The sequence below is a fragment of the Parambassis ranga genome, chromosome 15, assembly GCF_900634625.1.
Source record: "Parambassis ranga chromosome 15, fParRan2.1, whole genome shotgun sequence".
Lineage (NCBI taxonomy): Eukaryota > Metazoa > Chordata > Actinopteri > Ambassidae > Parambassis > Parambassis ranga.
Window position 1 is genome coordinate 10,597,203 of NC_041035.1, and position 120,997 is coordinate 10,718,199.

The 120,997-nt window shown below is 41.3% G+C and overlaps 7 protein-coding genes across 11 annotated transcripts; 4 read left to right on the forward strand and 3 right to left on the reverse strand.

The window, feature by feature from the left end:
* Positions 1-919: 919 nt before the first annotated feature.
* On the reverse strand, positions 920-10,375 carry LOC114447801 (interferon gamma receptor 1-like). The gene is made up of 7 exons (XM_028424268.1): positions 10,135-10,375; positions 4,856-4,985; positions 4,377-4,558; positions 4,074-4,231; positions 3,803-3,971; positions 3,570-3,679; positions 920-3,482 (listed from the first exon to the last, which is right to left on the reverse strand). Exons 1-7 carry the CDS (start codon positions 10,199-10,201, stop codon positions 3,123-3,125), a joined length of 1,176 nt encoding a protein of 391 aa, XP_028280069.1. The 5' UTR covers positions 10,202-10,375; the 3' UTR covers positions 920-3,122.
* A 772-nt stretch (positions 10,376-11,147) lies between these two features.
* Positions 11,148-16,983, forward strand: LOC114447802 (uncharacterized). Its single transcript, XM_028424269.1, has 2 exons — positions 11,148-11,289; positions 14,275-16,983. The coding sequence occupies exon 2, from the start codon at positions 14,342-14,344 to the stop codon at positions 15,137-15,139; it is 798 nt and encodes a 265-aa protein (XP_028280070.1). The 5' UTR covers positions 11,148-11,289; positions 14,275-14,341; the 3' UTR covers positions 15,140-16,983.
* An 11,133-nt stretch (positions 16,984-28,116) lies between these two features.
* LOC114447459 (oligodendrocyte transcription factor 3-like) lies at positions 28,117-28,974 on the forward strand. 2 transcript variants are annotated; one of them, XM_028423736.1, is made up of 2 exons: positions 28,117-28,648; positions 28,685-28,974. In XM_028423736.1, the coding sequence occupies exons 1-2, from the start codon at positions 28,117-28,119 to the stop codon at positions 28,972-28,974; spliced, it is 822 nt and encodes a 273-aa protein (XP_028279537.1). The 2 variants fall into 2 exon arrangements, with proteins under 2 accessions (XP_028279537.1, XP_028279536.1); XM_028423735.1 differs by having other exon boundaries at positions 28,117-28,974.
* Positions 28,975-60,603: 31,629 nt separating this feature from the next.
* LOC114447135 (atlastin-2-like) lies at positions 60,604-73,388 on the forward strand. The gene is made up of 14 exons (XM_028423224.1): positions 60,604-60,740; positions 64,042-64,211; positions 64,680-64,892; positions 66,298-66,435; positions 66,519-66,623; positions 66,725-66,775; positions 66,862-66,918; positions 67,276-67,368; positions 67,526-67,664; positions 67,747-67,874; positions 68,292-68,348; positions 68,432-68,503; positions 68,631-69,062; positions 71,487-73,388. Exons 1-14 carry the CDS (start codon positions 60,668-60,670, stop codon positions 71,604-71,606), a joined length of 1,848 nt encoding a protein of 615 aa, XP_028279025.1. The 5' UTR covers positions 60,604-60,667; the 3' UTR covers positions 71,607-73,388.
* A 398-nt stretch (positions 73,389-73,786) lies between these two features.
* LOC114447588 (equilibrative nucleoside transporter 1-like) lies at positions 73,787-102,029 on the reverse strand. 4 transcript variants are annotated; one of them, XM_028423966.1, is made up of 13 exons: positions 102,008-102,029; positions 82,573-82,658; positions 82,340-82,421; positions 81,084-81,256; positions 80,269-80,408; positions 79,595-79,729; positions 78,821-78,918; positions 78,471-78,552; positions 78,292-78,377; positions 78,079-78,187; positions 77,733-77,818; positions 76,326-76,525; positions 73,787-75,142 (listed from the first exon to the last, which is right to left on the reverse strand). In XM_028423966.1, the coding sequence occupies exons 2-13, from the start codon at positions 82,599-82,601 to the stop codon at positions 75,031-75,033; spliced, it is 1,332 nt and encodes a 443-aa protein (XP_028279767.1). In that variant the 5' UTR covers positions 82,602-82,658; positions 102,008-102,029; the 3' UTR covers positions 73,787-75,030. The 4 variants fall into 4 exon arrangements, with proteins under 4 accessions (XP_028279767.1, XP_028279765.1, XP_028279766.1 ...); XM_028423964.1 differs by lacking the exon at positions 102,008-102,029 and adding an exon at positions 91,693-91,790; XM_028423965.1 differs by lacking the exon at positions 102,008-102,029 and adding an exon at positions 90,965-91,052.
* A 3,428-nt stretch (positions 102,030-105,457) lies between these two features.
* Positions 105,458-107,187, reverse strand: LOC114446866 (zinc finger protein 239-like). The gene is made up of 2 exons (XM_028422727.1): positions 106,930-107,187; positions 105,458-106,661 (listed from the first exon to the last, which is right to left on the reverse strand). Exons 1-2 carry the CDS (start codon positions 107,108-107,110, stop codon positions 105,661-105,663), a joined length of 1,182 nt encoding a protein of 393 aa, XP_028278528.1. The 5' UTR covers positions 107,111-107,187; the 3' UTR covers positions 105,458-105,660.
* Positions 107,188-109,237: 2,050 nt separating this feature from the next.
* On the forward strand, positions 109,238-120,815 carry LOC114447643 (adenylosuccinate synthetase isozyme 2-like). The gene is made up of 8 exons (XM_028424031.1): positions 109,238-109,550; positions 115,902-116,004; positions 117,727-117,795; positions 117,885-117,935; positions 118,094-118,160; positions 120,053-120,160; positions 120,529-120,610; positions 120,681-120,815. Exons 1-8 carry the CDS (start codon positions 109,362-109,364, stop codon positions 120,813-120,815), a joined length of 804 nt encoding a protein of 267 aa, XP_028279832.1. The 5' UTR covers positions 109,238-109,361.
* The last annotated feature ends 182 nt before the right edge of the window (positions 120,816-120,997 follow it).

The following is a 120,997-nucleotide window of genomic DNA, read 5'->3' on the forward strand; positions in this document are numbered from 1 at the left end:
AACAGGTTACTGGAAATGTGTTGCATAATGAGTAACAGTCCAACAAGTAGCTTCCAGTAAAAGGGAGTTGTCTCTTCCCACATGTGTTAATTCATATTTATATTGTTAAAGATTGCATAAAAAGCATGACAAAGCAATTATGTATTTATATCACAGCAGACAGACTGCACTTCATTAAGTGCACAAATTAAAATTTAAGACAGGGGCAAAATAATGCGACTGTGAAGAAACTGATGAACTGTTACGAATAGGTGAATTTATTGCAGACAGTTAATTTGACATCCAAAACATTAGAGAGGTTGAATTTGTTAAATGAGAGTAACATGTCATGAGTACTTGACAGAATGAGCTGCGCATAACAAGTAACAACACAAATGGAGTCCAGACCACAACACATAATCAATGAGCTGTGTACAGAAAAAAAACAAGTTTTACATACAATCAAAAAAATGATTTTTTTTCAATATGCAAGGTGATATTAGAGGCCTTTGAGTGTACATCAAGCAAAGCGAGGCTGGAAAGAACAGCAACACGTTACTAGAAACCCTGAACATGCACAACATGCACACCAAATTGGAATCAATGGTCACACAGCCAGGTAAATATGTTTGTTATCAGCCGTTACTGGAAGCATAGAAGGTCTCCTACTCCCCCACACATGCAGTCAAGAGGAAGGAAAATAAACACGCACAGAAGAAGTCCTCCCTTTCTGAGGAAGGAACAGCGTGGATTGCTCAAATGTCACAAACCATCATGACATGTGTGCTTCTTCCCTCACATAAATGACTGAACATGATGTAATGATTTAAATAGCACAGGTCCCACAGTTCAGCTGCACTGAAATGTCAACTTCCCTTCATTAATAGGTAGCATTTAACACACAGTAACATTGAGTACAGCATTAGATTTGAGACAGAAATATTAGCAGCATGTTCAGTATTTACTTTGGTTAATGTATCACATGACAGCAATCAATAACACATGATAAAAACAAAAAGATGCACAATTGGAATTATTAGGATGATCATCATTAGGACGAAAAATACTTTATAGCTTTATAGTGGCAAACATGTACATAAGGCAAGAATTGGGTGAAAGATTTGCATGGGCAATTTGGAAGATTACAATCGAACATCCACATCTTAAGAGGCACAATATAGTATCCATCCACATCTTAACAAGTAAATGCACAATATGAACAAACCCCATCTGGACACATTATTTTTAAAGTGTAGTGTCAGTCTGTTATGTTGTAGCTATGGTGACTATGTGTTGATGAAAATTTCTTTGGAATGTCTACATCACTATTTATGTTCCTATTAGCTACAGTAAAAAAGTAAAATTATGGCTTGCTAGATTTACTTAAAATGTCTGGCAGATGGCAGGATGGGGAGTTCTTTAAGCACAGTCACATATATGACTGAAACTGTACAACACACACTAAGGCTAACGCAGATAACCTACTAAGAGTCTGTAACATTATAAACCGTCTTAAGGTTTTGCTGCAGAATTGCTGAAATGCAGCCCACACTAAGGTGTCATGAACTGCATTTCCCTTTGTAGCCTCTAGGTGCTGGCTCCACAAGTCAGTCAATTCTTATTGAGTTACAATGGCCAGATTTAGAGTGAAAATAAAAAAAACATCTTGCACCAGGCTGTAAATGTTCACTTTTTTGTAACAATTGTAAGAAAGTACTAAAACAGTGCATAATTCTTTCGTGTTTCCTGCTTTGAGTGACAGACAATTCACAGCATCTGTCTCAGCTCCACTTGTTCTCCATATCTTTGGATTCATTGGCAATTTAGACAGACTATGGTGATTGCACCTCCCATATATATTAAAAGGCTCTTCAGAAATGTATGGGTGACATCATGGTCTGTCCAGTTATATACAGCCCATGTGTCCATATAAGCTAGAAGGGGCAAGGGCTAGCACAGGCTATCATGCTAACATTTCAAAATACAACAGGTATTTTTAACAAAACTTTTATCTATTTTATCAATTTGCTTTGAAATGTATTAACGCAAAAAAGTGCATAAATGTCATACAGATCTAAACATTTTTGAGCGACACATTCAAACATAAATTCAGCGAGTCTGTGAAGACTAATTAATCCAGATTATGTTACATCCATGTTATATAAACAAGTTTAAAACTGGCCCATTGCCTTGATTTTAAACTCTGGGGTTCAATCAAGTTTGTTTTTTTTCACATGTGTGGACCAAAAACAGTGTTGTTACATTCAGCAGCGTGTCCATGTAAACATAAAATAACAAAAATATATCAACATATGTACAAGAAACACACACAATAAAACAAGTATAAACACCCACTGACCATTAACTAAACACAAGGAAACACTCTTATCACATCATATTTTGTCTCATCATCATTCTGTACACCCCATCCTGCACTACGAAAGCTTAAGATGAAATCTAATCAAATTTGAAGGACTTTTTAATGCACGTATTTCTTGCAGAAACGTTACTAAAGTTCAGGTACTCGATAATCCATTTAACTGCAACTTTAAGGTGCTTACATGCCTAATTACACACTAAAGCATCAAAATCACAAAACACAAGCAATTTAAATGATTTTTCAGTAAATACATTATTTTCACTACTCTGATTAGCAAGATAGTGCGTATGAACATGAAGCAAATGCTATATAGGACGTCACCATATTACACTAGGTTTACACTGGCACCTGAAATGTGTAAATAGAAAACAAAGTCTGTCTTTACAACACAGTGATGAGTCCAACCACTAACGACAGCATATCCTGACTGCAGGTGGGTGGCAAATGGTATACACAGAGCTGTGTGTACAAGCACTTCACTACTAACACCTCTCCTTTTCTGCCACTGTTTCGTCGTATGCAATTCAAGGGACTAATAATTCTTTAAATTCTTTTAATTGGATCAAGGCCACAGACCCTATAATTCGTAAAATGAACTTGTTGGCTAATTATAGTGCAAGTTCTTTGATGTGGATTATTACTTTGTGCTTGACTTAATGCTGAAAAGTCATTATAATATAGCGCAACATCTCCTTACATTATTCTCGCTGTCATAGAGAGAAAAGAAAAACAGTCAAGACAAGAAAAATGTTATCTAATCTGATCAGCCACGGTAACCCTGTGTCTGTTCATTGGGATCTAAGGTAACCAGCACCTCACGTCGCTCATAACCAGTGGTAGAGGCCAGCCCGTCATCATCCTCAAAGTCGTTTCCATGCATATAGTCGGGGCATTCCCTTTGTTGCTGCACCTCTACATCAGACACGCCTTCATCCTCAGACGGCAGTCCGAAACGCTTCCTCTCGTCATAGTCAGAAAAATGAGTAGTAGAGGAATTTTCCTCTGATATGGCAGTCAGTAAAGGTGTTGGCGAGTTTGGCTCCACTTCCAGGATAGTCCCTTGTTCGACAGTTACCTGGTTCACCTGGGGGCTGAATGTGCTGCTCAATGGGCCATTGAATGTCTGTAAGATATGAAGCAGAAATGTTTTAAAAACATAGGGATGTATTCTTCTAAATTATTATTTGGATTATTTTTTGGATAAGCATACCATGGAAGAGGGTAAAGCAGTATGGGGATTGGTCACTTTGTGGTACACCATGTAGGTGAGCAATGCCGACACAATCACAGCCAGCAGGCCGATAAATATGTAGATGTAATCTAGGAAAAAAAAACACCATTGTGTATAAAAAAAGTGATAATAAACTTTTTTTTTTTCGTAGCAGTGCCAACACATTTCTTTACTGATTCTGATATCATTAACAATGAATAAATCAAACTCACCGTAAGATGCTTTCTTTATTCTGTAGGGGACACAGTATTCTTCTTTGCCTTTAACTGCGATTTTCTCGACCTCACCTGAGACATCTACACAGTATTCCTCCTGGGCATGTTTCACTGCCACCGTTTCTACACACTCTTTCTCCTCACACATGAAGGTGTGGTCTCCAGACTACAAACATAAAAAAGCTTGTTTTTAAAAATACGATAGAGTAACACAGACACACTGCTGAACATTGTTGTGCGGGTGATGTGAAACTATGTGCAGCCTCACCTGGTTGACGATTTTAACATTATACTTAAAAGGAGGTAGTGGCATATTTTCATCATGGTCGTTTTCATCAACATATATCTGCCATGGATGCTCGAAGCTGAGCTGCAACTCGTCATTTGGTTGGGCAATGACGGTAATTGATGGGAAGTCAAGAGGACCTGTAAATGAACATGGTTTAACTGTTAGTTCTTCCATGTTGTTTAACTTAACAGCGTTCCTGTTTAACCCTGTTAACCCCCAAATCAACGGAACTATTCTCTAAATCTTATCCTAAGCTCAGTGAATGCTAGCATTGCTACTCACATTTCTTGTCTGCCAAAGAGTGCTGGAAGTAGCTGAAAGTTATGCCACCCTCTGGAGAGGACGTAGACTCCTCCTCTCCAATTTTAGCCGTCACAGAGAGTAAATATTCTTGATCTAGTGGTGGGAGGAATGACAAATCAGCTTGTAGAGATGGTGAGTCTACCCAAATCTCACTGGGAACCCTGGTTAAAAAAAGACACAAAAAGATTTGTTAGCTTTAGTTTGAAAAGCTATAGTGTAGAAAACAAATACCAGAGTGCCTTTACTCTGCCTGGATATAAGTCTAAAAGTGACAGTGTTGGTTATACGCTGCAGCTAAGTTACAGCAAGCTGGCTAAGCTTAACTTAGTGATGTAATATCTAGCAAAATGGGATATGACAGATGGCTGTGTCCTGTGTATATAGTTTAATGTAAAATATGGCTTTATATAGGCAACATGTAATATAACAACTAGTAATATACAAAAAGTAACCTGTACCCTTTTAAACGTTGATATGACAGTATATCAACTCGGAAACGAAGCCCCTGAGCCATGAGGTTGGTGTACTCCCACTCAAGGATGTTCTTCCTGTTGCCACAGTGAAAAGTCACATTTGCTGGGGGCTCCACTGTGGAAGGAGGGACATGTTTGTCAGAGTCTGAATCCCAATCAAAACCATTAAGTTAATACTCACTAGTAGACCTCCCTTTTTAAAAATGGCATTCTCAGCAGAATAGTTGCCCAAAGCTCATTGTTAATGCATCGGATAGATGCTTGTTTTGTTACGATTAGGTGAATCCTTGGATGAAGACTAAAAAGCCCTTTGAGTGTCATTTAGTCACTAGTCTGTTGTGAACAATGTGCATAATATGACCTCTATCTCCAAGGTTGGTTTACAGGTTTATCATTCGCCAACTCAAATTCTGAGGGAACATTAGGGCCATCAAATCACATGCCAGCCTTTACAGAGGAAGAGTTTTTGTTTCAATAAGTTTGACTCTGCAGTAGCAGAAACACCCCACTAGATGGTGCAGTGAATGAAGTGTTGCAGTTGCACAATACATTTCTGATAAAGGCACTTTCAGAAAGTTTTTTCCTCGGTGTCAGGAAATGCATGATACAAAGACAAAGCACAGAGCTGTGGTCTCTGGGAACAAACAATGAATAATCTGCAGGATCATTTCCCACAATACTCAACACAATACAACACTTATAAACCACACCCTTGATGCCTTTGAGCTTTTTATTTACGTAAGAAAAACAAAATAGACTTCTTAGCGGACACGCTTCCTCGGATATGCAGTAGGAAAGGAGAGCACACACAAAAACATTTAAACAGCTGGTCTGTTCAACACTTTGGACAAACAGAACTCTGGGACTTTTTCTTCAGTTACAGGAAGTTATTGACACGGAGCCTTTCCACATTTATTCTGTGGGTACACATAATGCAATAATGCATGTGTGTACACACAACTAAAAAAAGCTAAAGTGGTTTAAACTAAGAGAAGCTAAAGTAGTTTAATTAAAATCACTATAGGTCAGCTTGTATTTTCTAGAAAAACACTAATGGAAAAAGTTAAAGTCAAAAACAAAAGAAGAGTTTGGATCAGAAGGAGCTAAACCAACTACATATAATCTCACTATGCAAAAAAAAAGGTTTCATTTCCTCTGTGACCTAACATTTACATACACGTGTTAATGTCCTCCCCCACAAAAACTCAGAGGTATGAAGAGTGAAAGAGAAATCACAGATGGCAGCATACACACTGTAAAGAAGTGATAACCACAACAGTAAAGTTGGTTGCTGAGGGGTGTCACCACAAGTTAGCATTTCTCATATTCACACGCACAATCTGAAACTGCAGTAGCACTTTAACATTTGAGTGAAATTAATACTCAACTTGTTACAAGTGCTTTTACTGGCTACATGTTAGTCGTATTGCCACTGCAGACTGCAACTGAATAATGCAAAACATAAAATGTACTTCTACAAATTCAAACTGGAGCAGTGATATAAAGCAAGAGTTACAATAAGGTCAGTATGTCAGTTCTGAGAATAAGTTTCAAAGTGCCTCAGCTGAGGAAGCATAGAAGTTATGTAGTTGTGATAATAAATGAAGAAACAGTAGCAGCAGGCAAATTTGTGCCAACAAAGCAAAAACATCTAACAGAATCAGGAAGAGAAAGCAGATGCTATCAGACAAAAGTAGGTTACTTGCAATGAACAAACTGACTGAAAGTCTTGCAGAATGCAAAACACCTTCAAGATTATAATAGCTAATTCACAAAAACAAGCACATGGTTCATGAAAATTTATTTTTTACTGATAAACACTATTTTACTCGGCATAGCATTCTGTTGATAACAGCATGGGATAGCCATAGATACTCAAGATTTGCTAGTTTTTCCTCAATAATGCAAATTACAAATGGCATTTTTATACTCCTGTCAATTTCACAGCTGACGTTGAAACTGTACATTCAATACAATCACCACAGTTGGCTTAAAACTTGCAAAAAGAACCTCATCTTAACCACAGCCGCCGACTGATGACATCAAATAGCTTTACATGAGGCGTAAAACGAGAAGTGAACAGAGAAGATGGACTGCATGATAACTTTGATACAAGCTGCACAAAAAATAGGCAGGCCATCCGGCAGGCCATTTTCAAGATCATAAGGTCTTCCTGTCAATGCAATTTCCCCATTGTGGGACTAATAAAGGTTTTCTTAATCTTAATCTTAATCACTGCTAGATTAAAGATCTTTTGTGCATGCTAGGGTTGGGCGATATTGGCAAAAAAATTAATCACGATTAATTGTGGCATTTAGCCTATAACGATTAATTGATGACAATTGCATTTACATGTTTTTGACTCTAAATTGGCACAGTGTTCTAGCATGATACCGACAAATCATCAGTCAAGTTAACTACTTCATTCTAACAGGTTAAGCTGGTGAGTAGTGATTAGGCACAAACCAGCCATGGAAATATGTATTGATAACAGATGCACAAACTGCTTCAAAATAATAATGAAGCAAACATTTAAAGTAACGTCCTTCAAATGTTATCTTAAGGTCACAAAGCAGTGCATGTCAACATTGACATGACTAAACGTATCGCGGATTCTCGGCTGAGTGGAATTCTTTCCAATATCTGCTGGAGGAGACTTCGCTGTTGTAATGTTTCCTATCTTGCTGTGGAGTCCATAAATAAAGATCGGAGTTAATTCTTTTGATACGAGCAAAAATCCAGTTACTATGGCAACAACCAACGCTACACGCTTCATCTAATGCATGTCGCGGCATTATATACAGCTGTAGCCGGCGTTTTCTTCGGCTTTCTTCATGCTCCGGCTTATGGTGACAGACGTTGAATTTATGTTAGGAACGTGCTGCTCCGCATCATTTAACTGAACACCACTGCCTTCCGCCATTATTGTTATTGTGGGCTCACATGTGCGCGGGTGATGGTGAGAGTACGCCGCACACAAAAATGCGCCATCATGACGAGGCACTAATCGCCGTAATCGATAAGTGGCAAATATTAATCGATGACAGTTTTTCAGACGATTAATTGCACACGACACGATTTTGCACAAGCCTAGTGCATGCTCAGTCTAATGTTCTTTTTCTTGCCTGCAGTAGTGAATGTTGTTTAGGACTCTCTGTGCATAAATTATGACTACTGGGCCTCTTTGGCAGATTGACGAAAGACAAGTAGAGACAGATTAGTAGAAATAGAAAGGCAGAAAGTTTTGCTGTCACTAACATTTCTGTTTTGGGTAATGGAAACTCACATGTCAGCACTGTCTGAGACAATCGACATCATCAGCACTCATATTGACCACTAATGTTGATTTTCACCTGATTTCCCAATGCCCAGCCCTCATAAGCTTCATATGTTAACACAAATGTCATCCTGAATTGAATATGTCTGTGGATGCTTTGAATTGAAATACAAACTTGCAAACTGAAAAGCAGTAACAAAAGTAAGCACACATTTGAATAGTGGTCAAAACTTACTGTCCAAGTGACTTCTTATAAACTGTCTCTACTACAAAAACTACACTTCATGTGGGAAAATCCATTCTCATACATGGCTTTTGTGTGTATTTCTAGGGAAGTCCCAATCATGGTGTCATAACTGTTGCAGTGACTCAACACAATTATGTATACAACGAAGAATAGTAGAAACACTCTCGACATGTCTTGCATGTCATATGAGAATTCACAGGCCGTCTCGACCCGGCGTCGTTTTTAACCATTAACAGCTTTCTTCACTGAACACATGTAGAACTGTAAAAAGCCACAGTGGCAACAACAAACCCACAAAGCATGTGATCACACACTTGTCATCCCACCCCTCTCAACATGACTTCACACCTTTGCAATTCACCACACTGTGGTTTCAGTTACATTGTTGTTATGAGATTGGTCAGGATCAATGTTATCAAGTCTAAATTAAAACACCATTCACTGTTAAAAAAACTAAATGTAAACTAAATTGGAGTGGTGAGTCACTTCACTCTCAAAGTTGTTGTTTCAGTTCAGTAAAAAACTAATTCTGTGAACAATAATAATCAATGAGAATAAAAAACAAAACGCTGGTTTTAAGAAGACAACTGTGGCAGACATTTCATTTCAGAAATGTTCATTAAGGGGCAATAACAAAAGGGTAAATTAAGATAATTTTATCATTTATAAAAGATAATATACATGTTTATTTGTATTTCTAATTGTGTTTTGACCAGTCTAGTGTTTATATAAAGTGTTTATTAATGCTAGGCTGAATGAAAAAAATAGTAATAACAAAAAAAGATGTATAAAATAACTAGGAAATACCCAGACATTTAAAATATAAACAACAAGGAAACCATAGTAAATAAACCAAGTTTTTTCCAGCAGCTCTCAGGTAAATTATAATTATCTTTGTTGTAGGTATCGGTACTGAGAAATCCTATATATGTCAATAGTAACAGAAGTTTAAAATATAGCAGATAGCTATATCTATGTTTACAGACTGATGAATAAAGAAGTGTAGACATTTTGCATGCATCTGTTCCCTGAAGACCCATGTTACCATCAGTGCTGTCTGAATGCTCTGGACCAAATCATATTTACATGGTGCCTCCTTTGTCCCTGTCCCTCATTTTTAATGGCTATCGTTAATATTTCAGGCCAGGATAGACAGACCATTACATTTAAAATTTGATACTGACCAGAGCATTAAAATCTACTGTCTACTACTGCAGCACAATGAAGTCACAGCAACACATCAAGCTGTAAACACTGATTTACACACATTTGTCTTCCACAGGATTTAGCAAGGCAAGCAGAAGGGTTGGGTAATACTGAAAACTTTAAAAGAGGAAATACGGAAAATCCTAAAATAGGCCTAAATGCATACCTTCTCAGAGCCCAGCCTGTGATCATGTTGTGTTGCATATTGTGAGGGCAAATACAAGTTGATCCACACTGGTCCAGCTATATACGTTTAGATCCAGATTACATATTGCTGTATTGTAAATATAATTTTAACGTCACTACACAAAAAAATATGCAGTAATGTATATAACTTAACTCCCTGGTAGCACGCTAGCTGTTATCGAGCAGCGTCTGTTTACGCCCTCTCATGATCAAGCAGCTAAATAAAATGTATCCTGCTAGCTTCAAGTTTGTCAAATCGATTGACATATATACATTTTGGATGACTGTGAACATGCTAACATTACAGTATCAGCACGGATGACTAGCCAACATAGTTTAGCTACTTACCATGGGCGGCCACGACCGAAATCCCGACCAGAATAAAGAAAAGTGGATACAGAGCAGCTGAATACATATCTGTTCCGATGGCAACACGCTGTTCGCAGTTTTTTCACAAACCCTGAATCATCGGACACACTGACTGACTGCAGGTTTCGGTGTGGTTCAGCCGTAGCCTGCTCCTTGGGCTGATACGTATCCCAGAATCAAGCGGCTGGGGGTGAACAGGAGACTTTTCCGCAGTCGAGCTTGCGTGCTGCCTTTAGGTGCTCCGGAATTGAACGTTCATGTACGTCGCTGATGGAACAACGGGTTTTCAATAACTCATTCTTTAATTTTATGTTTTCCACATATATTAAAAGTTTTGTAGTTTTAATGATTCAACCCACTGTTCAATAATGTAGAAAGTATATGAAATACCCTATTTATTATTTCTGATAGAGAAACATGACCTGACCAGTGCGATATATGTTGCACATGTAGCCTTTTAGTTCTGAATGATAAACAAAGAAAATAGAAAATTACTAATAGCAGTTACCTAGTAGTTGCTGTGCATGCCCAAATAATGAATTTACAACGGCCTATTGTTCATTATTCACTCCAGCGCATGTCCATGTAAAGATATGTCCGACTGTACGTGAATGCGGCACCCTCTCCGGAAACTACCTATCTTCCCAGCAGGGAAAAACAAACAAAAAAACTCAGGCTGCCAAGGACATTGATGTGTTCACTTTACTGAAGGATCAATTTGTACATTTTTTAAATTTAAAAACATTTTACGGTAAATCTGACTTCCACACAGCCAACAAGACAAAAGCCCATGGAACGCATGGCAAGACTCCGCGCATGTGCACATGTGTAAAAAAACCAACAAGGGGAAAAAGAGGAGAAAACATGTAATGTTGTCAATCAAAACAATGTTATGAAAGCTACACTCAAAGTGGCTATTTGACTATCTGTGCCACTCAGAAAAACATTAAATTATCTGCTTCCTTCTTGGTTCGGGTCTCCTCTTGGAAGTGAACTCCCTTGAAGTGAGTCACAGCTTTCCTTGTGCTCCCTGTACTTCCCACATCTTGACGTCAGCTGGATGTGTGGGTTTTCCTCCCCATCCCAGCCTCAGATCAACGCAGTCACATATGAGTTCCACAGCAGCAGTTAAAGGTAAGAAAACTGTGAAACGTATTGGGCAGTAGGCTATGTGTAGTAGCGCAGATGAACATGTAGTATACTTCATCAGCCATGTGTTGTTGTCCTGTTAAGTTAGTTGTTAGTAAGTGTGTGAAAGAGTCAGAAAGTTAAGCCTGCTGTATGATCTCATAGCTTGGTTCTGGGTTATGTAACTCTGCTCAGATGGGAAACTGAGGTGTTGGACTCATTGTATAGATAACTTTTACAGAAGGACTGATTCACAGGGATTACATGTATACTCTTAAAACAGACAAACTCAGACCCACAGAATGACTGAGATGTTTGAGGTCTGGGGCGTATCAACTCAGAATTTCATTGCTAAAGAAGCTGTGGTCAGACACCGGCTTACTTTTAACTCAGTGGGTGGAAACTCTGTACTGACCTTGGTAATTTAAAGCAGTGTTGTGCTGCAGCAGTTCATGTAGAGGTCAGTTTAAAAAAACCACAAGGCAGCTTTTATGCATACATTATTTAACATTTTATGGTAATTACTGCAGTCATTGGCCAAATATGTCTCCCTGCTTTCTTGAGGGAGATCAATACCTGTCTACAGGGAATCTACTGACAGCTATTAGGCGTAGCATTCACACTGGAAACAGGGGATTAAAGCTTTGGTTTGACTGGCCATTACACAAGAGCTGGGCTATTTGTTAGGGTTTAACAGCAACTTTCTGAAGCGACAATTAGCAGTTATGTTACCAGCTTAGTGTGATTTCATGAACTTGTCAGTAGTTTTGGGAATATCCTGATGCCTGTATTGCATTTTTGGAGCCACTTTATCTGAATGACTAACATTAGGCTTTATCAGATCAGATTAAATTGTGGTCAGCTAGATGAAAGACAACTTCTTACTATTTCTATAGCTTGAGGTCTCAATGTGTCATAGGATCTAGTAATTTCAATCTACATTTTTTATGCATACAGGTTCATTGTAGAAAAAAAAAAACGTCTCCCACAGTATTTTATGTGACTTAAACAAAAATGTTCTATCAGCAAACTAAAAACTTGTACAAACTTTGTATTGTTGGAATCATTTAGACATAAAAATCTGGATAATTCATTATTCTTCTATTGGAATGTTAAACCCCAAAAGACAACAAAGAAATTTTCCATCAAAAGTATTCTGTGGATGATGATTCTCTTTATTTTTAATGTAACTCTGGGCCAAAGGAAGAATGTAGCGGTCAGCTCAGTCCAAGGGTTCAGATTGAGGCAGAAGGTTTTGTTTCCTGCTCTGATATTATTGCCAAACCAGAAAATCTACCCAGACCTCTGTGAAAGCCAAGATTTCAAAACTGTGTTTTCTCTGGAATCTCAAGGCAATCTGCACAGTTATAATTTTCTTAATGTGTGTGTTTGTGAAATTTAATGTGGGCTCCCAGTGCCAAACAATGTAGTTCAGGAAGAACACGCCCTTCACGGACAGTGTGTGTGAGACAGACAAAGTCATGATCCAAAACAGCTGTAAGAGCGTTTACATCCCAACTCATCATGTTGCAGTAAGAAAATATTTAATGGATGAGACAGACCCAGGGGAATGACCTCAGAGTGCCTTACAGCAGACTCCAAGAACAAGGGCGCCTGTATAAAAGCTGACCTGAACTGAAAGAGGTTTATTTACATAACCAGAGTGTTTTGTTTTCATTTATACACTCGAACATACTGGAGTAGTGAACTATTGCTACAAAAGCGCTAAGAATGTAACACAATCTCAGGCTAATTGTATTATGACTGTCTGTATTGATGCATGAGCATAATAGGTTCTTGGGGTAAAGTAGAGGGAGAGTCTTAGAGCTCTTTGTGTAGTTCAGCTCTTTGGGTGTCTGAGACGATGGCCTTTGTGCGGTCATCTTCTGCCTCAGTCGACATGGACATCTGTGGTGCTCCTTCTTATGTCATGGTGAGAAAGATGTCTTCTGGATTCAAACATGGCAGAGACGGCCTGGGAGATGACACCTGTCCTCGAAGGCCAGTTACTGTCACCACACCAAGGGGCATGATCCATGACGTGATCTTGACATTGTCACAAAGCTGACTATCTCCCAGGAAGGTGTCTGATCACTGGGTCACCAAGTTCCTTGGACCTGATGAGAGGTAGATTTAGCGCAGCTTCTCTAGAAAACCAGAGACAACAAAACAATCAAAACATTAAAACTGATCCAAAATCATGTGCATAAATGTTATGTTTGAGATGTTATTCCATTGTTTTACAAGCCTAAGGGACATTCATCAGACAGCTTCACATCACAACAGGCAGTCTGAACTAATGATGACCAAATCTACTTATTTGTACCACTGCAGGCACAGTGTCAGTGTCTCTTATGGAGCTGAAGATTTTGGCTCAAATAAAACAAGGCTCTTTATAATCCTGCCACAGACTTAAGAAGCTGCCAAAAAAAAAAGTCACTCAAAGGGGCAAATTCCGATCTCGTTCTGTCAGAGCTCAAACAGGACTGAAAGGGGCTGTGACTGCAAAAACACAAGTTAAGAGTCATATTCAAAACATGTCTACAATCCTATCTTCTCATTAATTCAGCCACACACGAAGTGTGCTTTTGTATATGCAGCTGCAGGCTGTCATAATAAAACATTTCCTGTTATTTCTTCATTTCACTTTTTGCTTTCTTGCCCATCATTCAGCTCTGTATAATCCTTCAAATAATAGTGAAGACTTTGGCAGTATTTAGTCAAAATACTGCACTTGTAACTGGAGAGCTAGTTCCCTTTGTGCCACTTAGAACACAGTTTTACTGTTTTCAGCTTCTCCATCTGCCATGCTTTTGTGAACATGATATGTTGACAGAAGTTCAGTACAATCTTAGGCTCAAAGATGAACTGATTAAATTTTGGGGCTCAAAAAATGGTAATGGTGAGAATAAATCTTCAAAATAGTAATAGTACTAACTTAAAAGTATTTTCTTGCTGTGCAAATACTCAACTGTCTGACCTCTTTTACAGGCTCAGATACACACACCTGAACGCACCGTCAGTCAGTATGTAGCCCTGACCCTGTCCTCCAGCAGCGATGCCTGCCTTCAGCTCTCCCGCTCCTTTCCTCTGTGTGCTGCTGTGTGTGTCAGTGGCGCTCCAGCGCTCTGACTTGCGGCTGGCCTATGTGACCCACAACAGCTTTTTCTACTACTCATGCAGCCAGGACCCGCAGCCCTGCAGCACCTCCTCACTTGCAGACTGCAGGTGCAAGGACATCCAGCTCTCCGCACTGCACCGCCCTCAGTCGCACTCGTCTCCTGTCTTCAGGATGAGACGTTTGACCATTTGGTTCACGTCGCCGTCAAACACAGCTCGTCTGCTTAACAACTCAGAAGTGAGGCAACTCACGCTGATCCACTGCGGCCCCGGAGGATCGAAAGGGACATCGTCTTTGTCCCCAGATGGACATTTCGCAGTGCAGCACCTGGAGAGGCTAACATTGATTAACCTGCCGCAGAGGCCGTCCTATTCCTGTCCAGATGCCAACAAAGCAAAGAACTCAGACTTAGAGAACGGTGCTCACTTGGACATCAACAGATACAACAGGGACAGAGACACAAATCTGGACCTGATCCCAGATATAAAGAGAGATCCCTTGCCTTTGTCGTCATCCCAGGTGCAGGACATCTTCCTGGGCAGAGAGCTTGGAGCAGCTTATTACGAACAGGCCAGACTGGGCATCATCCACAGCTCTGTGCTGGAGTGGGGGTCAGAGGTCAAAGCGTACACAGTCCAAACACACATAGACAGCGATGGAACCCTGCCCTTCCCCGATCTCCACCTGCCAAAGTTACCAGAGACATCTGTCATATACGTCAGCTTCGTGTACTGACACAGGAGGACGAACTTCCTCACTGTTCAGGCATTTTAATAGTATGACTTCTGATTTAAATTTTACCTTAAGGATAATCCCTTTATCCTAATAAAATGGGAGAAAGTTGTCATTAGTTTACAGATTATGTTGACTTTAAAGACTGGCTCAGATTATTTGAAGGGGAAAACAAAAAACATTTGCTAAATTATTATAATCCTAAACCTATTTATAACTGACCAACACTGATTCCAAAACACGTTAGTATCTTTTCAGTCAGTATTAAATCAGAACTTCTTAGTTTCATGTTAAAGATGTTAAAAAGCTGTGAAAAAATTAACTATTGACTTTTCCTTTTAACACCACGTGTAGTTTTAAAACTGAACCACAAGATGGCAGCAGATATATTTGAGTCACAGAGGGAGAGCTGGAGCAAACAAGTTTTCTGAAGTAATCCTTAAATTTAACACACTCAACAAAAGTCTTTGGTTTGTGTGATGTTTATTGTGTAAATAGACTCTATTAATTAAGAGACTATTTATTTGTTTAAGAAAGGAATAATAAACACATTTATTTACACATCATTTGTGGCTTATGAGTTTAAATACTGACAAATTGGTTTCTGTATTTGTTCAACTTTAATCAAAATGTCAGGAAAAGACATTGCAAGAAATGTGTGTAAAAATAGAATAAATCTTTGCTTATACTGGACTAAATGTTACAATATACTGTACGTTTTAAAGTCAGGGTAAAGGTTGTGTTAATGTGGTCATTAGATTTTCCTCTTTGTCTCTGGGTGGATGTCTCTCTGGTCATTATGAAGCACAGCTGCATGTCAGCCTCCACACTGGAGCCGCATGTGTATGGTTACATTGGTAATGTGATAATGACTGCAGGCAGTCCCGCTTAAAGACGCTGTGTGTGCGCATACACGTGTGCCAGTGCGCGCTGACACCTGCTAGAGAGCCGCTGATTTGCATGATAAACGCGCGGCCCATCTTGTTAAGCGGCCTGTGAATACAAACTGATGCCGCCTGTTGATCCCGCACCTGAGAGGTCAGCGGCGCGCACACGGGGGGACCATTAGCGGAAGACTCGCAGCGCATCATCTCCACCACTTCAGATAAAACACCTCCAGTAAAACACAAATCATCTCCAAGTTAAGCGTGACACTCATGGTCTGAATGCTCACTGTAAATATTGGTGTCAAAAAAGAAAAGCTGGACGGTCCGAGACTAAACTGGATTGATTTTTGGGTGCTGTCTCCCTCCAACCGAACCACGCTGCCGCCGTCTCCTCACCGGCAGTTCAGCAGTAAAACATTTTTATAATCAGACGTTATTGTTCGCCGCCTCCTTGTGGGAGATGCGCCCATGTTCATTTTTTAAAAGGGCAAATCAGCCATAATTCAGTTTATAAACTGCAGCGCGCAGGGGAGAACTGCCTGGATGAATATTCATTAGAGCGCGCCCGAACTGCCACGCTCGGTGATTCATTAGGCATATGTAAATATCACTCACTTTAATTGCCCCTAAACTGACTCAACATAATGTTGTCATTAGCAAATTATTACTTATTTGTGATACTAATGGTACGGTATGGCGCGCAGAGCCCGAGCTCCACATATATGATTGCAATTACAGCTCTTTTTATTCACAGGACTGCGGGATCTGATGGATCTGTAGTCTGTGTGTGTGTGTGGCTAAAGTGCCAACAATTAATTTCCCTGACACATGCATGGAGAAACAGACTACACACACACAAAATGACCTGTAAATCAAACTTATTTCTTTCCCTCCTAAATTTAGATTAAGTATATATAGTAGCCTATAATAGTGTAATATAAGTTATAATAGAAATTTCAGTTTGTGCCACAAAACACTATATATTTGTTCATTCAGAGAAGGCAATAAGAAATGTTTTTCATATTCACTATAATTTTATTAGCCTATAGTTCTATAAAATGATTACAAACTGAATTTAAACAGTGTTATGAAAGAGGAATAATCAGTGTTTTGATATGAACAGATAATTATGTCAAAGTTTTACATGCCATCACTGTTGTGCCTAAACATATCCATAAGCTCTTCAATTCGACTTGCTGCATGTTAGGTCTAAAATAATATTCTGCTTGTTTTGTTGTTGTTTGTTCTTGTGTGGTCATCTTAATTTTGGGTCATTTACCTGAATCCTCTGACTGATACTGGGTGCTGTGCCACTTTTAATACATTCTGCCGGTGTATTTTAAAATAAAAACAGACTCCCTGCTTGTCACAGTGCACAACACGACTCAGTTTGGAGTTGTTTTATAGAGGCAGCAGCAGTTTGAAACAACAACCATGACAAAACAGGACCACAAAACAGAGGGAGAGACAAATAATGATGTGTGTGTGTGTGTCTGTGTGTGCGCACGCATCTGTGAGAGAGTGTGAGGGAGCTAATAAAGTAATGTGATGGATGATCTCCTTTCTCCCAGAGGGACCAGCACCATGTAAATTGGCCCACACAATGCATTATGGATAAGGCAGTTGAGATTATAGCTTGTTAATGTGTCCCTCCCTCGTCCCCTCCCTCTCCTCTCTCCCTCACTCCCCCCCCTTCTTGTATCTCCCTCTCTCTGCTTTGGCTCAGGCAGTGACATGGTCACCTCATTGTCGGGGCGCGTGGGTCTTTTAGCTGCAGATGGAGAGGGAGACTGTGAGGAAGTTTGTGTGTGTGTGTAAGACTCACATTATGGGGACAACAGTTTGTTCACTTAGTCACATCACGTGGACTCTCCTCCCATACGGGGAGAGCAGGGTTAAGATTTGGTGTTTGGCCACAGGATTGACATGCAGTTATCTTTAGTGGCAAAAACTGCTTCATTCTTGTGTGTGTGTGTGTGTGTGTGTGGGAGAGAGAGAGAGAGAGAGAGAGAGACCAGGCCAGCCACTGAGCAGCCAGCAGAGACAGTCTGTCAGCAGGGGCCAGGACTGTGGACATATGTCTCCTTCCTCCCTCACCCACCCTGCACCCCCTGTCAGTGCCAACCTCACAGTCCCCCTTTCTCCCACAATCTCCCCCACCCCTACCCCACTCTCTCTCTCTCTCTCTCTCTCTCCTCCACCTTACAAGCCTGTCCAGGGATCTGTCAGGCCATCTGTTGAAGCAAGGCCAGAGGAGCTGGTCTACAGGAAATGCTACTCTAGTGTTGCTCTCTCTCTGTGTGTAGCAGCCTGGGTTAGCTGTAGGTTGTGTGTCAGAAAGTGTAGCAGGTCTCTTATGTATTTGACCAAAAAAAAAGAAAAGAATATGAATGTTTAGTTTTGGGGGATTATTGTCATATGGCTGACAATAAAGGAAGTATAATAATATTATAAAAAATGTACAAATTAAATTAATATGAAAGAAAATGATGTTTGCAACTTTTTGCACATGGTGAGAAATGTCAGACGACATGTTTTCCTGTGAAAAATTAAGATATTAATAATGCTGTTTTTACCACAGTTGATATTATATTTTATGATATAATGTGTTAAATGTAATTAATGTGACCCAAAAAAACATTCTCGGTGCTAATAGAAAATGTAATACAGCTGTTTTTGTTCCAATATTACAAGCTAATGCTGTAAATAAAGACCACAGCCTCATGTTTGGAACACACACACACAAAAAAAAACAAATTAGGCACTGTAAAAAAATACAAGTTAATAAAAAGTTCAAAAATGGGTCTGTTCAGTCACCAGCTCTGGAAACTGACACACTGAACAACATATCTTAAGTCCCAATTTAAAGACAGATGAAGGCGCAATAATGTGTACCCAACTGGCTAACAACTTACAAAAGCAGCTGCACGGACTTTAACCAGTCCGATAAACAAGTGTCCAGAGCCGGCAGGAAAATGGTTGAATGATCCCACAGAGAGCTCCCGAACACCTGCATACACTCAGCTCACCAAAACAGCTGGTCTGATAAACGCTGGTGCGATGGTTTTCTTGATCTGGAGATCAGAGTTCTCAGCGATTCACTTGTGTAAACAGAGATATTTAAAATAGCTGAAAAAAAATTGAAATCAGTGTTATTTTGTTGAAATAAGATGTTTGATTGACAGGTATTTGGAGTGGAGCCACAGATTTGCCTTTATGATGTAATAATTTAAGGTGTAAGGTGTAAAAAACCTTCAAGTGACAGCAGGGCAAAGTTTCCAATATCCTAACTCATTTGTGATCTTGGCTCAGTGCATTTTCTCATTTGGGAAACTAAGCCAAGTAAGCCTAGCAAGGTCTGCTGTGTGTGTGTGTTGTGGTCGGACCCTCCGCGGGTGTGTGTGTGTATGTGGGTGGTTGCCTCCACTCATTAGAACGGGTCATCTCTCTCTCATGGAGAGTTTTCACGGCTGTGGAGCGGATTAGGAGTAGAGAGAAGGAGAGGAGAGATTACTGGGCAGGCTGGGTGGAGGAAGAAGGAGGGAACCACAACCTCAGAGCATTAGCATCTCCACTCCAAGCATTTGTTTTGTGGTGTGTGCCCGCGTGCACAGTGAGTACAAATGGAAGAACAAGTGAACGCTGGCAATTCATGACAAGTGGTCTTTAGAAGAGAGGAGAGAGGAGACGATGGGTTAAAGAGAGACTGTCCTAATGCAGTTATAATTGCATAAATTCTATTGGGTAAATCAGGAGAAAGAGGGAAGGCTGGCAAATATAGAAAGACAGACATGATGAGAATAACAATAAAATAACATCAAATTCACAAGTCAATAATGCATCATAATCATATTTGCTTTGGGGAATAATGACAACATACCACAGTTTTATCTGTGTGTTAGAGACACACCTGTCAACATGCCACCTCACCAAGAGACTGTAAAAAAAGTTGCAAAATCACAGCGTTAAAGTGTCATCATGTCCCATCTAACATTCATAATGAATTACTGCCATGACAGTCGGAGATGCTTTAACTGGAATATATGACTTCCTTTATGGATTTTCAGTTTACTTCACATCTCAGTGTGTGTCTGAATGGAGCCTGATGGTGATTAAGACACACAAAGTGAACCAAACATTAAACCACACAAACTTTCTCATTTACAATTAAAGTTTGAACTATGGTCTTTAACGGCTGTCTCGCTCATTCACATACACACACACACACACAGAAAACAACAACTGCCAGTTGGTCTTAAAGAGGCAAATTCCTCTGCAGCATTTTCTCAACATCGTAAAGCGTCTGCCGTTAAAGCGATGTTTTTTCAATCCGTCTGCTCTCCCTGACATTTCCAGATAACGCAGGCGTTGGGTTGATTTGGGGGAATTTGCACACCATATGCTGCTGTGTCAAACACCTACATTTAAACAGGCTATGGCTCTGCATTCCCTAATAGCAGCATCATCGGAGCTTGTTTATCTAATGTGCCTGTTAATGTTATTTATTGGGAGTCTGCCTGCTATCCAGTTCTTCCGTGCATGCTAAGGAGACAGACATAAGATATGCAAATGCTAACGTCGACTGAACTTGGTGGCAGTAAAACAGAACATTTGCATTTGATGTAGCACATAATAAACTGGTTATTAGCATTTTAAATGCGTCAAACAAACTTGAAAAATGTGGCCTGCGCTGGTGTGTGTGTTTTTTATTATTATTATTAGTGTGTGCAGTCAAAACACACATACTACACTTGTCACACGTGCCTTCGAACATGCACAGAAAAGTATGTGTGGGCTGACACACAGCTATAAAACTGCTGTACATGGGAGCAAACTGATGTCACAGGACAGATGAAGCTGAGCATTTAAATATGCAGGAGATTCATTACACTGAAGACGAGATGCTATGATTTCAGACTGATGAAGAGTCTGAGGGGACTGTATCTGTTGTGGTCAGAAGGCCTGCTGGTGATTCATGAGTGGGCCTCAGAAGTCTGTTGACCTTTGACCCCAGTCATTCAAACTAATTTTAATGGAAACATGGAAGAGCAATGAGAATCCTTCAATTTAGAGCATCCACTTTCTTCTGCCTAGTTCATGATGGTTATTATAACTAGTCTATTTGATGTTGAACAACCTCAGTAATCAGAAGCAAACTCTTAACAAACAATGAACATTTGTGCTTTATCTTTTTAGCAACAGTTGATGGGATACTACTGCAGTCTTTAAATGTTTCCATCTCCTCCTTTTTGACACACTGATATTTTACTTTTCACTAGAACGTCTCAGACTGTGTAAAAACAAGCACTGACTGCAGGAGGGCAGCTGTCTGAATTGGTTCTTCATTAGGAGTTAATGATGAAATAATTAACAGTAAGCAGACCTTACACATTGCTGTGGTCTTGTTTTCATGTGTGTGAATCTGCATGTTTACAACCCTGTTTGGATCCCCTTTATAATTAGGCAGCTGTCTTGAGATGGATGTCTGTCATGCACAAGACAGACCTGGAACTCTCCTCCTTACATGTAAGCCAACTCACCCACCCTCAGCCAGCTTAAATTCCACATGTTAATCTCTGCTTCTCTCCCTCTTTCTCTCAAACGCACACAAACATACTCGCTTTCATTCCCCGCTTGCAGAGACCCCTGCTTCATTTTCTGGTCATGTGCACCTATTGCGAGGGGGCGAAGCGGACACAAAGTGACACAGGGAAGCAGAATGGGGCGGAGAGGAGGCGAGGCTGGAGCCGCAGCCTGAAAGGAGGCAATAGGAGGTGTCTGATTGTCCTGAGCTGAAAGGGACAGTTAAAAGGAGAACCTTGTTGCAAAAGCTGGTGGGCCGGGCTGGAGGCTGGTTAAGTGCTGGTGGTGTGTGTGTGTGTAATTCTGTGAGTGTGTGTGTTTGTGTGAGTCTAATGAGGAGGGGGACAATGACTGATGACCGATGGGAAGATGATACTGGAGAGAATGATTAAAAAGGTTAAAGGAATAGTTTAACAGTTTGCAATGTGTGTGATATGACTTGAATCAGTCTGTTCAGGCTACAGATAGCACGAGGCTAACTTTACTACATTGGAGAGCAGAGCAGAATAGACAAGGCAACAAAAATTAAATAAGTAAATAATGCATTTAGTCAATAATATATCCTCCTGATAATGCTGATGCAGCTGCAAAAGTCAGTTTATTAAAGTAGTTTGTGGGATGGTGGGGCTACATGCAACACAACCAACTGTCATTCAGGAATTCGGGATTCAAGACCCCCTAACACTATGAGCTGTTCTGTTTTCACCCCATGTTAAGTTTCATTTTTGTCCTTGGTTCTTGATCTCTGTTGAAATGTTGAAATTGACATAAAAACTACAAGGTTAGGCATTAAAACAGTGTAAGATAGGGTTAAGATTATGTCAAAATACACAAATTTCTAACATAAAACACATGTTACATAGATAACCACTCCTGTCATGTGGTCCCTATCAGGACAAGTCCCCTCCTCCATGAACACATAGAGACCTACATATGTTCCAGTCCCTAAATATTGACCTCATGTGACATTTTGGACTTGACACTTCCTGGATTCACTACCACCTGCTGGTATGGAGACAGTTCTCATCCACAATAGAGGGGGGAACTGTAACATTTTAGAGACTTCAAGCCAAAAGTGAACACAGATAATAAGACATAGCATCAGAAGAAACAAACAAACAACTGTAGTAACCTGACACCTAGCATATCTAAATGTGCAGTTGGCATTTGCTGAGCATGAGTTATAGTTCAGTGTAACTATGACAGAAATCTTGTGCTTTAGTAGCAAAGTGAGGAACAAAACCAAATCATGACTTTTCACACAGCAGCAAAATGTTCCTGTTCTTAGAAAAAAACATCTTGATCAGTTGTGCACTGGGATGAAAACTGAGTGGTAGAAAACATTATTGCTTGTGTTTGATAAAACTCATCATCAACATGCTTCAGAGAGCTTTGAGATGCCAAATCTGTATCAGAGTGTGTTCAGACAGAGAGAAATAAGAAGATGAAGGTATGTTTCTTCATTACTGAAATGTTAATTTGACTTGTTTTTGCCTAATTAACGCCAGTGTCTTCCCAGAACAAAACAGCCCCACAAATATTAATTAGGACCTCAATATTCATGTCGGCGGAGATGGTTGTGAGGTCTGTAATTAACGAGATTTTAATCGTTTGATCAGCTCCTTAATTAAAGGCTTTCTCCAATTTGAAGGTTTGTTTACTTTTCACAAAACAGAAATCTTGATATTTGCTTTAACTTGGAATTTAACCACAGAAAAATGAGAAAGTGAAGAAAAAACAGGCTTTTAAAAGTTTGTTGAGGTGCAGGACATCTTTCATTTTACAAATTTTTGTTTTCTCGGATGTACCTTTGATGTACGCTTCACTCTGAGATCCTGAATCCTCGTGTTGCTGTCTTCCATCTGCCGTTGGAATGCTCCAGAGTTTGTGAGATCTTTCTGTGAAACTTCAAACTGTGGTTTGATGGTGTCTTTGATGGGTACAATGAAAGGACAGTTACACAAGCACTTGGCTTCACATACTCATCCAAGTGACTGAATAGCTCGAAGAGAAATCAGAGCTGAAATATTCAAGTAAAAAAAAAGTAAAAAAAAAAAATAACAATATTTGGGCATAGACAAAACTTAGATGGTAAAGTTTAAAAAACGTATTTATAGGTTGAAGGAAAATAAGGAGTCATGTCAGGCTGACTCTTAGCACTGATTCCATCCTTGTCAATTGACACTGTATGTCCCAGGACTATTACACCTGAAGCGCCTCCTATGAGAGAAACCATTTTGTACCAATTGTGTTGTATTGCTAAAAAAGTGAACAGCTCTAACATTTATTCTTATTGTTACTAATAATAAATGTCAACAGTACTGATTGTTAACAGAATGATACACCAGTGGAAAACAGGACCCCCCCCCCCCACTCTCTATCCATCATGGTACGGTCTGACACCCCTTACTACCAAACACAATGGAATCGCTCACTTCCTGTTTGACAATCTGGACCTTCAAACTGGTGAGAACATGGAGTGGAGCAAACACCTACATGTGCAGAAAGACTTGACACGATGCTAGGTTAGCAACTTAAACCATGTGCTTCTGTGTTCTATAATGCTAACTTAACTTAGCCACACAATGTTAAAACAAACAGTGCACCATGTTAGCCACCGTTGTTTGTTCATTCAGGGTTTCAGGCAGTCCTTACAGTACCATAAAAAGCAAGAAGTCATTACAAACAAAGCTTGTTTGTTTTCACTGTAATTGGTTTGTATTCAAAGAATTGAAGAAGTCTGCGTTTTGTGACAAAATCACTCGCTGGTGTTTGTTTGCGTTTAACACTGGAGTCTAATTCAGTTTTCCTCTCTCCTTATGACAGGACCTTAGGACAAATCCCTGGATCTTGCTGCCTCAAGCTCTTCAAATATTTGTTGAACAACAATTTTATCAGGTAATTGTGCCTTTATGTTTCCTTTTGCAGTGTTTTTTTAAACCAAAAATAACAGAACTTAAACGTTAAATCAAAATATGAATATAGAGGAATTTTTGGAGCTATCAAGTGGTCATTGAGGGAACTGCAGTTTTTGCCACTGTGTTTCTTTGGCCAAGAAGTTGCCATTTTAGGTCCTCATATTCAAGATAAGGAGAAAAGGAAGGCACTTAATCATTAAAGGCAAATAACCTTTAATGATCAAAAAGGAAGAATTTAATTATGTGTGAATAGTAATAGGTAATAATAATGCTAATTTTATTGTTTTGTTACTCTTTAAAAGCAACCTTCACCTCTGACCCTGAACTTAAGGCCCCCACCTTTAATCTCAGACACATTCAGCTGACACCGTTGTGTTTTAGTCTCTGGTGCTGACTTCACAACCTGCTGGAGCGAAGCGTCCATTCACTTTTTACTGCTCTTACATGGTTACACCATCCAAGAGGGAGAGGCGTCCTCCGATGTATTTCAACTTCAAACCTATGGGTGATTGTTTTTGAGGCTGTGAAATTTTGAACAATGTTAAAGCCTATCTGTGTGGCAGCTGCAGCTGCATGAGTTGTTCTCCTTCAGTATATTATAATTTCTACTACTGATGAGTTTGGTGGTGGACAGTCACTGTAGCCTCGGACTTACATCTGCTGATTCTGATTAAATTTAGGTAAAAATGATTCAGATACAACATTTCATGTCTAAAAAGTCAACATCACTGACAGTGTTTTGCAAAAATGCTCCTAATGAAGAAAATCCTTTTATTTACATGCTTTTAGATGGCAAAAAGTGTTTTGTGTTTTGAAAAGTGTTAAAAGATTTTGTTTCTGCTTTGTTTCTGCTGCTATATGACAGTTTGAGGAGCTTTGCTTGTAATTTGAATGTCATTATAAAAGTTAACATCAAAAATGAGTCCAAAGATTTAAGGTTGAATGAGTTAAAAAAAACTGCAGATCACTGATCTAAATTACAAAAATAAAACAGTCTGCTAGTATTAGGTTGTCTTACTCCTCAAAGATTTAACTTTGCAGGTTCTTGCAGTGTGGCTCCAGAGCTCCCTGTTAATTTACTGGCAAAAGTCAGCAATAATCTGTCATTTGTTGAACTCTAGAACTGCTTTTCAACCCATAAACCATAGTTAGAAATGTATCATCTGATTGCACAGATTGATGGTAGATTTGTTGTCTGCCGTGGTCTTTTGGGTGAAAGTGCAAACATTTGAGCACAAAAAGATAAAAACACACACACGCAGTCTAAAAATAATGCATGTGTTACTCTAAAAACTGTCAAGGATTCACAGATGCTGAAAAGAAGTTGATGATTACAATCAAGTTTTGACCCGGTGATTTTTGTTTTGTAACTGTTCTTTTGCTGCCAGGAAAACTGATGTGAGAGGACAGGGAGACGTTTGTGAGAGAGAGGAAGACAAAAAAAGAGACAAACAAGCAGAGCCAGCAACCAGAGAGAGTGTGAGAGCAGGAGAGATAAAAAAGATACTAACAGAGGAATGAAAGGAGAGCGAGGAGCTTACGCAGTGAAAAGAGCACATTATGGGCGACCTGCTGCGACAGTAGTGAGGGGGAATGGTGAATAACTGCCTCCATTTAGGCCAGTGTCCTGGTGGTGTGGAGCTGGAGGCCTCCGGTGGACACACACACTCAAATACACCAAAATACATAAGCAATAGAAAGCCCTTTGAAACGCATGTGTTCCTGCACAAATTGATACCTGACACACACACACACACTCCTCTGTCCCTCTCATTCACACATTTCTCCACATTGGCCGGATTAGGAACACTTTCTCTTGGGTGTGCGAGGCTGCCCCACACACAAAGAAACACTTGGGGACAGGATTAGTAGGCTTACAGCGGATTCACATATGTCCAGTTCAAGCAATTGGTATTCAAAGCTTTACACTTTCAAATGCCACCAAGAGAGAGCAAAGCCGACCAGCGCTTTTCTTTGCATTGGCAGCACCTTTATGAGAAGGGCTCTTTTGCTGGGCCAACAATGAAGCTGTGAATACACATTTTTACTGTTCTACCAGGGGGATCTATCTCACAGAGCACCGAGCAGAGTTTGAGACAGACTTTATTATCCGGGTTTGAAGTGCTGGCTGGCTGGGTGGCTCGGTGAGGGTGCACACGGACATGCAGGCAGGCAGACAGACAGATGGATGGATGGAGGGATGAGAGGTGGTGGTGGTGGTGGTGGTGGTGGTGGTCAGAGGAAGAGTACTTCCACATGTTATTGTTGGTGTTCCTCCACTCCACCTCGACAAAACAGATCTGGAGTAGACTCTTCAGAGTGGAGAGAGTGCTCTCAGCAGCTCAATGTACACAATGCTGACTCAATCTGGAGCATTCACAATGATATTTAAATACAGATTTAATATACTTTTAAAGATTAGCCAGTTGTTGTGTCTTGAGTAAATGTATGTTTTTGTTCCAAAGGTTAGGTATTTGTGTTACAGTTCTTGATTAGCTGTACTCTATATCTTTTTTTTTTCCATCTTCTTTTTGCCCTTTAAATAACTGTGATTATGGTGGAACATGAATGCAGTGTGTCACTATTCTGAGTTTAAAATTGAATTTAGTCCAAAATTACATGAAAACGGAAACTTGTTTTTGAAACTGAAAAAATATTTAAATAAAATAATTTGGAATAATAACGATAATAAAACTAATAACGATGATGGTTATTATTATTATCCAGTAATATTTCGTTAAACTCCGACGCCCACATGCTGCCATATGGCCAGCAGAATGCCGAGCGTCCTCTCTCCCAGCGGAGGCCCGTCTCCCCTGCAGCCGCTGCAGGAGCCGCTGAGTGGGGAATCCTTCCTCCTCATTTCCACAGGCAACCACCGCCTTTGGTTTAAAATTTGACCGAGAGTGAGTGCAGCGTGAAGTTTTTTAAGAGAACGCGGTCCAGCTTCTTCTCTTCGATCAAACATCTGGTTAATCAAATTTTGAATATTTTTCACGTTATTATAAAGAAAGATTTTTGTGCGTAAACTACGCAGCACACAGTGCACGTCATAGCCTAATTTGGAAAAACAACTTCCCCCATATGATTACTATTTTGTTTTTTAAAAAAACGCATAAAATATGCAATTTTTGTGTCAGAGAACAACAACTTTTGATCTACCAGAGGAGGACAGAGGAGAGCAGAGGCGCGCTGTGCCCCCCAACAGCGTCCTGACAATGGCAGTGAATGGATGCGCACCGCGGTCACTGGGACAGTCAAAGCATACCGCCCCCTTTCTAACTGGCACGTCATCCTCCTAACTAGGCGTTATGAATAGGAAAGCCGCTTTTGTCTGTCCGCATGTATAAATACCCACTATCAGTGTCCTCCTCACCGCAGAGTCACAGAGACACACGGAGAGAGAAAGTGGTCACCGATGTGATTAGAAGGACAGAAGCGCGGGACAGGAGGGATCCAGGCAACATCAGGTGACCAGAGTGACTAAAAGCTCCGGAAAGAGGCAGAGCGTAGGAGAGAGAGTGAAAGTGAGAGAGAGGGAGGAAGCCAGCAGCGACCTCCTACCCAACAACCTCGGAAGCAAACCCATAAAATGAATTCAGATTCCAGCCCGAGCAGCAGAGCCTCCTCCCCGGACATGGACAGCATGTTTCTTCGAGACCACAACGTGCACCACCATCATCACCACCACCACGTCGGCTCCTCCGTGTCCTCCTCCACGCAGAGCGGCCAGAAGATAAGCGGCGGTGATCACCTGCGCTCTGGTGACCCCAAGGCAATGTCTGTGGGAAGCAGCAGCAGCAACAAGTACAAGATGAAGAAGCAAGTCACCGAGGAGGAAATGTACCAGCTCCGTCTGAAGATCAACGGCCGGGAGCGGAAGCGCATGCACGACCTCAACCTGGCCATGGACGGCCTGCGCGAGGTGATGCCTTACGCACACGGCCCCTCGGTGCGGAAGTTGTCCAAGATCGCCACGCTGCTTCTAGCCAGGAACTACATCCTGATGCTCACCAGCTCCTTGGACGAGATGAAGCGGCTGGTGGGAGAGATTTATGGAGGGCAGCACTCGGCATTCCACTGTGGCACCGTGGCGCACGCTGCTGGCCCCGGTGGACACTCCGGTGGTCCCGCTGCTGCAGCCGCTGCCGCAGCAGCAGCCGCCGCCGCGCACCAGGTGCACCCTCTCCTCGGGAGCGCGCTGTCCTCCTCCACGTCCTCCACATTGTCGAGCGCGCTGCCAGGGCTCACGTCCATCAGAGCTCCCCACTCCCTGATGAAGGGTTCCCCGTCTGCGCCCCCGGCCTTGCAGCTGGGTTCCGGCTTCCAGCACTGGGCCGGACTGCCGTGTCCCTGCACCATCTGCCAGGTGCCTCCTCCTCCACACATTCCCATCACCTCCACCGGCCTAACGAGACTCTCAGGGGAGGGGAAGGACGGGATGAAATGATGCCCGGTGTCCGACAGACTGTGATGATGTTTGTAAATAGAGAATTCAGGGCATGAGGGTGAATTGGCCTCATTGATGCATGTTGTTGTGTAGTCTGTTTTCTTGATTGCTGTATGAGAAAAACGTTATTTTCCTCCTTGTAACAAGGACTTTTAAAGAAGTTAATTTTGCCATTTGAAGGTAAAAAAAAAGTTGTGTCATGCAACAAGATGCCACGTTCCTCCCGTGTTTGTCTTTACAGTGCGAAAGGTGAAGGAGGCTGCATGAACATTTTGATTTAATTTTAAACTTTTTCAAATCATTTTGTGAAAACGAAGAATGCTCTTTGTGCCTTGTACCAAGGATTAAAAAAAACTTGAGTTCTAAATGAAAACGTTGACAATATGTGTGTGTTTGGCTTAAAGGAATCTGCCACAGTGCAGATTTATTTTGAATCATTTGACTTTTATCACTGTGTGGCTCTTTGTATGTCTATTGTGCTCTGAAGTTCTTTCTTTTTTTATTTTTGCATGAAAGTAACGGTCACAGCATGGTTGTTTTTGCTGAACTGAATTTGTTATGCCCAGAGACCCCCGTGTCTTTATTTTTGTACATTGTTGATGACTGATAAAAAAATATTTATTATCACCCAGCGTCCCTGGATGAAATTTCAATAAAACTGGAATTATAAATAACATGTACAGTCTTTCTCTTCCTTTTTTAAAATATTCACTGGAAACTCTGAAACAATTTACTATGTCAGTTTTAGTTTTCTGTCCTGTCAAGTTTAAAACATTTTCATTAGATTAATTGTGCATTTTAAGCTTTTATTTTCATAGAATTAAACCATTCTAACGTTTATCCAAGATGCATGTCATTCTCACACATTTCACCTATTTAAGTATTTAATTTATTATTTTATTATAAATTTTTTTTAAGCATTTTTTTTGCGTAATGCTTCAAAAGTAAAGCCAGGCCTCAGTTAAAACACCTGGACGCATTTACATAAACACGTTTCTGGGTCATTTTTATTATTATTATTTTAAATGAAAGGAAAGAAAGTGCAGATATAATTAACCCAAGAATTGCTCAAATATTATAAATTGACATGTTTAATTTTAACAAAAAAAACAGCCAGTTAATTAAAAATACAATTTTAAACATTTAAAGTGTTGTGCATTTTAAAAACAACATGTTTGATCAGTTCTAATATGAAACTCAAAGCTTCTTCGTCACCAAGTTCACATATGTTATTAAATTGCGTCCTCTGCTTTTACAGGCCTCATGTTTCACTAAAACATCCCCTCATGACACGGATATTATTCAGCAAACACGAGCAGCTAACACACACACACACACACACACGTTTAAAAAGCAGGAGAGGAGGCTGAAATGAGGGACGGGGCTGCAGCCTAATGGAGCCCAGCTGAATTGATCCCGGTAGCAGCTCAGAAGGTGATCCGCCTCGGGGAGCGCAGAGCGGTTTGTCCGCCCGGGGTCCCTTGGGTGTTTTCCTCCGTCTCATCTTTGCAGCGACAGAATGTATGTTTGTGGAGATTACAAGTTAATTGTTCATGGGGGACCAAGAGGAGAAAATCACATCACAGAAAGGAGTCGGGATTACAGGCTGCTAAATGTAGAAGATTATACATTCAGACCCCCTCCGCGGCCACCGCGCATGCAAATGAGTTTGTGGATTAAAAATAAAATAAAGACGGAGAAAAAGGAGAGAAGAAGCCCCCTTTTGTAGCTTATTTGGAGGGAAGAAAACACAAGTTCCGTAGCTAAGTTGAGAGAGTGAAAGAGTTCATTTTACACTTCTTCTTCTTTGTCTTTAGGAATGAGTCTAGCCTGTGTGTCCCTCGCACGCTGCCAGATGGGATGTAAATAGCTGGGTAGCTGCAATGGCCTTTTAACCACACAACACTGAGGAGGATGTTGTCAAGGGAAGCTGGCGGTTTGCGAGTTAATAGTCATGAGTTGGGGTAATTACTTAAGGTTTATTATGCTGTGGTTTCAAAGGAAATGGACTCTTCAATGGGCCGAGAAATACTTCTTAATTCTGGCTAATTAGGAGCTGAGTAAAGCTGAGACAACTGCTGCCGCTACCAGGCTTATAGAGGGAGATCATTTGTAAGTAAGACACAAAAAATAATGCACAAGACAGATGCAAATCATCTAGCTGAATGTTAAATAGATGAATGTAAAGCACTGTTTTTATTTGTAAATGCCACAGGCCTCTGAGATTTTTTTAAATCCTGTAAATAAAGTGAAAGTGAAATACAGGTTTTCTTTCAGTGTTTTTCCTCCTGGCAGGGTTCACCATCATGATCCTCATCAGACTCTGAGATTCTGAGGCAGGCCAAGAGAGACAGTATAGAAAGACATAACATTTTAATATGTTGAAATTGAAATAAAGAAGCAGGTGTAGAAAAGTGAGGCAGAGAGCTGTGAAATCAATAAAGTTTTGAGTAAAAAAATAAAGTGTCAAAAAAGCTGCAGAACTTGTGCAGCACAGGTGTTAAATATCCCAAAAAATATTGTAGATATTAGAAAACATTTTTGCTGTGAAAAGTATTGAGAACAAAGAAACTCAAACTCAAACCCTTAGATGATCAAAAACATCCTACATCACATGTGTGTTTCTATATGTGAACGGACGTGTAATGTCTACAGAAATGCTGTGTTTGGTTGGCAGGCCGGCCGCTGACACCTCTTTTCATGCTGTTTGACAAACGGCTGCTCCTCCACAGAGCACACACCTGTTACTGAGCCACTCGAGGTTTATCACTTACTAACTGCATTGTGTGACACACTGACGGGCCTTGTTTTGTTTTGTCCACTCTTGGACACAAATGCTAACAAGGCAACTTTGATCGCCCCAGTAACCAAAAAAAAAACTTCAAGTCTGCAAAGTTAAATTTCCATTTATGATATTAAAACACACTCACAGCTGCTACTGTTATACATCCCTGTTCCATATATGGAAGCAGTCAGGATGTTTGTTTTATTTACCTCTCTGTTTTGTTTTGGTGTGAGTTCTGAAGATGTCAGTGTTCTCTCCAAGTATAGATGAAGTAGAAGGAAATGGCACTTGCATTGTGGTGCTTAAAGGGCCACTCAGGACTGTGCAGGTCCTGCTTGTGTGGAAGCGCGTGAATGGTGAAGTGGTCTGCTGGTTTGTTTACCCTCTGTCAATGAGCGGCTGCAGGGCCAGAGCCGGAGGGCAGCAGTTGAAAATAAATTTCAGTTGAATAAGGGGCAGCAGCCGCATCAGCCGAGCTGCTGCTAGAACAAAAGCAGTTGTGGGGATAAGTTATTGACCGGGCTGACAGCCTGAACGAGGCTGATTATAACCGCCTGGTCATGCTCTATGAGTGTGTGATCGTCATAGTCAGTGAAGCAGGTGCAAAGGCCATTCCCTCTCTGAGTCTACCTCTCTCTCTCTCTCTCTCTCTGCCCTGGGGGAAGCCCTGAGGGCCCTCTGCCCTCATGTCCTCAGTTGATTCTGCAGACTAATGTTTAACCCATACTGCCAAAACAGAAAGCATATTTCCATCATAAGAGCGCTCTGCCATCGCCATTAGCGACTCAGCTCATTTGCATGTTAATTGTGCAGTTAGAGGAGCGGTGTTGACACTTTCCTTTGTCCGTGCAGGGTGCAGGAAAGTGAGAGGATGGAGCTGCAGAGTGATATCTGTGTGTTATTGTTTCAGGCTGGTTGTGTCATCTGTTAGAGGACAGTCAAACACAGTGTAGGATAAATTAAGTTGGTGTTCATTATACTGAAAAGTTCTCCTATATGTGAAAATCAAAAACAACATGTACTCATATTGTGAAAGTAAATAATATATGTCTTAGCTCAGCTTCGTTGTCGGGCTGTTTTACTTTCCATCTCTTCTCCCTTGTTGTTGTGCTGACCATTTTATTGCTTCTGCTGGATTTCTGTTTTTTGTAGTCTTTTGTTACCTATAAATTTAATGACAAGTGACCCACCAAGGTGTGCTGTTTAAATCACAATGGGCTCTTACACTGGTTGTTGACACTGCATTGGGCCCGTAACACCAACCTCCACCATCCTATGAGATCAGCACCGCAGAGAGAGCAAACTGCAGTCTGCTCCCTCTGAAATGTCACTTTTAGTTTTTAAAGCTAAGTTATCAGCTTATGTTTTCAACACTTTTTGGGCAGTGCTGTATTTATATAAAATATTTTAGAAATACTGAAATAAAGCAGCTCAAACTCACAGTTGACCTCTATGTTTAAATGCAGCGTAAATGTCAGTAACAGCCTAATGATATAATATAACTTAACTGTAAATTATTTTATGAGAGTGAAGAATCCAGAAAAATTAAAACAGATGGAAGTAACATTACAACGCTGTCAGAACTATTGTGCTCACTGTAAAGAGCAGCAGTTCATGTTCATTGTGCTGTGGCTAAGTTTACATAAGTCTAGTAAATAATCTTGTAATCGTTATCAATATTATCAATTGTTAGAACACAATAAAAAAAATCTACTTAACACTGTACATGCTGTGTTTACACACACACACACACACACACACACACACACACGTTCACTTGTCCACACACCAGCCTGTTTTGGTGTGAATTTTGTGTGATAAATACAGATTCAGCCAGACAGAAAGTGTGTGTGCGTGTGTGTGTCAGTAGTAATATCCTCCTACAGTGACTGACAGATGGCGTTCAGTGTTTGGCCGTAAATGTGCTCTCTGAGTGTTTGTCTGCGTGCCAGTCGCCTGTAGTTTGGAGACTCCCCGTGAGAGTCTAACTGTCCTGACACTGCTCAAAACCAACTGTCCTTGATTGTCAACCATGGATGAACCGCAGCGTGTGTGTGTGTGTATATATATGTAAGTGTGGGCGGGTGTGTATGCAATGGCCTTCTGGAAAGAAGAGCGGAGCAGGCCAGGGGAGCAGATGTTAATGGGAGAAATATATCTATCTAAATCTCTGGCCACCACATGCTTCAAATCTGCCCAGAGGAACGAGTCTCTCAGCACGACGACACAGGGAAACAGAGCAGGAGGTTTTTTTTGTCTAAAATATAGGAGTCATTTGTGTGTGTGTGTGAGTGTGTGTGCCAGCTCTGGGCCTGGCACAGTGCTGGGTGACAGTCCCCTCTCAGCGGGGAGAGTCGGGCGACAAAGTGAAACATGGTCGTGAAGAGAGCGAGCCACGACTGAAGCCAAGAACAGACAACAACAAATAGAGAGATCAGACTACCTCTTTGTACAGCCCAGTCCAAAATGAAATAAAAATGTGTTTGATAATGTTCCTCCGCTGAAAACAACATAAAAACAAGGGGCAGAAAAAGTTTTAAAATGAGTTTACATTTTTTTAACGACTTTGAAGGCCACATGATGTCCTTCTGCGAATGTTTTGAGTTGTTTCTCATGGTTAAAGATGACAGTTCTCACTTTGTCTGCCATGAAATCCCTTCCAATGTGGACACATTCAAACTGCCTGGGGCCTGCCTAGTAAGTTTAGCCAAGCGGCAGAAAAAAATATTCTTGTTGACAGTGATCAGGAGATTGACCTTTGACCTCCAAATTCTCCTTCATCCATGCTGCCATAACAGTTTAAAACGATGTTCATCCAGGTCATTTTCATTCAGAAGGTTGAAGCGAGGCAAGTGGACTTTTTTTGGGATTTTCTTGAAGACGTTTCCCTGCTCATCTAAGCAGATCCCTGAGTTCTGTTTGGTGTGGAAACAGGTTTATATGTGGTGGAGGACCTCAGTGGATGGGTCTGTGAGAAACGGTTTAAAACCAAATATGACTAAGGCGTTTAGGCCAGGCAGGTTCACTGAGAGTGTGGAGTACATGCAGGGAAGGAGGGAGGCATGTTATTTTTACAGGATTTCAGCACCTCCCCATGATGCAGATTTTTTTTGCTCCTTTTTTAAGCCCATACGTTTTTTTGTTTTTGTTGTTGTTTTTTTGGAATGTAAACAGCATTTCAGGAAATTTAAGTAGAAGCTAAAATATGTATTTCATTGTCTATTTCCTCATAAAACATTTTTTTTTAAATTCATGTACAAAAAAGAATACGCTTTCTTTTTTCTGAAAGAACAGGGATCCAAACAGGCCTTTGGGAATTTTTCTAACATCTCTGTTGTTGGCAGCATTGTAAAGGCACACATTACACCCCTCCAACTCGACGTACGTGGCTTGGCTTAGGCCCACATTTACACCCTACAGCCAGTCTGACCTCTCTATCAGTTGGCAGCAGAAGTAGCATATACATTACACCTCTCCACTCTCACTGAATAGATGTGAGGTGAATCTGAGACTGAGACTGTTAAGCTCTCTCTGAAGGTTTCAAACCTTTTCATTACATTTCCTCAGGTCTGTCTCTGACTGTGTGATCTGGCAGCGCCGTTAACCCAGGCGTTAGCCCGCTTCCTAACCCTCTCTCTGTGAGCTGGCGGTGATGTTAAAGCAGACATTAGCCTCCTCCCTCTGGCCTGGATTCAGCTGGCACACTCGGACCTCATTGACGGTGCTGCCAGGCGGACACTCGTCACAGTTGGTGATTTTGATCAATATCAACGTTAACAACACACAGGCAGCTTGTTGGAGAGCAAACAAACATGTAAATAATGCATCAACACATTCTGATGTCCTGGATGAAGCTCTTCTTCTTCTTCTTGGAGGGGGCAAAGACAGACGCATCAGTGCATCTAATTTGTGTGTTTCCAGAAGTCTTTGATTGTCTCTTTAACTGAAATTTGCCTGTAGTAGCTATTAAAAGGTGCAAGTTGTAAATAGGTGATTTTCTGTGTGAGGGGATGCTGTTATTTTTGTTAACTCTCTCAAAGAGAGTGAAGCTACTTTTATCATGATGTGCTTTAATTGCAATATTTGTGTTAGCCAGCTTAAAGGGTAATTAAATCAATTTACAAATAGAGTAACAGGTATGCATAAAACAAGCAATTTTCTGTTTTACAGAGCAAATAATGAGCTCTGAGGTCAATTCACATATTACCTACAAACAAGCTCAGAGTTGATGTAAACACAACACCATAAGTATTAACTGAGCTGACGGTGGATGGAAACAGAAGTCTGTTGCTAAGTAACCTCCTATAGCATCTAAACTGGAGTCAGATATGATCCAGTTTAATGTTAAAGGACGGTTTGCATCAGCTGGTTACTTGTTTGTTTAAATTCTAGCATGAACCCCCTTTCACAGTGTAGTCCAGGTAAAAGCTCCTAAAACCACAACATGTTTCTGAGCTTTTATTGTAAAGCTATTATCTAGTGTTCAGTTGTTTCTGTGTGTACACAATTATCTCACAGTGAACACAGCTACAGCAGCTGATCTTGGCATGGCTGGGCCAAGATCAGTGAAACGCACGAGGAAGGCACAGCTCTAATTATAAACAGGCATTATCATGGGTGTGAAACCAGAAGTGACAGCATTGGTGGACAGCGAGGCACTCACACACACACAATGTCTGTATGGGCCAGAGTCATCATATGGACAAATCACAACAGCTCTGGCTCAGTAATGTCTGGCAGATGTTAACGCTTTGTGCTTAATGACTCCCTTGAGACCTCACCCAATCAGACAGGACACAGTGATACACAGGGGAGCAGAGTGTGAACTGTGTGTCTGTGTGTGCACATGCTGCAGTAGAAAGTGTGTATTGTCAAAACAATGATCTTATAATTCCTACATGTCCGCAAACCGTGTTGAACATCTGTAATATTTTAATCTTTTGTGTTACTAGTTAATCTGCAGTTTCAGATAAACTGTTTTGTCTGTGTGAGTTTGTGTGTATGTGTAACAGGGAGAGAGAGGAACCCTTCTGCTACCAGAGACTCATTTCATGCATGAGTACTGCGTATTTTGTAGGAAAGACTAGATTTATACTGCACATCATAGTAAAGTTTTGCAAAAATAACGTGCTTAAACCAAAGTGAGACAACACATTCGCAAAATTTTCTCAAAATTAGTTTGTGTAAATGCCTGTTTGTTTAGTTGTCACAGCAGTCTTTGCAGCTATATAGCAACACATAAAGAATTACCTGAATTTTTGACTATTAATTTGATCAATATGTATAATAGATGTGATAAAACTCCTGATGCAGAAGTCAGTGTCGTTTTGTGCAGCCATCTTTCTCTCAAGCACATAATGTCATGAAAGCAGCAGTGCTCTGATTTGCTATATTGAAAATGTCAGCAGCAGCAGATGCTGTGCTAATAGCCACTGGATGCTGCACTGGAATCTAGCAGCTGGTAACCATGACACTACCACCAGGGAGAAACGCCAAGCCATCCAGAACCATCCCCCATCCACGATCGGATCGCAGTGTGACAGTTTTGTGGTGTATGAACTTCAGTTTACTGTTCAGACTGAATGAACAGTTATAGATTAGGAAAGAGGCTGAAGTGCCAGATATCCAGTTAATTCTTCTTCTTTGGTATTTACACTTTCAGATTAGTTTCATTTTTAAACTTTCAACTTTCTGACAGTAATAATCGGCATTATAAACACAGTGAATTCTTTCAAATGGAACTGACAACCCGCTTTTCAAATGTCTTTGGCTGGTAGAATATCACCACTGTAATCACTGTATCATGCCCAAAAAGAGTGGTTTAAAGTCCTGATCAAAAACACCCACACATGACCACTATCACTTTCTGATGCCCCACCAAGAGCTGTCACTCACTCCACACTCCACCCCCATGTTCATCCCTTTCTCTGCCTGTCTGTCAAACAGGAAGAGTTCCTTTCGCTCCCTCCATCTGTTATCATCTCCTCTTCTCCAGCAGTGCTTGGGGGGTTGGTGGGGGCCGTCCACGGGCTGGTCATCCCGTTAGAGGCCTATTAACAGTCCCTGGGCTCTCTGCTGGGGCCTACTGGAGAGAAATCCATATCAATACCTGTCTGTTATGCCTCCAACCGCTAGACACAGCCAGGCTGCCGGGCTGGCACAGACAGCACTGCATAGGCCTCCTGTCGAGACACAGAGAGGATGAGGGGTTTCAATGCGAGTGTGGCACTTGAGTGCGGACCTCCTGTCAGTCCTCCTGTTGCACTGATGGACCTGAGCAGACAATGGCGTGTTTGAAAAGGCACACTTCCTAGTCCCGTTGGTGTCTTTAATGCCATCAGTTGTCTCTTTGGATCACATCTGGCCTGCAGAGCTTACAGCATGCAACTTCCTCCAACAAGCAAGTGGGCCAAGGGAAAAAAAATGTAGTGATTCAGTATCACAGGCCAAAATCTGACTGACTTACGATGTTTCCTTTTACTACTTTCACCAATTTCTCCATTCTCCATTCACTTCTTTCCTTTTTTGTGTTTTAATCTTTTTTTCTATTTGTTTTAATCCCTACCATTTACAAGCCTCCTAATCGAGACACTGGGCCCAATCAGAGCTTTTCTCCTTCTAATCTGTCATATCAATAGGAAGTTTAAAACAAACATGCCGTGTGCATCCATCTGTCTTGATGTTAGCAGAGAATAGAGGTCTGTTTCCTCATTAGCAGCTTATTAACAAACCCCGGCCCAGCAGAGAGCACTCTCTCTGGAGGACAGGGGCCCGGGGGGAGGGCATTCGAATGGCAGAAAGGGCTTTGTTTCTGGGTCTAGCCTCCCCAGACCAGCCCCCTGTCCGGCGCTGCCCAGGGGAGGCTGTGTTATGCATGGAGCGGGATAAGGAGAGCCAGAGGAGAGGGGACGGAGAGAGGAGGAGAAGGAAGGATGGAGAGGGAGAAAGAGAGTTAACTGGAGGTCATCCATCAAACCTGCTGTCAATTTTCTCACCCCCTGCAGAGACATAGAGAGAAGGCAAGATTAAATACTGGCTAAATTAAATTAGGTTCTTATTTGACACAGGATTTGATAACAATCACCAAACAGAATAAACCTCCAGTTTGATTTCTCCCACATTAAGGTTAATGTATATATCTGTATTTATTAGCACATAAAAAAATCTAATCTTATCTAATGAATAATGGTAGGAGTTAAAAATACTGGGGAAGAACAGTAAAGTTGGTGGTGGAACTTTTACTATTATCACACCTTTTGTCAAGAAAACCCATAAGATGATCTGCCGAACTCAAATGTACCTGAGTTTACAAACCTTGAACCCTCCTGTGCTCATTTGACTGTGTTGTATTGGAACTTTGCAGCCAAAAGTTGGACTCATGAAATGTGTATAATGTTGTGGGAGAATGAGTTATACCCTGAAGAGCCATTATAAGTCTCTGTGGGAGGCTTCAACTGTCGTCATGTTGGCAGCATCACAGTCCACCTGAACTCCAAATACAGCCAAAGAGGTGTAGCAAGAGTGGAGCTCAGGCTTCATGTCTCAGCTCTGTAGTTTTTTAAAGATTTAAATCAAATCAGTTCTTTTAAATAGGGCTTATGTGCTGATCCTCAGATTCATATTTATCATTTAAAGATAGAGACAAGCAATTAACACAGTTAGACCTTTGCAAATGCGTTCTCCTTGTCATTAATTTACATTTCCAAACACAATAATAATGTATTAATGTATTTGTTTACTTGTTGAACACTGTGACTACTTTAATAAGTGAAAAAGTGCATCTTTGTACTGATATTTGTCAACAACACATCTGCTCTGTGTGTGTTCGTGCCAGCACAGACATGTGTTGACCTCTGGACCGTGTGGGTCTCCAGGTATTTGTTGGGTTTGTACTGTCAATCAGGACCTCTGGGTTCAGGTCTCTGTTGATCACACCCATACAGCTACCATCTGTCAAGCGAGCCATACTGTACCACACGCACACACACACTGATGAATATGTACAATACGACAACAGACACTCACTCAAAAGCACACAGGAGCGCATATGTTCATACACACAAACAAATTCAAGTTTAGAAGCGCACACAGGCAGCTTCCCAAGACACACGCATTTTAACAAGGGATGCACCATATTCCACTAGTTAACCGTCTAATTATACAGTCGTCCTCATATTTACAGTATTGTAGAAGTGAAAGGCAGATGACACAAGCTGGCAGTTTCCTCACCATGCTTTACTGGGCCCTGTGAGGCAGCTGGTTAGCAGAGGGCCTGAGTAGGAGGAGGGAGCTGGCAACAGCTGTTGGAATGAATGTGAGTAGTTAAACACACGTCCTCCAGAGGCTCCATGTTTGCAATGATCACCTGAAGCTTTTTATGTTGCCGCTCGATGAAGAAAATAAGATGAAAAGCAGAGCTGGGGGAGTAAACAACTTATACAGTTTTAAAAAACAACAGATTTAACGACAGAAAAATCTACATTTAATGTCTGATTTGATGTACAACTGAAGAGAAACTGCTGATTTTGAAGCATCAATAGGGAATGTGTTTATTTACTGTAAATGAAGAACATCTCCATTCTGTCCTTGCAGCCTGCTCTTAGGGCTTCTCATTAATTTGTCAGCAAAGGTCCACTGGGTGAGCTGCGTCTTAAACTACAGATTGTACTCCAGAACTTTTTGCATGCTCCTCTCACACCTCATAGGTTAAAGTTACAGGAACACTCTGGGCCTCACACAGACAGGGGAGTGCTGACCGAACAGAAACAAAGCCAGTGCTGAAACTGATACAGCACACTGTGGGAGTGACAATGACTGTGCTTTATTACAGCTACGGTACTCTGTTTAAGAAGACCAATGCATTCTGGTTTTCTTAGTCAGATGTTAAAATGTATTTTATTATTCAGGGTAAATATTTTTAGAAAAATTATAGTTTAATCCCAGCTTTTGTTCACTTCTCCACTGATATTCCACCCTCCTCCTTCTCCTGCCGGCCACCCTTCTCTTCCCAGCCTGCTTTGCGGTCCCGGAGGCGCCAGCCGAACCCTGTCCCGTGCAGTCCCCCGCCGTCCTGCTGAAGACCGTGAAATCGGCATGATTAATAATTATAATTATTGGCAAACGTGCCAGCTGCTCTGTGGCAATGGGCACCTCTGATTTATGGTTCTGTAAATGCAAACAGTCATTGTCCATATTCAGAGGAGAAAGGAGGGGAGATGGAGGCAGACGGGGAGTTTTGGATGCCTGCCCTCAAAATATGATTTTATCTTCGGAAGTCAGCAGCCCTGTCCTGCAGGCATTGTCCTGTGTCCCTCCCTCTTTGCTTCCAACCATTCGTCTCTTGTCTGCCCATATTCCTCACCTAGTCTGTGCTCCATGGAGTCTTGCTTTTTGATCTCAGTGGGCTTCAAAGGAGTCTGGGGCCACAGGGTTTCATGCATTGTGCATGCAGACTGCGGCTTTATGGATAGACTATCGTCATCATTGTATCAGCACAGTCCCAGGCCCTTAGTGTTGAGGTGTGAGTCCACCGAGCTGTGCAGGACAAAGAAGAAAAGTAAAACCAGCCGGCCAAGATAAGTCATCAATTATCCGGCTATAATTCATTTTTTTTCTGATCCAATAAGAAACTGGAAATCAACCAAGAGACTGTCACAAAGAAGACAACAGTTTAACAGCCTCATTTGTGTTTACCTGTGTCCGTTTGTTTGACTGATGGATTTGCACAGTGTGTTCATCAGGCTCTGGGGGTCTGCTGATGTGTCTATCACTGACAGAACGAGACTATGGATTACCTCGCTCATTAATCACCATCAACGTGGCAGCTTGCACACACTCGCGTTTCCACATACATGCAGTGATGTGAGCTCATGCAAATGCCCACATACGCACATCTCTTCTCACACAGACAGAGTAGTTGTGACAGCTACTGGCCACCAACCTGTCCGCAGCCTAATCTCATTAGGGTCCTTCTGGCATCTGGGCCTGTTCTGCTGAGGGATGGCCCATGATGGAGTGAAGAAGACAAGGCGTTCAAGCGTATAATAGATGTCTAAATCATCTGGCTTCAGCCTTATGGGTTCATGTGATGCTCTGAAACTTTATTTGGAAAGCTATCAGGAATTTATAAGATTCTGCAAAGCTTTAATTCTAGACAGTCACCACTTGGCAAAAGTAATGTAATTGCTGGCTGGTGGCACAGTGACACTCATCACACTAGTCTGCCACTCTTCGGTCTGCTGCAGGTCTGTCCTGTCCTGTCTGTTCCTGGAGTGCAGTGTTGTACCTGTCAGTGTTCAGTGCAGATGGGCTCCAGCTCCCACAGGTACCTGGGCTAAATACCCGTCATTAATCACCACATAAAGCCTCTCCAGCGGGAGATGCCCCAGGTTAGACCACATCAAGAAATAAATTGGCTGAAAAATGGCTCTGGACGAAGGCTCCATCCCTGGAGAGGAAGAGGAGGAGAGGAGAGGAGCAGACCCTGAAAAGCAAGCCCACTAAGCGATCTGTCAGCAGGCTAAGCGACATCATCATTCACCTGGCCCCTATCGTGTTCCTGTGGTGCTGACAATCTCGGCTGTTTGCTTTCAGATTTATACACATTCATCTTCTTTATTTGCCAAAGTGGCTTTATGTTTAGACGGCAGGCTGAGCTTTAACACTTCAAGTGTGGGGGCGTTCGGGTGCATCAGGTTTTGAATAAACACTCCTGAAAGAGCAAAACCAGACACCTGGACAAACACAAGGGAGGCTCATTGGTCACTATTGGACTCCCTGCTGTATCCAACCCCCTTTTTTGTTGTGTTATGTTGTAGCTCCAGATGCAAACATCCCCCAAAAAAATAATCCATAATAATCTTCCCATGACCCACCTTGAGGTCATGACCCAATCTTGGAACAACATTGCTTTAGGGCTCACAGTGATTTAGGGGCCAATAACATCCCAAAAGCTAAATTGGGACATTGGCCTCTGCTAATCAGGGCCTGTCAATCAGTCAATGATTCAAAGTGTATCAACATAACATGTTTCATCCATTATTATGCAATAAGATGCAAGATAATGTGATATAAACAGTGATAAGTGAAAGAAATCCTGTTACTAAAAGCAGAGATAAGGTCAAGGACATGTTGTAGTCCAGTAGCCCACACCTGTCCACTTCAGAGCAGCATGTCTGTGGCTGTCCGTTCCTATGATTAATGACCGCAGGGATTCCCCTGGTCAGCCATTGAACCGCTGCTCCATTGACACTGTTCCACCTTTCACTGTATAGCAGAGCTCCTCAGGGCCTTGCTGAGCCTTCTGTGGATGGCTGCATCATCAGACAGACATCAACAGATTAAATATGTGACAATAGCTTATTAGAAAACCAGTCCATTATAAATGTGGTGTGTGTTGCTTTTGTGCTGCCGCTGCGTCCAAAACCACCCACTTCACCACACTTTCAGACACGCCTCCCATCCTTTGTGAGAGTCTTAACACATTATTGCTGTTGCACAATTAAAACATGCAGCATCAGTGCTGGATAAATATTGTGGACAATGCAGAACAGTATATAATGTTAATGACCATCAGTTTTACACGATACACTGAGTGCACTATATAGGGTGTAACAATTATTAATATGCATCTAGTCAGCACTACAAAATGGATAACAGACTTTAGACTGAGACATAAACTTTAAAAAGTGACTTTAAATCTGCTAAAGTATAGATGAAAGCCTCACTGCCTTAACAATATTAGTAACTACAGAACTGTTTCTAATAAAACAGTCCCACCACATGTTATTCTGCACTTCAGCATCTCTGCACATCGCATCTGAACACCCAGCACACACTCTTAAAAGGCATAGCACAGGACCACGGGTGTTTAAAAGAGTAAAAGAGTAATTATGTGTTTTAAAAAGAGCGGCATGGTGAGCAGCCAGGTTATGCTCCTCTATTCTTCTTATTCTTCCCTCAGCAGAGCGGTCGATGTCAGTAGGAGATGGCGGGACAATGGAGGTGATCTCTCTGATCTCAGTGCTTCTATTGTGTCTCGTCATATTATTAATGTTCATCTTTGAGAAAAGCCACGGCCTCTGCCTCACTGCTTCTGCATCGCTCTGTCATTTTCTCTCTGCTGGAAGTTCTCTCTCCTCTCTGTTGTACTAACTATCTCTGTGCTGTTTTCTCACTTTCAACCTTACATGCACGCACGTGCAGAAGAAGCACAAACCACGAAATATAAACCAAGTCATAGTTCATCTTATTGTCAATGTCTGAGGATGCTTATGAGGTAATATTATCTTTAAATACCTCACAAGGATGCCCCCACATCAAGCTTAGATTTCCCACCATTCCCACTCTTTCCCAAAGTCTTTGTATCCCATTATTTGGGTCAGAAATGGAAACACTTTGATGGTACGCTGCCCACTCTCTTTTCAAAACAAACAAACAAGAGAAGCTATCATTCATTTATCAGTGGTGCCATGGGCTGCCCGTGCCTTGCTGTGCTTTGCTTGGGGTCAGGCTTCCTTCACTGTGGACACAGAGTAATTATTAACCTGCCGGGATTGTCCAGCAGCCCTCTGGGCATCTGGGACTGCTGAGTGTCACTCAGCAGAGGTCATGACAAGGCAACAAGAGAGGTTGATTGATTAATTAAACGTCACAATTAAAAGAACTTTCATAATGAGTTTTGTTTACAAGATAATTCAGTTACCGTATATTAAATAATTTTCCAGGAACATTATTAAACGCTTCAGTGACTCGCCTCTATTGATGCTAATCTACACAATATTACCTGTCTAGTGTTCAAGAATCCATTACTTAGCAACATGTTACAGTAAAGTAACTTTCTGCAAACGTTCTTCTAGGTTCCAGATATAAATTTTGTGTCTGTCCTGCAAAACTAAAATGAGGCTGAATCTGAAGACAGCTGGAGTGAAGAGATCCAATGCAAGACAACTAAATGTGCAGGGACAAGGATAAGGTCCGTAAATAAATGTAGATAATTTCCCCGGTTGGTCTTAAGAATTCTCTGCAGCACCACATGAAGAAACTCGATGGTTTTCCACTAGGCTGATCCTAGATCCCATGCAAAAAAAAATGTTATCAAGCAACTTCAGGCATTTTTAAAAGAGCTAGCACATTTGACTAGTTTTTACTTTTTTTTTTATAAGATATAATCAAATAAATTACCTCATCCTAATTCATTATTTAAAGCAAACATCCTTTCATCATTAATTGGGAGGACTTTCTTGCCAATAACCTCTTTTTTGAAAATGATAATATAATTGAATTTTTAGATAATAATTTACTAAGAAAACAATTAGAGAGCTTATATTTTTGAGCCCTAATATTCAGTTTTATTGTTATTACAGCTTTCAGGAACAAAGAAGTCCCAAGTCCTTCAGCTGGACCCTGTGTGTGATATAACCTGGGAAAGAGAGTTTTTTTTAATCATGGGAAGAGCAAAGTGTGGACGTTCTCTACATAAAAGCCACCACCTCAAACTGAAGGTAATTTATATGGCTGCTGTGGCATTGTGGCCTACAGAGCCTTTGTGAGCCAGTGAACAACACATCCTCTAAAGATGTTTGGGTTTTGCTGGGAATAAATTTTGCGGTTCCTCTGCGGTCCAGCTCTATATCATATTCGGCTAGCTTGTTGGTGCCACTGAGGTGGTGAATGGCCCAGCCACTGGCGGGTGGTCTGGCACCGAAAGGTTAAATATGGTTCAGCCATGGACTCTCTCAAAGGGCCTTGCTGTTAAAAAAATAAGTTATGTAGGTTGTTTGTCTTCACGCAGTCAGGAAATTGACAATACTGGCGCAGTGAGGCACAAGGCTGTCCCAGGGCTGAACTTCATGGTTGACCGTCGCATTTGAAAAAAAGTCACAACATCACTTGTTTCCGGTGGATTTATTGACGGATCTTTAAAGCCCCGGCTAGACGAGAGGTGTAAAGTCAGCACAATGACCATGTGTGTATAATGTTTAAATTCATCACACCTCTTTGCACTCAAACTAACTGTGATGATAAACTTGAACTCCTAAAAATGGAAGTAAACAGAAATGTGGCCCCCATTATAGAGAAACACAATGCTATAGTTAGTAACTTAAATATTTCAGATATTCTACTAAAAACAAGCATTCCAGGTTGTATGTTGTTTGTGTGTTGTTTGTCTTATCCAAATAATCAAAGAAGAGCCATCAAAGGCGTTATTACCCATCAGATACATAAAGACTATGTGCAGCCTGTTTTGACTCACTTGACCCACATGACCCAGAGGTTGTTCCCACGAGCTAGATGCTCACAGCAAACACAGCAAAGACTGTGGTCAACACAGGGGAGCGATGTGTCTCCAGTGGGGAGGCAAACAGGTTGCACTCAAGGCAGCAATGTGTTTTTAATTTAAAGTTTTGAAATTAAGGTTATCCTTTGTGTTACCATACACAATGCTATTACTTTTAGGTCATGACAAAACATGACCTAAACAGTACAGTAAAAAAACAGTACAGTAAAAGTCAGTGTGTGTGTGTGTGTTGGGGAGGGAGGGTCCGAAAAGCAGCGACTGGGATGGGAAGGAGCTTCAAAGCCCAGGGAAGAGGTCCCTGGCCCCCCACTGCAGCCTTGTTCACATGAGAATCAATCTGGTGCCAGTGTTTGATGTGAACCACAGATAAAAGAAAGGAAACAAAGAGTGACAGCGGGGAGATATGGAACGATGGGGTACGAACAGACGGGGAGATTAATGGGACAGGCAGATAAAAAATGTAGAGGTATGAAGAAGTGCCAGAGGACAACATCTACCAATGTGAATGAGATGGAGGTCCAGAGACGTGCAAAGAGGATGTATGAAGAAGCTTGAGACACTGTAGGAAAAGACACAACAAGTTGACAGAAACACGTATGTAGGAGGACGATGTGAAAGACAGACACCATCCATCAGTCAGTCAGACATCAGAGGGCAAAAGAAGGTTCAAAGCCAGCGTGGTGGACACGGTGCAGTGTCTCCTCATGCAGTCTCCCTGTGACGCCAGGAACTCGAATTATCATCACAATGCAAACTGCATTATCATCATCACCATCACCATTATCATGAAAAATGAAAATCATATTGAGTTAGCTGCAAAGCCTTTAGCTGGACAGCCTTCAGTGAAAGATTCACCACCGTGGAATGTGGAGGCTATGTGTCTATATGCTTATCAAGCTGTGTCAAAGGTAAAAGTTGTTAAATTAGCATGATGATGATTCAGAAACACCCTTTTTGAAAGCTTTGAACAGAGGTGAGAGCTCCCTCCTTTTGCTCGTCCGTCAGCCCGGTCGTCATGCTCCTCATGGAACAGTGTAGGAATGTTGTTTTATTTGTACTAAGCTGAACAGAAAAGTCAGAGCTCTGTTATCACAGGCCGTATGGGAACAATAAGAGGTGGAGAGAGCAGCTTTTGGGTCTTTTCTTGTTTTTATTTCAGTTGAAACAGGCTCGGACATTGTTGTTCTTTCTGCTAATTAAGCTGTTAGAGAGAGGGGCTGGTCTGACAGGGCCCTGCTTGGCAGGGAGGCGAGAAGTCAATGGGCCGAAGCTGAACAGGAGACATTTATGGGCTGCCTTAAGCCATTGTTTCCCCCCACCGAGGTTCTTTTCAGGCCAGTCGCCTCTGTCTCGGTGACCTGTACAATGAGAAGAATGCCACTCTTAGAACCCAGAGCCGGCCACAAAGAGCTGCCCCCCAGAATGAGGATTTCACGGCACTGGGCCGAATCCGGACCATGCCAAGATTCCATGGATGGTTCTGACCATCAGACACTCTGTGCCTGTGTGTTCAAACAGAAATTTTTGGATATGTTGCATGCATTTGTTACACAGGTAGGACTAACAAATCCTAAATGATTCAATGCCCCACCGCCTGGAAAAGTTTAATACATTCTAAATTTGCTCTTAAAATACTTTAAAAATCTAAAGATTGAACTTTGATCAACTTTTTCTCAGAGTTTTCCAGTAGCAGTTGTTTGAGCCACCTGTTCCTGCTACAGAAGCTCTAGGCGTCTGTCTCACAGATTAAACAGGTGAGATTAAGGCAAAGCTCCAGGCAGCTTGCAGAATATCCCTTAACACAGGCTACAAACACCCTTCTGTGTGTGTTTGTTTGTGTGTGTGCATGCTCTGGTCCATTTGATGGTCATCCAAGCATCTCTGTGTGTTTACTTGGACTTTGAGGCAGCTCCTTCCTCTCCCACTGAGTCACACAGCTCCATCATTGGCTCGGAGATAAATTTGTGATCTGTGTATAAAACTTTCCTTTTTTTTGTTTTTTGGTTTCAGATTGTGGTTTGTCTTGTGACTTAAAACGAAACATTTCTGTGTCAACACCACCTGCTTATGTCTCATCAGCATGCCAGTTTCTGCTCCTTTAGCAACTGCCATGTGTTGTTGTAATGTAACTCCATTTACCACAAAGCGTTGAACAGCACTTTCAGATGAGCCTGCGCTTCTTACAACAAAGCGGCCCAATTATAGAGCCATTTATGTGTTTGTCAGGGGCTTCAAATGGGCACTGGTTTCTCGGGGTAGCCATATTGGCGAGGTCAGGCACAGCATCTAAAAAGGCAGCTTTATTACAGAACAACCCATCCCTCTCTTAGATGAATACCCAAGAAGAAAAAAAAGAAGAAATAAAAAATGACAACTTTGTTCTTTACAACAGTTTGGCTCAGCCTGCCTGTCTGGCTGCTCTGCGGAGCGCAGCAGCATGTGTTTCAGGGATTGTTCTGGAAGGGGGAGTGCAGAAACAGCAGGGAGCAGAAGACAAACAGGCAATTCGTGACTCATTAAACACGGCGACGGTGGCCAGCACAGTGGAGGGGTGTGAGGACCTGCGTTCCAACCGGGCGATAAACCCCCCCTGTACCAGCTGGAGCAGGCATCTGTCAGCCGCACGCCGCACCACGCCACGCCACCGATTATCAGCAACAAGCCATATCGGAGTGACCGGCCACCGCCATTTTCAAACACCCTACACTTACATAACCACCCTGATTGGTTCACATGGGACCTTTAGGTTCACAGACAGGCTTACATTGGAAAGATGTGGCAGGCTGGGCTTCGGAGGGAAACAAGGCAAGTCTCTTTTTGCCACATCAGAGGTCATCACGTGTCATTCTGTCGTTTGGTTATGAGTAGCAGGTCGGCAGTTTGGTTCGGATGCCCGTCTGCTACCAGTGGCCCATGACACCAAGGCAAAGAATGGACACCAAACTTAGAATAACAATCTGCTCCTGGGGCAGGAGTGGAAATTTTAGGTGATTTCAAAGATGGCACATACAACTTTAAAAAGGCCGTTGTGCTCCTATCTGTCCTTCAAAACTTTTAAACTGGTGACTCACCTGAAGCATAGTGTGTAGAAGTGGTTATAAAGATCAGATCAGATAGCTATGTGGGTTCTGAAAGGCTTTGTTATAGTGAAAACCTGCAGAGCATTAGGCATTTTTTTCAACTGCTTCATCATAACTATCATAACTGATAACTACATAATTACAGGTTTTTAAATACGTGCAGAACTGTGGCTTTCTTTGAGCGAACAGGCTAACAAATCACCCAGTTTAATGCTAAATTCGTTAGCAAACTATCTTAGCTGTTATCTAAATATCAGGGTAGGAGCCTAATCCAGTTGAAACATAAATACATATTTAAATCCAGTTACCATCTGCACATTGGTAAAATCAAACTGCCTCCACCGCCCTGCAACCCAAAAAACAAACAAAAAAAACAAGCATTTTTGAGTAGGAAGCTATGCTAATGGTATCATTGTTTTGACCAGAGATATAATTTGTAATTCTAACATTTGTGCTTAAACTTGCATATTCACCCACTGCAGCAATTCCCTCAAACTGCCATGACAGGTCGTATACAGGAGTCACCAGTTTCTTTAAGGACTATTTCTTCTTCCATCTGTCTCAATAAGAAGCAAGAAACGTCAGAAGAAAGTATTCTTCCTGAAAAAAAATGAGCCACTAAACCACAAAGACAACATAACTCAACAATAACTTCTGATGCTATGGATGCAAGGTAATCAAAAGCCTCCATTGCCTGGAAAAAGCTCAACATCAGCATAACTTTGCAGAGAGGTAAAAGTTTGCTCCCAATAGAATTTAACGAGCTGCTAACTGCCTAATTAAACGCTGAGAGCAGATAAAAGCATGAAATATAGATAAGCTGGAAACACTGCATGGTCCATGCAGAGGAAGACAGTGATGTCTCCTAAAGCCGCAATCAGCAGAGCAACTACGCCCTGCCTCATTCTCCACCCAGCTGTGAATCTTTTATAAGAAAGTGAAGCTAAACATGCTGCCTCACAAGCCATGAATAAGACTGAATCGCCTGCCAATGGAGCAATGTAAAGTCAAACCTTCATTGAAAAGCTGGCATTAATGTGGTGCTTCAGAAGCCCATGACACTTTCTAGGACTGAGGGATTGGGGCTTTAACAGCGCTCATGGTGTGACAGAAGGGGCCTCTCTCTCTTCTTGCCAGTGGTAGCCAGGGCTGTAATTCTGACTTTAGCGGTCTTTACGACTCCCTCTCCTCAATTCTCTGGAATATGAAAACATCAGCATATGGCTGCTGACAGCACCGAGGCTAAGGAGTCAATTTCCCCCAAGTAACATTGGGACAGGGGTGACATTCACTTCAATACTGCCCCCCTGGCTCAGAGAGAGGACAGAAGAGAGACAGAAAGACGGAGCTACAGAGTGAGAGGAGACAGATGGTGAGCTGCACAAGGACAGAGGAATTCAGAAGGAAAGAAAGATGGTTTGTCCCTCACTTTCCTGCACCAGCAGGTCTCCGTTGCCTCAGTGTCTCAGTGTGTTCAGTGTGCATGTTCACAGAGTTTCATGTGGCTTCCAGGAACAGAAAATCTGTCTGTCAGCTGCCAAAGGTGCCAGCTCCGCTCCATTCCTCTGAGCGCTCTTAAAAACCCGCTGTTTCACACCCATGAATTACACTATTTATGGCCCTGGTTAAAATGGGCAGTTTCTGGGCACGCTGCATGTGTGTGCCTCTGTTTCTGTGTGAATGTGAGTGTGCCATGTGGCAGATGGGAGGCAATATGGCACACCTCTGCCCAGACAGATGTGGCACAGCACATCACAGCGAGCCGGGAGAGGGATCAGAAACCTCAGGAACATCTGGACCTGTGGCAACCTTCACCCTCAGCCAACAAGCTAACTTTACCTAGCTGTAAAGAAACCTGTGAGGAGAGGAGAGGGAGACACTGGCTCATGTCACCATCAATCCTCGCGATCCCTCACATTGCATCTTTATCTCCAGCGGCATTTTGAGTGACAGATGAGGAATCCCACCTCCCTCGGTCAGAGCTGTCAATCAATTGCTCTGTGGAGTGGAGCGCTGAGGCCTGTCCCAACATGGGCCTGTCATGGCCTGCTGCACAGGAGAGCATTCCCATCCCTCAGGGGGCAGCGCGGCCTGGACAGGGTGGGACTTCTACGATGGTCTAGCCAGGGGAGCGAGCGGCGTCCAAGTGAAAAGAGTTACCTCTCACAACGGCTGCTGTTTTTTTGTTTTCTCTCTTGTTCAGACATTTGAATCTGTTTGCAGCGTAATTTTCCTCTCATAGTCTGGGTCAATAAAACACAGGATTTATTGCACTTTTCTATGTGTTTCTACAACACTGGCTATGGCTATGTGTAGTTATAGTCCTAAAACATGTTTAAAAAGAAAAACTTGTTGAAAAAATAAGTGTTTTTGAAAACAACTTCCCCTCCTGCCAAGGCTTTGATGAGGAAAAGAAAAGTCTTTAAGTGCAGTTTCTCAGATAATATTCAACACTGGGTAAAACATAATAACACAGTGGAACCGCCTCTGAAGCTCAATTAAACAATCAGAGAACAATTTCACAGTAGAGCAGACAACAGGTAATTAGCTGAGGCCGGAGAATGAGGTTGTATTTTCTTCTCTAACATACAGGAAACAGAGAGAGGACAGCAAGGTGGGATGCAAACAAAGTCTGACATCCTGATTTTTTCTTTTTTTTATATATTATATTTAAGGATTAGTGGCGCAAACACGCAGCTGTGGTCAAAGATCGCACCATTTAGTGGTGTTTCATCATTTCCTGTCCCACGAGGAAGCTTCTGTGGGAATAAGAGCAGACATATGCTGGGCAGAGGTTGTCCTGCATGCTTGTAGACTGTAGCACAGATGTCTTCCTGTTCACACTAAACACTGTCAATATGGATCACATCCTCTCACTGCAGAACAAAACATCCCAAAATTTAAGGACCTGAGAAACACAGTTGAAAGAAATAAATCACTTTTTGCGTATAGTAAATTACTGCTGTGTGTATTTTAATGCTTTTTTTGCATCATAAAACTATTATGAGTGATTCTGAGAAATGCTTTGTACTTTTTGGGATAAAATCACTGAATAATTGCATGCAAAGAACACTTTCCCGATGATCATTTTCCTCTGAGGGTTTGTACACACTTGCCTCAGTGGTCTGCAGACTCACACTATATTACATTACAGAGAGAACCCACTGGTAGACGCCTACTTCAGTTCCCTTCTCCTCAGCTCCCTCGCTCTCTCAGCTCTCTTTGAATAATTAGTGATGTGTGTCAATATTGTGGCCCATAGTAACCATATGGTGGGTGCAGGCAGACAGGCCATTGTTGGGAGCTGTGAAATATTGTGTATCCCTGCGAGGGCTGGAGCCAGCAGAGGCAGGAAGTGTTGTCGGGACTGACAGGGATATTGTGCAGTTGAATGGGCGAGTCCTCGGTGGCAGGGAGCACCACGGACCCAGACAGAAAGTCTTGACCCTGGCGAGAAAGGCTGATTAGGCATGGTGCTGCAGGCCTCTCCTTCATCTACCCCCACCACCACCTCCTCCTCCAACTCCCTCTCATCCACACCCCCCACTGGAAGCCGTTAAGGCCCAGGCAGAACACAACAAGGCCACTTAACTCAGCGACGCCTTTTCACTGCGCACATAAAAACACTCATATATTCATGTCAGGGGTGGAAAGGACAGGGACTCTGGGCTGCACAGTCACTGTGTGAACTGATGATGAGAGTATGTGTGTGTGTGTGATTGGTGGGAATGACAGCGTGACATAAAGACTTTAAATCCGGTTTTGTTTTCCAGATTTTCTCTCGTTCTCGGCTTGCTTCTTAATATGCATCAAAACTAAATAATATAATTAGTGTGTCGAGTAGACAACAGATTGAAAATGATGCTCAGCTTTTGTTTTACATTCTGCATACAAACACATTAATTCAGATGTAATAGAGGGACTTCAGCATTATCCTGTCACATTAACAAGCTGTGAAGAGCAGCAAAGCTAAGCAGCTAGCATATCCTGACACCATAAACCCAGCCTTAAAATACCATATAACACAAGTATCCAACTTCAACTCTGCCAGCAAAGTCAGAAAGTTCTTCATAATTCAACATGGTCACGACATTAACTGCAGTACTGCTCACAATTTGTTTGTTAATATAACCAGTTTTATGTCGCACATTGCGTTGAACTTTTCAGACAGTCGAGCAACTGATTTTCCTGAACATAAGCATGAATATAGTCAGCAGGTGGAGCATCTTCACAGGTTGATCCCATCGTGTTCTCCACACCTCTCCATCCTTCCTCTCTTTCATCCATTCCTCCTTTTCCCCCATCTCTGCCAATTATCTCTCTGTCAGTCTGTCACACTTTGTAGTCCAATAAAGGCCTTCTAAATTGCTGCCCATCCCGCCTTTATCCCCCTGATAAAGCACAACAATTAAGGCTCATGTCTCTTTGCTCAGGGGCCTTTGATGGCGCACAAAGCTGCACCCAGAATGAGGGAGAGGTGGTGGAGCTGCACTCATGTTAGCTGACATCTCTCTCTCTCTTTCTCTCTCTCTTTCACACACACACACACACACACAATGCAGGTATGACCATGTGTGCACAGCAAATTAATGTGTATAAGCCAACTTAGAGGGAGCTACTTCATACTCTGACTCTTTATGAAACATGTTTCATAAAGAATATAATTATTGTATATTGCCTCATTTTCTTCTTTCTGCCTCTGACTTTATGTGTTATTGTGCTATAAAGGATGAAACTGTTGTAATTTATTTATAGGAGATGTAATCTAGGCTGCCAGTTTGACCGGGTCAGTCTTATAAAAGAAACTGCCACTGATAGCATTATTAATGATGTGACTTCATGTGTTGTAACAAAAACATATTTTAAACCTGGTGGGGAAAAAAAATGTTGTTCTAGTGTTTGTGTTTTTTGTGAGAAAATTGTTTGGAAATGACTGATAAGAGCCTTGAAATAACAAAATGTGGTAAACAATCATTTACTCAGAGTATTTCAGATTTGCTTGATGAGAATTAAGGCATAGATAATTACTGAGTAAATGCTGAAACATTTAGAACAAAAAGTCACAGCGTGATTCCTGCAAAAAATGTTTAACAGACTCCCTTTTTGTTTATTGATTTTCTTTTCTCTCTATATGCCACAACACCAGGGGGTATGCTGTAAATTTGAATAGTCGGTGGAAGTAAATGGGGAACGTGTGAACGAAAGCAGAAGACACAGCGTTGTTAAAATCCATCCTCAGTCTGTGAAGGATTCGGATACACAAGAGTAGCTCTGACAACTGAAATCAAATCTGCACCCTGTTATTATACCGCATCTTTTCACCAGAGTGACCAGATCTGAGGAGGAGTGAAGGCAAACTTTTCTACTCAAACACAGAATAAGGCAAGGCGTGATGTCAGCACTCAAACATCATCTTTTGTGTTGTTAAGTCTTTTTGCTGGTCATTTGTTTCTCAAATGGAATTTTTATGTTTGTTTAAAAAACAGAGACTCCCGGTGTTTGTACTCCTCAGACTGTTTCCTCTCTGGTTGTAGGTGTTAGACCCATGACACTCCCTCCACTGGCTGTGCTTCTCTTCAGGTGTTTCCTGACACAGCAGGCTGACACCTTGGTCATTTGGAGTCTGTTGTGTTGGACTGAAAGTAGAAGTTCCTGAGACGTCCAGATCTGTGTAATGAACTGTTCATGTCTGTCGGTATGATGCCGTAGATCTGTCTGTGGCCTCCTGTGTGGTGACAGAGCATCATCATTCCAGGTTCTCTCTACCACATTAAAATTCAGCAGCTCCTGCAGCACAAACACAGGATGTGTAAACTTGTCTCCAGCTGTCCACAGTGTGTGAGCTCAGTGGCGAGGCTGTGCGGTGTGTCTCTCTCCCTCCAGCAGCACCGGCTCGGCAGTACAGTTACCTGGGATGCAGGGTCCTGTGAGTGAGTAATGCTGCTGAAACAAAAGCTGTGACAGCAGAAGTGTGGAGAGAGTGATGAGACCCCCTGCCGGTGTGTTTGCTAGCCTGGCTTCAGAGTCTCCTCTTTGGCTTTCCCTTTCAGACGCTCGCCCCTGAGGGCTCCGAGCCCCAGAGACAGAAGGCACCCCACTCTACCGCAACATGCTGGAATAAATTCCAAAACATGGTACTGACTCACACAAAAGCTGAACATGTAAACATCTGATCACAGACACTAAAAACACTAAAACAGGGTCTGTGCATTTATTACTGTAGTTATTAGTTATAAATTACTTAGATAAATTATTTGACTACCTTTCAAAATGAAATATTGTTTAGTTGACCACAATATTTCACTATTAAATATCGTAAAATACTCTATATTTTGATATATACATTAGTTATAAATACTTGGCACTGAGGTTTTTAGGAGAAGCAAACACATTTTTAGAGTTTTAAAGAAACTTCACATGGCAGCTATTCACCTTGGTGTTAATGTGAACATATCACCAACTACAACAGCTTTCCCTCCTCTCCATCTCTGCCAGCCTCCTGTGGTTGCTAAGGTGAACATCATGGCGACCGTGGCTGGATCGGCTGCTGGCTTGGAGAGGGACGTCCAGCTGTGATGGGGCGCGTGACATGATACTCAACAATCAGACGCCATGACAACCTGGCAGCAATGCTGTTGATTCAGCAACCAGAGGGAAACGGTATGAGTGGACTTAAATCTGGCTGTTTCAATACGGGAATTACAGAAGCCTAATGTTTCTGGATTTTTTCCCCTGTCTTTTAGTAATTTTCTTAAAATTCTTTGCAGAAATATAAGATTGTAAGATGTAAACAAAAAAATAGTTTTTTTTTATCACATCAGTATTAAATAAATAGAAGTATAAGTATAGTTAAATAAAAGAGTGATTGTTTTATGTGTATATATATATATATATATATATATATTCAATTTTTAGAAATATTTATATTTTATATTAATTTGATATTTATTTTCTATAATACTACAGTGTTACATCAACATCTGTACATGTTGAAGTAACTTCCTTAGGATATCAAAGTTGGGTTCGACCAAGGCTGTTGAATGACTTCAGCTTTTCTATTAAAATCTGCTATAGAATTAAAAAACAGTAGTCCTAAATCTCTGGAACCAACAGCAGCTGAATCTGTATAATGGGGATATGAGACACTCTGCCCATGTTGGATCTTACTAACCTTTGATGAGACCATTAACCTCATTTATTCTAGATAAAAATAGAAAATAATTTAAATAATACTAAATAATTTATTTTATTTATAAATAAAATGAATTTGTGTTTTTTACACTCACTAAAGCAGCTGAAGCCTTAAGTATTAAAGTGTCTCCTAAAACTTCATCACAAGATGCAATATATGCTCTGATGATACATCAGGTGCACGATACAGGCTGTACAGCAATACACAAGGCCTGCACTGCCACCATGTGGCAGAAGTGAAAAACTCTTTAAAACAGCTGAGAAATGTTCTCTGCTGTTGATGCGCGTTCAGATTCTGCCGGGGTTGTTGTGTGTACCACATGTGTGTTAGCACATCAACATTGACCCGATAAATCTGTCATCTAATCTGAATTCACAGGTTTCATCATCATCTTTAATTCAAGAATGAGTCTGTATTTCCCTCCGCCTGCATGAATCTGTCACTGGGGAGGAAAGTGTTTATTTGTGGAGAAAGTCCTGAAAAAGTTCAGAAAAAGTTGTTGGATGGTTAACATAGGAGACCTGATATCAAGGTGATGATACAAAAGACGAAAATATATGATTCAAATTTTCCAAAATGTCTTTTTAGCTGGATTTATATGGTAATAGAGAAGTGGTGAAAGTAATAATCAGAGTTCATACTGGAGTAATTATGTTTAATTTATTTGTAAATTATTTGTAAATTTATTTGTTTGTAAATTGATAAGAATTTTGTAAGAACTGCAGTTGAGTGTGTTGCCACTAGAGGGAGGCCTCTGCTCATTCCATGTAGTGAACAGTATAGTAGATGTAAATCTAATCTCTATTGAAATCTGAACTGATGGTGGCACAGGGCCAAGAATCTCTACAAATATGACCTGAGTTTGGTTGGGAGGGAGAGTAACAAAAACTGATGGCAGCCATCAGAAAGAGAGGTTACCTGTGCTCCTGAACAGCTTCTCAATACCACACACACACACACACACACACACACACACACACACACATATATGTCCACACATCTGGAGTCGTCGAGTCCTGGTCTGGGGTCCCTGTCGCTGTTTGGTGACCCTCTCTCTAAATTTATCAGGGCTCGCCATCATGTGTGTCTCTCATATTTCTGTCGACCGGTGGGAACAGCTAAGAATAGCACTGACACAGATTAACACGGCCGCTCTCACTCTGCCCCTGACTCTTTCGAAAAACCAATTATTTTCCATCTGTCACTCTTACGGCTGCAGACCTCCTCCTTCCCTGCTGTGTGAGTGTCTTCACCGAGTCCTGTGTTTAACCTTTGACCTCATTCATAATATTTATTACGGAAGAAGAGGAAGGAGGGAAACAAGCCCTCTGAGGGGCCTGCAGGCCCAAAAAATACAATACACAGTAATCCCAAGTGAAAGGTTACTGTATAATGACTGTAGGCACTGTAAATAAGATCACTCTCTTTAGAAGTAAGTGTTTTTTAAGATTGGACTGCTAGACACCAAATGTTTTGTCTGTGACTTTGTGTTGTACAGCTTACAGGAAAACAAGAGAGTTGCCCCCTAAATGTCACATCTAATCCTGGGATGGAGCAGGATCTCCTGGATATGCATAGAACTGTCCCTCAGAGAGAGAGAGAGAGAGGAGGAGAGGAAGAGTGGGGATCAAGCATCCATCTCACATCCAGTCGCCATGTTACAAAATAAGAAGCAACAAGGTGGTTTGGCTCAGGTCATATCATTCAGTTTTAAATATACAAACGTATTTTTGATTACTTTGACCAAACTGCAGCTTTGTAAAGAGAACACATATTGAAGATGCATTTAGATAAGCTAATAGCAGTGCAAACACACCTCCCAGCTGCTGTAATGCAAACAGACCACACTATGGCTGCTGACCTAAACACACCTGCTGCTAAAGACAAATCCAGAGACATGTGATTTTTTTAGATTTTGGGACATTTACAGATGACATGTTGAGTGACAGACTTCAGGTCAGTTGCCATAGTGACCACTTATTTTCTTGTCCTCCTGGATTTTCCCCACATGCCACATGCCACCGCCAGAAAAGTTGTGTTGACTTCCTGTCATCTTTGAAGTCATGTATTAGGTCACAAAAAGTGGCACAAATGACTGAACTGTGTCAAACATACTATACATAGAAATATGACACTAAAGTCTGGCGGCTAACATCAAGGGTTAATGAAGCATAATCTCTTACATTATACAAACACTGAGTGGGATTGGTTAAAATGTCTCTTCATTTTTAACTTTACAGCCTCAGTTCTTCCTCATGCACCTGCACCATGCAAAGCCAAGTGTAGTCTGACACACAGGCCTGGAGAAAAGCTGCCCTCCTACTTATGCATCCGTGTCAGCTGATAGTGACATGTGAAAATCACAATGTCGCTAGCTGGACACACACAGATGGGTAAACACACGAAGTGAGCTTGTTTAACCACCTAGGAGAAGAGCTTTATGACTTTTTCAAATCATCATCACTGAGAGCAGTTAAAACACCATAAAGTTAATGCAGTCGAGAACAAGTGTCTCCTGCTCCACAGATATTTGACCAAACAAAGGAGATATGGCTTATCTTTACTGTGGGCAGTCTGTCTGTGCATGTGGAATCAACCTTTGTCAATGCAATGAGAAGGAAGGTGGTGTGCAGACTGGGCTGATGGCAATGAGAGGCAGTAAATGTGCAAATAAATACAAGTGTCATGGCTGAACAGGACAAAAGCAATTGATTATGGTTGTCAATTCAAAACAGTATTTACATTTATTTTGATTAAACGTACATTGCCTCTGAAAAATAAACAAATCAATGTTTAAACCGAATATGGCAGATCAATATTGGCTCTGCTTTGACCACAGTACGCAGACTAATTAGTGTTATATTGGGAATATTTTATGCACACACACCACTTCATACAGGCTGTTGCCTTTAAAGACCTGCGGTATTTCTGACAACTCATTGTGATCCAAAGTGGAACAAAGAGGGTTTTGGTAGGATCCCAAGACACATTCAGGAAATGGATCTAATTTCCTTCAGGTTTCTTATCTAACATTGTCTGAATGGAAAACATTGTTGTGGTGATTATAACATCAGTGGATAGAATAATGTGAAGACAAAGAAAACATGATTAACGAGTTTATAACAGTAAAATGAGATGGCAGCTTCAAAACTACCTCTACTATCTCTGAGTGAGTATCATGTCCTCAGATGAACCCTTCTCACATGCAGCTGCTTACGTATTTGGCTTCAGCTACAACAATTCCTGACTCTATCATTCAAAATAAAATAAAATGTATATAAAATACAGCAGTTCAAGACACAATAAAGCAGGAAACAACTGTAATCCACACAGTTTCAGGCATGTGTTGCTACATACAGTGTTTTTAAAAGTTGTTAACTTTAACGTTAATGATTCTTTTAATTGTGTGAAGAGTGATGTCGTATTGTCACAATGCTACGTTTCGATCAACTTAATAGATGGCTGGTCGGGAATTAAGTTTACATGAAGTTCAACCTGTAGAGGACCTCTGTGTCTTTCTTATAAAAAGCAAACCATGTGAACTAATAATACTCTTTTAACTAATCTAACTCATCACTTAAATAAGGGTTTGTGCTAAATGTTGTAAAACATAGATTTCTGTGTTTCTGTGTTTTATTTCTACTATTTTCTGTATTTTATTTGGAACTAATGAGCTTCAGATCATCATCAGAATGCGATGACAGTCACGTTGTTTACTCACAGTTGTTGCTGTCAATCTTTTCCATGCAGCAAAAGCTTTCTGTTTCTAATTAGGCCTATTTTTGATTTAATTAGGGTGTTTTGGAGGTTTTTAATGCACCATCACACCCGATTGTGTGATCATCTTTGTTTCTGCTTGTACTACTGGTGTTGTGATTTTAATGAATGACCTGCCTTCAGGTACAAAGTAAGATAAACCATAACATTTTATGATAAAGGAAATCTCCAGGAAGATGTCAAATTGTAGTAACAGTAATCTGTCATTTTAAGCGCACTGTAAAGTTAGTTTTCTAGTTGTCTTTCTCTGTAAACCGCTCATCAGGTTGATGTGAATCCCCACATTTACAATAAACAAACTATTTCCTGTCTGTTTTTTGCAGGACTTCTGAATTCAGTCTGTAAACCTATGAAAAGAAATGACGTCAACTACTTTTGTAACGGCACTGCAGACACTTACAACAATGTTTGTGTAAATGAACAGAAATGCACATAAACAAACAGCAGACATGTATCTGTGTGTCTGTACTTGACCCAGCTGCTGCGTAAACTTCAGCGGACAGCGAGAGCAGAAAAAAAGCTGCTCTGACGTCAGCCACGTTAGATTTCAGTAGTCCAAGATGGCGGAGGTGAGCGGGTTGAGGAGCAGAAATCACTTCGAGCCCAACTGCAAAAGCCGAGTCGTTGACGAAGGTAAAGTCTTGTTAATGTTGGCGTGTGGTTGTTTGAGACCAGAGTGATAAGTAGAGCAAAGTTGAGAGGGGGTTAAAAGTGTTTACGCTTCTGTAGGCTTTTCTCTTTTCAGTCGCTTTTCCGTTAGCCAGACGCTTCTGTTGTCAGTTGGAGCCCCGCGGTGTCCTGCCAAATGTGGCACCCCTGTCAGAGTGTGCCTCCTGTAGCTCACAAGAACAGTGTGAGTACGGTCTAAACTGTGTGAAAACTACCCAACAGCGGGAAACATTGTGCCGGTTTTTGTTTTCTCACTCTCTTAGTGTGTTTCTTCTCGGTAACATGGACTGAAAACCTGTTCTTTAAAGCGAAGTTCTGACCCGGATACAAAATTCAACCGCGACACCTGTCGGCTCATTTGTCCGCCCGTCACTTTCACCTGGCCGGCGGAGCACCGGCCGCTGGTCCGTAGTTTAGTTTTATTGCTAATAACCCTCTTGTAAATTCTCTCTATGAACTTTAAAGCTAGTTTTCTGTAACGGAGTTTCACTCTATACAAACCACGTAACATTTCTCTAATCTCATCCCACTAACGACTCGGATATTTTTAAATACTCTATTATTAGCGGTTCGGTTTGCTAGCAGACTTGCCCACGCAATTGCAAGGCAAATTTTAGCAAGTTAATTTACATATGTGTATGGTATTGTGCAAAAACAAGTGGTTATTAGTCACAATGTAAAGCACAGTCACGAACATTGTGTTGACATGTGGTCGTTTATTTTGCGTTGAGGTTAATTTTCTTTGCATGTTGTGTTTTCTAACTTAGTGCTCTATAGCTAACCATGTCATGACATGTTGTATAAATAAAGTAGAGTTGGATTTAATACAGTGTAGTTTAGGTACAGAAATTGATCTGCAACAACTGTGATATTTAGCTAGCTGGACTTCATCCTAGATAAAAACTTTACTTGATTGAAAAAGTTTTTTTTAATCATGTAAATCCGTGTTCTACTGGCTACATTCTGTTGTCGTAAGTGGTGGCACAAAGATGGCACATTGCTGTGATACAGTCTTATCAGGATAACCCTTATGTCTACTTTCATACAGACCCAGCTGACTCTGTGGCAACAATCACTGTCTGTGCCCACTCTTAATCTGGACTTTGTCCTCACAGGCTCCCAATTGGCCCACTTGCTGCAACTGAACATTTACCCTCCTTTAGACTTGCATCCAGGCAGGCCGAGTCAGGTCGTCTTTTGGTGCTACTGTGCAAGGGAAGTCAGTGTACCTGCATCTTAATAGGATACAGTGGATTCCTTACTTTCATCCATGAACTTTGTAAATTTATCTTGACCTAGAATAAACAACACCCACTGGTCACCCAGATGTATATTCCGTCTTTAAACTCAGAAATTTTCCCTATTTGGCCAGCTGCTTAGGTTAAGTGGACCATGTTATCAGAGTCTGCCTCAGATATAGTGCAGGAGTCAGGGGAAGAGAGGGCTGATTTGGGATGCAGTCTGAGATGTAGGCTATTCTTGCTGTGCATAGTTAAAGATAGATGGAAAGGATGCAAGACTGAATGCACTTGTGTTCACGCATGATGCATTGTGTGTGCCACATACAATGTGAACACATGTCTTGATAGCTCTATGTATGAGTGTATGTGCAGGGAAACATGTCACCCAGTTAAATCTGCTCAGTGCCTCCATAAGATAAGAACTAAGGCAGCTAATTATAGTTGTGGCCTCATTCTTAGCTGTCTGAGGAGCAGGACAGTGCATTAGTTACTTTATCATGAAGTGTAGATGAAAATATCAGCGGTGAAAATGTTTACTGACTTACTGAAGCTTCCTTGCATTCTTAATGTGTTGTGTGTATCTCACTCACACTTTGCTGCTGTTCAGACTTGTCGCAGTTGCAGCAGAATAGTGTCTTTGTGCGAGTCCCCTCTGTGCCACTTCATTCTGCTGAGTGTTGCTCTGGACATTATGGGAACCAGCACTGCTGTGCACTGTGAAAACGTTCAGGGCTCATTTGTGTGCGGAGCAGATTACTGTAACCACCATGTGCTTACTGCTGCCCTGTGTGTGCCACCTCCAGGTTCAGTGAATATTATCAAATGCTACAAATCCTCTCCTTTGGAGAACAGAAACATTATTCTTGAATAAAAATACTGACATGTTTACTTAATGGTTGAACGTTGTCATCACTTACTGTGGACTCCGGCTTTGTGGTTATGGTGGTCAACTTAAGTAATGAGAAGTCTAATTTGTGTGCTCAAATGCTGGAGATAATGTTGTTAACGGCTACAAAACTGAGTTGTTTGAACACTTTAAAACACTGACATTAGAAAACATTTGGTTTGTTAGTCTATATAGTAAAACCTTAAAAGGACCAACTCATGACTTTCATTATCATCATGTTGATAATTATCAACCTACTCCTAAACCAATTAGTTGATTGTTAGGACAGTAAACAGAAAATTAAAAACTTATTGTGTTGATTGACAGCATTTCTTGGTCTTGGTCACAGTTAAGGCTTTCTGTGACAGTGACTTTGATGGAGGGTGTGTACTTATCCAGAATGGCAGCTAAATTAGAAGGGATGGATCATACTGGTTGAGAGATACTACTGCTGTGAATGGCTAATGACTTAAATATTTGAATGGGCGAGGTTTTATACCTGTGGTTGAATATGTCTGATGGACTCTGATGGTTACATGATCATGGAACGTCAGTTTCGGTATGTACAGAAGGGAGTGTCATTTATAATTCTGCTCCTGTGATTTCTGCATCTATTAATGAAGTAAATAATTCTTACTGCCATCACTGGAAAACAGGAAATGTGGGTAAAACATCATGTTGGGCTTTAAGAATTAGTTTTAACACTTCCATCAAAAAAGTCTGTTTTAACTCACTGCAACAAGAAAGAGGCAGTCGGCTTCAGCTTAAGGAAAAGACTTTAAAGCAAAATTACTGCTACCCTGCTAACTTACTTTACGTGTGTCCCTTTCTTTGGCCCTTTGTGATATCCAGTGTAGGGCTATTTTCAAACTTGACCTAGATGGAAATACCCGAGTGGATAACAGTATTTAGTTCAGAAGTGAATGCTGGAAAAATTCCCTTGTTCAGTTTGATCTATATAGGGCATTTTACATTCTCTTCAACAATTGTCAGTTTCTCAGGTAAACATACTCTTGACATTTAATCCTGCTCTTAACACATAAACCTGCTACACATTCTTTTTCCTTTTCATTTTTAAACAGACAAGTAACTAGTGTAACTTTATCTTTTCCCCCCTGCTTTGTCCTGTTATTTAAAGGCTTCAGTGGTGTGGAAGATGTCCCCATTTTTCGGCATAAGCAGAGACCTCCCCTAGCCAGGCCTGAAGACCTGGATGAGGATGAACTGCTTCCCACAACCATGGCCTCCAGCTCGGGCAAAAACGCCAGCCTTACCCCCTCACCAGAAGAAGAGGTTCAGGCAGAAGAGGTGAAGTTATGAATTTGTTTCCTTTTATATTCTGCTCTATCAACAGACATGTACAGCACAGCTAACCTAAACATAAAGATTTTTTTTTGACCTGGCTTTGAAAGAAAAGGTTGTCACGAGCTGTGACAATAAACTATTTCTATCAATGAATGGCCGTTACCTTTGACACTTAACACCAACCTTAACATTGTTGCAGACTACATACAGCCCCTCATGGCAGTAGGCAGGTGGAGTTTATTTGTGGTGTATATTCTCAGGTCAAAAATCTCAGTAGTTCTGTCATCATATTTTCGTCTTTGTTTTACATCAGGCTCCAGAGTGTGTTTATGTAATGCTTTTTTTGGCTGACCTCAGGTCTGTAATTTTATTGTCTTCTTCCTGGAACCTGCTACATCAGCAGTGTAATCACTTAAACCTCTTCCAATGCCAGAAGAAAAACCCTGATTGATTACAAACTCATGTCTTCAGGCTGCAGTAGAGGAAGAAGTAGCCAGGCCCATCCAAATTGTCCTGGCCAACGAGGACGACCACAGCTTCGAGTTGGATGCTGCTGCGCTGGAGAAGATCCTGCTGCAGGATCATGTGAAGGACTTGAACGTGGTAGTGGTGTCTGTGGCTGGGGCTTTTCGCAAGGGCAAGTCCTTTCTGCTGGACTTCATGCTGCGCTACATGCATAATCAGGTGAGGGGGAATAATAGATTATTTTTGCAGTTACTAGAGCTGCATATGTCCCTGTTGGGATTGATTTGAAAGAGACTGTTATTCTGGTAAACCTTGGCTGAAGGTTTGTTTACATGTGCTAAGTAAACATACATATTTCTGTCGGGCTTAATATTGTGTAACACGGTGGATGAGTTTACAGCTTGTGCCTACACACAGCCAGGTATCATATAGAGATACTTGCTCAACCAAGATGGTAAGATGTGCTTACATAGCCAAGGGGATGAGCTGGTGTCATCTTTGTGGGAAAGGAATTTTACAAAAACTCATTTTCAGAATTAGACATCCTGTTGTGTTTTTATACAGTTGTATTTAAATACATATAATTTGTATACAGATTTATGGGCCCTTGTCTAAATTATGAGCTACACAAAAAGACACATTACATGCACGCAGACAGACATTTTTCTTGTCCATCACAACTGTGTCTGAAAAGTTTGTCAACCATCTAAAAGCACAGAAGCAGCCAGCTGAAAATACTTCTTAAAACACACACACCAGAAAAAAATCCAGGAATGTTATTTACGATTCTTTGGCACAGCTGTAGGGAGGCATGATCATGGGAAATTGTGCAAGCCGCTGCTCGGGTTTACACTTATGCAAGTACAGTTAATGTTACCAGTAGTAGTATTAATAGGTGTATACAACTTTTGCTGCTCTGTGTGTTTGTTATGGGAAGTATTAGCAGCTTGTCGGTATTTGTTAGTGCTCTGTCATCACATCATAGACACAGGGCAGAGATGCAGGAATCACTGCTGCTCTCTACTCTGACTTGCAAATGAGGTATTTGCTTTTTTAATATTTCCGACTTATGGCCTGTGACTCTCCTCACCTGTCGCTACAAAAGGTGAACAGAGATCACTGAACTTTTTAGTCACAGTAACACAATGTGTAATTGCAGTAGTGGTAAGATGCATAAAATCCTTGTGTGTATTTAATTTTTTTCTGACCCAGTTTCTCAGCTTTGTATTCTTGTCATTTGGCCGAGTGATCTGTTCAAATCTTCCACTGTAATCACTATGAAGATCTGATGATGATTGCTTGGAGTTGCTTTTCAGTCAGGTGACAGGATGCTGGTTTGACATTGGTTTAAAAGCTTTCTCACTATAGGCTCACATATATCAAACCTTTCTTGTAATAAAAGTGTAAAAGCGCAGATTGGGTTTTCTATACTGCTTCTCCTAGAAGAACCTGTCCTTGTACTAAATGCTGTTGGACTCCGGTTTATTTACCTGTACCCCCCCCCCCTCCATCATTATCTCTCCACAATCTCTCTTTTTGCCCTTTACACTTTACTCCTCATCTGTCCTTGATTTCATTGTCATCTCCATCTCTTCCCTTTCTGTTTTCCGTCATCTCCCCTCAGCAACAAAGCAACTCATGGATAGGAGGTGATGACGAGCCCTTGACAGGGTTCACCTGGAGAGGTGGCTGTGAGCGGGAGACCACAGGAATCCAGATCTGGAGTGAGGTGTTTGTGGTGGACAAGCCAGATGGCAGCAAGGTAGACATTCTTCAGAAACACTGAATCTAAATTTTATTGTGAACACAAACACAACACGCTTTCTTTTCATCTCATCCCAACAGGTCGCTGTACTCCTTGTTGATACTCAGGGAGCCTTCGACAGCCAGTCTACAATAAAGGACTGTGCTACTGTGTTTGCCCTCAGCACAATGACCAGTTCTGTACAGGTGACAGTTCAAGTATTTGAACAATACAGTGCTTCCGCTTTTCTATTGATTTTATTATTAATTATTATTTAAAATATTAAAGTTCATGTTGTGTTTGTCAGGTGTACAACCTCTCCCAGAATATACAAGAGGATGACCTGCAGCACCTGCAGGTTGGTGTCATTTCTTCTCCTCCCAGTAAAAGTAGCATTACATGTCTGATATCAAGAATAATCTGTTTTTTTCCTCTCATCTGTAGCTTTTCACAGAATATGGGCGGCTAGCAATGGAGGAGATCTACCAGAAACCTTTCCAGGTACTATTGATAGAGAATGATTCATAGGCTGTCATGACAGCATGTTGAAATAATGCCTAGAGTTTGAAGCAGAGTGGTGAGAAAAACTGGTTTGTAGAGTGTGTGAAACAAATACAAAAAAAAACGGTGAAAAAATACAAATGAATTCTATTTCGTGCTTTAGGATAAATACTAAATGAATTAGTAATAAAATACTTTAGAATTTGTTTTATACGGCACAAGTGTTCTCTCTAACACCGTAATTGTGCTGCTTCCATTGACGAGGCGTCAAAATGAGCTCAGTGTCTAAAAATGTGACAGGAGTGAACTGCTTATTGTTCAAGGGTTGAATCATAGAATAATGCTTGTGAATTTTAGTCTCTAATGTTCCTGATCCGTGACTGGAGTTATCCTTATGAACACAACTATGGACTGAAAGGAGGAAATGCCTTCCTGGAGAGAAGACTGCAGGTGAGTATCACTTTTCAAATCTTTGGAAAACTACTTTCTGCCCTAATATTTTTACACAGGCTTGAGGATGTTTATTCAGCAGGTCACATGGTTACTGTTCCTTGGATGGCTCTCAACAACCACACACTTTTATCTGTTGTGCTGTTGGCTGACACAGGTTAAACAAAACCAACATGAAGAGTTGCAGAATGTGAGGAAGCACATCCACTCCTGCTTTTCCAACATTGGCTGTTTCCTGCTGCCACATCCTGGCCTCAAGGTGGCCACCAACCCATACTTTGATGGCAGGCTGAAAGGTGAGAAAGAAGCATAGATGAGTGTAATGCAGGTTAAAATGTCATGCTACAGAAATGCCATTAGTGTGTTTGTATGTTTCAGACATTGATGGTGATTTTAAAAGGGAGTTGGCCAGACTTGTGCCTCTCCTCCTGGCTCCAGAGCGACTGGTAGAGAAGGAGATCGGTGGCAACAAGGTCACCTGCAGAGATCTTCTAGAGTACTTTAAGGTATAGCAAGAGTTTATTAACGTAGTTTTAATTCAATCCAGATCAGTTTTATTTATTTAGCACTTTTTACAATCAGAATTGCCTCAAGGCGTTTTACAGATACCCAGAGTCTGAACCCCCTTAAGAGCAACAGTGGCAGGGAAAAACTCCCTTTTAACAGCAAGAAGCCTTGAGCAGGACCAGGCTCATAAGGGAGCGCCTTCCTGCTGATAGCCGGCCAGGTAGAGGAGGAGACGAGGTAGACAGGACAGAGAGGATGAAGGAGAGCGAGAGAGGAACAAACATGCAGCGAACATCATACAGTTCAGAGAAATTTTTAAGGACACTCCAACTTTATGTCTTGTCCCTGTGAGACTGCCAGAATATTACCCTTTACAGGAAACACTTTCTAATCTGCACTGTTTTTTCTTCTCCCAGGCATATATAAAGATCTACCAAGGTGAAGAACTGCCACACCCCAAGTCTATGCTGCAGGTAAACACAAGTCTGAGGTCACACCTTCTTCTTCTCAAGGAGTCAAGTTATCTTTACTTTTATTGAATCTTCTTGTTTGTCAGGCAACTGCAGAAGCCAACAACTTGACAGCTGTGGCAGGAGCCAAAGACCTGTACGGCAAGAACATGGAGCAGGTAAGAACACCATCATGAAAGCAAAGCAAAAGGTTAAAGTCCAGAGATCACTGAAAGTATTCCCGGTCTGGTATTAAACAGCCATAGTGATTCTCTCAGTCTTATGTACTTGTTTACACATCCATAGATTTGCGGCGGCGACAAGCCCTACATTGCCCCAGCCGACCTGGAGCGATGCCACATGGAGTTCCGCGAGCACTCCGTGCGTTACTTTTGCTCTGTGAAGAAAATGGGCGGTGAGGAGTTCTGTCAGCGCTACCAGACCCAGCTGGAGACAGAGCTTGACGAGGCCTACACCAACTTTTCCAAACACAACGATGGCAAAAACATCTTTTATGCAGCACGCACACCCGCTACTCTCTTCGCAGTCATGTTTGTCACCTATGTGGTGTCAGGAGTCACAGGCTTCATCGGTCTGAGCGGCTTAGCGGCGCTCGCTAACCTGGTAATGGGCATGGCGCTGATGACGCTCTGTGCCTGGGCATACGTCAAGTACTCTGGAGAGTTTCGGGAGGTGGGGACGTTGATAGATCAGTTGGCTGAGATACTTTGGGAACAGGTGGGTAGTCTGTGTGTGTGTGTTGGTTTGTGTTTCTAACAGTGTTGTTAGGACAGTACTGGAAATGTTTTAGGTGTTTGTTGGGATTGTATGGTATGAGGCAGATATTGATAATCCGTTTATAATCTGCAGCAAATGTTGGGTTTTCTTACCCCAATTTAAAGAAGCAGACATTTGTGTTGACAAAAGCCAAGCAATCAACACTACTTGCTCTCAGACTGAAGTTGATCTGCCACTCTTTAAAGCCACCACTCTGCATTGATGAAAACAGTTGTGTCTGAAGACACATCACGTTAGACAAGAATATTCTTTAAGTTGCTGATATTAGTGTGTTTCACATCATCTCGTACTGTATGTTTTTTGTGTGGATTTTGAACAAACAGTTTACTTGATATTGCTTTAATTTAAGCCAAACATTATTTTTTCTCAGTATTGCTCATCTTTTTTTTGTCTTTTTTGTACCTCCATTCTCTTCATGTTTATGCCTGGGTCCTTCATTCCGTCATCCATCTCATTATGTTTAAAGAACAAGCTTCACCTTCCACAGCTCTGCCCTTTTTTCCTTCCTCAGTTGTTAAACTGCAGATGTGCAGATGTTCCAAGTTTCTTTTTTGGACTTTAATGAATGTTCACAATAGGGCTGAACGATCTATCGTTTTAGACCAAAAATTGCGATCTCAGACAACGCGATTTTGAGATCGCCACGTTTTTTTGCACTGCTCCTAACTGAATCAGGCTTTGTTTTGTCAAATGCTACGGCTGAAAAATGAAAAGAAAACGGAGGAACTGGTCCCTAAAACGAACTCCACCTTTATGTTCGGTACTGTTTCTGCCGGCAGCAGCGGCGCGTCTTCTAACCCTGTGTCTGTGTGTGTGCGCGACGTGTGTCGCCGTGGAAGGGCCGCATGTATGCAAATGTATTATAATGCTACGAGCACGTACGCGCCCACCTCTCTGAACATTCTACACCTGTGTGTGTGTGTGTGTGCAGTGGGAGGGCCGCTGTGTGTACATCAGATGCAGACAGAGGCAGCAGCTAATGACGTCACCAAAACAATAACGCAGGCATTTGATGAAGAGGCTCCATATGAGGACTCTAGTAAACGATGGACAGAGCTGACAGCAGCAGCTCCGTTTGTCCTTAGATATGATTCCCATTAAAGTTTGATCATTTGGCCTAAATCACATTGAACTTTAGGAGTTACTTAAGTCTCAATACTGTATTTATTGTTTAACCTTAGGAGGCACACTTCAGTCTGTTTAAATGACTGTTGAATAATACTTTACAGAACTACATTAGTCTTCTTTTTAACCTATTTGAAATAAAACTTTATTTTGTTCTGTAATTGTTTCAATTTTGATGTTTATTGAAAACTAATACTGAGTGCACGTTATCAGAGTTTACTTTTAGATCTACTGATAGTTTTTGAGAATTGACAGAGTAGGCTACCTGAAGTCATTTACACAAAAACCACAGAAAATCATGATCGTGATTTTATCATTAAAGAATCGTGATATATAATCGCCCACCCCTAGGTATGATGTAAGTTTCTGTGATCTTTGCAAATGCTCATGTGCACTAAAACTTGATTTGAAAAAAATCGTGGATGAAATCGAAATCGCAATATTTGCCAGAAAAATTCAATTTAATTCAATTTATTCTTAAAATCGTTCAGCCCTAGTTCACAACTTCACTACAGATGCAGCTTTCATGCCTTCGTATTACTTCTTCCTCCTCCCTGTGTTTCTCTCCCTGCTCAACATTCCCGACGTCTTTGCCTGATTTCCTTTTGTTCTTTCTCATTTTCTTGTCCCAAACTTTTATATTTCTCCTTTTTTGCTCCAGTGGAGTTGCTGCTCATCATTTAACTCTCCTGTTCCTTCCTGCTGTCTTCTCAGGTGTTTTCCACACTTTTGTACCCCGTCAGGAGCCGCCTGGCATGGCCCGTCTCTCTCCTCCCTTCTCTCCCATCACTGGGATTCAAAGCTTTGTCACCCCTCAACAACAATTACAAGACAAACTAGATACTGGCCAGTTTAAGGATTTACAGACGTCTGAAACAGAAACTTTTGCCGTTCACTGGCTTCTTTTATGTTTAGTCCAGTGGTGATGTAATCCTGTACTTGATCTTCATATGATGCATATGACGGAGGCCTGTCTTGGTATCTGGAGGACATGGAACCCATTCAAACGGTGTACAGTTTTCTTACTCTGAATGTGGAGTGACTTGTTTTTAAGTTGTGAATCTTGTGTTTGAGATGTTTGGAGATGTGTTTGTGTGGTCCCCACACTTGAGACGACTTTCTGTTTTTGTTCCTTTATTTGAGGTTTTTCTGTCCTAACCTTTGTTTCAGTTCCTGTGTCTCCATTCAAAAACATTTTAAATGATTTCTTCTAAAACTTGACTCTGCTTTCTCCTGCAGGTTCTGAAGCCACTAAGTGAACATTATATGGAGGACAACGTCAGACAGACGGTGGTTAACTCTATTAAAGCCAGCTTGACAGAACAAGGCTCACAGCACACCAAGTTAAAGACTCACTGATGCTCTTCCTCCTCAAATCATCATGTTCACCCTCCCTCCCTCCCTCCAGCCCACTGGCTCAGTGTGTTCAGTAACTAGTCCAACACCAAAGCTGACCCTGTTTTTATTTGTCCATCACTTTGCTGCCCCCCCCCCCTCCTATCGGTATGCTGTGGACCTGTAGGCTCATTGCTCTTCGTCGCCCCCCAGTGCCTCACATTAGATACTGCATGTTCATGAGAGGACCGGTCAGAGAACATGATGGCATCGCCTTTTGCCAAAACCTGAAGGATCTTCTCTGGTGTGCCATCGTGTTTTTAATGCATACTGTAAGCTGACACACACTCATTGTTGCTGGTAGCAAATTACTCACTTCAGGATTAAGCTGTAATTCAGGGAAAACTGTCACTGCTGTGGGCGGCTGTTATCATGATGGGATGCAAATCAGAAGTGCTTTGGATCATTTTGTCTTACATGCTAGACAGTTCAATCGGTTAACTTTCCTTTCAGCGAGTGACAGATGCTGACTAATGAGAAACCTGATTGTCCTGCCCGGTAAAATCAGTAAACATAAAGGATGAGCTGGACAGGAAACTCGAATGGTCAAAATCCTTGTGTTTCACACTACATATCTGTTAACCGGGTGATATGTGTATCATCAGACTCTGGGCTCAGGTTGCTTCTAGATGAAATCTCTGTATGTCTCTGTCCTCTTGATATTGTGTGATTGTCCTACTGCAAAGTAAGCGTTTCAGCTGATTTTTCTTTTAGAAACTTGACGTGTTTAATCTGGCCTTCAGTGTCTGGTAGCAGACCTGCCAGTGTTAGACCCTGTATAGTGTTCGGGGTGACTTTTTAGAGCCTGGCTGTAGAGATATTTCAAACAATTTTCACTGCCTTCTTGCATATCTGATTATTGTTGTAGGACCTGCTGAAAGTTTGATCAGCGCTCTGGGAGCTACAGCTCGGACATTCTGTGAGTCATTCAGTCATTTATTCACTTGTTGCTATTTTCACTGTTCTTATTTGTGAAACCTTTCTGTGTTGCTGAGTGGGAGAACTCATATCTGCAGGTTAATTTGAAGCTATACACAGCAACTGGTTAGCTTAGCACATAGATTGAAATCAGGGAAATTGCTAGCTTGGCTCTCTCCAACAGTGGTAAAGACTTCCTATTAGCTTTATTGATCACATGTTATGCAGACATGCTCTGTGGAAGTGTTGTTAAGCACCAGGCAAGCTAACCTAGAGTTATATCTCATCTGCTTGACCCCAATAGTAGGTTAGCAGCTAAGGTAACTAGCCATTATCTGTTGTTTTATACTTGCAGAAATAAGAGCAGTACCTGTAAGTGGTGGCAGTTGGTTTTGTTTCTCTGTTAGAGCTGTATCTCCCAGGAGCCCTTTTATTCTGGTCACGGCTGCATCAAGTCTGAGCTCTTCTGCATCGATTCCATCCACATTATTTCTCCCCAGTCTCGTACTGTACAGTCTGTGTTCACAGATCGGGCATGTATGTTGGAATAAATATTTAAATAAACTTTGTATACGTTTTATATAGTGAATCAGTCGTTTTTCTCTCTCTTCACGGTTAATTTACCAGTCTGGTTTGTTAAGGTATATTAGGTTGCTGCTGTAGGTTTACATGAGAACAGACATTAACAGAAACATTAGGACAGTAACAGGAAAAATATTGTGATTATGACAAGTGGGTTGGAAACGATGTCTGTCTGCCTTTTAAAGATATCTCTGGTAATTTATTTTTGAATAAAATGTTTACCTTAAGAATAAATCATCAACACAACTCTGGGCTCCTTTTGTTGTTGATCTATTATATTTATAGAGATGTGTTTGAGAAGTGATTTATTACTTTTACTTTCCTAAATTTGTTTCCAGGTAACAACAAACAATGGCAACAAGAGCAAGGTAATTTGTGTGTGTGTGTTTTGACCTTACTCTAGTTACCGTATACGTGTGTGCATTGCAGGATGTGTAGTAAATGGCACGGAGAAAAACAGCCTAGATACAGTACAAATGTTTTTGACAGCTTGTTATTTCATAATAAAAATTATAATGCGATGTAAGTGTAATAATTTTTTACTTTGACTAAAGTTGGATTTTACTTAAAGTACTTAGATGTATTAACCAGACGGCAATTATGATTACTGCCTTTCCAAGAATGACCACCAGGGGGAGCCAGAATCTTAAAAATACACATTTATTTTCTCACAAAGGCTTCCAGGTAATAGTCTATGTCCATCTACCCAAACACAGTACTGAACAACAGACCAACGTTGTGCTTATACACAAGCAGGATGTACACAGCTTGCTTTATGAATAATGTGTACAGTTAAAGCAGACGTATCTTTAAAAAAAAGGCCACCAAAATGCAAATAAACACATTGAAACACTGACAGGCCCTTAATCGCCCAGTGAGAGAACTAAAACTATGTCTAGTATAAAACTCATCTTCCATGAGAACATGATTAATGAGAAATGGCACACATGAGATTTCTTTTCCTGACAGCTGCACATTTTTCTTTGCATATTTATGTTGCGTTCAAAATACATGGTAGATGAATCTTACGTTTCATCTGGAAGACATGGCAACGGTAAAAATGTCAGAGAGGATGTTTCATCTAAACTAAAACTACAAACATTCAGTAAGATTTAGCAGGACTATTTACCAGATCATTAAAACCTCATCTTTTGGATTTTTGCTCCGTTTGCTCCATTCTGTTGTAAGTTTACTAATTTGATTGGAGGAATCACCTGACACTGACAGTAGGGAGACGGAGAGCGAAGTGGTTCGTTAGCAGTTTGGTGGGTCAACACTTCCCTTCAGAGTTCATTATTTTCCCATGTTGTTGTTTGTGTATTTGGTTTGATCAGAGTTAAAAGCTGCAACAGTCAAGAGAGATACAACCATAATGTCTGATGTGCAAATGCCGTAAGAAAAAACGGTTGATCACAGACAAATTACTTTTATGAGTACAGATGAGCTGAACAGCAGCAACTAAATGCCTTTTTTGTAGAAATGTGGTCAGACAGTAGGTTCACACCCTCAATATGATTCTAATAGTGAGACTGTTCTAAAGAAATGTAATAGAATCTTGTGAATGAGACTGCAGATACTACAAGTACAGGCCGTCTTAGCAACACTGCTAGGTCACATCGTCCCCTACAAACACATTTTAAATGCATTTGGTTTTTTTTTAACAGTTAATACAAAATATCCCCAAACATCAGGAGAACTGTGCTGCCGATTCTGGAGAAAAATACACATTCAGTAACATATTTCAGCTTTTGTTTGCTGGATGAGTCCGTAACACACCTGGAAGACTGAGGTTCTCTAGCCTTCTGTCTCTCATTCTGGCATCAGGGAAGGTGTTGGAGGGCGCGGTTGGGAGTCATCTACTCTACGTTTAACTGTTCTACTGGAGACTTTAAATCATGGCACGGAAAGCAAAGGACATTGCAGCACCCAACGCCAACCCAAGGGACAGGAAGAAGGCCATGATGGCCCCTGCCGTCTCCGCCTCATGCTGCGCCACCTTCCTGTACAGAGACAACACAGGGTTGAGCATTACTACACAAAAAATGGACACAATGATTAAATATTTTATAATATACCAATTGTCACCATTTTGATGGTGGTGATGCTAAGCTAGACTAATTCTGCCAGTCTACATGCATTAATAATGATGGCAGCACACCTAACAACTAAGGATGGTCTTCTGACGCCCGAGGCTCCGACACATGCGCGGTAGCTCATGAAGCAATTGTTTCGAACCACTGTGCCGAGGCTTGCTTCGGTCACGTGGCTAGTGACGTTTGAACCACTTCAGTGACGTTTGAAGCAGTTGAGTGCTTCGAACGGCATACGAGTCATGTGATTGAATCGGGTTGTGAATCGCTTGGTGGGATCGAGTGTGTTCAGGGATATGACTATATATCAATATATAGTAATAGATCAATCAGTTAGATATTGAAATATATTAGCTACATTGATACTTTTATCGGTTTGATTGCTGCAAAGCAATCGAACTCTTGAGATTCTTTAAATATGAGTTAAATATATTACTTAGATGCAAACGATTCACATTTATTTTTTTATCATTTATATCTAAAAATTTCATAGCATTAAACTCAGTTAATCGCAAATATGTCATTGTGTACATTTTAGTAGAAGAAAAGTTATTGATCACATTTCTCTTGCATGTGTGTGTGTGTGGAGGACCTCTTGCTGATTCGCGTATCATAAGTTTTGAACTCGGAAACTCTCGCACCCAAACCGACGATGATTCCCCTACACCACCATCCAACTTCGTTCTCCGCCGCAAATGCTTTAATTGTGTTAAACATTTTAATCGGATTCATCATGATGTTTGATTAGCCCTAATTATTATGTATTCACTTCAAATGTAACTTTGTAACAATTGTGTGCAGTGAAACTGAAAGTTTAATGTATTTTATTGTGTCAACCATTCAACCAGGTAGTGTAGTCGAACGAGGCTGCACGGAGATTCAAATCCCAAACAATCCATGAACCAATAACACACACCGCAATGCATTTTATTCACCACTAGATGTCCTACTCGAGCTACTGTGTCAATGAAGCCTCGAGTAATGAACCTTTTTCATGAATCAGGTGTCGAAGCTTCAACAAAGCCTCGAAAACCCATCACTACTAACAACACAGACATAGGAGTGGACATCCCGTGACTCCTTCAGTTCTTACTTGGGTCCGAAGCACATGCAGAGGCTGGCCAGGTATCCGTTGGAGAAGGAGAAGAAGATCATGAAGATGATGTACCAGGCATCATGGGAAAACAGCACAGGGAGGTAGTAACGAGGCTCGACGTTACACAGCATGAAGAGAGGAATGAAGATGACCCGCAGGCCCACCAGGACAGGAAGCCAGATGCTGTCTTTACCCGGCTGGACAGAGCAATAAAGACATGTCAACAATCAATGATTCATCTGATAAGGCATCGGATCAAAGGCACCGTTTTTATTTTTATGATGCTAACTTTTCTTTCCTCAACATGTGACATGATTCACAGTCTTATGTAACTTAGAGGGAGGAACATTTAATTGATCATTGAAGCACCTGAGAGGAAACCGTCCTGATCAATGTGCTCTAATGATGCTAAATAAACTCACATGGTGCTGCAGCAGCTGACTACAGTTATCTGCACCAAGCAGCTGAATTCCACTGCAGGTCAGACCGTCAGCATCCTGTACTCAAGTGTCTGCACTTTTGACTTGATTTAATTAGACTGCTTCCTCTGGACTGCAGGGCTGCTGTGGTCATTTATTATTTTCTGGATAAAGTTTTAAAGAATGTGATTTTTTTTTATGAGCCAGAAAAAAAGTTGTTTTCATCACACAAAAGGAAAACAAACATCAGTATGACTTAAAGTGTCTAACACAGATACACTGAATTAAATCTGAGGGCTGATGTCTGACTCTGGAAGAGAAATCTGTAGGATTGCTGGATTTATTATTAATGTAATTTGATTTTGTTCTGCTGGTGAGCTAATGCAGCATCTTCCCTTATCAACTAATATGAGAGAAAGCAGTTCATTATGGTTTTCATATTTAATATCGGTGTCATGATCTGCTAGAATAGGGGACCTGATGTAAGGCAGAAGGGACAAAGCCTTGTAAATCCTCACCTTTGTCTCTGACCCCTAATCCTTCACAGAATCCGCACACACTTTTCCCTAAAACACACATCTGAACACTGCACCTAAGCGGAGTCACAGTTGTAAACGCTTGGTGTTGCCAAAGGCTTTCAATAGACAGCGCGTCTGTTGTTCACAACACCATGCGCCCACAATACAAGAGCAGATTGCACTAAATATTTGGATGTGGTCATTGTAAACTGAGGCTATAAGGCAGACATGTTTATGGACAAGAGTGTTTTGTTGATGTGATCAGGCAGAGTTCAAGCATGGGTTATGAACAGTACTACATACTTGAACATTGTGAAATAAGCTCAAATGCTGTTAAATGCACGCATGTGTATTTACTGGATAAAAAGATGTAACAACCAGGAAGTGTGTGGATACAGACAATAAATCTTCATTCAGCTTTATGATGATGGTTCTTTTTGGTAAGATGTCTTAGTGTTGTCACTGACCCACATACAGACGGCTGTCAGACTCCTTCCGGCCCAGTCCATCAGGTTAAAGAGGAGGAAACATGACACAGGGATGAAGTACAGCCCTGGAATGAGGAAAACAAACAAGTTGCAGTAAACAGCAACATGACTGTAGAGTTTGAATAAAACACTGGGTTCAAAGGTTTCAATCTAAATCTTCAAGTGTGTTTATGTTCAGACTCCCCTCATTTGTCTCACTGCTTCATCTATTTTGGAAATAGTACACATCCTTTCCCCACAATGCACCAAAAAATGTCTTTCTCCTGCCAGACGCCTCACACGTCAACTCACAATCTGCTGTATCTTTGTACAGAAGAAGACTCACCCCAGGCGCCTCCATCTGCCACTGTGGACTTGACGTCGACGGTCACGGCAGGGAAAGTTCCAATGGTCACGGTGAAGATGAAGCACACCGACAGAGCCGTCACCCAGATCTGATCGAGCACAGGAGGGGCATTATCAATACTGTGCAGGCAGCCTGACCGCTGTCATACAGTTGGAACAGTGGATAAGATCTGACACAGGTTATTATATTAACCTGTTTGAAGATGTTAAACACAGACACACTGGGCTTGGTCTCATCCTCCATCAGATTCACCACTGGCCGCTTCTCTGCTGGACTTTCTGAGAAACAAACAATTCTCTGTCATGAAAACAGTCAAATGACACCCGGAGACCTTTATTAACTCCTATGCATACACAATGCATAGCAGGCACCTTTTTTGAGTAAGTCCATCTTGTTCTCCTCATCAGCAGATGGTCTGGCTCCATTAGTCTCTATGTAGTACTGGAAGAACTCCTGTTGACAGTAACCATAATGAGCCCATTTCTCCGAGCCAGCAGAGCAAAGATAAGAGGAGACAACATGTTCCTTACAGCCAGATGTGTTTTCTATCACATTCCAGCACTGAACAACTTCCCTTTACACAACACTGATTCCAAAACACTGCTAGGTTCTCAGAGCACTATTCAAAAATAACATTCACAGTTTGACAGTTGATGTAAAACGGAAACCTTCTGGTAAAAAACATTTTAAAAACTGATGTTTGGAGATGATGAGGTCTCACCAGCTTAGGCAGAGTGAGGTAGGACATTATGGCCAGCAGGATGACAACACAGGCTGTGATGAAGTAACCAAAAGCACTGTCCTGCAACTCTGATCCACCTGAAACACAAGACACAGACAAGGTAAGTGTTATTTTTATTATCAGTTATATCCATGTCTGTACATGTCAACAAGACATTTACTCATTGGAGCGATGAAGAACAAATTCCTCTGGTCTCAGGGAGTATGTAACAGCCTTAAAGGACCTCGCGTGACAGCTGATCTTTGGCTTTTATGATGTTAAATACCATCATTTATCATGTTAGACGTGTATGTGGAATGACTTTAGAATTAGCTTGAAGTTCTTGATCTGATTTGTGTACACAATGTGTTTTGTGAGGTCACAGTGACCAAAATGACATTAACCAAATCTAAAAACAAATCCCCCACAGGCACCTCTGAGATACCATGTTAGTGTTCACTAACACAGATTGAGGACCAGGTAAAGCCTTCAACCACAGCTAGCTGAAGCTTTCCAGCCAAAAGCCTCCACAACCACCATCAGCCACGTAAGTACCGGTACAGTCCAAGGAAGTGATGAATTCATGGTTAATCACTTACTAAAGCAAAATTCATCACTGAACACTTTATTACTTTATTTACAGTCCTATTTGTAGCACATTCTATTACTACTGTCCACCAAATTAACTGCTGTTGTGGAAGGTGTTGCATTTTCTATGCTGTTTCTGCTACTTTATAACAGAAGAGGTGTCGGTGGTTTGTGTGCGAGACCTACTGGCCAGAGCGCAGATCATGGCGAATGCTGCAAAGGTGCCGGCCAGCCCCTGTCCACTCATGATGGGAGTGGTGTAGGTGGCGGGGAGAATCCCTGCCAGCCCGAACAGACTGCCCTGAAGAACGGCTCCGAATGCTGGCGAGGACACAGGTAACAAGGAGAGGAGATTTAATAGGTGCTATACAGTCACTGTGACACAGAACAAGACACTAACAAAAGAAAAGGAACATTTCACCCCCCAAAACAGCACATAACAACAACAACAGTGTGTCGACTCAGACATCAAAGCGTCACCATCACCATGTCCTGCCCTCCAAATCAAACATGATGTGCTGTTCCACATGAGAACCTGGGGGTCAGGGCCGACCCACTAGGTATGAGGAGGGGGTGAGCTTATCCCTGCTGCTCAGTGACTCATTGTAAATAAACAGTCAGACTACAGAGTGTGTGGTACTAGTAAGTGTGTGTGTGTGTGTGTGTGTGTGTGTGAATTTCCCAACATGGAGGACACAGATGATCAAAGAGGGAGACGACACATGGGGATAATCATTTGCATGTGCTCAATGTGGAAATGAGGTAATGGCATTCCTTTAGTGTTGTTTGTTTAGTGACTTTGGTGCAGTGATTGCTTAAGGTTCATGCCGACACTATTATGTTATAAATTAGGAACTTACAGTTGATGCAAACTATTTTGATCATAGTGAGGGTGAAGAAGGGCAAAGGGGCCATGTCCACTTTGACAAGCACTGCTGTCAGCAGGAAGACCACCAGAATGACCGCCAAACTGCCTGAGATCCGCAGCTTCTGAGGGATCCTGGAGCACAGAGACATGAAACGCAGGCCGTTATATAAGAGAAAATGTGCTCACCGAATAAAGAGTGAAGGTTTCGAAATCTGAAAGCAATAAAATAAAGGAATATGGCAGAGAGGATTGTGACTCATCCTTCAAATATTTTCGGATTATAACCATTACTGGGTCACGGCTGCTCAGGGATGGACAAAAAATATATTAGTGAAAAATAAGAGTGTGTTGGGTCACTCAATGACCATGATCATTATTATGTCATCTGGAGATAAAAAAGGGGCAAGTAACAAGACAGAAAGCAGAAATAAAGAACACTGAAGAAGACGGAGACAGCAGGAGAACAAAGAACAGAGACAAAGTTTGGAAGAGAATCAGGGAGAGGAAAAGAAAATGACAGGAGGGAAAAGACTTGAACATAAATAGCATTCCTGGGTGTGTTTGTGCAGGGGAAGAGTCAGCCATGGTCGAGGTCCACCCCAGATTTATGTTAATCCAATTCTAATTAAAGCAAACATCTTGGAGGTTTACAGATGTATGCTCATATAACAGACTTATGTGGCCTGCAGTGGCATGAGCTGAGCCGAGAAGGTGAGCAGAAGAGTGGCAACAGCCAAAAAGTACAAATTACACCCATTATTTAAAAAAAGCAAAGGCAGCTATCTGTGCATTGATCAGGGTCGGTACCTCTGGTGTATAAAGGAGTTGAGGCAGGTGAAGATGAGCAGCGGCACCATGGCACAAAGTGTCATCACGTTGTTAAACTTCGACTCCAGCACATTGCGAGTGGCTCCACCCTCCACAGTCAAGTTAGCTGTCTGATTGGCAGTGGGGGGGTCTTTCAGCCTGCTGGTGAAGTACTGAAGCAGAGGGAAGAAGGAAGCACATTAATATTACATCTTCATATGGCTGTAATTTGCAGACCTGTTTGTGCACCGTAACACTTATATTATGCTCCTATATGTAAATATTTGACTATTTGGAACCACTACAAACTTTTATCATACTACTGCACATGACAGAAAACCTTTATGGTCTTCACACAGTGACATTTTTACTTTGCTGTCCACAGTGAATGCCATGAAATGTTACAGGTATATTAAAAAACACTATAATTTTAAGGAAATAGGCAATTTGAGAAGAGCATGCAAAAATGTTATGATAAAATATAAAGCATGAATAAGTAAGGCAAAGTAAAGCTATATACATAAATGTGCATGTGTGCTACATTAGCTGTTGTGCAAAATTCAGCAGGGAATGAATAATTGTGCAGAAACTGTCAGGAGGTAAACAGCATGTGTAATTACTGAGGTGTAAGGTGTCAGGGTCAGGTTACTGTGAATATAGGGTATATATCACAAAACAAAGTAGTAGGAGGTTTCTAAAATAACACATAGTAAGTACATGATTCATACAAGTAGCAATCCTCATTGTGTATATATTCACCTAATGAAGAAGGAGCTCTGTGTCCAGGTATTGGAGATACTAATAAATATGGCTATGCTGAAAAATCAATATATTGTTTTTTAAACTATCTACTTCAGGCTCAACAAATTACTATTTGCCTCTAATACAATCAACAACAACAGTGTGCATGTTAATTCTCTATGAGTAACAAGACTGAAATTCCACATTTTAAGAAGTTAACCCTGCAAACCTCTGAAAGAATGGATGGGATTAGTGAGACTATACCACTGCCCATGAAATCCACCAGGTGGTTCTACAGAGGAAGGTAAACAAACAATCTTTGTTAACCCTAAAAGTTTGCTGACCTTCCCCTAGGTGTGCCCTGACCTTTTAATTAACTAATGCAAACCACTAAGGCACCAACGGGGCTCTTCCTATCACATCCATCTGTCTCTTGTTCCCACAGATTAACTGCATGTGCCTGCAGACATCCTCACATTCAGAGGATTGCAGTGGTCGTGAATGGTGGGACTCACCATTGTTGCCGTCATGAAGAAATTCCACGGTAAGAGGGTTCCCAAGCCCAGGATGAAGAAAATGATCCATACTGCATTGTATCTGGGAAAGAATGAAGCTCACATGAAAGCACATCAATCAAGTCATTCATCTTAATATCAACAAACAATATCCAACAACGTATCCGCTGGGACTCATCGACATCTCAGCAACTAACAAACAGCCTCCTTTCTTTTAAAATAACTCATCTTACTTGTCTCGAGGGGCGTTGATGGCCGTCATGGTTCTCTTTAGACAGTGGAGGCTGGTGTTCAGGGTTTATATAGGGCAGCTGCAGATCTGCAACATACAGTCAGCATTATTATTAGCAGCATTCTGTCTTATTTTTGTTTATAAAAAATAAAAATGTTCTCAGCAATGAAGTCACACACACTGTCTCCTGCTTCTTGTTGCTTCTTTGCACTGCATTTTGGATTATTAAGGATTAACAACAAATGTGCTTAGAAATGTTCTCTGCCTGTTGATCTGACTTATCTACAAAAGTAACTGGTTTAAAAACAGACCGACATGAGGAGGCCAGTGCAGCTGCTCACTGCCAAAAGTCTAAACTACAAGAGAAGATTTGATTTCTGCAGATATTCCACTACTACAACAGCCAAAACACACCTTTTCTTTTCCATCATCCTTCCTCAAACAGCCTAACAGCCTTAGAATAAATAAATACAGACATTTAAACAGTTCAGACAGAGCTGTCCGGTTGAGTGGCTGCATTTCAGCACAATCAGTAGAAAAACTCTTCATCACAAGCATGCAGCAGCAAAATCAGTTTACTACTATTCATGTATGAACACACCCATCCAACCACCAAAAAACAATGAGAAGTTAAACACTCCAAAATCTTACAGCTTCGTGGTGTATTTGAGCAGCAGATGTGAAATCACAAGCCAACCTTCAACCTGGTTAGAAACACATCTCATCACCTCACAGCATGTCATTCCTCTTAAAAACACGGTTAAGATCGGAAAAAGGATTACAAAAACATGATTTTCTGTCCCTGAACACCGTCCCTGATAAACTTACTTGGAGACGAGTCCAAGCTCAAACAGGAGATCCTTCTTCCCACCGGTCAGAAACAGAAAGGCCAATCCAGCTCTGTATGTTTGACTTTATACCACACGGTTTGACACCCAGCTGTCTTCCACCCAGAAGACCAGCCCCTCTTTGCATCTCGTGTCCATCCCTCCCCTTTCCTTTTACCTCCAACACCCTGTTTTCCTCAACCCTGCCCTTCCTACACATTTTCACATTCCAAGCAAGTGTGACACTGTTTGGCATAAAGACGTCAGATGGATTTATATAACTTTTTTAAAAACTCTAAATAGAGCAAGGGTTTTTTAAAGTGTTTCTGCACAACATTGTTCAGCTTCTTGCTTCACATTTCCATCTGTTCTCCCCTCTGCAGTGTCCTGTTTTTCCACATTTTAATTTATCCCTTCATATCCCCACACTGTGTATCCCACTGGCTGGTAATTTCTCACCTCATTTCACCTTTACTCCACCATGTTCTCCTCTCATATGCTCATCAACCTCCCTCCCATCTCTCTGCTCGCTTTATGCACCCGGCACCATTTATGCTTTCCCCTCTTTTTTTTTTCTAGCATCTTGTCCCCTGAATCAGATGGAAGGCATGTGCCTAGATAGTTGCGTGACACCATCTCCAAGCAGAACAACTTGTAAAGTTGTCTAAGGTTACTTTTAAAAACAGCTAAAAAAGGCAAGGACTAATCACCCACTTATGGTGTAGTTACTGGATACTAGAACTAACAGAGCAAGTCTTTGTTTGTTGCTTGATTTGTATAGGTGACATCCGGCACATGTGCAGGATGTCACCTATAATACCTGCCATTCACGTTATTCTACTTATTTGTAAGTGGCAAAGATGAGCCAGCACAGAGCAGGGCTGGATGTTAATGCAGTGAATGCAATTACAAATTCCACAAATCAAACAATATCACTTAAAAAGCAGTCATTTCTGAGCAGAAAACCTCAGTTCAATAATCAAATTAAGCCCACATACGATTCCCATGTACAATTTGAATTAGTCACAATTGAATAGGCAGCTCCTCCAAAGTGCATTATGTGTAGATCCTTGTTGGCAGACATGATGAATCCCATGGTTGATCTGGCTGGTCATGAGTGCACTGTGAGTGAGGACAGAGAGGCTTCTATAGGAAGGTATCATGCATAGAACTACTCGTGGCTGTATGAGGAGAATCAACTCAGACTTTTCTCATGCACAGTGGTTTGTCAATGTGGGTTAGGGTTGGGTGATATTGGAAAAAAAATGAATCATGATTAATTGTGGCATTTAGCCGATAACGATTAATTTGACGATTAATTGATGACAATTGCACTTGCATGTTTTTGACTCTAAACCGCCAGAGCAATTCAGAGCAATGGATGCCTCTGTGTGTCAGCCTGTCACCATGGTAACAGCAGAGGACACCTCAAAAACCACTCCAACTTTGAGAGCCTGGCGTGCGGAAACGATTCGGAATTAGAAAATTCTGAATACAAGTTTGATAGAGCAACATCTAATGAGCGTTTTAAGACTAAAATGGAGTCTGTAGCTTGAAATTTGTAGCCTAGCAGCAATCAAACTAATTAAGCTGTGACTGGAATATGTCACACACTAGTGCATGTTTTCACTCATACTGTAGAACAGCAGCAGAAAAAACAAACGAACTGGACAATTCCACATTTAAATGTACGTCTGTGCAAATCAACCTGTTATGTTCTTCCAGCGCTTAGTTTGGTCGTAAGCAGCACAATGACTAAACGTACCGCGGATTCTCGGCTGAGTGGAATTCTTTCCAATATCTGCTGGAGGAGACTTCGCTGTTGTAACGCTCCACGCTTCACACCTTATGCATGTCACGGCACTATATACTACAGCTGTATCGCAAGCCATTCATATCACATATCGCCAGTACTTAAAGCGCCGTTTTTTACGTCGTACATTGTCGTCGTACATTGTTTTCCTCGTCATGACGAGGTACTAATCGCCATAATCGATAAGTAGCAAATATTAATCGGTGACAGTTTTTCTGACGATTAATTGCACGCGATATTTTGCACAAGCCTATGTGACATGTGAGACAACAGAAGACCATCTCAGCACAAGACAGGAAACATCTGGACAAAATGGCCGACCATAATCTCCTGAAATCCAAGACTCCTGGCTCTCCAGTAACCAGCTTTTAACTTCCTCTGAATCCCGCTGAGCCTTGAATCTAACTGATCTGGGTGTCCTACTTTGTTGGGTTGGTTTGAACTTGCAAGTGACGTAATCTACAGAACACAAACCTGATTCTGAGGCCATCTGAAGCTTACATATTTCTAACTCTAGATCTTTCCAGTGTCAGAGGGACTGTGGGTATTTTCTGTCACACAGACACAACTCATTCTACACAAAGGCATTTTAAATCATTTTACCCCAGTCATGAGCAGCTTTTGTGTGTATGTGGTGCCTTTTCTTAAAGACATTTGCCTGAACAGTTTGGAATGTTGTTTTTCAGAAACACATAACCAAAGTAGTATTTTTATACTCCATTTCCTCTCTTCTGCTAGTTGTCATGACAAATGTCAAATCTTAGTGCAGACCAAAATTTATCATACCCAAAGGCATTACACTTGAAGTTTTAAACACATCGGCTTGTCCCAGATTCTCTTAAATTATGCCTCTTTCAGCCTAACGTGTCATAAAACTGAGCCAGCTGGCAAACCTTCCCTGGAGCTGAGATGGTGCCCACCACACACACACACTCACACGGGCACTTTGCAGTCTGCAGAGTGGTACACTGTTACACTTCCACTTGGCCTGTTAGTGACATCCAACTCCAACAACCAGCAGTCCAATGGAAAAAAGACTTAACAGCAGTAATTTACCGTTTCTGCCTCTTCTGTCCAAAAAAAAAAGCCAGGGCAGTTCAGACTGTTTCACTTGCTGCAGTCAGGAATGTGTCAAAATATTTATTATACAACAAAACCTCACATAATGTCCTAATGCTGCTTTGGCCCTTTTATTAAACTCAGCTCCTCCCTTATTAATTACCGGATTCAAACCTTTTCTGTTCCCTCCGATGTGGATAGATCACATCTGACCTTCCCTGAAGCCAAACCTGTTTTAAGTGGTAGCACCTAAGGGTTAATCATCTTGTCTAAGATCTAAATATGTTTAGACTCGGTTATATTTTCCAGTAGAACTCTGTCTGTTCTGAGACAAATTTATTGTATGGTTTTGTTATTGGACATCATTGAGTTGGAAAATTTGGAACTTGGTTTTTGTGAATTTTTGAATTTCAGAAATATCTGTGACAGAAACAATGAGAAAATCACTGAAATCTTAGGGTTAAATGTTCACAGTAAAGAACTGGAGTTAATTTCTCAGAATACCTCTCTAATACCGCTTTTATTCCTAGGCTGGGAGTTTGATGCTGGTCATATGACGAGGGGAAGGAAGAATAACCCCTTTCCCCGAGGTCATTCCTCAGTGCTTATGGAAGCCAAACATTCTCTCTGAGCAGTATAGGACTGGAATGCCTTTCTCAGAATTAACAGAAGGAGATGAACAGCTAGGAGGCATTTGTTTTGACACAGTGATATCAGAAAATCTCCACTGCTCACGCAGCCAGCTCATGTGCCAGGTATCACTTAATACACTAAACTTTAATGTATGTAAGGGGTGGGGTTATTTGCCACACAAAATGTACACATCTTGGTGCAGGGTTGATTAAATCATCACTGAAGCTCGATCTCCTGGTTTCCACTCTGGCAATCTAATCAGAGGTTGTGCCTGACGTGTGACATAACACAATTATCTCAAGTTTAGTAGCCACAAGCAAAGAAAAAGAAACTGCAGGTAAGAACACAAAAATGCAATTCTTACACCAGTACTTACAAAAAGTACACAAATGCAATAGAAAAAAGGAAGTTGTTCACAGTTGTTGCATTGAGAGTTTGTAAACAACACACACATCTGTTTTGTCTACATTTACAATTGAACAGAGGCAGGATACTGTGCTATACAGTAAATACACAATGGACTGATGAAGGTGTAATAAACTAATCAGTCTCTCAGTATCAAGCTAAGAGGCTGTGGATTTGAATTCAGAAAGTACAAGAAGGTAAGTGGTCATGTGTCATTTAAGGGCGATCCATACCTTTGTGTGCATTTCTACCATCAAAGCTGCCCTGTTTGTATCCATTAATGAGTAGCCACGGTAACTGATTTAACATCCTGGACCCTGTCTTGTAAAACTGAGATGAGAAGAAGCTGACTAAAGAAAAGAGGCAGAAAGCAAAACTGACTGCTGGCTATACACAACAAATTCATACAGTGATGTCCAAGAGTTTTAATCGATGCAACTGGACTGAAAGAAAAAGACGTTTCGACACTCCCACCAAGTGCTTCCTCAGTTCTGCTCGGGGGAGTGTCGGAAAAAAAAAATAAAAATAAAAATGAATCCTCGAGTCCAGTTGCCTCGATTTAAACTCCTGGACATGACTATAACCTGTTTGATGTGTTTCCAGTTTCACACTGTATTATGACCAACACACATACAAACATAAACTATATCTTGCTTTGCAGTCTTGGATGGGGACATTGGGGAATATATTTCAGTTGCAGTACATTGACTTTTAAAGCCAAGATTTCAATTTCATGCTGCGTTTCCTCCCGCTCGTATTTCAAGGACACTGGCTCTGTCCTCACTCTGTATAAGGAACATGTGGGTTGCACCTGCAAAAAAAGATGTAAGCTTTTCCGAAGAATTTCAACATTGAGAAAAGCCTAAGTAACTACCGTGTCTCTTTTTGGAACTGTTTTTTTGGAATCCAGTCTGCTGTCAATTTGCTAAGCTGCTGAAATACTGAGCAACATAGACGTCGCAGTATAAAAACAAGTGATTGTATTGAAACTCTGGAGCTAAACAATTGCTTCTACATAATTTTAATTGAAATTAGTGGATAAATAGGGATTAAAACACCACCACTCGTAACTTCATGGACCTTTTGCTGGTTTGCCAATCAGAGCTGTAGCCAAGAAACACCAACTACTGCACAGTCTTTTGACCTGTTAATAAAATGCAGATTGTGACCTTTTATTTGCAGACAAAAGCCAGATGTAACCAAGTCTTTATTGGGTTTGTCTGGCCTGATATTTACAGTGATGCTGGACAGAGAAAAAGAGGCAAGTGAAAGGCTGTCAATTTTTGTTATGATGGTCCTTCTACCATCTCGTCTACTGAGGTAGAAAAATATACCTGGCGTCCTGCACAGCTTCCTGAGACAGTAACCAGACGTACAAGCTGAAGGAAGCTCACTTAAAATATTGCTGCGCTGCAACAGGCAAGATTTACAGATAAAACATTCACTTTGAAAAGCTCATTATGAGCTACACACAGTCCAGATTTGAATTTTTATTATTATTTCAGCCATGCATTTGAATGTGCAAACACAGATTTAGTGCATTCTGTGGTTGATACTTTAATCAGGTCTCTGATCTGCACTCATTTTATAACCATTACAGCTGCCTTTTGAAGTAGGCCACGACATGTTGATGTAGATTTGCTGCAAGTTTACCCACTGCAAAAAAAAACTCACAATTTTCCATCACATGCATAATGTGGTTCGGTGGGAGGCTGATCTCACAGTCATTAGACTTTTTTTTAAACAGCTTTTCCACACTCAGGCATTTTTATGTGTTGCCTCTGTCTCTTTTCTAGTGAAGGAATTAAATCCTGTTGACAAAAATAAACAAATCAAACTCTCCATCTGAACCAAAGTTCATTTCAGGGAATAGAGAGGCTGTGTGAACAGAAGGACCCTGACAGGTGGCCAATTGCCTTGTCACAACATCAGTCCCACATGCCCAGAGGTATTCAGGGGCAAACCAAGCAGACGCAGCAGGCCTAGGTAACACTGTGAGGGTCCTCTGATAGACAAAGGCACACACAGAGGCTGATAAAATTAACTTCAACAAAACTCTGACAACACAGACGGGACTGAACCACACGCTGCTGGTCTCTATGAGAACACCCAAAGGCGTCACAACATCAACATTTCACTAGTTTCCACTTCATAACACAATAAAATATCACAGTGCTGCTTAGTTATGTATATTACATCTGTCCCCGTGTAATTTCCATGCTGAAATGTCATGCTTTGTTTAAGAGGGATGTAATCAAGACAAGAGTGCAAATAAGAGCAGGAAACAATAACACAGAGACGGGAAAAGAGACTTTCGTGAGACGCTAATGAAGGCAGCATAAACACAAAACCTTAGGGAAAATTCTGGAAAGTAAAAAAAAATAACTAATGCCAAAGGAGGGAGGCGGGATAAAAGGTCTCCAAATCTATTGTCTTCACCGTGACCTGCCCCCTTTACACTCCGAATCCTTTCCCGCTTCTCTGACAGAGCAGGAACAAAGCCCATCCACAGCTGCCTGTCGTTTTAGTTGGTTCAAGTGGTCTGGACTAACGGCAGACCAATGAACTGGCAACAGTCAGCACCAGTAGTGTAGGAAGCATTAAAAATGTGTGTGTCAATGACTATTTCAGAGAAAGACTCAACAAAAACTCATTGATTTTAAAACGTGGTGACATACAGAAACTAATTCCAAGTAAAACAACAGTTTTGTCAAACATACTGTTGCCACTACACTAACAGATGATACAAAGCCTCCATATCTGAGGCCTTCTCTCATTTACAGAAACAAAAAACTGGCAAATCTCCCTCTGTCCACTCGATTGAGTTTTCCCCGTCATCACTCACCTCAGCAATAGAACTTCCTCCACTGGCCCTTCATGATGGCCCTGTCTCTGACTCACTCTCAGTACCAACCCCCAATAGATGGAGAGATTGTGCTTTACTTTTCAATTACCAACCAATATAAGTTAAAATATATATCTCATCAATGAAATAACATCAGCATATTTTGTTTGAACACAGTTCTCATCATCTGAGTTTCAAAAAGGTGTTGGACCATGAACCAAACTGCTTAATGCAGATAATACTGAAACACTAACTTACAAAAATTCATGTCTTTATTTTTATTTGCTTATAAAACTGCTGAATTCACAACAAACCTTGTGGAGGTGTTTATTTTAAAATGTGTGTGTGTGAGTGGGGGGGGGTCCCCCTCTGATATAATGGTAGCTACGCCTATGGTCTGGTTTTTCAGATTAATCCTCTGATTATCCGCTTCACACCAGCATTAAAAAAAATGATTCATTTCACCAGTTAATAATGAATCACATCTGCAGTTTGACTCAGGCAACAGGTGGGAAAACCCCCACTCTGAACACTCTGACAGAGCAGATGCTTGTGTGCGTCCAGCGGTGGAGTCGATTCTGATGTCCCATCAGCTGTTCAGCTGCAAAACAAAGCCACCATTCTGCTGCTGCTCTTCTCCTTGCTTCAGGGTCAGCAGAGTCGCAAATAGCACAGACACGTGTGACATGGAGCCGAGCTGGGAAATCATTCAACCACAACCTCATTCAGGGGAGCAACACAGAAACACAGAAACACAACAGGACTCATCTGACCACTGAATCTACCTCATCAAAACACAGATTTGACATACCGTACATTCAATCTGCGTCTTTTTAACCAGGACTGTGCGAGCCTCTATGAAACCCACATGTTGACTCCAAGTCATCGCTGACATTAATGGATCCCTTTCTTCACTTCCTGTGATGCATCATCTACCCACGTGCTGCCACTTAAATAAAGGCCACCAAAAACGCACGTGGCCACATCCTGCCACCCCTGTTATTAATCACACAATGATCATCCTCCACCCAAAAAGCCACTGAAAACCAAAAAGGTTCAAAATATAATGTGGTGTGAAATGCAGTATGTACCTGGTATTGAAACAGAAAACTCAAAATGTGCATTATTCTCCGTCGACACTGCTAGTTAACATCATTAGTTGGCACAACACTGGCCGGCTGGACCATGCTGGAGTTGGCGCTAAATTCAATTCCAAGCTGTGGTCGACACAAAGGAGGCAGCTACGCTGGAAACAAAAAAAATAACCCCGGACCTTATGTCTCCGTTCATGTCTTTCGGGGACAATTTAAAGACAACAAACCGAATCACGGAATCACGAAAGAAATCACTGATTTATCAGAACCGCATCAGAAACAAGTAACAGTGATTTATTCCCCAAACTCCCCTTTGCAGCCTGTTTGGAGGCGAATACAGACTCGGAACAGCCGCCATTGTTCAGTTAATACCGCTCACAAGACTACAAACATCAGCTTTTAATCGTTTCACACTCTTTAATTGTCTGCAGTGGAACGTCCTTACCTTCGTACGGTCTGTGGAGGCTTGTTGTGTCTGCTGCAGCGTGCGTGCCTTCTCCTCAGCAGGGAGCGTTGCGTTTACGTGTCGTCGGAAAACACAGCTTCCAACACAATCAGGACACGTATGACATTATATACTAAACTTAATCAAAGTACTCAAAGTTCTTTTATAGACGTATGCATATTGATATTAAATGTATATTTATTTTCTTTATGACAAATAATAATAAGTAAATTGACAACAAATGCTGGAAAAAAAAATAAAAATGTAAATATCACAACAACAGACATGTTTTCATTATTTTGCCTGGCAAACACAGAACAATGTTTAGTGATTTATAACTTTTAAAGTATGTCACTTATTAGTGGTGTTTGAGTTTTTAGAAGTTTATTTTAACACTTTGACTTAGTCAGGTTCATCACTTTTCTGAGGTACTTTTTTAATCACTGTTGTATTCTATCTGCAGTGTGTTTCTACGCTCTTAGCTACATGAAATATTGTTCTAATTAGGCGGAAAGTGTGTTTTCCAGTCGTTTTTGATGTGATGCTTATTTGACTGTACATTTGAAAAAAGAACATTGTATCCATTAGTTGCTCAACCTGTCGGCATCGCCTGGATCTTTTCCAGCGGTGTTAGCCGGAGTCTTAACATGCTCAGCAGTTGTTGGCTGCTTTCTTTACACTCATCCTGAAACACCTCACCAGTGTTTGGGTGATTGTGGAGGCCAGATCAACTGATGCAGCAGTTAATATTTAGTTACATTGGTAATCCTTACTAAAACACTGCACTTTACGTGCATGACTTCTGTTTCTGTTTAGTGGTCTACAAAATAACCACTTCCTGCCAGCCGGCACAAAAGCCTTACTGGACCAATATCTTTCTGAGGAAAGATACTGATTAAAAAGCCACATTACAAACAGCAATTGCCCCGTATTTGGGCTAACCAGGAATCTGGTGCTACCAGGACAGCAATGAGCAGAGCCTCAAACCCTGAGTGACCTGTTAGGAGGTCTGTCCGTCCCTGTTTACAGTGTATGGTCTAAACAGTTGTTTTCAAACTGTACTATAAATCATGCAGTCCCTGAATCATTCACACTCATCAACACATGCAAAAGCAGCACATGAATTCAGGCTGAAGGTCAAAGCTGGCCTTGAGGCACACAGTAAAGACAAAATAACCAAGTAGAAGGCAATTCAGGCAGAGAGTGTCCGAGGAGGGTAGTGTTTGTGCGACTGTTGTTAAACCGTACAAAAATATTACCGATAATTCTGATCAGTCGACAGTATCTTGCAAAATGCTGTTCTCTTTAAAAACCACTCTGTCCTCTATTTCCTTTAGAGTACAGCTTGTTTTCGCAAGTGTCTGCAAGAAGTGACACCAATGTATAATTTCACCATAACAAGTCGGCCTGTCTGAGAAAAGAAGGAGGTTTTTTGTGTCTGTACTTATTGAGCATTGGTCTCTGTTGTTTACTCAGCTTTGGTAGATACACAGTCATCCACACCCTGTCTCCCCCATCTAAAAAAAGCCTGCTGTGGTTTTGGATAGAAACCATCTGTGAAGGAGGGACAGCCTGGCTGCTTCCTCACCAACCTAAATCCTACCAGGAAGAGCTAAGACACAGAGGGCTGCTGTCTGTCCCTGTGAGTGTGAAGACACAAAACTACACTTCACTACAATCAGGGGCTGTTTTAAATTACTTATTTTCTCTACATTCTTCAGTCTTTGTTTTTGGCTTGTGTAGCCAGGCTCTCAGCATGTACCACAGCCTTGACAGAGTCTTTCCATGAAGAGGAGAGAGTGGGAGAAAGAAAATAAGACACTGAATGATGTGTGCATGTGTGTGCCTGTGTCTATATGTGTGTGTGTGCAGTTCACTCTTCACCTGTTGTCACTATGTTAATCCAGCTACTATTATTCATATATTATCCTTCTCTTTAAACTCAACACAGACAGAGTAATGGTTCGGCGCTTCCTGAACAGAGACTGCTTGATTTCTGGAAAAGATACAGCTAGATGTGCACACCAATAAGAGTTGATGGAAGAATAAACAAGGGAAGCAGCAAAACAGTGATAAGAGGGGAAAAAACAAAGTTTCTTCAGCAGATTACTGTAAACTGTGTGTCTTGTTGTGAATCATTATTTAGCCCCGCCCCTGGTTGGCAGTGCCCTTTCTGTGGCGTCTTTGTGGTGAAACTTAAAATGTCATTTTTGCACTTGAACACAACACTAAAGAAACTGGAGTAACTACATTGTGACACCTATGTTGACGACTAGTTTACAAGTGAGAATTTAATAAAGGTGTTTTTGTCATAATTATCAAATCAGTTCTTATCCACCAATGCAAATGGACCCTGTCCAAATGTATGTGTTTACATATGAGTTAGATTCTGAAAGCTTAATAAAATATATATTGTTGTAGCATAGTCATGGCCTCCATGCTAACACTGTTTTCCATCATCATCCATGTAGTCTTTCACCAGACCGACACTGAAAATGTTGGACAGATGACAGCAGCAGTTACTAAAGTGAAAACAGTCCTAACTGTCGCTTATTGCCACAAACCGACATCCATCACCTGCATGACATCTCTCAGAAAGCAGCCAGTACCTGCCTGCCTGCACATACTGAACATGCTGCCAAATCAAACTGATAACTTCCACAATGTCAAGAAGAACCTGAGAAAACAAGCAGTTCTTTATGTTGCCTGGTTCTTTCTATTGTCAGATGAAAATCTTAAATCCGTCTCTTCCTGCTGACCCCAGACAGGTCCATGTTTAGTCATTTTTAGAACGCATGTTTATGAGCAAACAAACAAACATCACACGTGTCTAATTCAAGAATATCCTGTGTAGATTGTGGCATTGGAGGCGCACTCAGGGAGAGGAGCAGGGCATGACATGAATGGACTGGAAGTGGCTTTCTGACCTCATACTGAGATTTAACAGGACAGGAATTCCAATGGATGGCCTCTTCAACCTCTAAATGACTCTGGAGACACAGAGAGAATGAAGTAAATCCCATCTGGGATTAAGAAATTGGAGTCCTGGCTCTGTTTGGTGGGATTAAAGTTTGGACTAAGACAGGCAAACAAAGAAACTCCTCCTCATCTTAATCTCAGCAGCTACTCTAAAATCTCAATAGAGTGTGAGTGGTCTGACGGGGTCACGCTCTATGAAATCCTTGTCATGATGGATGCTCGCGCAGACAAGGTGCATTCAAGGACGAGAGCTACATTTTAGACAACCCATTATAGGATTCAGCAACTTCAAAACTGGCATTAGTCCAAAAATTCTGCGATTTGTGGGGAGTTGTTTCTCACATTCTTTTGTGCAAACATAAAAATCCACCCAAATCCTCAGAAAACATCAAACCTGAATTTGCAGAGTTCACTTCGTTCACTCCTGTTTATCCTCCTTTTATCAGTAATGTGCTAAATGTTGAAAAACGGCTTAAATTTTGGGCATAAGCTAATCTAAAAAATGAAGTGACCCTGCCAAAAATAATAACATGTTTTGCGTTTAGCTGAGCTACATTCACTCGGTCACTGCTCAAATACATCCTTCACAATTTGCCTGGTTAAAAAAAAAAAGCTCATTAACATCTATTGACTTTTCCATCTATCAATATTAAGGGCAAACAAGTGTGATCATTCACAGGACAAAAACGAAGAAACAGACACAACATCCCGTATCAATCATTTTCCTCAGACTGCTTCTAAACTTTGGGAATTATTTGACATTAACAGCTCAGATTCCATTCAGCATATGAGAAGGAGGATTGTGTGAGTGCATTCCTGTCATTTCTACACTCTGTGCTTGAATGTATAATGTGTAGTAACAGTCCTGTCCTCACAATACAGTTGTTGTTAGGATGGGGTCAGAGGACACAATGATGGCAAGAAAACAGCCTGAGCAGAGAGGAAGATGGAAAACAGAAGTCAGGATCATAGGTCATAACATATGGAAAGACTTTCTTTTTACACAGGTCAGTTAATTCCATTAAGAAATCTGTTTTGTTGAGTTTAGTTTAGTATATTAATTTATTTGTCAGTAAACATGCTCTGTACCAGATCATAGCGTTCTCACTAATTTCCATCTGTAGTCCCTGTGGCAGGCAGGAGGGAGGTTGTGAGAATTTGTAATTTTGAACACAGTTTCTGCTAATTCACATAGTTTTATTTCTATACAACTTCTTATTTCACTTTTAATTTGTTGCAGTGGATGCTAAAAGGTCAAAAAAATTAAAAGTTTATTTTTCATTAAGTGATGTAGCAGAATTCACTTCTATTTATATGTAAGAGCCTGTATTCTTGTAATCAGCAACACTACCTGCAGGCTAAACATGTAGTATTGGAAGTATTGCATACTTTTACTGGGACTTGACTGGCTGCCATTTTACAGTCTGGAGCAGCACGATGGGTGTTTATGGCCATCAGCTCATTCCACCCCTGCACCCTTAATGTGCGCACACTACATGTCAAACTTGCCATACAGCTAATGTGATAATGTGTTTGAATGGTGTTGCAAGTGTTTTCTTTGTGTCTCTGTGTACATAACATCACCTGTTAAATCAATCCAGGAAATCGGAATTCCCCGCTGACAGCCTCCCAGTAAAAGTAAGCAACCCATCTAATAAAACATATTTAGCCTGCAGCTAGTGTCGCTGATTACAAGAATACATGCTCTTAAATGTAATTTGTACTGAATTCTGCTCTCTGTGTACATAATATCACCTGTTAAATCAATCCAGGAAATCTGATTCCCCGCTGACAGTCTCAGCTGTTAAAAGACTTTTGCTCTCCTGTGTAAATTTTGCTGTCAGCTCATGACCCTCTATAGATCTACTCTTACTCCTCAGCCATGTTTAAAATGTCATCCTTATCAGTCCTTATCCTCGCCCATCCTTTTATCTTATCAGAGGCTGACAGTCATCCTGTTGGCTTGCCCTGATATAGAAAATAATCAAACAGAGACAAGTGAGGCCAAGGTCCTATTTTTTCAAGAATCTGGAGTGCTGCCATTACCATGTTTTCTATGGTGGGGTTATGAGCATTGGGCATCCTGTTTGCCCATTTGAAACCCATTACTCAATTGTTCTTTTTCTAGTGCTGCGTAAGACGGCACCAGTTGTATTTTCCAAAGCTTACTGATACCCCGCCATTCAACCCTTTTTTCAACCACTTAACTTGAAAGCCATCTGTTGAAGGTACACACACACACACACAGGCATGCTACAGCTTGTTGTTACTGACAGTTTGAATGAGGAAAATTCCTATCCCTATTAATGATTCCTATGACAACACAGTGCCACAATGCAGGTAGGGAGAGTTTCCAAAAGAGAAACTGAAATTTTCATTGGATCTCTAAAGACCTGACCTGGAAGTGGTGAAAGTTAAGTTAAGATAAGATAAGATAAGATAAGATAAGATAAGATAAGATAAGATAAGATAAGATAAGATAAGATAAGATAAGATAAGATAAGATAAAACTTTATTAATCCCGAAGGAAATTCTTGTGCCAGAGGTATCAAGTTACAGGCTTAAATAGTATAAATATATATATATTAAATATAAATAGTTAAAGGCTTAAATAACAAAGTCAAATCCCTTAATGTTGCAGCTTTATTTTAATATGATGATTAAACCTGGTTTGTAGTGAATACTTATCTTTAGAAGTGCATTTTGAGTACGGTAAGTTTTATCCAGGCACCGGCTGTCTGTGGCCATATTCTTGATTTGCAAAGCAGTGGATGAGAAGAAAACTGGTAGTGACAACAGCAATCTAACGTCAAAGTCAAGCTGGCTCCTTTTTTTCATCTTCATCTCATCAGTGCAATAGGCAACCAGTCAGTCTGTGGTGACATTGTTAAGCAATGCTTCTTTATTTTCAGTCTGAGTTCTTTCTTTTTTTTAACACAATTACAGCTTCTCAGTCATGTGCAAAAAGTACAGGAAGTGCTACAGTAGTTGGCTACAGTCTGTGGTGTGAGTTTGTGAAGTGTTGTGGTGAAGCCTCTTCTTCACTGTACTGGTGAGAAAACCATGAGAGTGAAGCAGAGTTTGCACATGCTCAGTCTGTGCACAGGTCTCAGAAGACCTTGATGAAGGTGAACCATGTGTGTAAATTTGGAGCCAAACTGCTTTAAATGACATTATTCATGAGCAGTCATTAAACATGCGAGCACCTTGTCTTTTTTTTTACAGGCAGTGATAAACCCATTTTAGAGGCTGACACCAGATCCCTGTGCTGCATGTGGACTGCAAGGCAGAGTGACACTCACATGACTGAGTGAGATCCGCCTCATGCGTGTCCCACTGACAGACTGCGTGCAAAACGTGTTACGGACCACAGACCCTCAGTCGCTTCACTCTGAGAGTCCAAAACATCGATCAAGCTCACATATAGAAGAACAATACAATATTACTATAATGTCTGTCTTATATAACACCATTCACAACAACACACTGTGTTTATTTTTGCTTGTCAGAATGCCGTTTTCAGTCCCTGTGGGGTCAATATTAAACACAATGAGAGGTGAAACCTGAGTTCACAATGCAAATCTGACAGTGACAGACAACAATAAACAGAACAGAAGGGTAGCCCACCATTAGACCACAGGATGTCACTTCAATGTATGTCTGTCAATTGCCTGATAATTATCAATTTGTTTACAAAGCACTTCTTTAAATGGGACACAAAGTTCCACGTTAGGTATTTGTGGAGGCCTGCACTCCATTACTACCCCACACTAATGAGACTGCAAAACAAAATCTATAATTATAGATTCTATAGACTAATGTCTGACAGACTGTGGCACAATAACAATATGCTGAAGTTGTGGTTGTCTAGAACATAAAGAGTCTAGTCATGTTGTGTAATGTTGTCGAAAGCGGTGGAAACCTCAAAGCGGTGTGTGTGCTCCTCGAAACTGCGCTTAAACCTTTTCTCAAGACTCAAAGGTAATTTCCTCTCTGCTCTAGTCAGCAGACATACGGATAGCACATTGTTCATCTGGTTTCCATATTTTCGCCGTGCAGAGCTGAGTTTCAGAAAAAACACTCATCACCTCATCTCAGTTTTTAGATTAACTTTGCATTTCATTGATTTGTTGAGGTTACTTTTAAGCTTATAATACAGACATTTTGTATAACTTGTGTGAGAATAGAAAACAAAATTACCCTTGGGGTCATAATGCATGTGTGGTTTTGGCTCTATCAAATTGGGAATCTCTGAAACAGTAAGTAGCAGTTAGCATGACAGCAGATGATCCATGGTGATGAATGGTACTCACTGTGATCCATATCACTCACAGATCTGCTAGTAAGATAGTTTCTTACAGGACTCTGATTGGTCCAAAGCACAAATGGTTCTTTTGTGCCTGAAAGTGAACTGCCTGACTTGGCAATGACCTGGATTTTAATGTATGTATTATATGTATTTAATGTATGTAAATAATGTATGCATGTGATAAATGTAAACGTTTTGCACGCCACACCTGGTTTTATCCCTCCTATAAAATACTTGCACACACCATTTGAATACCTTTTCTGTAGAAATGTATAATTTGCTCCCACTATGTCAGACAGACTCTAATTAGTCATTTGATTCATTCAGATGATTTTCTAGCCACTGAATTCCAGTTGAAAGCTCTTTGCTTGAATTTGTGTGGGCAGTTCATTTTTTGAACAGTATATTCAGCAATGTAACAACAACAACAACAACAACGTAAAGGCTCTGGCAGCATAACAATGTTCCAATGTTATTAGAGAGGTTAAAATGGCAAACATATGTTTCCAATTATTCCTAGGAGTTTCCCTGAACCAACATGGGGAAGTTATGTAATCATAACATTCATCCACTGATGAAAAAAATGGCTTTCTTAACCTCTTCATGCAGAAACATTACAGGCCTACCCCCATTCCTTCATTGTCAAATATACAGTATTCATTTCAGCAGTGTGATGAATACAAATCTGTGTGAATATTTGATGATAAACAAACTGACCCCAGTTCGCCTGCTCCAATCTCAACAAACTCATATGTGTGTGTGTGCGTGTAAGTTATTCATGATGTAAAAACAAACCTGAGATTATTTACTTATGAAAGTTAATGAGAGCACATTCCAACGTGTTTAAACTAAACTGACCTGTAGCATGACTTATTTTCTGAACAAATATCCTCAAGTATTTTACCAATGGGATTTTATATTGGTAGTTTCTTTCTGTACGACAATGGGAGTTCAATTCAGCCCTCTGCATATTTTCCTTTCTACATCCATCTTTTAGTTTTTAGGCTGCTTTACCTGCTGAATATCTGGACAGGCCACACACACACTTTGCAGCCAAAACTTATAAATATCATCGGTTCCAGGGACCAATCAATTAAGAGTCTATTAACAAAGAATCCAGCTAAAACCAAAAGTAATAGTCATCACTCAAATCAGTGACAACTCTCATTTTATAGAGACAAGTAATTTTCACTAATTGCCACAAGTTTCTCACATTAATCTGCCTCCTAGGTTGACAAAGCTTAAAGATTTTATCCAAAGAAATGACACATGCTGTGCAACCATGGGCCATCTCTATGGCTTCAACAATGTGACCACTGCTGTTGATTTCCTGGTGAGACTTGGTCCAATCCCCCCAATGAAAAAAACATTATAAACAGACAGGAATTGTCTTCACCTCACATTGTCTCACAAACATTAAATCTGTATTCGTGACCTTGTGAGGGTCTCTGGTTGTAAACACATGAATGCATTTTATGACCCAGTCCTGGTCACCTGGTTTCACTCCACTGCATCATATTACACTGCTGCATACTTAGGATATGAGCTGATGCCCTTGTCTGGACTTTCTAATTATAGTTGTCTAATTGTCTCAGCAGGACACGAGGTAGGACGTCACGAGCGTGAGAGAACTGCAGAAAAGGACAGTGCCGAAGAAACATATGACACGTCCAAATTTGGGCTGTAGTCTCTGCAGATGTTTTTGTTATTGTCATTTCAGTTTGTCTCCTCTTTTTTTTTCAGATTCAATGATTAGATGGAAATGCAATACTAATATGTTGCACTCACATGTTGCACTCAATTACCTATATGGCAGGTAATTGATAGATTTGACAGTACAAGTGCAGTTTAACTTTTTCGGTGACTATGCCGAAAGTTTGTTTGCCCTTTGTACAGTTGTGGATTACTTTCCAGAGGACCAAGAAGGAAATTACTGTATGCATTTGCCCCTGAAATAAGTCAGTCACATGTTATAGGTGATCTAAATGGGGAAAATATGGCCATACAGAGGCCTAAAAATGTGAATATCCCACCATCTATTTGCTTGAAGTCTGACCCTACATGTTTTAAATGTGGTTCCTTTCTGTGTTATGGAAAGGAAAATGAAATAGCTGAAGCTCCTTTGCATCAATGCTTTAGTCTATGAAATGTCAGAATATGAAACTCAAGTTTCAAAAATTCAAACCTGTCCTTTATTTATTGGTCCAAACAAAAAGTGTAAATCCAGATGAGACTATTGTCTCTTAAACTGTGTCATCTTCATGAGCCCAGCGGTGCTCACTGCAGGTGAAAACTGACATCAACAGAACTGCTTATCGCTGTGAGAATAGCAGCTTTCTCAAAGCCACAGGAGCACTGATAAGCAAGCAACATCAAACGTTATCCAACACACTCCACTAACAGTGAATCAATCACATGCTGAGGGGGGGGGGGGGGCTCACAAGGTCATGAATACAGATTTATATAATATGATACAGTAGTGTTTTTAGCTCAGTGGGGTCTATTCTTGGAGCTCTTTCATGTTAGCCTCAGAGTGTGTGTGAGTGTGTGTGTGAGGAAGAGGATCTATATTCTCACACAGTCACCCGCTGTGATGCTTCAACTCAAACTGTGTACGAGTCTCAACCTTTGGCTTACAGCAAACTTTCCACAGTCATCTTTCAACTTCCTCTGCAGCTATCACAACATGGACTCAGGCTTATTGACAATGACAGATATTCACAGTCGACATGCAGAAGCATGCATGCATAATATTATAATCGATTACAGTTCACATCAAATCCTGGCACACACCCTCTCTGGCACATCCAAGCAGCACACTGCATCTTGGTGACTATTTGACCTTGACACCGTTTCTGCATGAGCTCCACCAGCTCTGCTATAAATTGAACATCTGCATTACAGGAGTTGCCTCAGAGAATAACACTGTGGGCATCCTACAGATACACTCCCACTCCTCTTTCTGACAGGCTGTGTCAGCAGTCTGCAACACCATCCTCTACCAACATATGAGAAGCACAGGCTTACCTCATTTAACCGGCTTGCGATGCCCTCACACATGAGCAGCACGTCCCTTCGTGGGCAACAGTGACGATGTGTGCATTTGATTGTCTGTTTTTCCTCTCTCGTGTCATTCAGCTGCAGAAACTCACCGTGTTCATGCAGTTGGCACAGATAGCGGAGCTGCACGGGGGAGGCTGACAGGAGGCAGTGGGGGGAGACTCTGACTGGTCCAGATTCCGACAAATAGCAGGCCAGCTGGTTACTTTGGATTTTTACAAATAAGCCACCAGATTATAATCACTTGAAAACATGCGTCAGAGACCAGAGCCAAATACTGGGTCAGAGAGAGAGAGAGTGTTACAAAACACAAGGTTATTGTAAACTGCTTTTGGCACAACCGCTTAAAATTAGATCAATAATAAAGGAAAGCTGCCTCCAAAGATCATTGCTACCTGACTGGCAGTGTCAGTGCAGCGAGTGTTGTGGGTGGTGGGATAAAAAAAATGTATTGGTACTATATATATTTTTAAACATAGCCCTCTCCTACATGTATACACATTTAATCAGACACACTGAAAGCCTACAGATATCAGTAACAACATTATCACCACTGTCAACCACTGAGCTCCTTGGCCATAGTCTGAGAGTGTCAAATCAGAAGAAGAAGGTAGGAGGACAGCCCTAAGGAAGGTCTGACAGCTCAGGCACCTATATATAATGTGCCACCACCAGGTGAACAGGTATCAGCCAATCTTCCTGATAGACCACTCCCAGGTCCCAGCACACTGCAAAACCCAAGGTGGATCTGAGGCCTGGGGGTGTCACAGGATATATGTTATAAGTTGACATAAGTTGAATAGCTGTAACCTCACTGTGAGATAAATAATTATCCCATATTGCCATAGATTAGAACAAATGCATAAAATTCTATAATTTCCTTCTAATTTCCTAGAATAAATGTTAGCCTGATCTAAGCAGAAAATCACCCACTCAGAATGAGATAATGTGGGTAAACTTTGCATTTCCTAAATCCTTAGAATCATGCCAGTATTGAAGTGTTTGTATTTTGTTTAACAGCGGATAACAATAATTTAGCTGTGACTTCAATGGGGTTATCACACCAAAATGTTTGCACATCATGTAGCTTTTAAAAAAGTATAAGCAACCTTTGCCCCCTCGAGTGGTGCCAACATCTTGTCTGGCCCATGGACTACCTGCCCCGCTGAACTGATTTGTCTTTATAGGCAGACTTTCCACTGCTTGATTGGGCTTCTGTCTCCGGTTGGAAGCGGTGGACCCAAATAATTGGAATATTGCACCAAATCCACTTCTCATAAGGTTTAAGGAGTTTTAGGACTTTAGAACTGACAGTTTTTTCCAGTTTGTTGGGATAACTGCATGGACACATTCCTGAGAGACACTGAGCTCTGTGCCACTGCACTGTGATTCATCAATCATGGTCTCCTGTGTGACAGTGGCCAGCTTTCCAGGTTAGTGAGATCTTCCAGTCCTCCTATAGTGTTGACACCATGGCCACAGTTTAGGTGACAAACTCCCGATTAAACATTACACTATGCATTGTACTATATACAACTGTGTATGAGACATAAAAATTTTAATTATTTGATTCATAAAGTAATTCTTAATCTTATTAATATAGTCTTTTTTAGTCAATCAAGTTTCTACATAATTGCTGAAAGAGTTACAGCGCATGTATGTAACAAGAGCTGCAAAGCTTATCTCCATTTATTATTCTGGTCAAAATAATAAAGCAGATGACAGGTGCCTGCTGAATTATCTGTGAAGGACTCAAAGTAAGCAGGGTAATGTGGGGGAACAACTTCTTCCCACCGCAACATGCTAAGCAGCCGGGTCACTCCTTATGCTTGTAAAAGCGGAGCTGCAAAAAAGGTCCAGCAGCGTGTGATTTATACACAGTAGGATTAGTAAAAGAAAGTAAACAATAAAGCAAATGCATCATCTGGCCTTCCTCAAAGATTTTCCACAAAACAAGCTGTCTTAGAGCTTACACCATGGATTTAAAATATCTACTGCAGGAATGTAACCAGAGACCAACTGCAAAATAAAAACTCCATCAGTGTCTGATTACCTTTCATCACTCCCACATTTAAACATGTGTAAAATGAATACAACTTAATTCCATGGCCCAACACTTATCTCTTCATATCCAGATGTTTGCAGCTAAACCAAACCCCTGAGGATGATCTTGATAAGATGGGAGAGCCCATCTTCCTCATCCACACCTGGATCCACCCTCATATTTTGGCTTCAGTCTCTGCAGAAAGTTCACTGGCTGGGTCGCCGAATAACTCGGTGACCCAGTTATGCAACCGAGGGCTTGTGGAATTCCTGATGATGGCTGAGTTCCAGCTAAATTCTTCGCGGGTGCAAAATGTCACCGTTCACACACCCTGCATGCACACACATGGAAAAGCTGCCAATGTAACCCCTCTTCTCCTTTGCTAAATTGTGAGACTGGCCCACATAAGGAAAATCCCTCCAGTTTCTTTGAGTCATGTAATTTAAATCAAAGATTAACCTCCTGACCTCTTTTTCCTCCCAGAAAGGTATGTGACAATTTTCTCAAACAACCACAGTTTGGATAAAATACATGCACATAGGACCATACAATACAGTGGAGTACATTGTAGCAGCTAAGTCTGTAATTAAAGGCCAGCTGAGGGTCTTGTACACAAATCACCTAATTAGATTTGAATCATTGAATCCCCATTAAGGCTGGACTGGAGCTGCCATGTGGGAAATGGTTCCCAAGGTTCAATGGGGGTCTGCTGCTGATCCTGTGTCTTTAGGGGTGGTTGCATAACCAGATTAGGGTAGTTAGTTTTAGAGTCGAGGGTTGCTGAAGCCTGATTAGCTCTTTAGCTCTCAACTCCAGAAGCATGAAGCAGCCTCAGAAAAACAGAAATTCCTGAACAAGCTGAGTGTGAGGCCACCTGGGAGTGATCCCAGGGGCATTTATAGAGGCTGGACGAATATGGAATTCTGCTTAACACTTAAAATGTCTAAATGTGCAAAATGCCACAATATTACTGTTCTCTAAAGCTAAAATGCTAATATAAGATATGTATTTCTATAATTATTTGACCCAATATGTAAGTTATTTTATGTATATTCAATGACTAACCTTATAGACTGGTAAATCAAAGCTCCTGGAGCACCACCTACTGGTGAATCCTGTTTCTCTCACTCTAGAACCATGCAAAAAAAACAATAGAATTAAATTGAATTGAATATAAATACTATTCTATTGTGAATTCTGTTTTTCTCACTCTAGAACCAGGCAAAAAACAAGGTAAAAACAAGCATCTGATAATGGTTTATAACTCACCAACAGTCACCAAAGTTTATTTCAAGCCATTAAAATAAACAGACTTCAATTGTATGAGGACATTCGTTGCTGCTTTGTAAGACATAATTTGACTGAAAGTGCATCATGTTTCTGGTTGTGTACATGTTTGAGTAAGTTTGAGCAACAAAAGCAGCACAAACAGATTAACATCTTTCAGATAGTTTAAAGAAAGATGTTGCCTGTAATGGTGACCAGGACACAGGTCAGGTTCAAAATGAAGAACACACAGGATATTGTAGCTCTGCACTTTTTTCTGTATCTTCATTCTACCAGCATGATTAAAACATCAGTATTTCTGAGCGTGAGTCCCTAAGTGGTATTTTAGGTGTGCGCTCTGCAGAAATCCCTTGCCACAGATGTTACATCGGTGTGGCCTCTCTCCTGTGTGGCTCCTCATGTGCTTCCTCAGGTGTCCACTGTGAGTGAAACCTTTGCAACAGAAACTGCAGCAGTAAGGTTTTTCACCTGTGTGAATCCTCATGTGTATCTTTAAATCTCCTTTCCGGGTGCACTCCTTCCCACAAACATGGCAGCGATGCAGTTTCACCCCAGCGTGGCTAGCCATGTGTTCAGTCAGAGCAGTCGTGCTGCTGCAGTTTTTACCACATATGTGGCAGCACTTTGATGCTCTGTGTGACTGAAGGTGCAGATTAAGGCTCTCATTGGACTCCAAGGTTTCGCCACACACTGCACAGGTGACACCTGCTTTCTTTGAATGCACTTGGAAAGCATGCTTTATTAAGAGAGGGCTGGAGGAAAAGGATTTATTGCACAAACAGCAATGATAGTCAGATGAGTTTAGGTGAGATACCTCAGAGGATTCTCTGAAGGTGTTAAAGGAAGTCTTACTTTGCTCTGTCTGTGTTTTATCTGATGTAAAACTAACAACAGGTCTTTTGCTTTCCCTTCCATCTTGGAGCAGAGTTTGTGTAGTTGGAGTTGAAGCATGGAGTAAGTTAAACTGGACATGTTTAGATTCCTGCATCTCCTGAAACTGCACCACCTCCTTATATTCATCATTTTGAGTCTGTGATTGTGAAGACACTTTTGTAACCTTCTGCTCTGGTTTCTCCCAGACAGAATAATTAAGCGTGTGCAAAGCATCTGCACCCTCAAACTCTCCTCCCGTCTCTTCTCCCTCTTGTTGCTGAATAGCCCAGTGTCCATGATCTTCCTCTTTAATACGGCAAGGCTCTGGGTTCCCCTGATGGACACTGAAGACTGGCTGTTCACAGTGGTGCTGCTCCGGAGGAGTTTCCTCTTTACAGTGTGATGATGGAGAAACATCTGGAAAAAAAGGGAATGCATATATTTATGTTTATGAATTGCATCAACAATCAAGCTGATCAACGTGCTGCTTTTTACAGTCATTCAACGTCACACAGGAGAAGGTGACATCTTCTGTTCAATATATTGTCCAGAGTGCAAAGTCATTTCCTTCATCGTGTATGTGGAACAAGATGCTTTGTGAGGAAATGATTAACCAGCCTGGTTTGATGTAATTGAAAGTGAACTGTTCGTCAGCGACAAGTGGTAAAAATAACTATAAACAGACCTGTTTTGTGGGTCGACACAGGCTCTGACAGCAGACCTCTGAGCCGCTCGATCTCCTGCTTCGAACTACTCGCTTCTTCTTCATATTTCGCTATCGTGCTTTCAAAAAATTGAAATATTTCCTCTGCAGCAGCTGTCAGTCGCTCTTCAACAAAAGCCCGTAGAAAAAGCGGGGAAGACATTCTTTCACCATTAAGGTGGGCGTGAATTACGCCAGCAGGAAGAGAGCGGCTCTGGTGACGTTAGCTGACATGCTACGGAAGTGAGAACGGGCAAGAGGCAGAGCCGAAGAAGGTTGTGAGCGCCGACAGTCAGTCGGGTGCTGCCCCCTACAGGACATTAGTTGAACTACGCCATGACTCGGAGAAAAACCCCAGCACATATTGCATGTATGCGTAATCTCCACTAGAGGGAGACAAATAATTCAACATATAACTGTCCAGTTTTCGAAATTGTAGTTCTATTCATCACCCCCAGCTGCTCTTTACTCTTCTTATCTGGTTTAGTGCCCTGTACAGACAAAGTTATTATAGTAGGCGACTTTAACATTCAAGTGGATGCAGGGCTCTCAAGTTTTCAAGTTTGCTTGATATTTTGCCTCTGAACAGATGGATCATGGCCATAAATGTGTTCAGTGGAAAGGTGGAATCTCTTCTTAAAACTGATGCTCCAGGACCAGAGACAAGAGAAAGTTGTGTTTTTTCTATGTCCCAGCCTGGTCTCATTCCATACTGTGAACTAGTCACATAATTAGTTTGATTGCCGTTACTAGGCAATCAAACCGATTTCAGCCATTCAGCTATCTAAATGTCCATCTCAAGTTTTTTTCAAAAAAAAATATAATTTTTAAAATATTAAGCAATTTATTCGTAATTTTAAACATGGGAGTCTATGGAAGAGTCTTCAAAACCACCTTCAACTTTGACATGTAACTAGTTCCACATGTTCTGCTGCAGGTGAAGAAAAGCCAAAAAGCTATAGGTACTGCACCAGCCACCAGGGAGGAATCCAAAGGGTTAAAGGTACCAAATAGATCACCTGGAAATGGGTACCTCGTGAAGCCAAGCGCTTAGTGACCACGCTCTTTGCCATGGGGCCCAGCCTGGCTCAACACAAAAAAGATGTGTTTGTACTATTGTAGGCCCACCACCTGCAAGAGGGGCTGTATAGGGGTCGGATACATTGTTCTGTGGGTGGTAATTGAAAGCACCTCTAAATTGGAGGCCATAGTCCGAAGCCAGAAAAGGGTGAGATGCTCTCTCAGAGTGATAGAAGTGATAGAAATCACTTCCTGTTGTGTTTGTGCTTTGGACAATGACAGTAATGCAGATCTTCAAGCAGTTTTTTAGCTCAGCACAGCATGAAAACAAGAGCTTAACTCAATCAATCTGCTGATATTGGTTGATGCTGCACAAGCTGATATTTGTGTATCACTGTATGTGTGTTAAATGAATTCTTTAGATTGTTTGGGACATTGGTGTCACATCCATTCATTACTTATATGACTTAATCAGGAAATTTATGCACATCATGATTTTGTGCTGTGTTATGATGATGGTATGATGGTAATCTTGTCCATTCTGGGTGTTGGTTTTCCTACTTCATGGACAGATCATTGTAAGAAAAACTTACAACGACAAACTAACATTAACTAGAAAAGGGCATTTCCTGAAGAAAATGGAAGTTTGATTGCTGCAGCTGAAGCATTGCTTTGAACGCTGATGTGAAGGATTGCTGGAGAACCTGCAATCTGAATTTAATTTGTTGAAACATGGTTAAGACTTCAATGTTAAATGGCTTTTGAATAAACTTATAAACATAAACTTACTTATAAACAGTTCATTTTTTATTACAGCAATAAAATGTATCACGTTATAACGAGAAAGCGTGTTATGTTATATAACGAGATAAGTATTGACGTTGTAACGAGATAATATGTCGTTATAACGTGATAGCATTTGGCGTTATAACGAGATAGTGATTAGTATGCTGATGATACGCTGCGCCAAAAAACCTAAGAGGGTGAAGAACAATAGTTTGATTGCCTAGCAGCACTCAAACTAACAAACTACAATTGCCTAGCAACGGCAATCAAACTACAACAAACTAATTATATGCCCAATTTTTCTGAGTATTTCACAAGATAAATTGGTGATTTCTGACTTTGACAGTCAAATTGAGCTAAAGAGTTTTTGGAGCCAGCTCCTGCCAGCCTCCACTTCCGCATCACGGCTCCGGAGGTTGCCACTTGGTTCACAAATTGTAGTATTTCCGTGATCTCAGACCCTTGTGCGCATGTGCGTGTTACTTCCTGGCGTCTAACGTTGCCGTGGAGTGGGCTCCTTCAGTCCTCTCTGCTATCTTTGGTGCAGCACACAGCGCAGCACGGTGCGACAGGGCGCCCCAGTGAAGTCAGCCAGGGACCCAGCAGACATGTCGGAAAGTGGGAGTCAAGAAGCCGCCGGGGCCCCGAACGGCAGCGACAGCCCGAAAAAACTGGCAGCCAGACTTCCCGTTGGCAACCAAGTGACCGTGGTGCTGGGGGCTCAATGGGGGGACGAGGGGAAAGGAAAAGTTGTGGATCTCTTGGCACAAGACGCGGATATGGTGTGCAGATGTCAGGTAGGTTAGCGCTTCTCTCCACGCTGCATTCACTTGTTAGGATATTCACGAGAAACACCGCAGGTAAATGTCACTAGCTAAAACATCCTGCTGTTAGGTGTCACGACGCGTTCAGGTTGCATCTGTTGATCCGCAATTACGAGCACCCAACCGGGAAGACGCGTTCATGACAGCACCTGGCTTATAATCGGCAAAGTGGGAGTTTCTGACAGCAGCGATGTCCACAAAAATGCAGACATGTCCACGTTGTGTTGACACAATCAGTGAAAACTACACCAATAATAGCAGTTCTAGATCTTATCTGTCATGAGATGTTTATAGGCGTTGCACACTGTTTTGTGTCTGTTTCAGTATGGACAACAAACACAGACTATCAGGTGTGTTTAGAGTTAACCACCTTGCCCCCTCCCCTTTTTTCCCATTCTGTCGACATTGCGTGAATGCAGCATTAGTTCCAGTAAGCTAACGACTCTTTGCTAGCTAACACACATCTCACTCTGTTAGTGTCGCTCTCAGTGTTCTGCTAATGTCACCTTGAATTCCTGCTAGCTGCTTAGCTTCTCGGATACCTTTATTGCTGTAATGAATTGTATCCTGTCGTGTGCACATGACAGGATAGCTGGACGTATCTTCGGCTAACTGAAGTGACCAGGTGCATCGCTTCAGAGTGGGCGTACATGGCCACCTTCAGTGCGCTAAAGATACACAGTTAACCGTGCTAGTTGAAGGTCTCTGCTGATGTTGGCTGAAAGTCGAGTTTCCACATATTCTGGCTGACATGATAGGCTTTTTCATGGCAGTATTATTAAATGATGTCTTCTCCTGTGGGGAGTTCTTAAGGCACACTGAGCTGCTCTCTAGTTTTTGCTTAAACTGCTGTAGTACACGTTAGTTTGTTCCATCCTGTTTCACACAGGCTGAGAGGGGCATTTGTGCAAAACTAAGACATGCATTGTAGTTACAGGTGCAGGTGTCTCTTTCTTGCCAGAGCCAAACTAACATCAGTACTTACAGGGTGTGTACAGTGGCTCCTCCTGTGCAGGTGCTGTGAAGGGTATTCCTCTAGCTATAAACCTCCTCTTCTTATTTGTCTGTATCTGGTCTTGGTCACTGTGTTGACTCAGTGGCTCAGCATCTGACACTTTAGGTTGGGATTGCATCCACTTTAGCTTCCTCATGCATACAAGCAGGCTTGAGACTATTTAACCAAAGAGAAAACCTGAAGTCTGGCCAGCCTGCAGAAATTAAGACATAATTGATGTGTAATGAGTGACACTGCATTAAGTTAACAGGATGTAAAATGACTAAAAAAACCCTCATAACCTGTCCTGGCCTTGTTATTGTAAAGATAACAAAACATTTTGAAGAAGCCCAAATGAGTTCAGTTTGACTGTGTGTTACCACAACAGGGTGGATTACTTCCTATTTTTTGTTGTGTAGACACATCTCAGATCTCCCTTTAGCAGACTTATGTTGACACATTGCCTGCTGTACAGTCAGTGTGTTGTGAGAAGTCAGAATTGTTTTCATGTGTTTCAACCTGTTTGCCACAAATTAGGTTGTCTTTATGTTATTGCAAAAACAGCAGTACAGTATAGTATAGTATAGTTAATGTGAATTGGAAGCAACTGGGAAGCACAGATAAGGAAGGAAGAAACGTCCCAGTTGAAACCAAAGTGGAGACACTGTGACTGTAAATACATGTAAATCAAAAGGATCATTACAGCTCAGCTGGTGTTCACTCATCATTTGGCTTAAACCACTGCTGAGCCCATTTACTGCCTCACAAATCAGCTAGAGTGACTGCAGTGTTTTCACTCAAGTTTAACTAAAGAAAAAATCCAAACATAAAGACACACATTACAAATCATATCATTACACAGAAGCAACCAAACATGAGCTGTGCCTAGTTACAATATGGTATAAAAATGTAAGAAATGTGATTTATACATCTGAGTACAGTATTTTCTGTAAAACTGTAACACATTTAGGTAACAGTAAGCAAAACCTCTCAGTCTCCTTATACAGCCAGTGTTGATAGTCAGAATAATTTAGAGAACTATTAATTGTCTCTGTTGATAACAAGTTGACATAACAAGGATTCTCCCAAGATTACTTGTTCTCACAGTCCTATCGAGGCTGGCGAGTGTAAAAATAAATCTTTTTCTGGCAGGAGGACCCCTCTCTCTATACGTTATGGTATGTCCATGAATGTTTGTTAATGGCTGCTTGCTGATGTGTGCGAGCGAGCAGTGAAGGGCTAGAGCAGATAGTGTTGATCTTTTTATAAAACAGGCTTTGCCAGCAGTCCTGCTTGGTGTTACTTACATCTCAGACCTGTAGGATCCTAGAAGTCACAGTTACAGTGTAAGGAGTGGGCATGTGATACAGAACATATCTCCGGAGGCTGATCGCAAGTCTGCCTGTAATTATTTTGTAAAGTGATGCTTCCATTTCATTAAACACTGCAGCTGTGCATATTTTCATCTGTGTGCTAAATCTGGAGTTAAATTTAGTCATAGCAAGTCGGTACAAATTGTAGGTGTTTTATGTTACAGCTAATGATCACTGTAGTATGAAAAGAGACAAACACTACATGGTTTACTAAAGAATGGTTTTACTGTGGCTGCACCACTTGTTGCCCTCCTAGCTTGTGTCCACCTAAAACTCAACTGGGGAAAACAGTGGAGTGAAGCATGGAGTTAAGGTGAGTGGGCTATGCTAAGGCAGGGAGCTATTGCTCTGAGACCCAGCTGCTACTCAAAAGGGCAGCTTCCTAACTTTAAAAACAAGTCAAGTATTTGGTTTAGTCTCAATTAAAGATCTTTGTGTTTCTGAGTGCTAGCTGGACCAAATCAAATTGAGCATGTCGCCTTGGCCCTTGGGAGAATATGATAAGATATCCTCTGACTACATTCGTTCTACATTTGGAATATTAAATTGAAAGGAAGCATACTCGAGGCATCCTCAAGGGCCGTGAAAACAAGCTAGTCAAGTTTAATGGATTTCATTCCTGATATTCTGAAAGGTTTAGTGATGTTTGTACTGCAGCTTTAGCTTTCTCTAGTCATAATGAAGAACACATTATTATTTCAGTCATGTCTACTGCATGCAAAATCATTGCATTGGACTCTGCTGCTAACGACTTATGAGCCCTTTCACTGGATGATTTGGTAAACAAAGATTGTATGGATAAGATCTCCTAAGACTTAAAAGGGTTTATTGAAGTGGGTCCAACCCACCCACTTCACAGCACACTGCATAGACAACAGAGCTCATTTTTCAAACAGACTCATTCAGCTCCGCAAAGAACGGTTCAGGAAATCATTCCTACCTTTTGCAATGACACTTTACAACAGCTCACCTTTGTGTAGCAGACACGTCAGCACTGCTGTTTATATTAACATTACCATTACCACCTGCGCACCCAAATCTATCTATCTATCTATCTATCTATCTATCTATCTATCTATCTATCTATCTATCTATCTATCTATCTGTCTATCTGTCTATCTATCTATCTATCTATCTATCTATCTATCTATCTTGAAAGGGTCAGATGTGAATTGTTTGTCAATTGATATCAAACATGAATGATTGACATTGACATTGCTATACAAGGGAAAATGACATTATATATTATATAAATACTCCACAACATCTCAGAAATGTAGTCTACAATACCACATACCGGTACATCAAGCAGTAACTAAATCTAATAGTTATAGAAAAAAGTAACTGATTACTGCTTGAGTACAATGTTGTTTTTTTAACTGTGTGCCCCTGAGTTATCTGCATTTTAATATCAAACAGTGTTTGCAATATCAGGGGTGAACTTAAGACCCTCAAAGTATTCAGAAGGCAGTTTCTGAACTCAGCACGACTGCAGCTCAGACACAATGTGTTATAGAGAACTTGTGAGAATTAACTGACACTTGGCAGAACAGAGTTTATATTAAACTGCAGCTTTTGACACTTTAAAAGGACAAAAAGTTTTTGTTTTCACACGGAAGACTCACTTTGGTGAAATGTTAGGTTTAGTTTGTGCAGGAGCAGACACTTCAGTTTGAACTATAATTTGCTGACAAAAGGAACAGGATGTATGGCTCATGGTTACTGATCATAGCACAAAAATCCAAAATGTCAGACAGACTGTCTGTGCCTTTTATTTCTTTGTGCCCTTTTCATTAAAATGTCATCATCATCAAAGATTCATCAAACAAAATCATTGAGTATAGCTGCCTGCTGCAGCCAAGAAAATATGCCTAGAAAGTAATTACTAGACTTTACCTAAAGATGGAGGAACCGTTTGTGACGTCTCCCGTAAATTCAGAGTGATTTTGAAGCCAAAAAGGGTAACCTGTGTGTGGAGGTCAGACGGGAGGTGTCCATAAGACAGACAGCTAACAACAATGTGGCAGAATCTACCTCCCATGGAAAGCTGTCATCACACTGATTGTCCAAATGTTACACCCTAATACGGTTGTTATAAAGATGGAGGGTCTGTGGAAACTGACACATGTTTTTTGGCAGCCTCAAGAGGCCAGTCAAGGAACTGTAGTTATCTCATTTTGTACTGCTGTATCTAATAACTAAGACATTCCCAGCTGGGCTAGTAAACCATGTGACACCAACCCAGGGAAGTGTTAGGCTGTGTTAATCCTGGGTCAGGTGCAGAGTCACAGGTCATCAGCTTAGGTTATTCTCAGGTCCTTTTTATACATCAACCAGCAATGCTGTAACTGCTGCATAGTATTTCTCTTGTTATGTCCATTAATTGTGTCTGGAAAATCACTGAGGATTATTTGTTTCACAAGGACGTCCTCTTTAATCTCAGCAGTGCTCAGACCACAGGACAGCAGTAGAAGAATCAAAAGTTCATTTTCTAATAATGGGAATGAGAGCCTGATCATGAGACCATAAGGCCGAGAGCTCTTTGGTTCTGTGGGGGGATGGGGCGGATCATAAAAGTAGTATCTAAAAAGGAGAGGCATCCGCCCCCGTTCTGTTACCCTTCTCCACCTTCAGGGTACTGCTGTGGCCAGGAATAACTCCATGTGGTCAAAGCACATGCTGAGCTTGATTTATGTCCACAGGCCTCAGCGTTAGGAACACATCCTGGTCTCAGGACACACAGAGTTGAATCGGCACCTCAGGTATTAAGCAGTGACGCAAACTGCAGTGACAAGGACAGATTTGCACTTAATTTACTGTCACAGAATAAAAGGGAAATAATACTGTACTTGTTTGTCTCTTTGTTATAATCCCATCCTTAACTTGATGTAAATGCAGAGCAAAGCAGGTCAGAGTGCAGTGTTCTGGTCCAAGAACTCCAGCGCTCATGGATGAACCCCTTACAAGCAGCCTTCAGCCTTCTCCTGTCTGAAAACCTTATTTCTCACTTGACCCAGAGCTTGTTTGGATGAAGTTGTATAAAGATTTTTACTTAAGTGTTGTGACTTTTCATTGAATGAACTTTAAAAGTGACAACAGTGTTGGAAACTGGCCTTACAGACCTCCTGCCGCTCATCTGTACCTGAGACTGGCAGCTGAAGGCCATATGAGCTGCTAACACACTCAGAGCTAGGTCTGTGGGTAACATAGGCTTCCAGTATGGCCAAGTTATAGGTCTCAGTTTGTGTGGTTGGCCTGGATCAGCCTAAGGCCATGCGTCTGTAGGCTGCAATGGTTACACTAAGCATCAAACAAGTCTGGTCTATGGAGGATTTCCTGTTTGGCTGTGATGCATTACTCCTGTTGCCTAGCAACTATGACAGCTGCAGTTGATATGCTGGTTGTGACTGATAAAGCAAGTTGAATTCTTGGCTACCATGGCTAAGATGGACAACAACAACTTTTGCTCGTATTTCAGTGTGTTTGCAAATTGTGGCACTTTTGTTGTGGTGCTGTCATATAATCAGTCCTCAGTCGCAATAGATTCACAAATAAATTGTTGTATCCTCCAGATACATGCCCTGCTTATTGCTTCAAGGCAGGCCAGCAATGAGTTATAGATTTGTGTTTTGTTTGTATCTTGAGTCCTGACAGGACATGTTGGTGGTTTGGCTGCCAGAGCTAAAGAGATCATTTGAATGTTTATCCTACAATTAGTTTTTTTTTGTCCCTCCTTACATTTGTCAGTAAGTTTACACAGTCCTGAGCAGGAGTCTCTAAGCAACACCACAAAGTAACAAACAGACAGTGGACAGAGCTTCATGTACAATGCTTGTTTCTACTTGCCAAACTATTCAGCCTGCCTCCCTGATCCTCAAATCAAAGTTGTGCAGCCTTTATTATGCTCTGTGTGTTTCTGTTTGGCTCGCCTCAATGCTCTCTGTTTCTCTTCGGCAGGGCGGCAACAATGCGGGACACACAGTAGTGGTCGACTCAGTGGAATACGACTTTCACCTCCTTCCCAGTGGCATCATCAACCCCAAGGTCACCGCCTTCATTGGTGTGTAGAACCCACAGAAACGCACTCACACATACAGTTATGCACAGTTCCAAGGCTGTCCTTCCTGGCTTTTTTTTCTCAGTGAATTGATTGAGATCCCTTTTAGCCGAGTGCTTGTCATCATTGTTACAGCCTCCATTTTGACTACTGCTACAGTGTGTGTGATCAGCTTGAATCAGAGCCAGACTGCAGGCTACATCACAGCCACTCATCTGCAATAACTTCATTAGCTAATGGGGTCTTACTGTTGCTTTAAGTCTTCCAACCCTCCACGCTTCTGCACATTAATGTGTACAATCTGTATGATCTGTCAGTATCTAATCACATTTCTTATTTCATATATATGATTATTACTGTATGTACTATATCTCTACGTTTCCTCAGTAAACTAAAATCTGTTAGTGTGTTCCTCTGTAGACATGATAAGAAGACAGCTCATGCATGGTTGATCTTTATCACTATGGGCCATTAAAAGCTGTGTCACTATTATTTCAGCAACATGGAAATATGAAGCTTGAGCATCTCTATCTTGATGAGGACCATGCATTTGGGTTTCTATGTGATGCAGTTTTAGGGGCTTTGCATACATCTTGAAATGTTAATGCATTTCATGTTCACATCATACATCAGGATGATGCCAGACACCAGCCAGCCACATGTTTGGGCCCCTGTTGCACAGAATACTGCAGATACACATTTCTCAGCAAGGCATTGTTTAGTTTTCACAGTTCCCCAGCATAAGCCTGTTTCTGTTCATTCAACCATGTCGGTGTCGTTCTTGTGAACAAATTCCCTGTTCTAAAGCTGCAAATGGTTTTATGTCTCTTCATTTCCATACTGTGAAAGTAAGTCTGTTGCTTTGTGGCCAATTTCCACATTTATTACATTTAATTTAGTCAAAGTAATTACTTCACATCCTCCACTTAATGCAACCCAATTAAAAGCTACTTTCAGCCAGCTGTTTGAGTACTCCTGTGAGCCACTCGGCTTAACACAGGCGTACTTCCCTTAGCTTCACAGCCAGGCTGCTTTTACATTATCCAGATAATTTTGGGGGGTTTTGAAGCATCTTCAGGTACATGAAGAAATTTACTTCTGCTGTGTTGGCAGACTGTGACAAAGACAGAATGTTGGAGTATAGAAACAGTCAGTCTACCTATGACCATGCAGTGCTACTACAAAGTGATCTGAGCAAAAAACAGTGGCTCCAGGGAGACAATCAACAAGTTAATCATTGTTCTTTAGTGGTAAGAACATGAAGCCAATAACTAAATGTTAGGATAACAGATTTGTCAGTGTCCATGGGTCAGTATTTAACTCACTTGCTTAAGTGTTTCCCTAAGTTGGTGCTTTGTAGAGGCCGGCTGTGGTAACAGTACCATAGTTACAGTAACAGTGTGGTGGACATACACAGTATAGTGCTGGAAAGACAGGCTTGGAATTTGATCAGGGTTATTCATTAATATAAGCCTGGATTGGCCTTGATATAGATGCATAGAGCTGTTCAGGGCGTCTCTGTTAACACAGACTACAGCCTCCAAAATACACAATATATCAATATTTAAATACTATCTAAGAAAATATGTTCACAATTCATACATCCATGCCTGTCTTAGCTTTGTTTTTCTAAGGTGTCACCAGCCCAAAAGTTGTGTAAATTGTGTTGACACAGACTGAGTGTGGTTCTATTTAGTATTTACGTTATTTCTGTTTTATCCTAAGGCAACGGTGTAGTGATCCATCTTCCAGGCCTGTTTGAAGAGGCAGAAAAAAATGAACGGAAAGGAAAAGGTGAGTGACAATCTTTGTTTAAAAAAACACAAATAAGCCTCTGCTTTAATATTCACTGTGGAGACTCATAAGTGTCCTTATGTGTGTAGGCCTGAAAGACTGGGAGAAAAGGTTGATCATCTCAGACAGAGCACACATTGGTAAGTCCTCCTAGGTCTGCCCCTGGACTTTTTTTTTATTTTAATCTGTGTGTGAAAGTTTGAATGTAAGCATGGAGAAATGTGCGTGCATGTCTGTGAGCCCTTCTTTCTCTTGAGGTGTGTGAGAGTGTGTGTCCCCTCTCTCCCTCCTTTCGCAGTGTTTGACTTCCACCAAGCGGTCGATGGCGTTCAAGAACAGCAGAGGCAAGAGCAAGCAGGCAAGAAGTAAGAAACCTGCTGCTTAAAAATGGCTGGCTGCGTGCACGCACACACACAGATTACAAATGTCAAAAGGGAGAGACAGATCGATGTTCTCAGATGTTATGAGTCATCCAATATATCACCCAGAATTTCTTTTGTGTTACGATTAACTGTTCAGTATATGTGCAAACAAAGCTCAAGGTCAAGGCTCGCGTTCAGATTTATGGTATTGTTGTAAGCAGTGAGTCATACTGAATTTTACTCTGTGTCCTTCCTTCCTGCTGCCCAATATGCACACAAACATTCTGATGACATTACTAAATGCCATGTAACCTAATAACCTGTGAACCACACCTTTGTGCCTGAACACAGCACATTGTATCTTCACTGTACTAAACAATAGCTACTCATCACCAAACAATAAACAAACACACATTGAGACAGGATGGTGGAGCCCATAGACTGAATATAAAGATGCACTAACCCTCAGTGGCATCACCCATAGGTTTCCTGAAGAGCAGGTTTGTAGCTCTGTCTGGGAGGCTTCGACCTCAACCATCTTGGCAGAGACTGAGTCTGCATAATTTCCAGCTAATCCAGTGTTGAGGTGGGCAGCGGTCTGAGCCCAAGGCTGTGATCTGATAAGGCACCCAGCTGTCAGTCAAAGCAGCCACACCCTTATTTATGAATGACTTTTATAATTGTTCGGTCGGACGGTTGTTGATTATGGTCATGTGGGCAAATGACCTTTGAGGGAAAACAAACCTTTTAATTATTTGCACATGCATTTAAATTTACTTTCCACACATATGTAACTGTCCACAGTAACGTACATGAGTATTTTTTCTCATCACCGCACTGCCCAGATGTGTCCTCTGAGAGGTCAGAGTGCAGACGGACAGACAGACAGCCCTGGAGCAGGTGGATTTTTTTAAACAGCAGGCAGAGTATATGAGGGCTTCCAGGACAAAATCCAGGTCTTCATGAGTTTGTTTGTTTTTTTTACCCCACATATTTATGTTTTTTTTTTTTACTCATTCATTATTCACCCAGTCAACCATATTGACATATGTGAGGAATGTGGAGCTGAGCCTGAAGAGCATTCAGAGCACTAAGCTGCAGGCAGACCCACTGTATTCCCATTCTAAGCCGAGTGGTCTTTAGCAGCTCAGCAGCCAAAGCCTCCACCCTCTCTGCCAGCTCCACTGTGCAGTTTTCATGCAGTTTTTCCACATTGTCCCAACATTTTGCAAAGGAGTAAATATTAGAAAAACTATATGCTGTCTGATCCTGTTCCACAGCTGTCAAACACATGTTGGCTTTACAGTCATGCACTTGGTGACTGGATACTGCATGTTTTACTGTGGCTGGTGCTAATGATGAAACTCAATAACTACAGAGGAATTTTGTCTATTTTGGTTCTGTAGTTTGCATGTTGGCAAAAAAACTTTCTGCTGCCGCAGGCCTTCCTTTTAATGGGCCGAGTTTATCAGAGGTACACGTCTACAAGTCGGTGTATGTAAATGTCACATATAAAGGGATTATACTGTCAGTAACAGCTGACTGAGTAGTGTGACTGTGTTTGTAGAAATGCAGATAAGAATGCATTGACCACATTGAACATCTGTTTTTTTCTCACTTAACAGATAAAGATAAGTGAGCAGCAGCAGATTATTCAGATATAGTTAACAGTAGTTTTACCCATCTATAATCTATCATCAGACATGGCAGGTCTGATGTAAATTCTGCATGTTCCTCTTCAGCTAAAAAGCTCTATAGTTCTATAACTTCTGTGAGCTGTGTGGATGTCATATGAATTTTGAAACTGTTGAAAGGTACATTGTATATTCGGATCACATGTTATTTTTTTATATATATATATATATTTCCCTCCTTTCTCTCTTGGCCCTGTCCAGCCTCGGGACGACAAAAAAGGGTATTGGTCCAGTGTATTCTGCCAAGGCAGCACGCAGCGGGCTGAGGATATGTGATTTGCTGGCAGACTTCACTCAGTTCTCCGAAAGGTCTGTTCATTCAGGATTTCATCACTGGGAGTTTCAATGTGATGTGTGTGTGTAATATATTTACGCAGCGAATTATTCATTATTTAAAGTCTGTTAGTCTTTCTTGCCATTCCTACCTCTAGAGCCCAACCCTACGCAGGTGTTCAAACCCTAAACCCCTCAGGCAGTGAGACCTATGAGACCAGTGCACATTCTGCTGAACAATTCACAGAGCTGCATGTTTTCAGAGGGTTGATGCCGCTCTGACTGTAGCCAAATGTTTTTCCTGTGTTTCTGCTCCTCCCATCAAATATCTCAGATAGTATTTAGAATCACAACTGAGGTAATGCAGGTAATGGGTCAAACCTGCTCACTGTTGCTTCTTTCAGGTATAAAGTATTGGCCCAGCAGTACAAGGCAATGTACCCAACTCTCGAGATCGACATAGAGGGAGAGCTTGTCAAATTAAAGGTAACTAAAACGAAAACCTTTCTGGAATCATTTAATTCTCCTTCTCTGCAGTAACCGTTTGTACTTCTAGGACTACGTGGAGCGGATCAAACCCATGGTGAGAGACGGTGTGCACTACATGTATGAGGCTCTTCACGGGCCTCCCAAGAAAATCTTGGTAGAAGGAGCCAACGCAGCGCTGCTGGACATTGACTTTGGTAAGTAAATAACTATGTGCGTGTGTGTGCATGTGCACTGTATTTAAGCGTGCCTTACTTTTTTTTTGTTTGGTGCTAACCTGTGCTATCGAAATGAATGTGAAAACTCCATGCAGTGATGTTGCTTAAGCTTTGCTCTTTACAAAAGCCTCCTCGGAACTCAGACTAACGACGCTGGTAAGTTTAACTG

Excerpts from the sequence above, each read along its gene's own strand:
- LOC114447801 (XM_028424268.1), bottom strand. The coding sequence starts at position 10,201 with ATGTATTCAGCTGCTCTGTATCCACTTTTCTTTATTCTGGTCGGGATT. Across the intron at positions 4,559-4,855 it reads TCATATCAACGTTTAAAAGG|GGTTCCCAGTGAGATTTGGG; the intron begins GTACAGGTTACT and ends TTTTTTAACCAG. Across the intron at positions 3,483-3,569 it reads CTGCTTTACCCTCTTCCATG|ACATTCAATGGCCCATTGAG; the intron begins GTATGCTTATCC and ends CATATCTTACAG.
- LOC114447802 (XM_028424269.1), top strand. The coding sequence starts at position 14,342 with ATGCCTGCCTTCAGCTCTCCCGCTCCTTTCCTCTGTGTGCTGCTGTGT.
- LOC114447459 (XM_028423735.1), top strand. The coding sequence starts at position 28,117 with ATGAATTCAGATTCCAGCCCGAGCAGCAGAGCCTCCTCCCCGGACATG.
- LOC114447135 (XM_028423224.1), top strand. The coding sequence starts at position 60,668 with ATGGCGGAGGTGAGCGGGTTGAGGAGCAGAAATCACTTCGAGCCCAAC. Across the intron at positions 66,624-66,724 it reads CAATGACCAGTTCTGTACAG|GTGTACAACCTCTCCCAGAA; the intron begins GTGACAGTTCAA and ends TGTGTTTGTCAG. Across the intron at positions 68,504-68,630 it reads ACGGCAAGAACATGGAGCAG|ATTTGCGGCGGCGACAAGCC; the intron begins GTAAGAACACCA and ends ACACATCCATAG.
- LOC114447588 (XM_028423966.1), bottom strand. The coding sequence starts at position 82,601 with ATGACGGCCATCAACGCCCCTCGAGACAA. Across the intron at positions 81,257-82,339 it reads TCTTCATGACGGCAACAATG|TACTTCACCAGCAGGCTGAA; the intron begins GTGAGTCCCACC and ends CCTCTGCTTCAG. Across the intron at positions 77,819-78,078 it reads GGCAGATGGAGGCGCCTGGG|GGCTGTACTTCATCCCTGTG; the intron begins GTGAGTCTTCTT and ends TCCTCATTCCAG.
- LOC114446866 (XM_028422727.1), bottom strand. The coding sequence starts at position 107,110 with ATGTCTTCCCCGCTTTTTCTACGGGCTTTTGTTGAAGAGCGACTGACA. Across the intron at positions 106,662-106,929 it reads TGTGTCGACCCACAAAACAG|ATGTTTCTCCATCATCACAC; the intron begins GTCTGTTTATAG and ends CTTTTTTTCCAG.
- LOC114447643 (XM_028424031.1), top strand. The coding sequence starts at position 109,362 with ATGTCGGAAAGTGGGAGTCAAGAAGCCGCCGGGGCCCCGAACGGCAGC. Across the intron at positions 116,005-117,726 it reads CAAGGTCACCGCCTTCATTG|GCAACGGTGTAGTGATCCAT; the intron begins GTGTGTAGAACC and ends TTTTATCCTAAG. Across the intron at positions 117,796-117,884 it reads AAATGAACGGAAAGGAAAAG|GCCTGAAAGACTGGGAGAAA; the intron begins GTGAGTGACAAT and ends TTATGTGTGTAG.